Below are 144,179 nucleotides of genomic sequence, written 5' to 3'. Positions count from 1 at the left end.
CTTGATAGGAAATGTACGCTTTACCTTGCTCATGTCACTAACTCCTCTGCAGTATTTTACAATAAACGTAATACAAAAGAGAATAAATATAATTGAAAGGGAATCTGTGTCGTGGTTGGAAGCCAATGCTACAGAAAGACTTACAAGGATTGAACACTGGCAAACAAGTAACCTAAAAACTGAGATGAAGTTGAGTGTAATCCTAGATGTTCAGTTGGCTGAGTTCTGAGGATTTGTGTTTGAAGGCAACGCAAGCAGGAAAGAGGAGACTTTTATTTCCAATTAACCTGCAAAAAGATACTTCTGGAGTTGTGGCTAATGTGGTAGCCTTGAGCAAAAATGCTCTGTGACAATGCCCAGAGCATGAGATCAAACCCAAGACCAACCCAGAGTCACTTTAAAAAAAGGTTCTGTGTCTATGTGTCATGGCAGATCTCGTTACTAGGTTGATGATGGAACAAGCATTTTAAAAATGAGTCATTATGTCAATATTTACCTCTTTAGTAATTGTTTTCAGAGTAATGTGTGGATGGGTGCATTATCGCTTGTATAAGTTTTGTTCAGTGACTCAAAAACTTAACCAAACATTTTTTTAACGAAAATATCCTATTGGATACTGCTGGATAGGAAAGTCAGTGCTTACTAGGTTGGAAGAAAAGAAAGTAAAATCACATGGGAGAATTGTAGAAGGTAAATCATGAAGTGGTTGACTGATATGAGCACTGCCCTTGTAAAGGTATTCACAACTTTACCAATGCTATTTTGGAGAAGTGCTAGAGGCTAGAGGGCATGGCACTAGTGGTAGAACACCAGCTGGGTAAAAGTTGGTTATTTTTCTTTTACTATGGCCAGGTGTTCTTGATTTGGTTGATTATTAATGCTTTTGACTAGTGTGAATGGGGTCAAAATTTTGAGCCACCATGAAAGACGATCCCAAATTTCAAATTCGTAGGAGGCAGTGGTGTGCTTATTTAACTTGGAGATGCGACAGACAGGATGCCTTCTGCAGGAGTAAATGTTGCCTGGCTGAATTGGTGTTGGTAGGATACCTTAATTTCCCTCGGTATTTCCAACACAGATCTTCCATGCCATTCATGAGGGACTCTATGAATCCCACCAGAAGAGACACATCCAGCTGCCCTGTTGAGCCAAACTCCTGGATGGGCTAAACCTGCCATACTTTGTAGCTGAAAATGGACCTGAGATGTAAAGTTAATCCACAACATCAGGAAGTAGCCCAAACAGGTACCCTCAGAAGCAAGCAATCTCATGCATTGGCCTTAGTAGAAAAAATATGAAACTATAAATACTGCTTTGGTGGTTTTGCTTGAAGGGACTGTGTATGAGAGAAGAGTCTTAGATTCAGACTCTTCAATTCTTTGTCTCTAAGAGTCTTGATGTGCCGCTTCATTTGTCCAGCTGGGAAGAATGAAAAGTTGGAGACAGAGTCAGCTCTGAAAAAATCTCTAATAAGGGAATTGAGAAAAGCAGTAAACAAGAAACACAGTTCTAAATTCTAAACCTAGGAAGCCCAGGAAAATTGGAGCTAAGAAGGTTCCATAAGACATACATAATATTGCTGTCTTTTTGGGAGAATGTGGGGAAAGATATGAAAATATTTGTTAAGCCTGATTTTTATTTTTGTGCTCTAATTATTATGTGCATTTGGTATACTAAATCCTCTAGATGCCTGTCTCTGTGTAAATATATTCAGAAGGATCTGTTACAGGCATTCACTAATTAACTGAGTAGCGAAAGGCTCTTGAAGTTGTTATTTACAATGTTCCAAGTCTAAAAACTTCTTTTTATGACTACTGTATAAAAAACTTCATATAGGATTACTTTTTCCTGGATATTTTATTGAAAAGTATGTTATTTATGTTTGAAGGTTTTAAAGACCAGCAAATAGAGGAAACAGGAATGATGAGTACATGTTTTGGGAATAGTTATATATTAAGCCAGTCAAGATTGTTTCAAAGGCTGGGAAGGTAGCTCAGTGGTAGAGTGTTAGCTGTGCATGCATGAGGCACTAGGTTCGATTTCTCAGCACCACATAAACAGAAAAAGCCGGAAATGGTGTAGTGGCTCAAGTGGTAGGGCACTAATCTTGAGCTGAAGGGCTGAGGGATAGTGCCCAGGCCCAGACTTCAGGCCCCACTACTGAAAAAAAATGTTTCAAACAGCCTTGGGTGAGGAATGTGGGTGGAGGGGGGCATGATTTACCATCTAAGCAATTGTGTAAAACCAACAAAATATTCAATGGGAGGGCTGATGTCAGACCTTATCAAGCATGACTGTCAGAACTTAAAGAGCCAGAAAAGATCATCCTGGACATGTAAGAACTTTCCTTTTTATAAAGATAAACTCCCTGGATCTTCCAGGGTAATTGAAAAGGTGGGAACCACATCTCAGTTGAGCCAGGCCCAATACTTACCGGTCAGCTCAAATCCACCAACTTTTATGAGCAAGGTTTGATCATCAAAGGACAAAATAGAATCCAAAAACAACTTTATTATTTAAGTCCTAGAAAGGTGACTGGTATTGCAGAGGACCAGTGTTGAAGAACTTACTGGCCAACTGGGTTGGAAACTGCACTTTGTTTCAACATACACCCATTTCGCTCAAGCTGTTTGGACTGGTCAGGTTGAGAAAATGCTAACCACGTAAGAAGAAAGATCTCATCCCCAGAAGGTCTTCCAACCCTCATATTTATGTAGATGTTATTGGAGTCTTCCAAAGTGTTCCTCACCAAGACCTGCTATTTTATTTCCAGCTTTAAACTGGTAATACCTATAAAATGTAGATTGGGTTAGACTTATGTAGATTGGATTCGATTTATCAGCAGAGCCTTGATAATTATACACCATCAAGGCAATAACAAAACAACTGAATGCCACTAGTAGGATGTCATGGAAAGGCTAGCTCTAGGTATGTTAGCTGGAAAGGGAATTGTCTCCGTGGTGATTAGAAACCAATGCTGCACAAAGGCCTTACAAATATTGAAGGCTGGCAAAAAAGTAAACAATTTCCTAGCTTGTTTATCAATATTTTTGAAGACAAAGGAATGCTGCAATCCATATTTGCCTCTAGTATTCGTTTTCATAGCAATGCCTGTGTTTGTTTTGTAAACTGCCCTCATTCATACAGGAAACAACACCCATTTCTTAAATATTTTCCCTTTGTATACTGCTGAATGGGAAAGTCTATTAAAGCTGACCAGGTTTGAAGAACAGATAAAAGAAGGCAGAACTGTAGGAGTTAGAATCTTTTCTGCCAAAGTACTTGACATATGAACTGCCTTTTAAAGGATAGCTGTTATCTTACAAGAAATTAAGATTGTTTTTCTGACAAACTTTGCCCAGATGTATTGGTTTTGTCTAGTTTGAAAGTTTGTCTGAGCAAGAAAGTTTATGATCCCGAAATTGTGATGAGTGAGAGCCAATGGTAGACTGCCTGTTCAACATGCTTGTTTGGCTTCCTGTCAGTAGCACATTCTTCTACAGAAGTAGATTATGCCTTACTGGGTTCCTTTCGAGTTGGGATATGAGGTGTTATATAGGAGAAGATACCAAGATATTGCCAACAACTGCTCTGATACACTTAACTTCTTATTTGGGATAGCTTTGGAAAAACACAAGTTAATATTGTACATTAATTATACAAAGGGATTTTAACTGATGCTTCCATGCATACAAAGTGTATTATAAAAACAGAATTTGATCACTCTTCCCTTCTCTTTTTATGGCCACTCTCACACTTTATATAATGCATTTCAATCATCTTCATCTCTATCACATTCACCTTTCCTGTTCTCCATCTAGCTGCTTCTTGCTCGAGTCCTAGAGTGTTCTTGTTTACCTTTAATATCTTTTACATAAATGATTGTAAGCAAAACTACTTACGGAATATAGACTATAGATTGTGCCAACAAGGTTAAAAAGTCTTAAAAAGCAAGAAGCTTTATGTTAACTCAGATAGTGCTTATATTCTAACTTTTCTATTTCATTCTTTTCCATGAGAGGCCTGCTTTCAATTCTCAAGATTTTTTTGTTATTTTCTGTTTAACATTTGAATTATAAGCATCTCCCATTTTTTATTCTGAAAATGTAGGCACCCATTTGTGGTGAGCCTGCTGGGTAGTGAGCAAATGTAGGGTTTTTTGTTTTGCTTTGTTTTGTTTTGTTTTGGTCGGTGTTGGGGCTTGAACTCTGGGCCTGGGCAACATCCTTCAGCTCTTCAGCTCAAGGCTAGCACTCTACCACTTGAACTGCAGCACCACTTCTGGTTTTCTGGTGGTTTTTATTGGAGATAAGAGTCTCACAGAGTTTCCTGCCTGGGCTGGTTTTGAACCACGATCCTCAAGATCTCAGACTCCTGAGTAGCTAGGAATACAGATCTGAGCCACCAGTGTCCAGTGGTAGTTTTTATTTTATTGGAGCTTTGGTTCTGGTTATCAGCTTTTTATCTGCTTCTCCCCCTACAATCTGCTTTTCACTCTGCAAAGCTTTCTGAAATATAGCTAAGCAGTGGCTGAGAAAGTAATCAAATGCCATGTTCACTCAGTGTGCTAGTCACCAATCTGCAAAGTGGGTGTGTGCTCAAGGTGTTCCATTGAGGCATAGGTAAGTTATAAATATATACACACCAGACAGTAATCTGTCTTTAGTAGAGATGTCATGAATACAAGATTTTGAAAATATTTTGCGGACTTCTCTACAATTGTGCTTGAGTTACTTAATTATTGGTTGCTATAATAAATTTTGAGATAGACACCAGAAAAAGTAAGGCTTATTTTGGCTCAAAAATTTTGAGGTACCAATCCATAATCAGGCAGACCTATTGTGTTAAGGACTTGTATGTGGAGGTTGGGGATGACTTGATGGGTGTATGGTGTAGGAAAACTATTCATGGTCAAGAAAAATCTGAGGTCCTATTTCTTACTTCAAGGATACCACCTAGATAACCAGAAGATCTCCAAGACACACCCTAAATAACCAGAAGACCTCCCACTAGGCCTTACATTCTCATTTGCACCATCTCTGAGAAGCTAAGGGCTGAATCTTTCAAATATAGGTGTTATGTGGACACTTAAGATCCAGACTATAGCATTGCTTTATTTATTTATTTATTTATTTACTTACATACTTACTTTTATTGTGAAAAAACCGTATAACGGGGTTACAATTAAATGGGCAAGATAATGAGTACATTCTTTATCAAGGATTGTTTCCTCTTCCTTTGTTTCCCCTTCCCATCCCTTGCCATCTCTCAGCACCCCCAGCCCCGCCAAAGCTGTAAAGTTTGTATTTCTCCATAATGACTTGTACATCTCATTGTTGTAATGGGCCCACCTGTATCCTATTTAAACGATTTGTTTTTCCCATTCCCCTATACAAATTATACTGACATCAAATACAGTGAAAGCAGGGGTTATACCGTGGGGGAGGGACAAACAAAGTAACAAAGAAATCATCTGATAAATATGTTAGAAACAATCGCATTAAATAAAATAATCATTTGGATACTTATCTTGGGGTTAATTTCACCTAACATCAACTTATCTGACCGTTTCTGCTTGTCTCAGATGTATACTAGTTATTGCAAATACGGGAAACCATGGGACCTATGTTTCTTTGGACCTGGCTTACTTTACTTAATATAATTTTTTCCAAGTCTTTCCATTTCCTAAGAAATGAGGCAATGTCATTCTTTCTGATGGAGGCATAAAATTCCATTGTGTAGATATACCACATTTTCTTCATCCATTCATCTACTGAGGGGAATCTGGGTTGTTTCCATATCTTAGCTATGGTAAATAAAGTGGAAAAACCTCCCATGCTAATGATCCCTAAGATATGTATTCAAACGTTTTTTCATCCATGCGACTTTTTCTAACACACTTATAAGATTATTTCTCTGTTGCTTTGTATGTCGCTCTCCCACAGTATAATCCCTGCTTTCACTGTATTTGATGTCAGTATAATTTGTGGAGAGGAAGTGGAAAAACAAATAGTTTAAATAGGGATACAGGTGGAACCATTGCAACAATGAGATGTACAAATCATTATGTTGAAAAATGAACTTTACAACTTTGGTGCGGGTGGGGGGGGGGGTAGTGGGGAGGACTGAGTAGGGGGGCGGGAGGTGGATGGGAAGGGACGGGAAGGGGAAACAAAGGAGGAGGCTACAATGCTTGATAAGAAATGTACTCATTATCTTGGCCATGTAATTGTAACCCCTTTGTACAGTATTTTCACAATAAAAAAATAAAAATTAAGAAAAAAGATTTTTGTTTCACTATAATGTACATTGTTCTACACATGAACTTAGATATATGTACATATTTCCGATGACAAATAATCTCTAAAATTGTATGTCTTTCCACACGTAACATATAATATATGTATGTATATATATATATTTTTCTGAAGACAGACTTCCTCTAACCTCTAAAATTTTTTGCTTCTATTTTTAACCTTTTTCATTTGAATGATACAGTCTATTTTTCTTAAAGTTTCCTAGAATAAAATAAATAATATTTCAATAGAAAGTATAATTTTTATTTTCAAGGGAATTTTAGATATACACATGATATTATGGTAACATTTATAGTATATTACTTGAAAAAATTGTGTTCCAACTCTTAAATATTTGTGTGTAGTTACGGAGAGAGAGTAATTTAATTCATAATGCTTAAGAATTTGGAATGCTTAAAAAAGCTATTCAATAATTAGTTATAAGCACATAGTCAAACTACCTGATATGTTTTGTTGTTGTTGTTTCTTTATTTGTTCAAAATTTTGGTATGGCTGCATGCACAATGGTAACATTAAAATTATTAATCACCCAGAACCTAGCCTCATCACAACATCTCCAAACTAGAAGAAACAGCCATCTCCCTCTTTTGTGATACTCAAATCAGATCTCCTTCCCATTGAACTAGCCTGGGAGGACAATCACAAAATCCTGGGTAAAGCAGAGCATTTTTCTGCCTGCTCAAACAAACTGACTTAAGAAACCAACCAAGGCACAGAAAATTCAAACAACACAAAGACCAACAAGAGACTGGTTTATGGACACAAGAGAGATACAGGATCTTCCCATCCCCCAAAAAAATCAAAGAAATCTTTTTTTGTACCTTTTTTCTTTTTAATTTAATTTTATTTTATTTGTGAACATACTTTATAGAAGGGTTCCAATTACATGGGCAGGATAATGCGTACATTTCTTACCAAGCATTGCAGCCTCCTCCTTTGGTTTACCCTTCACATCCCTTCCCAGCCTCCCCCCTCCCCCCCAATCCCAATCCTTCTCCTTCCCTCCCTTCCCCCCCCTCCCCTCCGCACCGACGTTGTAAAGCTCGTGTTGGACATGACAACTTGTACTTCTCATTGTTGCAACAGGTCCACTTGTGTCCTTAAACAACTGGTTTTTCCCCTTCTCCTCCACAAGTTACCTGTAAAGGACTTTGTATGAGCGTGATAGGGAGAGAGAGGAGGCAAACCAAAGGTCAATACAGGAATATCATGAGCCAGAGGAATCTACTCAAAGAATCATATAGGAATTGCGTGAGCTGCTTGAGAACTCTCAAAGATAAATGAAGGAATGGCATGAGCAGGCTGATATCAGTCAAAGCGAAAGTCAGGAATGGCGTGAGCAGGCAGAGAACACTTAAAGAAAACTACAGGAATGGCGTGAACATGAGGAAGCTAATCAAAGAGTAATACAGGAATTGAGAGAGCAGGATGAGAATACAGAAAGATCACTAAAGGCATTCATGGGATCCATAAACAGAGAGCTGAAAATAGTTAGGGAGACCACAAAGGGAATACTGAATGGAACCCAACAGAAGGAATGGGAGCCCAAAGAAACCACAACCCATCACCTGTATTGGATAGATCAACATCGTGGAAATGGCAGTACTTCCCAAGGCTATGTACAAATTCAAGTTGATACCTATCAAAATTCCAACGTCATTCTTCAAGGAAATAGAAGAGGCAATCCAAAAATTCATATGGGACAATAAAAGAACCCTAATAGCAAAAACGCTCCTCAACAGAAAGAACACTGCTGGAGGAATATCAATAGCAAATTTCAAATTCTACTATAAAGCCATAGTAATCAAAAGAGCTTGGTACTGGCACAAGAACAGACCTCAGGACCAATGGAATAGAATTGAAAACACAGAAATGAACCTACAGACCTATAGCCATCTAATCTTCCATAAGGGAGCTAAAAAATAGAATGGAAGAAAGACAGCCTCTTCAGGAAACGGTGCTGGCAAACTTGGTTAACTACTTGTAGATAACTAAAGCTAGATCCTTATATATCACCCTGTACCAGAATCAACTCCAAATGGAACAAAGACCTCGGAGTCAAAGCAGACACTCTGAAAACATTACAGAATGGAATAGGAGAAACCCTAGGTCTTCTTGGACCAGGCCAAAATTGTCTTAATAGAGACCCAGAAACACAACAAATCAAAGAAAGGTTGGACGAATGGGATTGCATGAAGTTGCAGAGCTTCTGCATGGCAAAGGACATAGCTAGCAAGATCAATAGAAAGCCCACGGATTGGGAGAAGATCTTCATTAGCCATACAACGGACAAAGGTCTCATATCTAAAATATACGTGGAACTCTAAAAATTAAATCCCCCAACAACAAATCCTCAAAGAAACAACTGCCCAATAAATAAGTGGGCTAAAGACTTAAAGAGAAACTTCTCTGAAGAAGAAAGAAGGATGGCCAATAGACACATGAAGAAATGCTCAACTTCCCTAGCCATAAAAGAAATGCAAATCAAAACAACATTGAGATACCACCTCACCCCACTTAGAATGGCAAAAATGAAGAACTCTAACAACAACAGATGCTGGAGGGGATGTGGACAGAAGGGAACCTTACTTCACTGTTGGTGGGAATGTAAACTTGTTCAACCACTTTGGAAAGCAGTATGGAGGTTCTTCAAAAGACTTCACATAGAGCTCCCCTATGACCCAGCAATCCCACTTTTGGGCATTTACCCAAATGTTTACAAACAAGATCACACTAAAGCTCCCAGCACAACTATGTTTATTGCAGCATTATTTACCATAGCTAAGATATGGAACCAGCCCAGATGCCCCTCAGTAGATGAATGGATCAAGACAATGTGGTATATATACACAATGGAATTCTATGCCTCCATCAGAAAGAATGACACTGCCCCATTTGTTAGGAAATGGAAAAACTTTTATTAAGTTTAATAAAAATTAATAAAAATTTTATTAAGTGAAGTAAGCCAGGCCCAAAGAAACGTAGGTCCCATGGTTTCCGTTATTTGCAATATCTAGTAATGTATGAGACAAGTGGAAAAGGTCAGATATTGTGATGTTAGGAAAATGAATCCTTAGATATGTATTTTAATGTTTTTTTTTCTTTCATGCATTTGTTTCTAACGCATTTATAAGATTATCTCTTTGTTGCTTTGTATGTTCCTCCCCCACAGTATAACCCCTGCTTTCACTATATTTGATGTCATTATAACTTGTAGAGTAGATGGGGAAAAACAAGTAGTTTAAGGATACAGGTGGACCGGTTGCAACAATTAGAATTACAAGTTGTCATGTAGAAAACGAGCTTTACAATGTTGGTGCGTGGGGAGTGAGGGGGGGGTAGTGGGGGGGGGGAGGCAGGGAGGATTGGGTGGTGGGAGGGGAGGCTGGGAAGGGATGTGAAGGGTATACAAAGGAGGAGGCTGCAATGCTTGATAAGAAATGTATGCATTATCCTGCCCATGTAATTGTAACCCCTCTGTACAGTGTGTTCAAAAAAAATAAAATAAAATAATAAAAAAAGAAAGAAGCAGCCAAACTTTTTTTTTTACATTAAGTATAATTGGTTTCCATTTTAGTAATGATGTACATATACTTTGGTCATCTTTAAAAAATCTTATTGCTGGGGCTGGGAAGTTGGCTCAGTGGTAGAGCGTTTGCCTTGCATGCCTGAGGTCCTGGGTTTCATTCCTCAGCACCACATAAGCAAAAAGAAAAAAGCCAGAAGTGGCGCTGTGGCTCAAGTGGTAGAGTGCTAGCCTTGAGCTGAAGAGCTGAGAGACAGTGCCCAGGCCTAGAGTTCAGGCCCCACTCCCGGACCTAAAAAAAAAAAAATCTTATTGCTTCATAAAATAATTAGAATTGAAATATTTCTTTCTAATTATTTTTGGCTTTTAATTGAATCCTACATGTAAATAAGTTACTGGAATTTCCCAGATAATGTATGTAATAAATTTGAATCATTCAAAAGCAAAAAAAAAAAAAAAAAGGAAACCATAAACAGAGAGCTGAAAAAAGTTAGGGAGACCACAAAGGGAATACTGAATGGATCCCAACAGAAGGAATGGGAGTCCAAGGAAACCACAACCCATCAACTAAGTAATTTGAGAATAAACACTAAGAACCAAATTAAGGAAGTAAAGAAGTTCATACAAGATCTAAAACAAAATCCCAAAAAGGAATTTGAAGCCATCGAAGCTGATTAACTAGAAGGAAAAGAAATTTTTAAAAAAGTAGAAAGTCTTGATAGTAGGTTAGGCCATGCAGAAGATGGAATCTCGGGGATTGAAGACAGCCTAGATATTACAGAGAAAGAACATACAGCCATTCAACACAAATCCAAGAAATATGATAGAGCTATTCAACATTTGGAAGACACCATCAGCAGGCCTAATCTGAGGATAATGGGTATAGAGGAGCATCTAGAGACAGAACATAATGGTCTAAGAAATTTGTTTAACAAGATCTTAGCAGAGAACTTCCTAAACATGCAAAGAGATAGGCCTATTCAGATACAAGATGCTTTTAGAACTCCAAATAGAACAGACCAGAATAGGACATCCCACCGTCACATTATAATCCACACAGGATCAATTCAAACCAAGGAAAAGATCCTTAAAACTGTCAAGGAAAAAAGAGCAATCACCTATAAAGGGAAACCACATAGAATCACCTCAGATTTCTCAGCAGAGCCAATCAAAGCAACAAGAGCCTGGAAAGATGTACGCCATGCCCTAAAGACAAACAATTATGAACCAAGAATACTGTACCCAACTCTCCTTCAAAACCGAAGGTCAAATAAAAACGAAGGATTTTTTTTTCAGGTAAGGGCTAGGTTTATTCAGTAGACCTGCTGGGACCAGGCTAGGGTGGCACTTCACATGGCTCAGAAAGGCCTGGGAAAGAGATAGAGAGCTAGGAAAGAGAGAGAAAAGAGCTAGAAAAGAGCAGAGAGAGGGCTTCTGGGCCTGGGCTAGGCCTTATCTAGGGTATAGGCAGAGAAAGGTGTGGCCACATCAAATTCAGATGTGACCTCAGCGGATGCAGATGTGACCTCTTCCAGGTGCCCCAGGTGCCTAGGTAATGCAGGTACTGGGTGGAGACTTTGCTGCAAGGAGAGTGAAGTCTGCTAGCTATCCAGGAGGAGACCATACATTCCAGTCTTTTAATAATCATGAAATAGGGTGCGGATTCTCTCTGGTTCCTTCCTGCTGACAAGGGGCGTCAACAATAGTGGTAAAAGACTGGAATTTGGTACTCTCCCAGAGAAGGCAGTGAGCAGCAGCTGTCCGTTGTTGGCGTGAGTCCTTAGTTGAAGTCTGGAAAAGTCTCATGAGCATTGAGGGGCCGGAAAAAAAATACTAGAGAGCAAATAAATGGCAAGAGGAAGGACTTGGGGATAAAAATGTTGGTAGAAATGTCCCTAGCTACTTCTGACATCTGGCGACTATGTAGAGAAGTCTGGTGACAAAGGCAAGAATATAAATTCCAGTTCAGTTAATAGGTAGACAGGTATAGACATTGGATGGGCAGGCTTCTTATTCTACTGACCTCCCAGCTCTGGTTAATTTTGAAAGGGCAGGCACAAAGTTGCTGATGTGACATCATCTCTTACTCCTCTCCATGGTCCCTTGTTCCCCAGACTGGCTGAGTCTAGGTGCTTGTTGCTGGGATGGCTTGTCCTAGTTTTTATTCAAGGAGGTTTTAACTCAAGGCCTGGGCACTGTCCCTGAGCACTTCTGCTCAAGGTCAGCACTCAACCACATTGAGTTACAGTATCATTTGCAGTGTTTGCTGGTTAGAGATGGTAGTCTTGAGCCATGCTTCCAGCCTGAATCTATGCAGGTTAGTTGGGAGATAGAGTCTTAGTGATTTTTCAGCCAGGGCTGGCTTTGAACTGCAATTTTTGCCATGAAAGCTCTTTATTATTTCCAATTAAAGCAACAAGGAGATCAACTAGAATAAGTAGAGCTTACCTGTTTTTTTTATCAAGAATTGACCAACACATATTCTGAAATGACAAACCTCATTGGATGTGATGAGAATTTTAGCACAGGTATAGTATTGCTTTCCTTCCGATAACCCTAACAATTCTTAACTTAATCAACGTTACACAAAGAGCCTTAGCTTTTACAAATCCAAAGTAATTTTTCACCAGGAAATCAGCTGCATGAGATGGAAACTAACAAGACTCCAGTCTACTTTTACCATGGTGGAGGTAGTCAGGATGGTCTAGTCAGGAGTGAGGCCTGTCTTCCAGGTTGGAGGAGATGGACTGGATCTGGACTGCAGGTAGACTGGCTTTCACTGAACTACTAATCCAAACTAAACACACTTCAGGAATCTCAGACAATTTAAGAAATAACCTGAAAACAATGCCAGATAACAAGTTTACACAGACACAGACATACACACATAGGCATATACACAAAGAATCAAGTTGAAGGGGTACAAAATCAAGTTGGTGGGAAACAGCAGCTGAGCTCTCAAGATGCCAAGATGGCACATCTGTCACTTGGTCAATAAAAACAAAGATTTTTATAGCAAAGAAAAATTGAAACAATATATCTCGACCAAACCAGCCATACAAAAGATTCTAAAAGATGTCCTACACATAGAAAACCAACAAGACAACAATAAAGGCCAAGAAACTGCATCCAAACTGTGAATCTAGGAATCATAGGAAGAACCCAGTTGTTGTAACACCAAAGAAGGTGGATAAAATGGCAGGAACTCCCAAAAACCTCTCAATACTATCTCTCAATCTTAACGGACTTAACTCTCCAATTAAGTGACATAGACTGTCTAGTTGGATGAAAAAGCAAGATCCTACTATCTGCTGTCTTTAGGAGTCACATCTTGCCCATAAAAACAAACACATTTTCAATATGAAAGGCTGGAACACAATCTACCAAGCAAAGAGCCCTCATGAAGAAGCAGGAGTTGCAATCCTAATATCAGATAAAATAGACTTTAAATTAAAATTAGTGAGAAGAGATAAAGAAGGTTGCTACATGCTAATTAAGGAATCTCTCCTTTGGGAGGATATTACAATTCTAATTATCTATTTGCCAAGCACAAGAGCACCCAAATTTATCCAAGAAACACTACTTTCCCTCAAATCTCACATAGATCCAAAGACATTAATTGTTGAGGACTTTAACACACCACTTTCCACACTAGATCAACTCGGCAAAAACTCAACAGAGAAATCACAGACCTAAACAACTGCAGAGATCAACTACATTTAACAGACATCTACCGAGTATTTCACCCAACAGCATCAGAATACACGTTTTTCTAAGCAGCACATGGAACATTTTCCACAATAGACCACATTTTAGGTTACAAAGCAAACTTGTCCAAATTCAGAAACATTGAAGTTATACCTTGCATTCTCTCTGACCACAAGGGAATAAAATTAGAACTCAACACCAAAAGCCACCAAAGAAAGTCTGGTAACACATGTAGGCTTAACAACACACTGCTGAATCACCAGTGGGTCATGGAAGAGATTAGAAAGGAAATTTAAATGTTCATGATATTCAACAAAAATGAACACATAAATTACCAGCATTGCTGGGACACAGCAAAGACAGTACTCAGGGGCAAGTTTATAGTCTGAGTTCCTATATCAACAAATTGGAGAGCTCTGAAACTAACAGTTTAATGTGACATCTGAACCTCCTTGAAAAAGATCAGCAAGATAAACCCAATCCAGTTGACGGAAAGAAATAATTAAAATTAAAGCAGAATTAAATGAATTAGAATCCAAAAAAACCATAGAAAGAATCCACAAAACAAAGAGTTGGGTCTCTGAAAAAAATAACAAAATAAAGAGACCATTAGCAAATCTTATCTGAAAAAGAAGAGAACACACCCAAATGAATAAATCAGAGATGAGAATGGAAACATCACCACAGAAACAACCAAGATTCAAAACATTATAAGGGAATACTTCTCAAAAATTTATGCTAATAAGTTTGAGAACCTGGCAAAAATGGACCTTTTCCTAGCAAATATTGACATGCCGAAACTAAGTCAAGATGAGTTAAACCATCTTAACAGGCCCATATCCAGCATTGAAATAGAAACTGTACTAAGAGACCTCCCATCTAAGAAAAGCCCAGGACCAGATGGATTTATAGTGGAGTTCTACAAGGCCTTCAGAGCAGAGCTCCAACTCCTCCAATTCTTCAATAAATTTGAAAGAGAAAATTCACTACCATATTCATTCTATGAAGCCATCATAACCCTCATCCCAAAACCAGGCAGGGACTCATCAAAGAAAGAGAACTATAGACCCATTTCTTTGATGAACATTGATGAAGAAATCCTCAACGATATTTTGCCCAATCGACTTCAAAAATTCATCCAAAAAATCTTGCATCACGATCAAACAGGATTCAATTCAAGGATGGAAAGCCGCTTCAATATATGCAAATTGATTAATATAATTCATCACATAACAGGAGCAAGGATAATAACCACATGGTTATCTCAATAGCTGCAGAAAAACATTTGACAAGATCCAACACCCTTTTATGATGAAGGTTCTGGACAGTTTGAAGCCAGCCTGAGCTGGAAAGTCCATCAGTCTCATCTCCAATTAACCATATGAGACAGGAAGTAATAGTTTTAAACTTGAGCAAAAACCCTCAAGTTCAAACCCATGTCTAGCACACTCAAAAAGAATTTAATTGGGCTTTCCTGCAAAGGCTGTCTTCGAACTGTGATCTTTAGATTTCAGAATGAATTAAAGGTATGACTGTATATTTTTGTCGCATCCACCTAGACCAGCAAGGAAGACATGACCCGGGATTCTTCTCAAAGCAGTTTATTCAGGAACCTTGATTATTAGCTTTTCTTTCGCCCTGCACCCCCACTCCGGTTATAAGCCTCCTGGATGGCCAATCACGAGGTGCCACGTGGCATATACCAATAGGGTCGCAAACACGGAAGCAAGCCAGTAGCCAAGCCATAGCCATATAAGGAGTTGTTTTTCACAGAGAGCACTCGCCATCGGGAAGGCGGAAGGCGGAAGCCAGCGCCATCTTCGGCTTGGCCGTGCCATGCGGCCGCGCCATCTTTGGTCGGCTCCAGCAACTCTCCACAGCTCCCCCTTTTTGTTTTGTTAAGCGACAGGTAAGAGTAGAGGTTGGGCCTCTGTGTAAAACATTAATGAGAGGACCTTGCACTGGTCTTCGCCTGAGGGCCGCCTTCCCCAGTGACAACCAGGCCCGTCCGATGCCTTTTTTGCAGAGGTGGGACCTTGGGCATCAACCCACTTGCAACCCAACATGCTCTTCTTGGGCTCATGCCAGGAAGTGATTCCCATGTGCAGTGCGTTTGCCCAAGTGCAGTGCGTTTGTCTTACACCCTGTGCTATTCCTTTAACATGGCAAGCCATGCGTGAGGGGACTGTCTGGCCTCAATGGCAGTGAAGGCCTGGACCACCATACCCATACTCCTGTGCTGTGAGCTCCTAATCCGGCATATGTACCACAGGCACAGCAAGATCACCAATGTCAGGATACCGATAAGGGAGCCTATTTCCGCCCACTCCTTCAAATGATTCACAGCTGTCAAAATCCAGGAGGAAACGTAACAGGCCATCATCCATCCGGGTGGAGTTTACCGCGACAATGGCCTATCGTAGCTGCAACATCAATTGGTCGAATTCTCCCGTCCAGTTGCCTAAAAGATAATTTGACAGTTGTTTAGACAAATTTGCTGCCTGGGTATAGTTATAGTACTGAATAGCAGTAATACAAAGCCCTTCATATTTTTGAATACATCCCAGCTGAGCCAACTGCCACATGATATCAACCTGTTCCTGCACAAGATCAATCCTTTGATTTAACAGCATCAGTCCTCCTTTTAATTGTGCATTGGCCACTTGTTGTAAATCCAGAGCTCTGGCTGTAGTAGCCGACAGGTTATTTAAAGTCTGAGCCGTCTGCACAGTATGTGACATGGCGACAGCGGCAGCCGTCGCACCCGCAGCAGCTACAGCTATAGCAGTTACAATGGCCACAGTGATGCCAAAATCTCTCTTATGTCTAAACAAGGTTACAGCTTGAGAAGCATCTACTGGCACAGGCACCCAACGCGGAATGTGTGTAACTATAGCTAACAGATACTGAGAACTCCAGCAGGTAGCATAATAACAGGTTTTATTAGTACAAGCACACACATCATCTGAGCATACAGAGGTGTTGTTAATTATCAAAAACACAAAAGGGGAAACCACACACATTAGCAAAGCGGCCTTGTCCTAAGAGCATATATCTATCCAAAGCCTGGTGTCTGTTCGCTTGATTGATGGCTGCCTGTTCATTACAAAATTCCAGCATAAATGCCCTCCAATCCAAGTATTGGCCTGGACTCAAACATGCCCGTGCTAGGCTCGCCCAATCAGAGGGGGTCATACAGTATCTCTTTATAGCCTCCACTTGAGCTACAGTAAAAGAGGCTGTAATCCCATATGTCCGAACAGATTCAGCCAGGGACTTAATTGCTTTAAATTCTAGAGGCTCATGAAATCTCTGTTGATTACCGTCTTGAAAAACTGGGAAGGTGAGTTCTGCTCGGGCAGTCTGCCAAGTATCCGGGCAAACGTATGCCCCTTGGCTCCATGTTGATATGGAGGAGGACCTAAGGGGACTTGACCGGAAGTTCTTTTTACGTCATCTAAAGGGGCCTGACCAAAAGTTCTTTCCACATCCTCATTAAGCAAAGGTTGGCTTAGCTTATGTTTTCCCTTTTTTATACTACTCCTTTTCATCTGTTGAATAAGTTTTCTCACTTCTTCCTCCTCTAACTCACTGGAACTTTCTCTTTCCAATTTTAGCTCAGACAGATCTGGGTATAGTTGTCCCCTTTTGCCCTGTCTACTGTCTCCCTTTTCACTGATCGCCTTCTCTGGCCTCTCCTCCTGTAACTGCTCCAGTGCTGACTGTCCATTTTCTATAACCTCACAGCAGCGCTGGTCCTCCAGGCAGCCCTTTATCAGTTTCTAAATGGTGCAGACTCCTGCCTTTAATGTGCCCTGTTCATAGGCAAAGTCCAAATCCCTCCCTAATTTTTCCCACGAAGCTACTGTAAGGCTCCCGGACACTATGAACCAAGGAGCTACAATGTTGCATTCTTCAAGGAAACTCTGTAAAACATCCTTCTTAAACTTTAGTCCTTTTGAGCGTAGGAGCTCATTCAGGGCCAGAAAAATTGGATGAGACGTCGCGGCGCCCATCTCAGTTATAAAAATTTTATCTTTTTTTACTCCCTTTTTTATTTTTTATATTTATATTTTTACTTTCACTTTAGGCCTTTATTTTTTCCCGGGTTTCCGCTCTCTCTTTATCTACAGAGAAGAGCCCTGTATTATGCCCGCTTTAATCACGGATTCCCACTTACCTGGGAACTTACCGGTGCACCACCCTGACTGCCAAGAGTTCTGGATCCCTTATAGAGTTAGTTCCCTGTACGGGCCACCACTTGTCGCATCCACCTCGACCAGCAAGGAAGACACGACCCGGGGTTCTTCTCAAAGCAGTTTATTCAGGAACCTTGATTATTAGCTTCTCTTTCGCCCCGCACCAGCACTCCGGTTATAAGCCTCCTGGATGGCCAATCCCGAGGTGCCACGTAGCATATACCAATAGGGTCGCAAACACGGAAGCAAGCCAGTAGCCAAGCCATAGCCATATAAGGAGTTGTTTTTCACAGAGAGCACTCGCCATCAGGAAGGCGGAAGCCAGCGCCATCTTTGGCTTGGCCGTGCCATGCGAACGTGCCATCTTTGGTCGGCTCCTGCAGCTCTCCACATATTTTAAAAACTAATTGGCTCTTTTCTTCTTCACATATATTTATTTGTTTATTTTGTTGGTTCTCTGGCTTGTTTTGAAGGGCCTCTCCAATCTTGCTGAAGGATAGCATGCTCTAAAACTTTAGCCACAGTTTCACTTTGGTTCACTTTTTGGTTTTAGTGGTTAGTAGGAAGTAAGTATACAGACTCCCTCAGCGTCCTGAATTGTGCTAATTGTGATTCACTGTCAGGGGACAAGGAAAGTCCATGAGACTCTTTTTTTCACATATTTTTTATTAAGAAAATACCATATAGAGGTGTTACAATTACATGGGCAAGATCATGAGACTCATCTCAAATTAACCTCCAAAAAACCAGAAATGATCAAGCAAAAAATTGTAGTTCCTATCCCAGAAAGGCGCGCGCGCACACACACACACACACACACACACACACAAACACACACGCAAACACACACACACACACACACTGATTTTTCCTGTCCAGGCTGGCTTGGAATTGTGATCCTCAATATCTGTGTTTTGATGACCTAGAATTACAAGTGTGAGCCAGCAGTTTCTTGGTCATTTTATCATTTTTAATAGACTGTGCTCTCTTCCACTATTTAAAAAATATATTTTGTGGTTGTCTTAGTACTAAATCTGTTTTACACTTAGCTTTTTTAAGCCTTATTTTCTTAGCTTTTTCTTAACTTTTTTATGCTCAAGGTTGCTTCTGTACGAATTCAGCCACAGCTCCACTTCTGCCTTTTTGCTGATTAGTTGGAGATAAGAGGCTCATAGATTTTCCTGCCCAGGCTGGCTATGAACCACAGTCCTCAGATTTGAGGATACTGTGTAGTGTCCTTGGTTCCTGTGGTACATTTCTGTCCTATTTACCACCAAAGGAAAAGAGGGTGGGACAGAAGTTGATCTGTGGTTCAAATAAGAGAGCCTGCAAGCCTTGAGTTAAAAAAAATGTAGAAGTCTAATTCTGGTACTAATTGTACGCACTGCTTGATCTTTTCAAACAAAACAAACAAAAAAACTTATGCACAGTGACCAGGTAATAAGGATTCCTGACTGATAACCAGGAACTAATTCTTGAACTCATCTCCTATAGCCTTTTTTTAGATATACATGGCCATTTGTGTAAGCTGAGGAGAGATTAACGACCACACTTTGAGGGCCAGTTACACAGTACTTGGAAATCAGGATACATTTACTAAGCTTTTCAGAGAGTGATTAAAAACTTACTCTTCAACATTGCAAATGGTTCTTCCCTCTGTGCAAGGGGAAGAGTGATGAGAAGGTATAAATACGGGAAAACTAAGAAACCTCAAACAAGATTAGTAATGTTAACTTTATAGATAAAGTAAAACCTAGGTATACAGTTTGCAATCCAGAAAAGGACATGTCACCTCTGTGTGGATCCCAGTTAACTTACTTAATAAAATAAATCAATGGTAAGGAGAAAAACCCACTAATGTATTTATGGAAAGGAAGTACATGGCAGGCAAATCAGTTCACTAACCTCCAGAATTTTGAACACAAAGGAGTGAAATTGTTTGGCTCTGCTTGAGAAACAGGAAGGAACAGAGCTGAAGAGGACTGAGATGTGCAGACATTCCCAAGAAAGAACTCACTGACATCAAGTCTTCAGATGCGTGCTGGATGCTAGGGGCTCATGCTTGTAATCCTAGCTACTCAGAAGGCTTAGATTTGAGGATTGTGGTTTGAAGCTATCTGGGATAAGAACATTTGTAAGCCTTTTATGTTTTACACTCAAGAATGGTCTTATTTATTGCTAATCACAACCCAAGACAGTGCAAATGGATACTAAGCTGAAGAAAATTTAAAAATACACAGACAAGTGTAGAGAAAAAGAACAAAATCAGTGAGGACAGGGGATCCCAAGGCTCACTTGCACCTGGGCCCCAGGTCACACAAGCAATCATATTTATTTGAATTCACACTGGGAAGGTTACTATGGATACATGAAAAAATGAAGCATCGATACTACAATCAGAGCCACACGGTGAGTGAGAAACACTGGCTCCCTTGTTGTTTTGAGAAAGAATACTGCAACCCAGAGAAAGTCCAGACATGTGGTCTACTTTATCTAGCCTCCTAGGTTAAGTTGTCAGCTCTTTTACCTCCCAGGCTTCAAGGACTTTAAAGCTCCATGTGTGAATGTGGGGCAATAGATTTACCCTCTCCAGAGTTGTGTTTTAACCCTTCCACGGACAGATCTCAGCTTTCTATGTAATATTGAGTTGGCGTTCAACCATTCAAACCTTTTCCAGGTTCAACATCTCAGCTTGAGTCCTCTACTCCTATTAATATTAATAGCATGGATTACAAACACAGTAAAAACAGAAAATAATATTAGACATTTAAACAGAAATAACTGACTACATTCTTTTATCCAGTACAAGAAATTTGGCACTGCTGTTTAAGTCACGAATAACACTTTTTTAGGTATAATTTCATGGCTTTCAAAGAACCTCCTAGATAGTCCTTAGAGTGTCTTTTTGCTTCCCATTTTTATTTATTGCATTTGCATAGTAGTATATTATATCATCTTTAAAAGCATATTACCTAATAATTAAAGTTTATCTTGTAAGTAAATACTTGTGAGGATCAAAAAAAATAAAAAAAGCTGGAAGTGGTGCTGTGACATAAGAGCTATAGTGCAATCCTTGAGCAAAAGAAGCTCAGGGGCAGTGTCCAGACCCAAAGTTCAAGCCCTAGTGTCCACACATACACAAGTCCCCTCCGCCATCCCCACAAACAATCAGATGATAATGTCTATCAGATTCTTCCTTAGGATGATTTTTTGATGTCAGCAACTGTATAAAGATTATATCTCTCTTCCATGCATTTGTGGTAATAGACAGCAGAGTCACTGTAGTATAATATGTGTCCAAGACCTGTCCATTAGTAAAGGCTGTCATGTAACATATCCAACACAATGTCCAACTCTCTTGATGGTAGATCTGCACATCTTGGGTCTTTGATGGGACCCATGTACTCTTCAATTGGCTTTCCCATATTCTGTGCGACCTGCTTCAATGATTCACCATCCATGCCAAAGAGGCTATCATAAACTTTCCCAAATTATCTGAATCTTGGATGCCAGAGATGTCATGGAAAACCTCTGTGGCTATTCCCCTCCCTGACAGGCCATTTTACCTCCTATGCTCTCCTCACAGATGTGGGCAATGGTCTCTGAGAGACTTCAGTGCCAGATCTTGGAGAGATTTAGTTTTATTGTGTCCATAAGCTTTGGGAAATCTTGCAGTGAAGGGTCCAGTTTAGAAATATAGGGGTATGCATACCTCCTCTTCCTGGAAGTTTTCACATGTGTTCTCTTGGCCACTGAAAAGAAGTGGGGTCTCTGAAAGGAAACTTGTATGGTGATCTCTGACTGCCTTGGTCCATACAGCACAGAACCACTTTCCCATCCCTTTAATGATTTTGACATGCTCCATGTTATTTGTGCTGAACTGCTCTCAATGCTTAAAAATGTAGAGGTCACAACTGGATGGTGTGTGGATAGCTGTCCATGCTTAGGCATGAGTCCCCTTTCCAGGCAGGGCCCATAACTCCATGCTAGGAAAGTGAGAAGATGATTAGCTGGCTTATATCTGTGTAGTCTGAATGACCCCAGTAGGCATTGAGGCCTCATCTTCTTGTCCAAGGCCCCTCAGCATATTGATAAAGACTGGTTCACTATGGCCAGTCATCATCAAAATGCTTAGCTGTTCCTGGGCATTATCTCCAGCATCTCACCCACTTCTAGCAACTTCCATTCTTTCAAGGTCTTGCCAATTCTCCTCCTTGTGTTCTCAGGTAAAATGCTGCTGTCAGTGAGTAAAGAGCTGAGGACAAGGAAGCAGGTACCATAGAGAAAGTGAAAACTGGAGCCTCTTCCATGGCGAGAAGATAATGCAGCCTGCAACTATAGAACAGTGAAAGAGTTATGATGGTTGTGCACAGTTTGTGCACAAAAATTCCAGACTTAGTATGCCCTGTTCAGAGTTTCAGTCAATAATCTTCTGTAACAAAGGCATCACAACTTCTGTGCCATTCTGGGTCTTGCACTGAGGAAATGGACACTATCCCTGAAGTTTATTTTTTCCCTTTAAGGCTACTGCTTTACCACTGGAGCCACAAATCTACTTCTAGATTTATTTTTATTTATTTTTTATTTTTTTATTTTTATTTTTGTGCACATACAGAGGGGTTACAATTACAAGGGCAAGATAATGAGTACATTTCTTATCAAGCATTACAGCCTCCTGCTTTGTTTACCCTTCTTGTACATAATTGGAGGTAAAAGTCGTACAGGCTTTCCTGCCCAAGTTGGCTTCAATCACTGATCCTCAGCTTCATGAATAGCTAGGATTTCAGGCGTGGCCGATAAGCCTGGCAGCAACTCTCTTCCTTTTTTATTTTCTTTTCTATATTTTCTTTGTCAGTTATGGGCCTGAATTCTGGGCTTGGGCACTGTCCCTCATCTCTTCAGCTCAAAGCTAGTGATCTATCACTTGAGCCACAGAGTGACTTCCAGGTTTCTTTCTGCTTATGTGGTACAGAGGAATTGAATCCAGGGCCTTATGTAAGTTGGATGAAACTGTCATCAGGTAAAGAATACATTTTGGGGGGGACAATTACACCCCTTCCCTTGCTCTCAGTTTATCTCTCCCACTAACCACTTTTTTCGTGGTTAACTGGAGATGAGAGTCTCCCAGACTTTGCTGTCCAGGGTGACTTTGAACCACAATGTTCACACATCAGTCTACTGATGAGCTAGGATTACAGGCTTGAGCCTGAAAGACAGGATGACTGTTCTGAAGGTTGTTCTATATTGGCTATAGGGCTTTTGGCCTGAATGGATTTAGGCAGTGAATGCCAGGTCACTCATCTGGAAGCATGTGTCCCTTTTTAACCCTGACTGTCTCTCAGAACAGATAGGTGATTTTTTCAGAGCAAGAACCAGTGTGTACTAGTACAAAGGAGGTCCTCATTGTATTTGTCTTATTCAAAAAATATTGGGTTGCTTATATTATCAACATTTTTGCTTTCTTAAGAACATTTTATTGTGAGATTGCAATAACTACAGATTCATAATGGCCTAGGAATACATGTCTTTTATCAGCTTTAATATCTAAGCCACATAGCAGCTCCAAATCATGTTTTGTTGATCTTAAAGTCATTCTTGGATATTACTTTTTATTAGTAATGATATTATTAATATAAGTATTAAAATTCTTCAAACATATTTCTCTTATTAGATGAATCCTTACAGTGACATTGAAAGCATCTTCTGGAGCAGCATTGGAAAAGATACTTGGTTAATACTAAGAATGAAGGATGAGAAGTGTGAAAACCAGAACTAAGAGACTTACCAGTGTGACTGGGAAACATCTTCCACAGAGCAGAATCTCAGACTTCTGGAGGCATGTCAGTTTGAGAACAGGTCTTCAACCAGTATATGTGACCACATGGGTGAGTCTCAATGTTGCCACATAGATATTATTCTGATTCTTATATAAAAGTCTCATGTCAGATGGGCTTTCACATACCCAGATTTATGAAAGCTTATTGTCTTCTTTGCTTCAATATTACTTCATACTTTTCTATTGAGTGCAATTTTTCTTTTAAAACATGAAAACTCAACACCATCTCTTGGATTGAGGCATTTCCTGTCTCCCTGTGAATTGGTCTGCTATTTAAGAGGCTTCCTGACAGGTGCCAGTGCCTCACTCTTTTAATACTAGCTACTCTGGAGGGTAGGATCTGAAGATCACAGTTGAAGCCTCCTGGGTATGAAAGTCCATCAAACTCTCATTTCCAATCAACTACCAAAAAAGCCAGCAGTGGAGCTGTGGCTGAGCTGGTATAGCACTAGCCTGGAGCAAAAAAGGCATAAGGTCTGGCAGCACCCAGCCTATGCCTGGGCTCCAGACCACCCTTCAGGCACACACACACACACACACACACACACACACACACACACACACAATCACACACACACACACACACATAAGTAGCTTCCTACCAGACTTGTCCATTTGGTCCCTGAAATTGTTGTAGACCTCTTTTCAAATGGATGTGCCCTTCCAGTAATGTGCAAATTGACAATCAGTCACCTATAGGTCCATTGGTTCCGGTTGTGTACATTGTATCCCACTTCCTCTGCTCCTTTTCTGAGGTGAGTCTTGTAGCTCAACACAGCTGTCCATACACTTCAAGATGCTATTTATGGTCTCAGGGCCTGCATTCACACTCCAAATGGAAAAATAAAAAATGACCTGAGACCCTCTGCTTACTTTGAGGACCAGCTATCCAAGCAATGGCAGCTCCCTATGAATGACATACTAGAATCCAGACACAGGGTGTTCACAGTAGAAAGAAGTGAGGTGTGTGGGGCTTGAGTTGGTCTAAGGAACAGCAGAGAATGGAGGAAGACAGAGGAACAGGGAAAAGACAATCTATTTTCCCATGTTTCCTTGCAGTTCCTGATCCACAGTATAACGTTGCTAATTGCTCTGCTGTGTATATGTGTGTGTGTGTGTTTGTGTGTGTGTGTGTGTGTGTGTGTGTGTGTGTGTGTGTGTGTGTGAGTGAATGTCTGTATGTGTACAGTGGTTCTGGGCCTTGAATTCAGGTGCTTCACACTTGCAAGGCAGGGTGAATGTGAGCAAGTACATCATATGCATTTATGGAATTAACTCCATCAAACCTCTCACTATGTACAACTAGTATATACTAATGAAAGTGAAAAAATGATTAAGCAATGCTCAAACTCCTTCATAAGCTATTTAGAGATAACTTCAGAAAGGGTATCAGAAAGCATGGTTGGTAGGGGATATGAAAACAGCTGTAGTTAAAACTATGGGATTATTCAAGCCAGGTTGTGGTGGCTCATGCTTGTACTCATAGATACTCAGGAGGCTGAGATCTAAGGATCATTACTTGAAACCTGCGTAGGCTGGAAAGTTATGACATTCTATATAAAATATACTACTCAGAAAAAGCTCAAAGTGTTGCTATGAGGCTCAAGTGGTAGAGTGCCCAGTATTCAAATCACAGGAGTGGCAAAAAAAAAAGAAATAGTCCAAACTTAATATATCTAGGGAGTTTTAGGTTAATGTTCTATAAAAACAAGTTACTATATTTTGGGGTTAATTTGTTGTTATTTTAAATATATAAGTTTTTGGCTTCCTTTGTATATTCTTCCCCCTATGATATATCAACTTTTGTCACTGTACTTGACTTTGATACTTTGCCTCTTTTATATACATTTTTCTAATTTGGGGAGGGGAAGGGAAATAACAAAATGCTGAAACAAGGACACAGGACGACCTGTTGCAAAAATGATACCCATAAGACAGTATGTGGGAAATTAACTTTACAACTTCGGGTAGGGATGGGAGGAGGGGGTGGTAAGGGATAGCAGAAAAAAAAAACAGGGAAGGGGTAAGACCAGAAATGTACTCATTGCCTTATTCATGCAACTGTAGCCCTTCTATAGAATATTTACAATAAAATAAAATTTTAAAAAAATGAAAAATAACTAGTTACAGCTAAAGTAGGAAAGGAAAAATCCTTTCACACATTGGCCTGTGGCAACAGAAATTAGAAATACAAAGTCAATAGATATTAATTGCAAAGCCTCCACAGATTCATGCCCATAGCTACTTCACCCTCCTTGTACCCAGGAGAAAGTCAAAAGAAATCAGTACAAGCCTCCTATCCTATGATAGTCTACTCAATTCCTGTACCATCTGTAGGACATCAGATGGAAAAAGTTAACATTCCTTCCAAAAGGGTCTCAAATGAACCTTAAATCCATAGCCTCCTACTGTCCTGATTTAAATCTTATTTTCCTTCCCAACTACAAATACATATAAACTTGTGGAGGGTTCTAGAGAGATGGACAAAGACTTATAAAACATATACTATGTTTCACATATGTAGAAAACTAAAACTAGATCCTTATATAACACCTTGCATCGGAATCAACTCCAAATGGATCAAAGACCTTGGAGTCATAGCAGATACCCTGAAGACATTACAGAAAGGAAGTGGAGAAACTCTAAGGCTCTTTGGGACATGCCGAAAGTTTCTTAATAAAGACCCAGAAACACATCAAATTAAACAAAGCTTGGACAAATGGGATTGCATCAAACTGCAGAGTTCTTCATGACAAAGGACATAGCTAGCAAGATCAATAGAAAGCCAAAAGACGGGGAGAAGATTTTCACTAGCAATAAAAGGGTCAAGGGTTTCATATCTAAAATATATTTAGAATTCAAAAAATTGAATCCCCCAAAAACAAATCCTCAAAGAAACAGCTGCCAGATAAATAAGTGGGCTAAAGACTTAAAGAGCAACTTCTCTGAAGAGGCAATATGAATGGCCAACAGACACATGAAGAAATGCTCAACTTTTCCAGCCGTAAAACAAATGCAAATCAAAACAACATTAAGATACCACCTCACCCCAGTTCGAATGGCTATAATCAAGAAATCTAATAATAACAGATGCTGGAGGGAATGTGTTCAAAAGGGAACCCTACTGCATTGTTGGTGGGAGTGTAAACTTGTTCAACCACTTTGGAAAGCAATATGGGTAATCTTTAAAAGACTCCATAGAGCTTCCCTATGACCCAGCAATTCCACTTTTTGGCATTTACCCAAATGATCACAAACAAGGCTATATTAAAACTACCAGCACAACCATGCTTATTGCACAATTATTTACCATAGTTAAGATATAGAACAAACCCAGATGCCCCTCAGTAGATGATTGGATCAAGAAAATATACACAATGTAATTCTACGCCTCCGTAAGAAAGAATTACATAACCCCACTTGTTAGGAAATAGAAAGACTTGGAAAAAATTACATTAAGTGAAGTAGGCCAGGCCCCCAAAAACGTAAGCCCTATAGTTTCCCTTTTTTACAATAACTAGTATATGTCTAGAACATGCAGAAAGGGTCAAAAGCTATATACATTTGACAATATAAGGTGATGTTAAGCGAAATGTATCCCAAGACAGGAACAGGTTTTTTTTATCTTGCTATTGTTTTTAACGTATTTATAATGTACTATGCGATTTTTTTTTTATTTCTCTGGTATGTTCTTCCAACACAGTATTACACCTGTTTTCACTGTATTTGTTTCTGGTGACCTGCATCTTGTATGTATATTTTTTATTTGGGGAAAGGAAAGGAAATAACTTAATACTTAAATAAGGATAATACCCATTGTAACAATGAGATGTATAAGACAGTATTTTGTAAACAAACTTTACAACATTGCGGGGGCGGGGGAGGAGTTGGTGAGGTGGGGAGGGAAGAAATGGTAGGGGAAAAAGAAAGGAGGAGGTGACAATGCCATTAAGAAATGTACTCATTACCTTACTCATGTAACTGTAACCCTTCTGTACAATATTTTTACAAGAAAAACATTTTTAAAACAGCTTAAATAACATATACTTTGTTTCAATAAATTGAATGAGAAATCAAAGCAAGCATGTTTTGAATTTTTTTATTTTTAAAATAAAATGAGGGCTGGTAAGGTGGCTTAGGAGTAGAGTGATTGTCTTGCAAGCATGAGGTGCTGAGTTCAATTTCTTAGCACCACATAAGCAGGAAAACCTAGAAGTGGTGCTGTGGCTCAAATTGTAGAGCAATATCCTTCAGCTGAAGAGCTGAGGGATAGCGCCCAGGCCCAGAGTTCAGAATTCAGGCCCCATGACCAACAAAATGAAAGAAAGAAAGAAAGAAAGAAAGAAAGAAAGAAAGAAAGAAAGAAAGAAAGAAAGAAAGAAAGAAAGAAAGAAAGAAAGAAAGAAAGAAAGAAAGAAAGAAAGAAAGAAAGAAAGGAAGAAAGAAAGAAAGAAAGAAAGGAAGGAAGGAAGGAAGAAAGAAAGGAAGAAAGAAAGAAGGAAAGAAAGAAAGGAAGAAAGAAAGAAAGAAAGGAAGGAAGAAAGAAAGAAAGGATGGAAGGAAGGAAGGAAGGAAGGAAGGAAGGAAGGAAGGAGGAAAGAAAGAAAGGAAGGAAGGAAGGAAGAAAGAAAGGAAGGAAGGAAGAAAGAAAGAAAGAAAGAAAGAAAGAAAGAAAGAAGAAAAATGGAAGGGAGGGAGGGAGGAGAAAGGAAGGAAGGATGGAAGGAAAGAAAGAAAGAAAGACGGAAGGAAGGAAGGAAAGGAGGGAGGGAGGAGGAAGGAAAGAAAGAAATAAAAAAGGAAGGAAAGATATAGAGAAAGAATGAAAACACCTACACTGAGTCTGATCATATCAGGGAATGTTTGATGGTTTGGTTGCTGAGCTATTGGACTGGCTTCAACTTGATTGTTAGATTTCAGCGTCCTGAGTAAGTAAGATTCCTAAGTGTGGAACCCCACTGTCTTGTGTGCCTCAGGTGGGGGTGTAGGTGGTGGTGGTGGTGGTCCCCCCTCACAGCTTCAAAAAACAATAGCCATATATTACTTCTTTTATTTTGCCAGACTTGGGACTTGAACCCAGTGTGTGGGCACTGTCCTTGTGCTTTTTTTTGCTCAAGGATAGCTCTCTACCACGTGAACTACAGTGACCCTTTTCTCTTTTTCTGTTTGTGTGCTGCTTAAACATTGAGCCTAGGGTTTTATGCATGGTAGGCAACCAGTCTACCACTAAGCCAAATTCCCAGCCCAGGCCATTAACTTCTATGATATCACAGCCACCTTTCCCATGGCAACAAATAGGTGTCAAGCACTAATCTTGTCCTATAGTGGACTCAGCTACCCAGAGAGGCAAAAATAATGAGAGGAAATGACAGCTAGCTACCAGACTACAGCTTGATGAGTTGTCCTGACTGGATTCTAAGATTACCAGAGCTGAATCAGCTTCAATTCCACAAAATTCTCCTTTGATCTAAAAGACCAGGGACTACTGCTGTCTTTGGAGAGACAAAAGTGAGTGAAGTGCCTCCATGCAGCTTTCACACTGGAGAAGACAAACAGAAATCACTATGATAATTTCTGTAAATCACAAGCATGAGGTTAGTGATGTGGTGGGAATAACTTCACAGTAGGGATGAGAAGAGACATCCCTGAGGAGGAGACATTTGATCTGAGAGCAAGGCCATCATCCATGCAATTATTCAGGAGCAGGTTTTCCAGGGAGTGAGAACAGCAAGTAAAACCCCAATGAGGGGAATGGACCTGACTTGCTTCACAAAAGGTAAACAGCACTGACATGCTGAAGCTCACGAAGCAAGAAAGGAATGGTACAAAAGAAAGAAATAGAACAGATGTGAAGACAGGAATAAATTAGATAGATATTGTATGCTACAAGTTACAAGGAGAAACAATTGATTTTGTTCTAATTGTTTTGTTACCCACTGCAGCCAATGTGCTCAAATGGTAGCCACACATATCAGAAAAAACTAGAGAGTACTTTTTAAAAAATTTTATTGTGAAAATAGGGTACAGAGGGGTTGCAATTAGTTGGGCAATGTAATGAGGACATTTCTAATCAAGCATTGTTGCCTCCTCCTTTGTTTCCTTTTCCCATTCCTTCCCATCTCCCATCCCGCACCCCCACCCCCCCACCCCCACCCGACACCTGGCGAAAGTTGTAAAGTTCGTTTTTCCACATAACGACTGTACCTCAGATTGCTGCAATGGGTCCATCTACATTCAATGTGATACCTATCAATATCCCAACCTCATTCTTCAAGGAAATAGAAGAGGCAATCCAAAAATTCATATGGAACGATAAAACATCCCTAATAGCAAAAACGCTCCTCAACAGAAAGAACAGTGCTGGAGGAATATCAATACCAAATTTCAAACTCTACTACAAAGCCATAGTAATCAAAACAGCTTCGTACTGGCACAAGAACAGACCTCAGGACCAATGGAATAGAATTGAAAACCAAGAAATGAACCTAAAGACATATAGCCATCTAATCTTCGGTAAGGGAGCTAAAAAAATAGAATAGAGAACAGTTACAATGTGATTCTAGCCAAGTTAACGTGCCTCAAACCTGGAATCCCACCTACTCAGGAGGCTGATATCTGAGGATTAGATTTTCTTTTTGGCGGGGGGAGTCTGGTCGTGGGGCCTGAACTCTGGTCCTGGGTGCTGTCCCTCAGCTCTTCAGCTCAAGGCTAGCATTCTACCACATGAGCCACAGCGCCACTTCCGGCTTTTTTTCTTTTTGCTTATGTGGTGCTGAGGAATCGACCCAGAGCCTCATGCATTCAAGGCAAGCGCTCTACCACTGAGCCACATTCCCAGCCTCCTGAGGATTAGAGTTGAAGCCAGACCAAATAGGAAATTCAATGAGAATCTATATTCAATTAAACACCAAAATTTTGAAGTGGAGTTATAGTTCCAATAGTAGAGAACTAGCCTTGAGCAAAAAAAAAACAAAAACAAAAACAAAAAGTCAGTGACAGTTCCAGGGTCTCCGTTCAAATTCCAGGATAGGGATGAACAAACAAAATGTGACTCTGATTCCTTATGCTTGAGGGTTCTAGTTCATGAGCCCTGGAAATGATATCACTACCAAATGCTCTCCTCCCAATCCTGCTTCACAGACACTTTTCAAGGCTCCAGCATCACCACTGTCTCCTGACAGTTAGCATTAGCAGTCTACCACTGAAAATTGGAAGCCACAGCACCACTTCCATTTTCCTGGCGGTTTGATGGAGATAAGAGTCACAGGGTCTTTCCTGCCAAGGCTGGCTTTAAACTGTGATCCTCAGATCTCAGTTCCTGAGTATCTCATATGACAACCATGAGTTACTGGCACCAGCCAAAGATACTTTTCCATGCTTTCATCCTATCTCCTCAGGAGACTAAGATCTGAGGACTACAGTTGGATGCCACCCTTGGCAGCAAAGTCCATGAGAACTCTTTATCTCCAATTAAACACCCAAAAAAGTTGGAAGTGGAGCTGTGGCTCAAATGGTAGAGTGCTAGCTTTGAGCATCAAAGATAAGGGATAGGACCCAGTCCCTAGTTTCAAGCTTTTTCTATCATACACCCACCCAAGAAAAGGAAGCAGATGACCACACAGGAGCTCAAAGCTCACACATAATACTTAAGCCACCTAGAACAGACCCCATCCTGCTCTGATTCTCTATATTCTATGTCCTATATCATGGCGGTCTTAGATGGGAAAGACCATGCACCAAGTTAGGACGTTCAAGTACAATCTCATACTGAGGATCCCCTGACCTTATCAAAGACTCAGGATTTCTCATTGTCCTGCTTGGACACTGGGCAGTGATGTGAGGTCTAGTTATCCAACCAGAGGATGTGTGAATGAAAGGATTTCTCAGCCAATGGACGCAGATTGGAGGGCTCTAGGTCCCTCTCTCTCAGGAAGGAGAAAAGGGCTGATCCATCCCAGCAATGATCCTGGGTTGTGAGTATCCTCAAAGAAACAACCCTGCTCAGAGCCCAGGGCCTCTTGTTTTCCCACCAGCCTCTACCCAACCCTTCCCCACCTTCAGTTGGCCCTCTCTGCATCCCAGATCTGCCATCTAGACTAAAGGCTGAGCCAGAAAAGAGACCCACCTATGCCTCTGAGAATGGCAGTTAAGGGGTCCTAGTGGCTCCTAGAGGAAGTCTCGGGGATACACGGGTCCCGACTCCTGCCCTCATTCCCTGGCTGCCCTGTGCCATTGGCACACTTACCTCTGTCTCTGGTGGAGGAATGAACACCGGTGGTGTTGTGAAGCCTAATTCAGGAATCCTTACCAGAGACCGTCACCAAGCCAACGGTTACAACACTTTTTATACACTTTTTTAGGGAAGGCAGAGTTTTGCATACATCATAATTTCTTGTAACATATCACTATAAACCACGGGAAAAATCATAAAACAACTCTATAGTATGATTGGCGCACTACAAAGTGGGAAAGGACCAGAAACAAGTTGTTGGTTAGGTCATGGGTCCCGATGTTCTTTAAACTGTGGCTTGCACCACAGGGGAGTCTCAAGAGGATACATGATAAACTGCAGAGCTCCTTTCTTAAACGAACACCACCTGTGGCCTGACTGCTGGTTCACCAAGCCCTCCAGCACCTGCCTGCCTGTGGTTTTACCAAGGATTGTTTATGTTACTAGTCACCTGGGAATTGCTTCTTCCCAGGTAGGGTTCATGGTCAGCTGCATAACTCATACCTCAGAAGATGCTCATTAACTCAAGATGGAGTCACCCAGGCCTCAGGCTTCTCAAGGTCATCTTCAAATTGAGCTTGGGAAAGTCCAAGTCCCCAAGCATCCTGCAGCAGATGACAGCCGGGTGGTCAATGGTGAACCCAAGGTGCCAGGACTTTTAATACCCATGTGGCTGGGTTGAAGGCTCTATCAATAAAGGTCTAGGTTTCAGGCAAGGTCATGGCTCCAATGTCCTGACACACCTGACCTGGGATTGTCCTCCCTCTTCATCTTCCTGCTTGTGCCTTGCCCCACGCCCCGCTTGACACTCCCTCACCCCAAAACCTCCCTAGCTCTTGGACCAGAAAATAAACTTGTTGGGGCTAGGGATGTTCAAAACCTAGAGACACACTCTGAGCTCTAGGGTCTACCTGAGGCTGCTTCCCTCTGCAGTCGGTGACCACAAAGCTCTTGGATGTCATGAAGTTGCTGAGGGGTCAGTGGCTTTGTCCTACATACTGGCTTTAGGCTCTGAAACTGTCCCCACAGAGATTGTGAATGGTTGGCTCCCTTGATACAAGGACTCCAAACCAAGGCTCGTATACTCCTTTCTTCCTTCCTTTCTTCTTTTTCTCCCACCATCCTTCCCTCCTCTCTCACTCTTTCCTTTCTTTCTCTGACTCCTGTGCCTTGAACTCGGAGCCTGGTTGCTGCCCCTGAGTCTTTTTACTCAAGGCCAACAGACTACGGATTGAGCCACACATCCACTTCTGGCGTTTTCTTTTTGGCAGTTAGTTGGAGATAAGAGTCTTACAGGCTTTCCTTCCCAGAATTTAAGCCTCAACCCTCCCATCTCAGCCTCCTAAGTAGCTAGGATGACAGGCATGAAGCACCAGCAGCCAGCTCAAACCAAGTTTTCTTCATGTGTTGTGGAACCAGCACTGGAAATTTTCATCATCTATGACTCCCTGGAGCCTGGCGAACACTGTAACTCTGTTGGATAAATAAATGAGCATCTATCTACGACAATACTACAAAAATGTCCCATCCAATTCTGGCAAGCATCTTGTGTGGGGGCAAAGCCTCATGTAGCTCTCCCACATTTCTCCCTACTCCCTCTTCCCGCCTTTCTGGTGCTACTGCACTTAACTTTTTGACTCCGAGGACATAAGCCACGATGTACTCACTGGATTCTGAGGCCTCTTGGATGCCTGTCTTCCCAAAGATCTCTGTCCAGCGGCTGAGTAGCTTTGTGGCACTCAATTCCCCACTCAGGTGTGAACAAGTTTGCCGTGAGCTGAACGCCTGGCTCAAGGGGCCTCCTTTCCGCCCCTGGGGCCAGACAGGATGGTCCACCATATCCGGTTCCCAAGTTTCATGTTGCAGAGAAAGGATCCTTGAGGCATCCCGGGTCTCTGAACCTCCCAGAGTCCAGTACAGGTGCAAGGAATCATCTCTGCTCAGAGCTGGCAGGCTGGGGAAGGTGAGGTCACAATCTCTGCTCCCCATGATGTCCTTGACTGTGGTGGTCAACCTAGAGAGGGCCAGAGGCTAATCAGTAGCTGCTTGAGAAAGGCAGTCAGGGCACAACGTTCATAGCAGGAGAGCATCTGGCTTGGGAACTCTGCCTGTGCTGCTTTGAACATCATTGTTTGGCAGCTGAAATGGTCGGTCTAATTTTACCCATAATCCCAGGTGTTAGTGGAAATTGCCAACTTCAAGAAAAAAACCCTGGAAAAAGTGGCATTTCACTTTTCCCAATCAAACTTTAAGGGTTGCAAAGTCAGTGGGCCCTTTTCCTTCCAGACAGCCCTTCAGCAGGCTACAGAAACTGGCATTCAGAGAGTCCTAGCTAACTGCCATGTCCTCATACTGCGTAGGCTCCAGCAGGGAGAACGCACTTGCCTACCACTGCCCAGCTGGAAATGGCCTATTCAGAACACAGATTTGAGTCTACAGGACTCCAGGGAGGACTGCTCAGGAGTGCACTGACACAGAAGGGAATCCACACCACCAGTGGGGGCCTGGAGCCCCCGCCCAAATGTCCACGGACAACATTAATGCCCTGGGTAAGGTTCCCCTCTCATCCTCTGTTGTGGCGAACCATCTGCCATATCACACCATTCGCCACTTCCCAGACCCTCCTAGCTGCACAGCCCCTGCCCTACCCCCTCCATCTCATTCCATAATTATGTTTGGCAGACACATTCTCAACCCTTGAATTAGTTCCAGCTATACACAGGAGAGCAGAGTGTCTGACTGGAAGAGTGTGGCTGTGGTCACACTCACCTCATGAGCCTTCTGGCTGAAGACAGAAGGACAGGTGTCCAGTCTGGTCTGCGGTTCACACAGGCCACCTATGGGAGAACCACACAGGCCCAGCAGCTACAGTGGGCTATGGAAAAGGGCTAGAGGGAGGTGGAAAGAAATGGAAAGGAAATCTACTGAAAACTTCCCCAAAGGAGCCATAAAACTTTGAAGGAGAAAACAAATTGTGGCTGGGCTTGTACTGGGTATTCATAAAAAAGAACAACAAACACACACATACACAGAAATAAAACCCTTTTGCTCTTTTTAGACATGGTGACTTAAATATATTTTCATTGTTCTCATCTCCCTACTCTCCCAACACACACACACACACACACACACACACACACACACACACACAAATCTAAACCGGTGACAGAAGACTCATCCATGCAGCACCTGCCATTTGCCAACTGATCATTTACCTGAGCACAGTCAGGCTGTGATCTCTCTCTCTCTCTCTCTCTCTCTCTCTCTCTCTCTCTCTCTCTTCTCTCTCTCTCTCTGTCTCTCTCTCACACACACACAGACTCAGATAAGTGTCTCTCCCGAGTTAGTTGGTTCCTCATCTTGGAAATGTACAAGCTTGAGCTTGGGGGTTCCCTTGTCAGAACCAGAGCTCCCACCCAAGGGGAACATTGCTCTAATAACGCAGAACCACACTGCCTTGCCCTTTCTCCAGGGTCAGACCCTACCCCTTGGGAGCAACCAGCTTTGACTCCCCATTCACTAAAACCCTAGGCCAGGACGCTGGGTGAAGGAGTCCCGAGACAGGTGGCTCCTCAGAGCTGGGAGAGAAAACAAAGCAGGGGGTCATGGTGCCTCCAGAGGGGTGTCTGACCTGGACTGGGGGCATTGTTGGGGAATTTGATAGGGTCCTAAATGCTATATACATGGATGTCCTGCCTACTTCCATCCTAGGTGCTTCTAGGTGACTTTGTGGATTCTTGGGGAGAATGAGGAAACTAGATGGACTAGCAGAGCTGGCAGAACTGGGAAATGTGATCACCCTGTGAGAACTGTTAACAGCTGGAGTGGGGGGAGAACAGGACAGGTGTATGTGTGTCGGAGAGGGTGTGTTCCTCTCAAATATTCACTTCCTATCTAATCCCCAGTGCCTTTACCTCCCCACTGGGCTCTTCTGGGACGCTCCTCAGGTGAAAATATGACTGAGCAAAGAAGACAAGGGCTCCTAAAGCAATGGGGGCTCCATGGCGGAGTCCTCTACGTGGTCAGGAACCCTGACCTCTCCTTTGGCAGTTTCAAAACTGTCTTGAAGTTGCAATTCTTCAAAACCTTTCTGCTCCTCCCTCCTTTCGCCCATTTCGGAGCCTGAAACATCTGAAGTGGCCGTGGTGTCGGGGGGCTCAGCCTGTGCTGGCATCTGGAGCATGCTGTCCATGCCTTCCCCTGCAAGGAGCAACAGCAGCTCCCACAGCTCTCTCTTCTTCTCCATCTTCTCCTAGGAGAGCTGGCAAACGTGCTTAGCTTTCTCCTGACACAGCTCAACCAGGACAAACATCTGCTCTTTACACGCCACGATGGACTCTGCTATGATGCAAATGTGTGCCAACAGCTATCTGCATGTATGGTGGAGTTCATCCGCTGGACTATGGATGTCCACCTCATCATGCAGGTTATGAACGAAGAAGATTTTCTTCTCAGATGTCCACGTGTGCCACATCCTATCTCCACCGTTGCTGTGGTGGAAGCTCACGGGGTAGGGCGCCTGTGGCTCCAGCTCTGTCTGGCACTGAGCTGCCTGGTGGGCCCGGCACCTACACCAGTGTCGCTGCTACTGCATCAGGAGTTTCTGCCTGTGGATCTCAGCCTTTGAGAGTGCTTGCAGAGCCATGTCACTCTAGGTCTGGGGCATGTCTACAAACTTTGCGATGGTTACGTTGGGAGGAGTCACCTTCTCACATTTTGCTTCTCCAGGGCTCACACCTTCCCCTCTCCAGGGAAAGCCAGGAGGCTCAGTTGGGCCTGCAGGTGCTCCTTTTGTGGTCTGGTCACTTCCAGGCACTTGAGAGTGTCCTGCCACTTTCGGGTCACCATCTGTTCCCCCCAGTTGGTTGGGCCCTGCACTTGCTTCAGCTGCAAAAGCAGATGGGTCTGCCTCTGCAGGTGCTATTGCAGGGCCTCCTTCTCAGAATTCAGCCACATATTGGAGGCAATGTGCTGCTCACAGGTGGCTCTGAGCTCTGGTAGGTTGACCAGGGACTGCTCCTGCCACTCCTGCAGCTCCCAAGCCACTTGGCTCTCTCTCTCAGCCACCTCTTTCCATTCCTCTATCTTCTCCTCTGGGTAGTCTAGCTGTTCCAACAGATGTTTCTTCACCTGCTAATGTGAGTCCAGGATGCTAACGAGCTCCTCCTTCTCACCGTTCACACTGTGGAGAGCATCCCACAGAAGAGCCAGCTGTTCCTCTTGCTATGGGTTGCACACACATGCAAAGGTGGGATCTCCAGGATCTCCTGCAGATCCTTGACCTTCTCCTCTAGTCTCCATAGTTGCTACTGCTGCTCTGCATTCTGGAGACAGAGCCTCTGGTTTTCCTTGACCTGGATGTGAAGTTGTTCCTACAGGTTTTTCAACTCCACCTGCGTGTGGTAGGCCTGGGCCAGCCACTGCTGCTTGGCCTGAGATGGTTCTGCCGCTTCCTTCTTAGTTCCCCCAGCTCATTCTCTTTGTCCAGCACCTGCCTCATCCTTCGCTGCTTCTCCTCTGTCAGTTGGTTTACCTGGTCGGTGAGCCACTGAACCTCCTCCTTCCATGCAGACCTCTCAATGCTCAGATCCTCCGTGATGGTTTCTCTCTTCAGATTTGCGGAGGTCACCATCCAGCTCATGTTGTCCAATAGTCCCTTCAGTACACATGTCTCGCCAGCACTTGTTGGAATTTGCAAATTATGTTCTTCCTGTTACTCTTCTCTGTCCAGAACACTTCCAGCTTCTCCTGCAACTCTGTATTCACTTGCTCCAGGTCGTCGAAACTTTCAGTCTTTTCCTAGAGCTGAAAGGTCACATCTTTCAGTTGTTTGAAGAACATTTCTATCTCCTTCTGTTCAGTAGTGACCACAGAAGCCGCCATTTCCAACTCTGCCATGTGCCACTTTGAGACCTGCAGGCAGCTGGCAAGAGCTTCTCGCTCCATTTCTCTGCCATTGGCAGCGTGCTTGACTTGGGCCGGTGCAGATTGTAAATCGCTTTCTGCTGAAAGCAAACTGTATGGGTGGCTTGTGGATCTCTAGCTCTGATTTTGGTGCTCTGTGCACCGGAGCTATCTTCTCCCTCTCTTTCTCCAGTCAATCCCACAGGTCTGTCTTTTCCTGCTTCAGTGGTTGGATCTTGGCACAGAGTGCCTGGTTTCTTTTGCTGCAGTCCAGGGTGGGCATCACGTGTCGCTAGCACCTCTGCAGATCCTTGGTGGTATCGGGAATATTGACACTCTGGACCCTGGTGTCTGTGACTGTGTCAAAAGGCAAGGGAGGCCCGCAATCAGGATCACCTTTGGCCAGACCCTCCATTGAATCACGCTCCCCAGTGGTGTTTGTCTTGGGATCCCTCCCTTTTTCATGTTCTCTGTTTTCTTGATTGTTGCAGGTCTGATGGGAGGATTCTTCCACTGGTGTTCTGGCAGTAGTTTCTTGTCCCCAGCTCTCTCATGGAGTCTTGTTTCAGACATCTGAGCACTGGAAAGATGGGCTGGCCACATTCCCAGGCTCTGGGAAATCCTCTATTCTCCCACTCACTGACTAGGACATCAATTTCCTATTCTAATCCAAAGTCTCCTCGAGTCTCCTGCTCCCCTCTACCTTCCTCAACTGCTGGTGGTAGTGTCAACCAACTGAGGGAATCCTGGTGGTGGGCAGCATGGAATGTGGGCATGGCTATGATTCTTGTATCACATTGATCAGAAAGATCCATGAAAGAATGGGGGTGTGGCCAGAATTCTGTGATGCAAGCACCATGGGCGGAGTCAAGCTGACAGCGCCTTCCCCAGTTCCTTTCCCAGGGAACTCGGTCCAATTCAGTTGGGTACAAGAGGGTGACCTGCTTTAGACGGATGGCTGCACAGATTGTTGTATATATCTGTTTGTTGCCAGTCCTGGACCTTGAACTCAGGATCTGGGCACATTCCTTGAGCTGCTTTTGCTCAAGGCTAGCCCTCTACCACTGGAGCCACACAGCTCTACTTCTGGCTTTGTTGGCACTAAAGTTGGACAGGGGTCTTAAGGACTTTCCTGACTAGGGTGAATTATACCATGATCCTCCTATCACAGCTTTATAAATATCAAGGAGGACTGCTGAGAGCCACTGGTGCCTGCCTAATCATTGATCTTGCTGTTCTTGGACATACCAGTGAGTACCCTATCCTCAGGTTTAAGTGGTGGGAGCTGGAGCCCACAGTTGGAATCCTGGTCCTGCCACCACCAAATGGCAGGAGAGCCATAGAATCTCATTTCTATCTATATGAATACCAGTGGAATGTGATGTTTGTTATGACTGAATAGGCAGTTCTTGAATTATTCTAGAATAAAATTATACACAATTTTATTATAGGATACTGATTGAGTTCAATCAATACTTTATGAAGCATTTAAACAATCACATTCATTGAATGTAGGCATAATGAAATACCTAAGAATTGGGTGTCACATAGTAAAAAGGTGCCAATTTTTTCTGCCAGAACTGGGATTGGAACTCTTGGTCTGCGTAACTCTGTTGCACTGTGTGGGTAGGGGAAGCTCGCTTCCTTGATGTCAAGAAATTTATGTGTGCTCCTTAGATCTGAAACGATCCCCAGCAGTAGATAACATCCTATTCATATACATTTTAAATATATGATATATATTTACACACGTATGTTGACTCCATATTGCATTCAGTGTATTCATTTTATGTTTCATTTCATTCATGTAGTGACTGTTTATTTTATTGATTATTATAGCACATAGAACATTGATTACATTGATTACATAGGATATAGGTCTGCATATGTATTACAGTTATACCTGACACCAAGGACTTTCACAGGAAAGGACAATATGTGTCACCATCAGCTTCTTACTCCACGATTCATTGTTTGAACTTATGGCCTATAGGGCTAAATTCATGAATGGGTGAGTGTCAGCATGCCATTCTTGGACAAATTGAGCTGACAGGCAGTTGCCAGGACCTGAAATAGAGCCCCAGGGTTTGACAAAATATGAACAGATTGACATTCAGGTTGCAGTACACTAATAAATATATATGTTTAAAGAGTGCCAGAGATGTCTATACATTATTCAGTTATAGAGACTATATTCCTACCAATTCTTGGGTATTCATTATGCCTCCATGTAATTAATGTTATTATTTTCATCCTTAATAAACTATTAAGTAAATTAGTGTCCTGAAATTATTGCATTCCTGTGAGAATTAGTATTTTTAATACTTCATAAGATAATTAAATAAAATCAGCCAACTGATATCACGATGTCTAATTTTATATGAGTATCATTCATGAGCAACTTATTCAACCGTGACATTGATAACATTCCATAGTTATTCCTGTGGATGGGAACGAGTCTCTTAGGATCCCCCACAATCCAGAAGTGACATGACTGGGATTCGAACTGTAGGGCTATGTTGCCGTGCGGGACTATGGCTTCCCCAATAGCCACAATTAAAAAAAAAATTTAGCTCCCTGGTTCAGAATTCGTGCAATTTTTTCTGCCAGGCCTGGGATTTGAACCAAGGTCCGGGTAAATATGCAGCACTGTGAGGGAAGGGAATCTGACAATTCTTGAAGACAAGAAATTCAGGCCTGTTCCCTAGGCCAGAATTCAAACCTCCGGCCTGGAAAACATACTCCTTATATCCATTTTAAAGATAGGATTTATACTTCCATACAGATATTCAGTCCATATCGTGTTTGGTGTGGTTATTCATTTTATTTCTTGTTTTATTCATTTATTTACCATTTATTTTATTGAATCTGATGACACCTCTACCATTTATTACATTGTTTACATCCTATCACATAGCATCCAGATTTGTAGATATGTTCTTCATCATGCCTGACACCCAGAACTCTCCTAGAAAAGGAAAACATGTGTCACACTCGGCTTCTTATTCCAAGATTAAATTTTTGGGAGTGCTGGGATCTGAATTCAGTGCCTAGCAGGCCCAATTCATAAATGGATGAGTGTGAGCATGGCAGCCTCTAGCCAATGAAGCTGTCGGGTGGTTCCCAGGTGCTGACATCCAGCCCCAGCTTTGGCCAAAACAGTGATACATGGATATGCAGAGGGTGGTATACAAATAAATACATATGGGTAAAGAGCACCAGAACCGTCTATCTATGATTGAATGACACCTACTTCGTTCCTACCAACTATTAGGCATGTATTATACGACCATTGAAGGAATATTATTCTTTTCATGGTTAATAAACTATTAATTAGGATCAATCAGCTTCCTAGGATTATTGCATCCAATTTTAGACTATAACAAAGCATGACCTACTCTTTCAATTGGTATTCCTATGCATAGGAACAAGTCTCTTGTTATCTCCTGACATTGGTAGGACCAGGATTTAAACCCAGGGCCTATGTTCACAGGTTGGCCTATGGCTTCCCTGATAGCCCTCCAACTTCAGCAATGGTAAGTCAGGTCCACTTTGTAACTGTGTCATCCAGACCCAGGATGGTCACTGCAAAGAATACAACGTAAAACCCCCAGCCTTCTGCAGTTCACCACGTTTTGTTCTATACTACTTTTTTTCTTCCTGCAAGCCCTGTGGGCTTAGGATCCCAGGATTGGCTATGGGTCCAGAGGCTGCACTCCAGCCTAGGGAGATTGAAACTGAGGCAGAGTTGCCACTAACTGAGTTCAAGCCCCTTGTTCGCAAAATAAAGAATAAATTAAAAATTAATTCATTATTTAACTAAATTAAAAAAGAAATAAAAATCCCTGGTTGGGAATTTCTGCCAGTTATATTTCCTAACCTGGGATTTGAATTCAGGGTCTTGGTAAACATGTAGCAGTGTGTGGGAAAGTGCAGAGTTGCCACTTCTTGAGTTCAAACCCGGTGTAAAGCCAACAATAAAAAATTAACTCACTGAGTTCAGCAGGGGGAATAGATGTGGAGATGGGAGGAAAGGGGTGGTAGGTGGAAAACAAAGGAGACAACAATGCTCAAAAGGAACTATACTCATTACTTTGCTCATTTAACTGTAACCCCTTTATACAACATTTTTACAATAAAAAATGAAAAAAAGTAGTGCTCAGAGAAGCAGTTCGGGGGTAAGGGAAAGACATCTGAATAGATGTACAAAATTCTACACTGCTTTTATTTTAATGTTCAGTATGGAACTGAATAAGCATAACTACTTCCATTAAAAAAAAATAAGTCTCTGTCTTGGAACTGGGGCCAGAATTCCGGTCAGTGCTGGGATTTGATCTCATCATCCAGTTAACATTTTTGCACCTTGGGTGAAAGCAAACTCACTGTCCTTGAGGAAAAGTAATTCAAGTTAGAGTTACCAGGGTCTGAATGAAGGCCCTGCAATGGAAAAATATTTCTATATATGTGTAATATATGATATATTTACGTATGTATGTTTATAACATATTATGATTTGTATTATTGAATTTGTATTTATTTTAGTTTTTACTTAATTCATTTATTTTAGTTTTTACTTGACTCATTTATTTATTGTCTATTGTATTTAGAATTATTATTTTTTGGGGGGGGTCCGGTCGTGGGCCTGAACTCTGGACATGGGCGCTGTCCTTCAGCTCTTCAGCTCAAGACTAGCACCCTACCACTTGAGCCACAGCACCACTTCTGGATTTTTTTTCTGCTTATGTGGTGCTGAGGAATCAAACCCAGGACCTCGTGCATTCAAGGCAAGCGCTCTACCACTGAGCCACTTTCCCAGCCCCAATTTAGTATTATTGTACACATAATATTTAATACATTTTGCACATCTATTATAAAATTATACAGAATAATATAGGACATTGACTCATTTTTTATTAATACTTTTTAAGTGTTGAAACATGATACATAATTAAATGGAAGCATTTGCCACAGTCTTCACATGTTTAGAGTCCCTCCCAAATATAAGCTGTGTCTTCTGTATATTTGGACACTTTCCTATAGGGATTTCTTTAAACGATTTATACTCAGAAGCCTTTTCTTGAGGACAGGCAAGCTGAGGGATAAAATTGTAAGGGAGGGGCTACAAATGTGGCTTAGTGGTAGAGAACTTGCTCAGCATGTATGAATACCAGGGTTGAATCCTCAGTGCCACATACAAAGAAAAAGCCAGAAGCTATGGAGTGGCTAAAGTGGTAGAGCGCTAGCCTTGAGAAAGCGAAGCTAGATACAGTACCTAGGCCATAAGATAAAGCCCCATAACTGTCAAAAACAATAGGCCAGATGCCAGTGGCTCACAACTGGAACACTAGCTTCTCAGGAGGCTGAGATCTGAAGACTACAGTTCAAAGACAGCCTAGTCAAGGAAAGCCTGTTAGACTCTTACCTTCAATGAACCACCAAAAGACCTATGTGGTGTTGTGGCTCAAGTGGTAGAGTGTACGGCTTGAGATGAAGGGCTCAGGGACAGTGCCCAGGTTTGAGTTCAAGACACACAACTGGAAAAAAAAGAGGGTTAAAGTACTTTTTTTCTATTTTCTAAATAGGAGAACATTCTCTGGAAAATGAATGCTGATGTACACCAGAATTGGAGTCAGAGCTCAAGGTTAAAGTGTAGCAGATCAAGATGCCCAGCCTCTCAGACTGTAGCATTATAACCTTGTGTCCTACAGGGTTCTGAAAGATCCAATGTTGAAAGGGTTAATATACTCCCCAAGCCCATTGTGATGAGTAGTTGACTTGTATTGTCCATGACATTACAGTTTTGAACCTAGCAGAGCACCAGTAGCTCATGCCTGTCACCCTAGCTCAGGAGACTGAGGTCTGAGGGTCACAGGATGAAACCAACCACGGACAGAAAGTCTATGGGACTCTGACTTCCACTTCTGAAAAGTCAGATGTTCAAGAGCTTCCTGGGTTTCCCTTGGTGATATGTTATTTGCACTCTAAATGTTCTTAGACTTCTTAAGCTATAGAAGCAGGAATGAAACATTATGTACCAATCCTGGGTTCAAATGAGGTTCTCAGGATCTGAGTCCTAGCCCTATTAGCAGGAAGAACTCCGGTGTAACACTGTATTTGAAGGACAGGAAACAGTTTCAAAATCCAGACTAGGAGAAGAGACCCAGGCCTGCAGGATTAGGAGGCAGAATGTACACACTTAACAGGGAATTGTGCTACAAAACCACTTCATTCATTCCAGGAACGCCAGCAATGAGGGGAAACCTGAAACATTTGTTAGAGTTACACCACGGTCAGGCTTTTCTCAGCCTCTTTAAACAATGACTAATTAACCTTTCTCCTTCAGGTGAAGGGAGCCTCAGGCTATCTTTGTTAACAATAGACTTGGAAAAAATTATATTAAGTGAAGTAAGCCAGGCCCAAAGAAACATAGGTTCCATGGTTTCCCTTATTTGCAATAAGTAGTATATGTCCCAGTAAAGCAGTAAAGGTCAGATAATTTGATGTTGTGGAATGAACCCCAAGATAAGTATTCAAAATTTTTTTTGTTTTATTTTCTTTTCACGCATTTGTTTCTAACATATTTATAAGATGATTTCTATGTTGCTTTGTATGTTCCTCCTCCACGGTACATACATATATTTACATACTTTATAGAATAAGACAGATGTCTATATATAATTAAATATACATCATGTGTCACTACCAATTATTAGGTATTTAATTATGACTCCATGCAAGTTTTATTCTGTTATTGCTTAATAAAATATTAATAAAACTTAATACACATCCTATAATTATTGTGTCTCATTTTATCTAGAATGATTCACTAATTCAACCATTCATCATTTATGGTAGTGACAATTATTCCACCTATGACATTTATTACATTTATGACATCCTATTACATAGCATATAGATTTGCATCCTAATTATACATCCTACCTGACACCGAGGACTTTTGAAGAAAAAAAAATGTGTCATGTTCGGCTTCTCACTCCAAGAATACATTTTTGGCAGTGCTGGAATCTAAACTCAGGGCTTAGAAGTTCACGAATGGGTAATTTTCAGAGCATCAGCCTCTAGCCAATTTAGCTCCTAGGCAGTTCCCAGGCCCTGAGATGGAGCCCCATATGTTGACTCCATATTGTGCTTAGTGTAGTTATTCATTTTATTTTTGTTTTATTCATCTATTTACCATTTATTTTATTGACTGTTGTTACACATGGAATATTTATTACATTTATTACAGAAGTTATAGATTTGCCTATGTATGAAACTTCATACCTGATACCCAGGACTTTCACAACAAAGGAAAACATGTGTCACCATAGGCTTCTTACTCCATGATTCAATTTTTGGGAGTGCTGGCATCTGAACTCACAGGCTACAAGGCTCAATGCATGAATGGGTGACTGTCAGCACTCCAGCCTGGTGAATATTGAGCTGACAAGTAGTTCCCAGCACCTGAGATCGAGCTCCAGGTGTTGAGAAAATGAGAACAGATTGACATGCAGATGGTAGTACACAAATAAATATAGATCTTTATAGAATGCCAGAAATGTCTATACAATATTCAGTTATATATGCTACATTCCTACCAATTCTTGGGTATTTATTATGCCTCCATGTAATTAATATTGTTTTCATCCTTAATGAATTATTAATTAAATCAACCACTGTCCTGGAATTATTGTGTCCATGTAATTAAAAGTATTCTTTTAATGTGTCAAAAATATTCAGTAATATCCATCAGCCTCCTAAAATCACTCTAATTTTATAATAGTATCATTCAGGAACAACTAATTCAACCTTGACATTCATAAACTTCCATTGGTATTCCTATGAATAGGAACAAGACGCTTAGGATCTCCCACCATTGGTAAAGGTCAGGACCGAGCTTCAAACCCAGGGCCTATTTTGTCCTGTTGGCCAATGGCTTCCCTGGAAGCCCACCAGCCTTCAGCAATGCCAGGTTACCAGCACTTTTCATGTCAATCAAACCCAGGAAGGTCACCTTGCAAAGAAAACAAATGTAAAACCTGCAGCTATCTGCAAGTTGCTGGTTTTTTTTTTCCTGTTTTGTTTTATTTTATTTTTTCCTGTCAGCCTTTGGGCCCAGAATCCAGGTTCGGCTGTGGTTCCAATGGCTGCACTCTAGCCTAGAGTTATTGAAGCTGAGGCAGAGTTGACACGACCTGAGTTCAAGCCCTGTCTTTGACAAAATAAAAATACATACGAAAATACATACATACATTTAAAATATTTTTAAAATTTTGAGGCTCCTTGGTTTGGAATTCATGCCATTTTTTTTTCTGCCAGACCTGGGATTTGAACTCAGGGTTGGGTAAATCTGCAGCATAGTGGGGTAAGGGGAAGCTCACCGTGCTGGAAGACAAGAAAGTCAGGCCTGCTCCCAGGGCCTGACTTCATGTCCTACCACTTGTATACATTTTAAATACATGATTTATATTTACATACACATGTTTACTGCATATTTCAATTAGTGTATTTATTCATTTTATTTTGTGTTATATTTATGTATTATGAATTTTAGTGAGTATGATTACACATATAATATTTTTTACATCCTATTACATAGGACATAGATTTGTATATGTATTATGCATCATTCCTGAGACCCAGGACTTTCACTGATAAGGAAAATAAATAGGACAGTTGGCTTCTTCCACAAGGATTAGGTTTTTGGCAGTTCTGTCATTTGAACACCAGGCCTAGAAGGCCCAATTTATGAATGGGTCAATGTTATCCCACCAGTCTGATGCAAGTGAAGTTGTCGGCAAATTTGAGGACTAGAGATCAAGCCCTAAGAGTGGCCAATATATAAACACATACATGTGTAGATTGCAGTGTGTGTGTATTTACATGTGTATATGCATATATAAATGTATACAGAGACAGATAAACATTTATGTAGATTCTAGTGTATAACTCTATATAAAGAGTGATGTCTATATCTTATTTTCATATATTCTATTACTACCAATTATTTGGTCTAAAATTATGCCTCCATTCATTAATCACAGCAGAAGACTTAATAAATTATTAAATTAATCAATGACCTGTATTATTGCATACAATCTTATATTAGAATGACTAGCTAAGTAGTAATTCAATTAGTACATTTCAAACATTCTATTAGTGTTCCTATACATAGGAATGAGTTTTCTAGGATCTTCAGCAGTGTGTAGGTGCCATTCCCAGGATCCAACTCAGGGCCTAGGTTTGTGAATTGGGCTCGAGCTTCACTGACAGCCCACCAGCATTCAGCCAGGCAAGGTCACGTTCTATTTTCAAGCTGAGTCATTGAGACCCAGGATGGTCAAGTTCAAAGGAAACACAGGTAAAACGGTTGTGTAAAACTTCTTGGTTTTTTTTCCTTCTCCATTTGTGTTGATTTGATGATTTTATGCCAGTTTTGGGAGTGGAACTCAGACCCTAGGATCCCCGGATCATCTGTGGGTGTAAAAGCTGCACCCAAGCCTAGGGTAATCATAGTTTAAGACACAATAAAATGCTTCCTTTAGCAAAAAGAGCTCACGGAAAATGTCTAGGCTAACAGTTCAAGCCTCAGGACCTGCCACACAAAAATAGAACCAGTAACTCCATATGTCTATGTATGCATGCATGCATTTCTATTGGTGAACATCCCGAGTCTCTCTGAAGAAAGCCACCCAGTTCGGAAATTTGCTTTGAATAGAATGATTTCATAGTACAGAGAGTGCTTTCAAGACAGTGCATGTTCGGGGCTCCCCTCACTGTTCCCGGTATAGCCTGAGTGTTTCCCCACACCTCAGGCTGCTGGAGGAAGTCTGCCTCATTGTTGGAACAGACAGACAAAAAGCCTCACTCCTGTACAACTGTGTAACAAACAATTCATCCAGGGGCAATTAGTGAGGATGAATGTGGGTGGGCTCTGAAGTCCAGGAGATAAAGGCCTCTTTGTACTCCAAGCTCTTTCTCTCCCCAGTGCTCTGTTTTGACAGGAAGCCTTCATTTATGTCACCTTCCATGGCAGGCCAAGTTCCTTGTACTTATCCTGTCTTTGTTAGACTATGTCCCATTGTTGAAACAAACTGCTACAATTAATTCAAGAGTCCTTCTGGCAGACAACTGGGGAGCTGAACCTAATGAAATGATTCACCATTGGCAATGGTGCCTCACTTGGTTTCCAGAAGCTTGGTAAATCTAAGTACATGTGTAATATCACAATGCTTCCAGTCATCTAGGGCTGGTGAAGCTCATCAGGTTTTGAAACCTTTGACCTCTCCTAGTTGGGCCCTGGGTGGCTAGGTTTTGAGGTTGAGCACAGGGCCAGGGTGCTGACCATGAGCTCCGAGCAGAAGCTCTTTGCTTTACCATTTGGTGTCACAGTTTCATTTCTGGTATCCTTATCTGTGTGTGTGTGTTTGTGTGTGTGTGTGTGTGCATGTGTGTTGTGTGTGTGTTGTGTGTGTGTGTGTGTGTGTGTGTTTGTGTGTGTGTGTGTGCACCAGTCCTGGAGCTTGAACTCAGGACCTGAGTATTGTACATGAGTTTCTCCTGTATGAGGATAGCACTCTACCACTTGAGCCACAGAGCCACTTCAGGCTTTTTTCCCCCTAGGGATGTGGTACTGAGGATTCAAGGGTTTCATATATGCAAGGCACTCTACCCCTAAGACACATTCCCAGCACTCCACTTCAGGTTTCTTGCTTTATTTTCTTGTAAGTTAAAGGAGTTGAAGTCTGGGCCTGGGTGCTGTCTCTGAGCTCTTCAGCTCAAATCTAGAACTCTGCTACTTGAGCTACAATGCCCCTTCAGCTTTCTGGTGTTTCATTGGAGATAACCGTCTCAAGGAATCTCCTGCCTAGGCTGGCTTTGGACCCTGATCCTCAGCTCTCAGGCTCCTGAGTAGCTAGGATGAGAGGTGCAACTCACCGGTTCCCAGCTTCCACTTTAAGTTTCTAAGTGGTAAATAGGAGATAATAGTCTCATGGGACCTTTTGTGTCTGGGATAATGTTGAACCCAGATTGTTAGATCTCAGCTTCCTGAGTAGGCAAGATGACAGACCTCAGCTACAGATGCCAAGGGTCGTTGGCTCCATGTGATAAGACACTAGCCATGAAACCAATAGGGAAAGGTCAGTGCCTAGGCCCTGAGTTCAACATTTACAACCGGAAAAAATAAACCAAGACAATTGTCTGCAGGAGACAACTCATTAGAGTTCAGAACATCCAAAATTTTGGCCCTGACATGGGACATATTTGAGCCTCAACTTTCTCATATGCACAATCATCTTACATGTGGAGCTCTTACAAGGACCAGATGAAAGAATTCACCACATGAAGGACTCAGCACATAACACCTCATGAAGGACTAATCACATAGCTCTATCCCACAAGCTTTCATTAGAATTAGGGTGTTTTCATCAGTATCACCTTTTTTTTCAGAAACACATCACAAACTCCACTAACTTCACATCTAATGGTTTAATGGGGTGAGGTTTTTTTAGGGGGAAGTTAGCCACGAAGATTGCACTCAAAGGTTGGGGCTACTGTCCGAAGATTTTAGCTCAAGGCCAGAGCTCTTACACTTTGAGCCACAGCTTAGAGTTTCACAGACTTCCTGCCAGGGCTGGGTTTTAAAACCACCAGTGTTAGATCTCAGCCCCGGAGTATCTTGGATGATAAGGGTGAGTGAGCCAGCAGCATCTGGTTCCGTGGAGCTAGGTTGCAGCAGTTTACCTCTGGCTAAATCAGGTTAGATGGCAACTGTCAGCACCAGACTCCCAGCTTGCTCTGTGATGAGATATTTGCAGTCCTATCCTTATATCGTTGAGGTCAGACCATTCTTTTTTTTCTTTTTTGGTGCCAGTCTTGGGTCTTGAGTAAGGGTTTAGACACAGTCCTGAAGCTTTTATGCTCAAAGCTAGTGTTCAACTGCTTGAGCAACAGCACAACTTCCGGATTTTTCTGTGCATGTGGTAGCCAGAAATCGAACCCAGGGCTTTGTACGTACTTGGGGAGCAGTCTACCACAGAGCCCCAGGAGTAACAAGTGTATAAACAGATAAATGTGTAGATTGGTAGATGGATAGATAGATAGATAGATGTATATGTATAAACTAAGGGAAATTTCTATATTATGAAATTGCATATATGTTATTACTACTAATTATTGGCAACTAAATTTTTCCTTCCTTTTTTAAGTATCATGATTGAATACATAATAAAGTATTAATTGAAAATTAGCCAATGTAGTATAATTGTGTATAATATGAAAATCATACACTACTAATTTGTTACTTTTATAACAATCCATTTGTATGGATGTATCATCAGAATGTATTTCTTAGAACCTCCCACCATTCATTAGTGACAGACCCTGGATTAAAACTCCAGGCCCAAGTTGCCGGTTTTGGCTATGGCTTCCCTAATAGCCTGCCAAATATCAGCAATGCAAGGTCATGTGCACTTCTGGGCCTTGTCATTTAGACCCAGGATGGTCACAATACCAAAGGAAAAAAAAAGTAAAATCCCTTTCTTGAACTTCTCAGTTTTATGCTTCTCCTTGTTTTTGTTTTTTATTTTTGCCAGCCCTGAGATTTGAACTTGGGTCCTAGGATCCCTGGGTTGGTTGTGGCAGAGGTGCCAAGACCTAAGTTAAAGCCCTGTGCTGGGTCAAAAAAGAATTAAATAATAATAATAAGGCCCTGGCTTGGAATATGCACCATTTTTCTGGCAGGCCTGGGATTTACACTCAGGGCCTGGGTAACTCTGTGACATTGTGGGTGAAGGAGAAGCTCACCATCCTTGAAGACAAGAAATTCAGACCAGTTCCCAGGGCATGAACTCAAGTCTCAGCACTTGGAAAAAATAATATTCATATATTGTATCTATTTACATACATGTGTTTACTGCATATGACCTTTATTACCCTTATTTATTTGGTATTATTACACATATAACACTTCATTTATTACATCATATCACCTAGAATATATTTGCATACGGATTATACATCATACTGAGACTTAGGACTTTCTAAGAGAAGGAAAAAAAAATGTGTCAAAATTGGCTTCTTACTCCATGAATAAATTTTTGGCCATGCTGGGATTTCAACTCCCTGCCTGCTATGCCCAATCCATACATGGAGTCACAGTATTAACACACCAGCCTCCAGCAAACTGAGCTGCCAGGAAATTCTGAGGACCTTTGATCAAGCCACAGTAGTTACCAATATATACATTGATAGATACGTATATGTGTATGTGTATATACATATATATATATATATATATACACATACGCACACACACACACACACACACACACACATATATATATTCCTTCTCATATATATATATATATATGAGAAGGAATGTGAGGATATTAATTTATATATATGTATATTATTACCAATTATTTGTTATTACATTATGGCACCATTTAATGAAGTATCATGTTTGAATACACATAAAAGCATTAATTAAAAATTAGTTAATATCCTTCCATTAGAGGAATCATACCATGGTGCTAAAATGGAAAATAAATCCAATAATATTTGTGTGGCATTCTAAAATAGAGTCATGAATTAACTGCAAATTTAATTATTATTTTATAGCATTCCATTAGCATTCACATGAGTAGGAATGAGTTTGTCAGGATCTCCCTCCATTTTTAGGTAGCAGTCCTAGCATTCGAACTCCAAGCCTGGGTAGTTACTTCGAATGCAAACAATTAGAATGACACCATGAATATTTTAGATTGTCACTATTAAAAAAATAACAACAAGAAGAAAAGAAAGCCAGGTGTCAGCAGCTCCTGCCTGTAATCCTAGCTCCTCAGGAGGCTGAGAATGTAGAGAATGCCAATTTGAATTCAGCCAGGGCAGGAAAATCGGTGACACTCTTATTTCTAACAGATCACAGGAAAAAAAATGAGTGGGATTGTGTCTCAAGTTTCAGAGTGTTACCCTTGAGCAAAAGGAGCTCAGAGACAGAGCATAGGCTCACAGTTCAACCCCAGACTTGCCTCCCCACCCCCCCCACCCCGAATAAAAAAGGCAGCAGTAACTTCATGTCTCTGTGTATGAAAGGATGTTGTCTGGATGATGGGCATTCAGCAGGTTGCCCATGCTCAGCCCACCCATCTTGAGCAAGCTGGGACAAGCCCTCAGAGTTCCTAGGCTGTAGGAGTGGTGGAAGGTTCTGGATCCATATTCTCTATCCCTAGACCTCTAGGGCCTGGTGGCTCTCACTCATTCCTCATTCCTCATTGCAGAGTCAAAGACTGGTTCCAAATCTCGGCAAATATATGAAATAGTCAGCAATTTCTATGCCTGAAGGGATAAGCCAATAAATCTCACCCTCATAACTACTGTTAAAAGTCAGCCTTGGGCTGCGAATGTGGCTTAGTGGTAGAATGCTTAGCTAGCATGCACGAAGCACTGAGTTCGATTCCTCAGTAATACAGAAACGGAAAAAAGGCAAAAGTGGCATCATGGCTAGCCCTCAGGAAAAAAAATCTAAGGAACATGCCCAGACCCTAAGTTCAAGCCCCAAGACTGGCAAAAAAAAAAGTGAGCCTGGTGAGACATATTCTTCTGGGACTCAAGAGGGCTGAGGTTATAGGTAAGAGATAGAGGGCAGCTACTTGTGGCTCACCCCTGTAATCTCAGCTACTCAGAAGGCTGAGATCTGAGGATCATAATTACAAGTAGGAAATTCTATATGAAAAACTTTTCTCCAATTCAACACCCAGAAGTAGAGCTATGTTTCAAGTAGTAGACTGCTACCCTTGAGCAGAAAAGCTCAGGGATAGTGTCCACGGCATGAATTCAAACCCTAGGACTGGAAAACACACACACACACATACACACACACACACAGACACACACACTCACACACACACACACACACACACACACACACACACACCAAGATAGAGCATTTGCCAGTAAGCCTGCAAAAGTTCCACCTCTAGAGAGAGAAAGGAAGGAAAGACTTGCTCCAGGAGGTGATATAATCAGTGCCAAAATTCCACAGGAGTTCTAAGGTGTGGAACAGGACAGAGAGCCTCAGGCAGAAGGTACAGAATAGGCAAAAGTCCTGAGGTGTGGTATAGAGCAGGTGGTGTGGGTGGAATGTAGGTTTTGTGGCTTCAGAAAAGACTGGCAGGGCATTCAAGGCTGGGTCAAGGTTTGTACTTGAGTCACAGGCTTGGAAGAGGGTGGAGTCCCAGAATGGGGCCCAGGGGGAAGATTAGCTTGGCTTTTCACCATGGACCCCAGCCATTTCCTGTGGCTGGAAGTCTATTTTTCACAGCTCCTGACCATTGGGCCTCCTTTACATTGAGGAGTCAGGGCAAATGCAGGGAAGAACCCTTGCTTAAGCAAAGCTTCTGGGCTGGGAAGGTGGCTCAGTAGTAGAGCACTTGCCTTGCATCCATGAGGCTCTGAGTTCGATTCTTCAGCACCACAAAAGCAAAAAGGAAAAAGCCAGAAGTGTCGATGTGGCTCAAGTGTTAGAGTGCTAGCCTTGAGCTGAAGAGCTGAGGGACAGTGCCCAGGCCCAGGGTTCAGGCCCCAGGACCAGAGCCCCCCCTCCAAAAAAGAAAAGAAAAGAAAAGTTTCTACCCCAATGCCACCATTAGCTCCCTCCCTTTAGCTACTCAGGAGACTGGGATCAGAGATCATGGACCAAAGCCAGCTCAGGAAAGGTATGTTAGTGAGACTTTTCTTGCCAGTGAACTACCAAAAGCCAGAAATGGAACTGTTGCTCAAGTGGTAGAGTGCCAACCTTGAGGGAAAAACTTAAGTGACTGGAACCAGACCCTGAGTTCAAGGCCAGTAATGACATAGAAAAAAAAAAAAAGAAAAGAAAACTGTCAGGAGCTCCTAGTTCACTGTGGTGAATGGCCAGATCAGCTGGGCGCCGGTGACTCACGTCTGTCCCCCTAGCTCCTCAGGAGGCTGAAATCTGAGGAGCTTGGTTAAAAGCCAGCCCCGGCAGGAAAGTCTGTGAGACTTTGATCTCCAAGGAAGCACCAGCAAACTGGAAGAGGCACTGTGGCTCAAGCGATAAGCTGAAGAGCTGAGGGGACCATACCCAGGCCCAGAGTTCCAGTCCCATGACCAACTCCCCTGGCCTGCTTGGAACTCACTCTTTGGCTCTAGCCAGAGTATTTTCCAGTGGGCCCCTGAGTTTCTCCCAATGTCTAGGTGTCCTACAAGTCTTGAGAGCAGCCCATTTGCAAGACTTTGCTACAGAGCAGGCCACATTATCAGAGAATTTTCCAGCCTTGGGGAACAGAGGTCATCGGCTAGGTCATCAGAATGGCATCTGTCATGGGTGCAGTGTGGATCTGAGCAGGTAATCAACTTCTCAGACCACGGGTTTGGGGCAAGGAGGGCCAGAAGTTGCAACTGGCATGGCAGGTAACAGCCGCTCAAACGGGTATCACAAGAGTGCGAATCTGTCAGGCACACCTCCAGTGGGTGTTGAGTTGGGCTAATGAAAGTCTTGTGGGCTCACAAATCCACAGCCAGCTAGCTGGCTGCTGCTCGTAGCAGTCGCTATCGCAGGAGTCCCAGGGCTCGGATCCCTGCTTTCCTCACCAGTGCTTAGGGCTCAGTCTGCAAATGGGGGCCAACTACAAAGTTGCATACACAGTGTCCTTTCCCTTGCTCCTGTGGTCCCATGGATGGTGGAGGTCAGGAGCTCTAGGCTCCCACTCATCATCCTGGCTATTCGGGAGTCTGAGGTCTGATGGTCATGACTCAGAGCCAGCCCGGGCGGGAAAGTCCATGAGATTATTATCTCCCATATACCACCTGTCCCGCCCCCAACCCACACACAAAAAAGCCAGATATGGTGCTGTGGCTCAAGGGGTAGAGCCTCAGCCTTGAACAAAAGAAGCTCAGGGATAACACCCAGGCCCTGAATCCAAGCCCTAGGACTCACACAATCATACTAAAATAAATGAACAGTGTACACATTTTATCTGACTACCAAGAAAGATGAATTCAGTCTTTGATCTGGCTGGTATTTTTAGCCAAAGTTAAGGGGCTTCCCTTGATGTTCCCCTAAACCTCTCCTTCTCTCCTTTATCTGTCCAGCCTTCATTCATAGGACAGAATTCGGATCATCCCCCTGGATGTGACCTTAAGTACCCTCCCCCATCCACCTTCCTTGGGGTCAGGATACTGGATGCACTTCCTGCTGGGAGGATGAGGCACCGCAGAGAGGATGGTAGGTATCCCCGACACTTACACACAACACACACACACACACACACACACACACACACACACACACACACACACACACACACACCCTAAGGCCAACTCAGACTAGCCTTTTCCAAAGACACTTTAGTGACACAGCTCCTGATCCACAGCCCACATCCAGAATGAGAGGGCCACCTTGGGTTCCAGCCACATGGGGATGCTAGGCCACCTCTTCCAGCACCCATTCAAACAGTTCCAGTTCCAGAGAGAGAGAAAGAGAGGGAGGGGGAGAGAGAGACAGACAGACAGACAGACAGACAGACAGAGACAGAGAGAGACAGAGACAGAGACGGAGAGGGAGAGGGAGAGAGGGCCAGAATTACACTTAAGCCAGTTGCTGGTGACTCAGGCCTATAATCCTAACTACACAGGAGGCTGAGATGTGAAGATCATGGTTCATGGGTGGCCAGGGCAGAAACATCTGTGAGACTCTTATCCTCAAAGAACCACAAGAAAAATGGAAAAGACATTGTGTCTCATGAGGTAGAGTGCTAGCCTTGACCTGAGGAGCTTGGGGACAGCATCCAGGCCCAGAATTCAAGCCCCACGAATGAAAAGAAGTGGACTTCACACCACAAGAAGTGGACTGAATAATACCCACTGTCCTAAGGAGCATGGCAGAGAAGTCAGGCTGAGCTTCCTGTCAGCTGGGGGTCATGAGTAGTTCACCCAGCTTCTCCATGCCACGTTTTCTCCAGCTGCACAACTGATTACAGTGAAGGATCCCCTTCCTCATGGGGATAGAGTAATAATGAAAGACAGCCATGTTTAGTTTCATAATCCCACACGTGTTGCACAATTAATAACAGGCCCCATCTGAGCCCTTTCCGAGTAACTTCCTGTCATATGCTCACAGAATTGCTCACATCCGTATCTGACAGCCGCGCCATTTGTGGCTGGCCCTGCTCAGGAGATCCCTCTGTATAAGTTCCTTATTTTTCTCACAACTCTCCCGTGAGGAGACTGAGGTCCGATGGTTGACGTCCAACCCAGAGCTTCACCTGGGTTCAAGAATCAGCTGCCATGGACTAAGAGTTTGGGACAATCCATCTAAACCAATGACTGAGCATGGCACTAATGCCTACCATCCCAACCCCCCCCCCACACACACACCTCCACAGTCCTTTGCAGGCAAAGATATTGTACTTTCTTTTTGTTGGTTGTGGTGCTTGAACTTTGGGCCTGGGTGCTGTTCTGGAGCTCCTCAGCTCAAGGCCAGCACTCTACTACTTGAGCCACAATACCACTTCTGATCTTCTGGTGCTTTGTTGGAGAGAAGAGTCTGAGGGTCTTTCCTGCCCAAGCTTGCTTTGAACCGTGATCTTCAGATCTCAGCTCCTGAGTCCTTAGGATGACAGCCATTAGCCACTGGCACCCGGCCAAAGATGCTTTTCCATTCCTGTCATACTATCCCCTCAGGAGGCTGAGATCTGTTGCCTGCAGTTGGATGCCACCCTTGGCAGCAGAGTCCATGAGCACTCTTATCTCCAATTAAATACCCAAAAACCTTGCAAGTGGAGCTGTGGCTCAAATGGCAGAGTGTTAGCTTTGAGCATAAAACAACAGATGAGACCCAGGCCTTAATTTTAAGCTTTTTCTAGCATAGACCCACCCAAGAAAGGGAAGCAGGTGTGCACACAGGAGCTCAAAGCTCACAAATAATACTCAAGACTCACAGAATAGATCCCATCCTGCTCTGATTGTCTGGATTCTATGTCCTAGATCACAGCAGTCTTAGGTGGGACTGACCATGCACCAATTCAGGATGGTCAAGTACAATCTCATAATGAGGATCCCGTGACCTCATCAAGGACTCAAGATCTCACTGTCCTGCATCGACACTGAGCAGGCAGGTGAGGTCTAGTTATCCAACCACAAGATATGGGAATGAAAGGATTTCTTGGCCAAGGGATGCAGACTGGAGGGCTCTCGGTCCCTCTCTCTAAGGAGGGAGAAAAGGGCCGATCCATTCCAAGAATGTTCCTGGGTTGTGAGTATCCTCAATAAAACAACCCTGCTCAGAGTCAGTGCCTCTGTTTTTTCCACCAGCCTCTACCCAGCTCTGCCCCACTTACAATCAGCCCTCTCTGAATCCCAGATCTGCCATCTGGACTAAAGGCTGAGCCAGCAAAGTGACCCAACTCTGCCTCTGAGAATGGCAGTCACAGGGCCCTAGAGTTCCCTAGAGGAAGTCTCGGGGCAACACGGGTCTAACTCCAGCCCTCATTCTCTGGCTGTCCTGTGCCAGTGGCACACTCACGTCTGTCTCTGGTCAAGGAATGAATACCGGGGGTGTCATCTTCAGATAGAGCCAGCAATAATCCCAGTCCCCAAGGATGTACCACACAGGCATCCTGCATCGGATGACAGCCAGCTTGTCAATAGTGAAACCAAAGTGCCAGGATTTTTAACAGCCATGTGGCTCGGTCGAAGGCTCTATCACTGATGGTCTAGGTTGTCAGGTGAGGTCATGGCTCCAATGGCCTGACACACCTGACCTGGGATGGTCCTCCCTCTTCATCTTCCTGTTTATCCATTGCCCCCCTCCTCTTGACACTCCCTCAGCCTATACCTCCCTATTCCTTGGACACTTTCTTCTTATCTGACCAGAAAATAAACTCGGAGGGCTTGCGGAGACTGAAATTTGGTGACGCATCCTGAGCCCTAAGGTCTACCCGAGGCTGTTTCCCTCTGCAGTCGGCGAACACACAACTCCTGGATGTCATGAAGTTGCTGAGGGGTCAGTGGCTTTGTCCTACATACTGGCTTTAGGCTCTGAAACTGTCCCCACAGAGATTGTGAATGGTTGGCTCCCTTGATCCAGGGATTTCAACCAAGGCTTGCATGCTCCCTTCTTCCTTCCTTTCCTCCTTTTCTCCCTCCATCCTTCCCTCCTCTCTTTCTCTTTCCTTTCTTTGTGTCACTTCTGGGCCTGAACTCAGATCCTGGGTGCTGTCTCTGAGCCTTTTTACTCAAGGCCAACAGTCTACAGTTTGAGCCACTCATCCATTTCTGGCATTTTCTTTTTGGTTGTTTGTTGGAGATAAGAGTCTTACAGGCGGGCTGGGAAGGTGGCTCAGTGGTAGAGCACTTGCCTTGCATGCTCAAGGCCCTGGGTTCGATTCCTCAGCACCACATAAGAAAAAAGAAACAGGAAGGAAGTGGCGCTGTGGCTCAAGTGGTAGAGAACTAGCCTTGAGCTGAAGAGCTGAGGGACAGTGCCCAGGCCCAGAGTTCAGGCCCCACAACCAGACCCCACCCCCCCCCCCCCAAAAAAAAAGAGTCTTACAGGCTATTCTGCCTGGGAATTAAGCCTCAGTCCTCCTATCTCAGCCTCCTAAGTAGCTAGGATGTCAGGTGTGAAGCACGGGCATCCAGCTTAAATCAAGATTTCTCCATGTGCTGTGGAACCAGCACTGGAACCTTTCATCGTCTATGATTGCCTGGACCTGGCACACACACTGTAACGGTTTGTTGGACAAATAAATGAGCATCTCTCTATGACAATATTATAGAAAACTCCCATCCAACTCAGGTAATTATCCTGGGAGTGGAAGGATTGGTGGAGGAGGTGTCAAAGCCTATGTAGTTCTACCACAGTTCTCCTTTGTCCCTCGTCCTGCCCTCCAGGTGCCACCGCACTTAACTGTTTTGGCTCTGAGGATGTGAGCCACGATGTACTCGCTGGATTCTGGGGCCTCTTGGATGCCTCTCTTCTCAAAGATCTTTGTCCAGCAGCTGACCCACACTTTGCCACTCAGTTCCGCCCTCAGGTGTGAATGAGGTTGCCATGAGGTGAACACCTGGCTCAAGGGGCCTCCTCTTCTCCCCCTGGGGCCAGACAGGATGGTCCACCACATACGGCCCCCAAGTTTCATGTTGCAGAGAAAGGATCCTTGAGGCATCTGGGGTCTCTGGATCTCTCAGATTCCTGTGGAGGTGCTGGGAATCATCTCTGCTCACAGCTGGCAGGCTTGGGATGCGAGGTCACCGTCTCTGTTTCCCATGTTGTCCTTCACTGTAGTGGTCACATTAGAGAGAGCCAGAGGAGGATCAGCCTCTGCTGGAGGAAGGCAGTCATGGTATGATATTCATGACAAGAGACGATCTGGCTTGGGAACTCTGCATGTGCTGCTTTGAACCTCATAGTTTGGCAGCTGAAATCCTCCATCTAATTTGACCTATAATCCCAGTCATTAGTAGTAATTGCCAGCTTAAAGAAAAAACCCTGGAATAACTGGCATTTCAGTTGTCCCAATCAAACTTAAAGAATTCCAAAGTTGAGGTGATGTGTCTGCTGTGCCAGCTCCATATGCTCTGGGCTCCTGGCCAGGACCTTCACTTCAATTGAGACCTCAGACAGCCACTGAAGCTGCTTCCTCTTGTGCATGTGCTCGCTCCTCTCTGCTCTCTCTCTCTCTCTCTGTCTCTCTGTCTCTCTGTCTCTCTGTCTGTCTGTCTGTCTGTCTGTCTGTCTGTCTGTCTCTCTCTCTCTCTCTCTCTCTCTCTCTCTCTCTCTCTCTGCCTCCAGTCCTCTTGTGGGCAGCCTAGCCCCCTCCATGCATGCGTGCCTACCACTGAGAGACCCTGGCCACTGCTGCCACCTGGTCCATGCCTCCTCCTCCCCTGGGCCCCACCCCCTCCTCTCCTCAGCCCAGCCCCCCACCCTTGACTACAAGAGCAGCTCTGACTGGGCCCTAAGGCTTCCAGGCCATGGGAATTTCAACCTCACTTCAGCTCAGCACTCCCTGCCAACCCTAGCAATTGCTCGGGAGATCGAATCTCCCCTCAGCTCCACCTCTGGAGTAGACTCTCCTCCATTCTTCTCTACTCCACACATCAAGCAGGTGCACAGTGACCGCTGTGTGTGTGTGAGAGAGAGAGAAAGTGAGAGAGAGAGAGAGAGAGAGACAGAGAGAGAGACAGAGAGAGAGAGAGAGAGATTGTTGGGGATAACTACCTCAGAACATAGCACCCTTTGGGATGACTCAGCACACAGCACACTTCAGAAACTAGCACAAAGCACCCTGCATAAAAGACTCAGCACAGTGCACCCTTTGAAAGACTTAGCATATAGTAACCTTTGGGATGACTCAGCACACAGCTCCCTTTGAAGGAGGAAGTCCATAGCACACAGTGTATAGGACACAGTGCATGGCAGGCTTTGAAAAGCCCAGCACATAACACTCTTTTCCAGAACTCAGCACATAGCACCCTGTGTGAAGACTCCACACACACACCACTCTTTGAAGGGCTGAGTATGTAGCACCTTGTGTAAAACATTCAGTGCACAGCACCCTTTGAAAAACTCAGCACATAACACAGTTTTGAAGGACTCACACATACCACCCTGTGAAAGGACTCAGCACACAGCACCATTTGAAGGACAGTACAGATCAACGTGTGTAAAAGACTCGGCATACAGCACTCGAAAAACTCACCTTGTCCCACTCTTCTCAAGGATGCAGCACATTGCAACCATTGGAATGATTCAGCACACAGCCTCTTTTGAAGGACTCAGCAAAAGTACCCTGTGTAAAAGACTCAGCCCACAGAAACCATTGAAAAATTCACCTGTCCCTCCCTTTTCAAGGGCTCAGCACATAGCACCTTTTGGGATGAATTGGCACACTGCACCTTTTGACGGACTCAGCATAAAGTACATTGTGTAATGGACTCAGCACACAGCACACTTTGGAAAACCCAGCACGGCCCACTGTTCTCAAGGACTCAGAACATAGCACCCTTTGGGATGACTCAGTACACAAAATGCTTTTTGAGGACTCAGCACAAAACCCTCATGTGGGAAGGACCCAGAAAACAGCACCCTGTGAAGGACTCAGCACATAGCTGTATGTCACAAGTTCAGCTGTAATTAGAATTAGGGTGCTTTCTTCTGTATCACCGTTCTTCAGAAACACTTCACAAATCCTACTAGCTCACATTTAGCTAACCTATGTTTTATGGGGGAGGGTCAGCTGGGGGTCTTGAACTCAAAGCTTGGGGGCCCTGTCTCTGAGCTCTTTGGTTCACTGTTAGAGCTCTACCACTTTGAGCCACAGCTCCAATTTTTTGGGGAGGTTGTTCTTTGACAGGCATTATGGGGATCAGGAAGGGCAAGTTGGGGTGTTCGTGGGCAAAGGCTCTTAGCTGGGCCTGAAGCTGACCTCTCCCTTCCTTGTGCCCCTGGGAGCTGGGCCTCCTAGAGCTCTCTTGGCCTAGGGTGGAACAGATCTGCTCTGGAAACAGCATTCAGGGTGGGCAAAAGTCAGCTTGGCCCTGGTCACTTCCCCCAATTGAACTCTACAGGACAATAGTCCCCGACAATGGCATGAGGCCACATGTCCCACATCCAGCTACAAAGGCACAGGAGTCTCCCACCATAGGGATTATACCTGCAAGTTGTGTTTACTCTTGCTTCCCTGAGACCACCATTATGCTTCAAAGCCACCCTGGACAGGAAAATCCTTGAGATTCTTACTTACAATTAACCATCGAAAAGCAATTGGGGCTGTGGCTCAAGTGGCAGAGCACTAGCCTTGAGCAAGAAAACTCAGGATAGAGCCGAGGCCCTGAGTTCACACACACACACACACACACACACACACACACACACACTACACACACCACATGCATGCAAAATCAGATTTCTCCACTGCAATCTTTGGATATTCTCTACCTTTCTCCACTAAGCCTGGTGGCGTTTGATCTAGGTGTTTCATGCATCCAACACCAGGTGACATCTTTAATTTTGGGGAACAGAATGGCTAGAATATCAGCCTTCCCCCATCCCAGCTCCTTGATTGAGTCAAGGTCTATCCAGGCCCTTTGGAGCTCCTTTTACAGACTTGCCAAGAAGCCTTCAAAAGGTATCACATGCTGGGCACTGATGGTTCATGTCTGTCATCCTAGCTACTCTGGAAGCTGAGATCTGGAGGATCACGGTTCAAAACCATTCTAGGCAGGAAAGTATGTGAGACTCTTATCCTCGATGAACCATCAGAAAACAAGAAGTGGCACTGTGGTTCAAGGGTAGAGTGCTAGCCATGAGAAAAAGAACTCAGGGACAGTGGCCAAGCCCTGAGTTCAAGCCCCAAGACTGGAAGAACAAATCTTTGTTGGAGGCATGTTTTCCCTTTGAAAACAATTCATTCTTTGTGATAAGCATAACATGGGCTTCTTCCCTGGCCACCAATCGTCCATTAGATGGTACTTGAATATGGACCGCCTCCTGGCAGCCTCTGCCCTACCCAACCCGCAGTTTACCCTTCCCATCACCTGTCAGATAGAGGCCTGAGAGAAGGGCACCTGACCACCTACTTGTGGTGGCTGCTGAGGCTTTTGAGAGTCAGTATGTCACATAGAGGGTCATCATCCACATCTGTCTACAGAAGAAAGGGAGGGAGTGCTCTTCACCTGAGCCCTCGAACTGTGGGCGATCTGGATGTGGTGCTTCTGTGGCAGATTGTGCTCCAAGGGGGAGTCCTCTACGGGGTAGGGGACCCCGACCTCTCCTCTGGAAGTTTCCACACTGTGTTGAAGTGGCAATTCATAAAATCTTTCTGTTCCTCACTCATTTGACCACCCTGGAGCCTGAGGCGTCTGAAGTGGCGATGGTGGCGGGGGACTCAGCCTGTGCTGGTGTCTGGTGCCTGCTGTCCATGCCTTCCTCCGAGAGGAACCACAGCGGCTCCTACAGCTCTCTCCTCTTCTCCACCTTCTACTGGGACAGCCAACACATGTACTCAGGTTTCTCCTGACACAGCTCATCCAGGACAAACATCTGGTGTTTAAACGCCACAAGGGAGTCCTCAATGGTGCTGATGTGTGCCAACAGCTGGCTGCATCGATGGTGGAGCTCATCCGCTGGACTCTGGAAGTCCACCTCATCATGCAGGTCGTGGATGAAGCAGATTTTCTTCTCTGGCGCCCACGTGTCCCAATTCCCATCCCCATGCAGGCTGTGGTGCCAGCCTGTGGCTCCAGCTTTCTCTGACACTGAGCTGCCAGATGGGCTGGGCACCCACAGTAGGTCTACCACTCTTGGCACAGGAGTTTCCCCCTATGGATTTCAGCCACCAAGAGCGCTCACAGATCCACATCCCTCTAGGTTTGGGGGACGTCTCCATCCTCTGCGATGGTCACGTTGTGAAGAGTTGCCTCCTCATCTTTTGCTTTTCCAGGGCTCTCATCTTCACCTTCCCCAGGGAAAGCCAGGAAGCTCAGCTGGGACTACAGGCACTCCTCCTGTGGTCTGATCACTTCCAGGCATTTGAGGGTGTCCTGCCACTTTGGGGGCACCATGTGGTCCTGCCAGTTGGTGGGGCCCTGCATTTGCTTCAGCTGCTACAGCAGCTGGGTCTGCCTCTCTAGGTGCTGCTGCAGTGCCTCCTTCTCAGAGCTCAGCTGCTCATTGGAGGTGATGTGTGGCTCACAGGTGGCTCTGAGCTCCTGCAGTTGGGCCAGGGACGGCTCGTGCCGCTCCTGAGGCGCTTGGCTCTCTCTCAGCCATCTCTTCCCATTCCTATATCTTCTCCTCTGTGTGGTCCAGCTGTTCCAGCAGGTGTTTCTTCACCTGCTGCTCTGAGTCCAGGATGCTGGCAAGCTTCTCCTTCTCACTGCTCACCCTGTGAAGAGCATCCCGCAGCAGGGCCAGCTGTTCCTCCATCTGTCCACTGCACACACATGTGCATCGTGGAGTCTCAGGGATCTCTTGCTGATCCTTGGCCTTTTCCTCCTGTCTCCACAGTTGCTTCTGCTGCTCCATTCTGGAAACAGAGCCTCTGGTTTTCCTGGACCTGGATGTGAAGTTGTTCCTCCAGGCTTTTCAACTCCATCTGCATGCAGTAAGCCTGGGCCTGCACCTGCCGCTTGGCTGGAGATGGTCCCGCAGGGGGCCGTGGTTCTGCCTGCTTCCTTCTCAGTTCCTGCAGCTCCTCCTCTAGGTCAAACACCTGCCTTGCTCCTCGATCCTTCTCCTCTGTCAGTTGGTTCATCCACTGGATCTGCCACCGGGCCTCCTCCTGCTGCACGGACTTCTCAATGCTCAGGTCTTCCATGAAGGTGTCTCTCTCTAGATTTGCTGCAGTCACCATTCAGTTCAGGTTGTCCAGTAGTGTCTTTAGTAACTCATGTCCCACCAGTGCTTGTTGGAACTTGCAGATTCTCTTCTTCATGTTGCTCCACTGTGTCCAGAGCACTTCCAGCTTCTCCTGCAACTCGGTGTTCACTTGTTCCAGATCATTGAAGCTTCTAATATTTTCCTCGAGCTAAAGGGTCACATCATTCAGCTGTTTGAAGAACATTTAGGTCTCATTCTGTGAGTAGTGACCACAGACGCTGCCATCTCCAGCTCCACCAGCCTGTAGGCAGCTGGTGAGAACTTCGTGCTTTCTTCTCTGTCATTGGTCACGTGCTGCAAGTGGGACAGTGCATATTGTAAATAACTTTCTGCCAAACCGACCTCTGTATGGGTGCCTTGTGGATCTCTAGCTCCGTTTTCAGTGCTGTGTACAGCTGGGCTATCTTCTCCCTCTCTTTCTCCTGTTGATTCTGAAGGTCTGGCCTTTCCTGCTTCAGTGATTGGATCTTGGCACAGAGCGCCTCTTTACTTCTTTTGCTGAGATCCAGGGCAGGAACATCGTGTCAATAACACTTGTGTGGATCCTTGCTAGTATCGGGACCATCGACACTCTGGACGCTGGTGTCTGTGACTGTGTCCATAGGCAGGGGAGGCCCATGGTCAGCATCACCTTTGGCTGGACTCTGCTTTGAATCACGCTCCCCAGTGGCATTTGTCTTGGGGATCCTTCACTTTTTTGTGTTCTTTGTTTTCTTGAATGTTGCAGGTCTGTTTGGAGGATTCTTCTGCCAGTGTTCTTGTGGCAGTTTCTTGCCTGCAGCTCTATCATGGAGTCTTGTTGTTTCAGATATCTGAGCACTGGGAAAGATGGGCTGTCCACATTCCCAGGCTCTGGGAAATCCTCTATTCTCCAACTCACGGACTAGGACGTCAATTTCCTACTTTAGTCCAAAGTCTCCTCAAGTCTCTTGCTCACCACTGAGCCACCTCTACCTTCCTCAACTGCTGGTATTGGTGTCAACCAACTGAGGGAATCCAGGTGTTACCAGGCAGCATGGAATGTGGGCGTGGGCATCATTCTTATTTCCCATTGGTCAGAAAGAACCATGAAAGAATGGGGGTGTGGCAGGAATCCTGTGATGCAGGCAGAATGGGCAGAGTCAAGATGACAGCAGCCCCTTTCCCAGGAAACTCAGTCCAATCCAGTTGGGGACAAGAGAGTGCACTGCTTTACCTGGATGGCTGCACAGATTGTTGTGTATGTCTGTTTGTTGCTAGTCCTGGACCTTGAACTCAGGATCTGGGCACAGTCCTTGAGCTGCTTTTGCTCAAGGCTAGCCTCCACCAGTGAAGCCACATGGCTATACTTCTGGCTTTGTTGGCACTGAATTTGGACAGGGTCTCAAGGAGTTTCCTGCCTAGGGTGACTTTGACCATGATCCTCCTATCACAGCCTTGAAAGTGTCAAGCAAGACTGCTGAGAGCCATTGGTGCCTACCTAATCATTGGCCTTGCTGATGTTCTGGCACAGACCAGTGAGTTCCCTATCCTCGGGTTGAAGTGGTGGGAGCTGGAACCCACAATTGGAATCCTGGTCCTGCCACGTCCAAATGGCTAGAGATCCTAAGAAACTCAATCCTATCCATATGAATACCAATGGCATGTGATGTATGTCATGATTGAATGGGCAGTTCTTCAATGATTCTAGTATAAAATTGTACACAATTATATTCTATGAAACTGATTGATTTTAATTAATAGTTTATGAAGCATTTAAACAATCACATTCATTAAATGGAGGCAGAATGAAATACTTAAGAATGGGGCATCACATAGTATAGAGCTGCCATTTTTTCTGTCAGGACTGGGATTGGAACTCATGGTCTGGGTAACTCTATTGCACTGTGTGAGAAGGGGAGGCTCACCTCCTTGAAGTTGTGAAATTCAAGTCTATTTCTTAGGCCTGAAATCGATCCCTAGCATTAGAAAACATCCTATTAATGTACATTTTAAATATATGATTTATATTTACATACATAGGTTGACTCCATATAGCGTTCAGTGTATTCATTTTATTTTTTGTTTTATTCATGTATTGGCCATTCATTTTATTTACTATTATGGCACACAGAACATTGATTACATTGATTCCATAGATATAGGTCTGCATATGTGTTCCACTTCATACCTGACACCCAGGAGTTTCACAAAAAAGGAAAACTTGTGTCACCATCACCTTCTTATTCCACGATTCATTTTTTGGGAATCCTGGAATCTGAACTCATGGCCTACAAGGCCCAATTCATTAATGGATGACTGTCAGCATGCCATCCTGGGGCAAATTGACCTGACAGGCAGTTCCTAGGACCTGAGATCGAGCCCCAGGTGTTGACAAAATAAGAACAGAGTCACACGCAGATTGTAGTATGCTAATAAATATATATCTTTATAGAGTACCAGAGATGTCTACACATTATTCAGTTACATAGACTACATTCCCACCAGTTCTTTAGTATTTATTACGCCTCCATATAATTAATGTTATTGTTTTCATCCTTAATAAACTATTAAGTAAATCAGTGTCCTGGAATTATTGCATATCTGTAAGAAATAGTATTCTTTTAATGCTTCACATTGAATGGAATCAGTCTACTGAAATCATGAAGTCTAATTTTATATGAGTAGCATTCAGGATCAGCTCATTCAACCGTGACATTGAAAACATTGCATCATTATTCCTATGGATGAGAACGAGTCTCTTAGGATCTCCCGCCATCTGGAAGTGGCATTACTGGTATTCAAACTCTAGGCCTGCGTTGCCGTGCAAGACGTATTGGCTTCCCCAATACCCTGCCATCCTTCAGCAATGCAAGGTGAAGTACCCTTTGGAGCCATGTCATTCAGTAACAGATGGTCACGGTGCAAAGGAAGAAAATGTAAAAACGCAATCCTGTCACGTTCCTGTGCTCTTCAGCTGAAGGCAAGCACTCTACCACTTGAGTCACATCACCACTTCCATTTTTCTAGTGATTTCTTGGAGATAAGTGTCTCACTGACTTTCCTGTCCAGGCTAGCTTTGAACCAAGATACTCAGATCTCAGTCTCCTGAGTAGCTAGGATGACAGGTGTGAGCCACGGGCACATGGCTCTACCACCTTTTTTTGTGGGGAGGGGTCTAATCGTGGGCTTGAACTCTGGGCCTGGGCCTTGTCCCTCAGCTCTTCAGCTCAAGGCTGAGCCACAACACCACTTCTGGCTTTTTTATTTTTGCTTATGTGGTGCTGAGGAATCAATCCCAGGGTCTCAAGCATGCAAGGCAAGTGCTCTACCACTGAGCCACCTTCTTAGCCCTATTTTTTTCTTCCCACCACTTTTTTTCTGTGCACATTTTTTCCCCACACAAGGCCTGGAGATCTAGAATCCCAGGATCGGCTGTGGCTCCAGTGGCTGCACCCCAGCCTAGGGTGATGGAAGCTGAGGCAGAGTTACCACGACCTGAGTACAAGACCTTGCTTTGCAACACACACACACACACACACACACACACACACACACACACACACACAATTTAGCTCCCTACTTTCAATTCTCGCCGTTTTTCCCACCAGGCTTTGGATTTGAACTCAGGGTCTGGATAACTGCAGCACTGTGGATGAAGGGGAAGCTCAACATGCTTGAAGACAAGAAAGTCGGGCCTGGTCCCTAGGCCTTAATTCAATCCCAGCCCTGGAAAACATACTGTTTATATACATTATAAAGATAGGATTTGTATTTACCTATAGATGTTCAGTTTATATCCTGTTTATTGACTGTATTTTTGTTTTATTCATTTATTTACCATTTATTGACTGTGATGACATATGATATTCATTCCATTTATTATATTGATGACATCCCATCACATAGTATCTAAATTTGTAGACGTGTTCTCCATAATGTCTGACACCCAGAGAAAAGGAAAACAGGTTTCACACTTGGTTTCTTATTCCACAATCCAATTGTTTGCAGTGCTGGGATCTGAACTAAGGGCCTAGCAGACCCAATTCATGAATGAGTGTGTCAACACGGCATCCTCTAGCCAAAAAGCTGCCAGGCAGTTCCCAGACCCTGAGATTGAGCCACATGGGAGGACAAAATAGCCATACATGGATAGGCAGGTGGTAGTATATCAATAAATACATATTTGTATAGAATTTCAGAGACATCTACCTAGGATTCAATGACATAAACTACATTCCTACCAACTCTTAGGAATTTATTATGCCACCATTGAAGGAATAATATTGTTTTCATGCTTAATAAACCATTCATTAAGATCAATCAGCATCCTGGGATCATTGCGTCTAATTTTATACTAGACCGATGCCGGCAGAAACTTCTCATTCAATCATGAGTTTGCTCACATTCTATTGTTATTCCCATGCATAAGAACGAGTCTCTTGGGAAGTATCTGCATTGGTAGGTGTCAGCACCAGGATTAAAAATCAGGGCCTACAATGACATATGGGCCTGTGGCTTCCCTGATAGCACGATAGCCATGGCCAATGCAAAGTGAAGTACCCTTTATAGCCATGTAATTCGGACCCAGATTGGACACCATGCAAAGGAAGAAAATTTTAAATATTCATCCCATGGCTATTTTTCTGTGTGGGTTTTTTTTTTTTAACTCTTGCAAAGCTTCAGGGCCTAGGATCACAGGATCCACTATGGGCCTGTGGCAGCCCACCAGCCTAAAGTGATTGAAGCTGAGGCAACGTTGCCATGAACTGAGTTCAAATACCTTGGTGAGCAAAAACAAAACTAAAAAACTAATAAAGCACCCTAGTTCAAAATTCACACCATTTTTCTGCCACAGCTGGGCTTCCAACTCAGGTTTAGGTAACACTATAGCACTGTTGGAGAAGACAAGCTTACCATCCTTGAAGACTACAAGGTCAGGTCTGCTCCCAGGGCCTAAATTGAAGCCCCAGCACTGGCAAAAATCATATGCCTACCTATTTAAACATAGGATCTCTATTCACATACATTCATTCAGTGTAGTTATTCTTTTTATTGTATGTCTTAGTCATGTATGATTTTGTTTATTGGGCATGATGACAGATATAACTGTGCTGACATGGATGACAATCTATTCTCATGTCTATAGAATTGCTTAAGCCTTCTCCATCGTATCTGAGACCCAGAACTTTCACAGGACAGGAAAACAGGTGGACGGATTGGATTCTCACACCTGCATTCCTCTCTTGGGAGTGTTGGGATTTGAACTCAGAGTCTAACAGGCCCAATTGGAGAAAGGGTCAAGGTGAGGACACCATGATGTGTGACCCACCATGGTCACTGTGCACTGGGAACTTGGCTGTTCCCAGGACCTATATTGAGCCCCGGGAGTAGGGCAGGTGGAGAGCATTCATAAGCTGAAGATAGTATGCATATTTGTATAGAATAGAAGAGATGGCAACCTGTGATCGAATCCAATCTACCCTGTGACTACTGATTGTTGGATCTTTCCTGATGCCTCCATTTCATGACTGTGATGATTATGGTCATGCTTCATCAATTCTTCCTTAAAAATAATTGATACCCCAGGAATCTTGCCTATCATTTCCTAGTCACATCCTGCAGGAACTACTCATTCAAGGATGAGATTGATCACATTTCACGATTCTTCCTAGATCTGGAAATGTGTATCTCAGGATCTCCCACCATTCCCTCAATGAAGGGGGCTGACCGGGATTTGACCTCGGGGCCTCCGTTGCCCGGTCGGCCTGGGCTTCCTCAACAGCTTCAGGCCTTCACCAACTCTAGGTCACCTTCACTCTGTAGGTCTCCGGGTTCAGACCCACCATGGTCACTGTGCAAAGGAAAATGAATGTAAAAGCACCAGGTGGAACTTCCCACCGCTCTTTTTCCCCTCGTGGCTTTTTTATTGTCCTGCAAGCCCTGGGGTCCTAGGATCTGAGGATGGGCTGTAGGTCCATAGAACACAGGCTAGGATGATCGGAGCTGAGACAGAGTTGCCACAACTTGAGTTCAAGCACCGGGTCTGGTTAAAAAAAAAAAAAAAAAATATATATATATATATATATATATATATATATATATACATATACATGTGTATATATATACACATGTATATATACATATATGTATACATATACATATATGTATATGTGTACATACATGTATATATGTATATATATACATATATAAACGTATATATGTGTGTATATATGTGTATATATACATATATGTGAAGCACCCTAGCTCAGAATTCACACCATATTACTGCTAGATCTGGGATTTGAACTCAGGTCTGGGAAACATTGTTGCACTGTTGGGGAAGGAGAAGCTCACCATCGTTGAAGACTACAAATCAGGCCTGGTCTCAGGGCCTGAATTGAAGCCCAAGCACTGGCAAAAATCATATGTCCACCTATTTTATACATAGGATCTCTATTTACATACTTGTGTGGAATGCATCATGTTTTCAGTGTAGTTATTCTTTTTATTGTGTGTCTTTATCAGGGATGCATTTTGTATTTTATTGCATGTGATGACAGATATAACTGTGCTGACATGGATGGGAACGGATTCCAATGAGTATAGAGTTTCCTATATAGCATACTGCAACCTAGCTGAGACCCAGAACTTTCACAGTACAGGAAAACAGGTGCAACTCTGGGCTTCTCACACCAGCATTCATGTTTTGGCAGAGTTGGGATTTGAACTCAAAGCTTAGCAGGCCCAATTGGCGAAAGGGCCAAGGGGAGGACACTGGCCTGTGAGAAACTGAGAAGGTAAGCCTCTCATCGAGCACCAGGGAGGGCCAGGATAGGCATAAATTCATACTTGAAACATAGGATCTGTACTGACATACATGTGTGGAACCATCTTGCATTCAGTGCAATTCTCCTTAATTTGTGTCTAATTCATGAAGGTATTGTGTATTTTACTGAGTATGGTGGCAGGTATAACTGTACTGACATGGATGATGACGTGTTCCCATGGTTATAAGCTTCCCTATGCATTCATTCTCCATCCTAGCTGAGACCCAGGACTTCCACACGAGAGGAAAACAGGTGCAACGACTGGCTTCTGACATCAGGATGAATCTTTTGTCAGTTCTGGGATTTGACCTCAAGTCTGGGTAACCCCATTTCCCTGGGGGGAAGGGGAAGCTTTCCATCCTTGAAGACTAGAATGTCAGGCCTGGTCCAGGGCCTGATTTGGAGCCCTAGCACTGAACAAAATAAGAAGCCCCCCTCTTTTAAACATAGGATATCTATTTACATACAGGTGTGGTATGCGTTATTTTCTAATTTTGAGTCTTATTCATGGATATATTGTGTATTTTATTGAGTATGGTGACAGGTATATCTGTGATGCCATGGATGACAACCTATTCCCATGACTATAGAGTTGTGTATATAGCATTTTCCATCCTCTCTGAGGCTCAGGACCTTCACAGGACAGGAAATCATGTGGATCCATTGGTTTCTCACATCAGGATGACTCTTTTGGCTGTGCTGGTTTTTGAACTGAGAGCCTAGCAGGCAGAATTGGTGAATGGGTCAAGGTGAGCACACCAGCCTGTGAGCCACTAAGATGCTAGGCCGTTCCCAGGGCCTGAGGTAGTGCCCTGCAGTGGCCAATATATTCATGAATTCAGAATTTAAACAGAGGATCTCTATTTCCATACATGGGTGGGCGGCATCTTGTGTTCGGTGTAGTCATTGTCTTTATCTGGTGTCTTATTCATTCATGTATTTTGTGTTTTCTTGAGTATAAGATGACAGATATAAGTGTGGTGACCTGGATTACAACCTATTTCCATGAGTATAGACCTAATCATTCTCCATCCTAGCTGAGACCAAGAACTTGCACAGCACAGAAGAACAGGTGCAATGAATGGTTTCTCACATCAGGGTGAATTTTTGGCAGTGCTCAGATTCAAACTCTGCCTAGGAGCCCCAACTGCCCAATGGGTCCTCATGAGCACACCAGCCTGTGAGCCACTAAGGAACTGGGCCATTACCAGGAACTTAGATCGAGCACCAGGGTGGTCACAAGAATCCTCAATGCATCATTGAAACATGGGATGTATATTCACATCCATTGTGTGGACTGCCTCGTGCATTGAGTGTAGTTATCCTCTTTATTTTTGTATGCTATTCATGGATGTATTGTGTATGTTTTTGAGTATATATGACAGGTGTAACTGGGCTGACATGGATGAAAACCTTTTGCCATGGCCACTGGCCATGGCATCATAGCTGGGACCCAGGACTCACATAGGTAAGGAAAACAGGTGCAACATCTGGCTTCTGACAGGATGAATCTTTTGGCACTCCTGGGATCTGAACTCACCACTTAGCAGGCCCAGTAGGTGAATGGGTCCATGTAAGCACACCAGCCTTTGAACCACTAAGGAGCTAGGGCGTTCCCAGGACTTGAGATCTAGCCCCGGGAGTAAGGCAGGGAGAGCACAATAATCATCCATTCATCAGCTGAAGGTAGTATGCAAATAAGTACATATCTGTATAGAGTAGGAGAGATGGTGATCTGTGATGTAATCCAATCTACCCTGTGACTACCAATTCTTGGACCTTCCCCGATGCCTCCATTTCATGACTGTGATGATTATAGATACGCTTCATCAACTCTTTATTAAAAATAATTGATACCCCATGAATCTTGACTATCATTTCCTACTCACATTCTCAGGAACTACTCATTTAAGGATGAGATTGATCTCATTTCACGACTCTTCCTAGGTCTGGAATCGAGTATCTCAGGATCTCCTGCCATTCCCGCAATGTAGGGGGGCTGACTGGGATTCAATCTTGGGGCCTCCATTGCCCGGTCATCCTGTGGCTCCCCTGATAGCCAGCAGGCCTTCAGCCACACCCGGTCACCTTCAGTCTGCAGTCTGCCGGGTTTGGTACCACCATGGTCAACATTCAAAAAAAAAAAAAAAAACCTAAAAGCGCCAGCTGGAACTTCCCACCACTTTTTTTTCCCCACCCGGCTTTTCTTTTTCCTGCAAGCCCTGGGGTCCTAAGATCCAAGGATGGGCTGTGGGTCCAGAGGCTGCAGCCTAGGATGATCGGACCAGAGGCAGAGTTGCTACAACTTGAGTTCAAGCCCTGGGTGTGGCAAAAAAAAATTAAAAAATTGAAAAATTATAAATGAAGCACCCTAGCTCAGAATTCACGCCATTTTATTGCTGGAGCTGGAATGTGAACTCAGGTCTAGGTAACTCTGTTGCACTGTGGGGGAAGGAGAAGCTCACCATCATTGAAGACTACAAATCAGGCCTGGTCCCAGGGCCTGAATTGAAGCCCCAGCTCTGAAAACAATCATATGCCCACCTATTTTACACATAAGATCTCTATTTACATACATGTGTGTAATTCATCATGTTTTCAGTGTAGTTATTCTTTTTGTTTTGTGTCTTAATCAGGGTTGCATTCTGTATTTTATTAAGTATGATGACAGATATAAATGTGCTGACATGGATAGCAACCTATTTCTATGGCCATGGAGTTGCCTATGCCTTCTCCATCCTAGCTCAGATCAAGGACTTTCACAGGACAAAAAAACAAGTGGACCGATGGGCTTCTCACATCAGGATTCATGTTTTAGCACTGTTGGGATTTGAACTCAAGACCTAGCAGGCCCAATTGGCAAAAGGGTCAAAGTGAGGACACTGGCCTGTGAGCAACTGAAGAGCTAGACTGTTCCCAGCACCTGACATCGAGCACCAGGGAGGGCCAGCATAGTCATAAATTCATACTTGAAACAAAGGATATATATTGATAAATATGTGTGGACAGCATTTTGCATTTGGTGCACTTCTCCTTAATTTGTGTCTAATTCATGAATGTATTGTGTATTTTACTGAGTATGGTGACATGTTAACTGTGCTAACATGGATGACGACCTGTTCCCATGGTTATAAGTTTGCCTATGCATTCACTCTTCATCCTAGCTGAGACCCAGAACTTCCACACGAGAGGAAAACAGGTGCAACGACTGGCTTCTGACATCAGGATGAATCTTTTGTCAGTGCTGAAATTTGAGCTCAAGTCTGGGTAACCCCATTGCACTGTGGGGGAAGAGGAAGCTCATCATCCCTGAAGACTAGAATGTCAAGCTTGGTCAAAGGCCAGATTTGAAGACCTAGCAGTGGACAAAATAAGAAGCCCACCTCCTTTAAACATGGTATCTCTATTTACATACAGGTGTGGTATGCATCTTGCATTCAATGTAATTAGTTTTTAATTCTGAGTCTTATTCATGGATGTATTGTGTATTTTATTGAGTATGGTGACAGGTATATCTGTGCTGCCATGGATGACAACCTATTCCTATGGCTATAGAATTGCCTATATAGCATTCTCCATCCTCGCTGAGTCCCAGGACTTTCACAGGACAGGAAAACAGCTGTAAAGATTGGCTTCACACAGCTGGATGAACCTTTTGGCATTGCTGGGAGTTGAACTCCGGGCCTAGCAAGCCCAACTTTCTAATGGGTCCACATGAGCATACCAGCTTTTGAGCTATTAAGGATCTAGGCTATACCCAGGACCAGAGATTGATCCCTTGGTTGGGGTTTGTGCACCATATACATCCATTCATAAGCTGACGCTAGTATGCTAATAAATACCTATTTGTATAGAGATGTGGCAAGTTGTGTTGGAATCCTATCTAACATGTGACTACTAAATCTTGGATCTTTCCCAATGCCTCGATTTCCTGAAGGTAATTATTATTGTCACACTTCGTGAAGTCTTAATTAAAAATAACCATTTTGCCAAAGTTCTTGTCTATCATTTCCTATATGAATCATGCATGAACTTCTCAACTCTTCCCTAGACCAGAATTCAAGCACTAGCCTGGAAAACGTAACATTTATAGACATTTTAAATATATGTTTTGTACTTACATCTATATATTCAGTCTATATCGTGTTTGCTGGGGTGATTCATTATATTTTATTATTGACTGAATGAATTAGCATTTATTTTATGGACTTGAGTGCACCTATATCATTTATTACATTTATTCCAATCTATTCCATAAAATGTAGCTTTGCACACATATTATGTATATCATACCTAACACCCAGAACTTGCACAGAAAAGGAAAACAGGTATCACACTTGTAATCTTATTCCAAGGTGAAATTTTTGGCAATGCTAGGACCTGAACTGAGGGCCTAGAAGGCCCAACTCATGAATGGGTGAGTGTCAGCATGGCAGCCTCTAGCCCATTCAGCTGCCAAGTGGATCCTAGGACATGGGATGGAGCCACATGTTTGGCCAAAATAGCAATACCTTTCTATGCAGACGGTGGTATACAGGTAAATATATATTTAGATATTTTGATACTGCCAGTGATGTCTATCTAGTATTAAATGACATATATTACGCTCATACAGGTTCTTGGGTCTTTAGTGAGGACTCCATTTAATGAATAGTATTCTTTTAATTCATAATAAACTATGATTTAATGCATAATAAACTGTGATTATTGGGTCTAAATTTATATTAGACTGATTGATGAACTACTCATCCAACCATGACATTGATTACATTTCTCTGGTGTTCCTATGGACAGGCAATAGCTTCTTAGGCTCTCCAGCCCTTTGTAAGTGGCATGACTGGGATTCAAACTCAGGGCATAGGTGTCCAGACTGGCCTATGGCTTCTCTGCCAGCCTGCCAGCCTTCAGCAATGCCAGGTGGACTACAGGTTGCAACCATGTCATTTAGACCCAGGACAGTCAACATCCAAGGAAGGAAAAGAGAGAATCTGCCAGGTGACCTACAGGTTACAGCAGTGTTATTTGGACCCGGGATGATCACGATGCAAGGAGGGAAAACCAAGAAAACACCATCCATGGTCGTTTCTTAGCTTTATTTTTTTTTTGGTGCTGTTTTCATTTTGTTTTCCTGTCAGCCCCTGAGGCCTAATATCCCACGATCCGTTGTCGGTCCAGAGGCTGCACCATCCCAGCCTAGGGTGACATTAGCTGAGGTAGAGTTGCCACCCTATGAGTTCAAGCTCCGTGCTGGGCAATACATAAATAAATAATAAATAATTTAAAAATATTAAAAATAGTTGGGCACTGGTGGTTCACGCCTGTACTCTTAGCTACTCAGGATGCTGAGATCTGAAAATCTCTGTTCAAAGCCAGCCTGGGCAGGAAAGTCCTTGAGACTCTTCTCTCCAATAAACCACTAGAAAACCGGAAGTGGTGCTGTGGCTTAAGCAGTATAGTGCTCGCCTTGAGCTGAAGAGTGCAAGGACAGTTCCCAAGGCCAGATATATATCAAACTAATGCTCCCTGGCTTGGAATTCATGCCTTTTTTTTTCTGCCAGGCCTGGGAATTGAACTCAGAGACCGGGTAACTCTTATGCACTGTGGGGGACAAGGAAACTCACCCTCTTTGAAGACAAGTAATTCAGGCCTGTTCCCTAGGCCTGAATTCAATCCCTAGCCCTGTTAAAGTAATATTCATCCACATTTGAAATAATTAATATCTACATATTTATGTTTATTGAAATTGCTTTGAGTGTATTTATTTTATTTTTTGTATTGATTCATTATTTTTGTTGACTATTATTACACTTATGTATTAAATTGATTATATCTTATGAGAACTATACAGATTTGCATATGTATTATGTATCTTACTTCAGACCCAGGACATTAACCGAAATTCTATAGTATATCATCCCATGCTTAGAAAAACAGAAAGATACACCAACCAAAGTCTAATTTATCCCTAGGCACCCCAGTGGCTCACATCTGTAATCCCAGCTACTCAGGAGGTAAGAAGTAGAAGATGAAGTTTCAAAGCCAATCCACGCAGCATAGCCTGAGAGACATCATCTCTAATTAACTGGCAAAAAGCCAGGCTACAAGTATGGCTGAAGTGGTAGAAAATCAGCTATGAACAACCAAGCCAAGAAAGAGCAAGCTGAGTTCAATTGCGGGGAGAGGGGGGCAGGGGGATAAAGGGAAGAGAAATCCTCCAAAAACAGAGAACTAAACAACACACAAATCCCACCTAATTTATGGTACCAACAAACTGAAAAAAAAATCAAGCTTGTGCAGTTATATAAATTTACATGAGCACATATGCTCTTAGGTACACTTCAAAACCATGTTTTTAATAATATATGTATATATAAAAATTAATAATGTATATATATGAATAAACTAAGAAACCAGCCAATGAACAAATGCTTCTGAATTAGTGCCTTTCTATTTATATTAGTGGCACTATAAATTATTTGTACTAAAAGTATATTCCAAGTTTCTTTCTGCAGAATCAATTTTAAAATGTTTCTTCATGCACCAGGCGTCAGTGGCTTATGCTTATAATACTAGCTACTCAGGAGGCTGAGATCTGAGGATGGCAGTTCAAGGCCAGCCCCTGCAGGAAAATCCGTGAGAGTCTTATCTCCAATAAACCACTAGAAAACTGGAAGTGGCGCTGTGGCTCAAGCCGTAGAGTGCTTGCATAGAGCTATAGAGTGCAGGGATAACGCCCAATCCGAGTTCAAGCCCCACCACAGACAAAAAAAAAAAAAAAAGACAGAAGTTTGTTCATACAAAATTCTAACATTCTGAGCTTTAGGAAACTTTTCTTCCAGGGTCTTATGCTCTTCAGGCAACTAATCCATTACTGAGCTACATCTCAGTACCAATGTTTTTGCTTTTCATTTTACAATCCAGTTTATTCCAAAAATGCTTACAAGTACTACTGTCCTCACAGAAGTGAGTTTATATTGAGAAACCCAACCTTTTGTGGTATGAAGACTCCCCTAGTGTATTTCGTGGTAGGCACTGAGGAAAACTCACACGACACAATTGCAGATATTTTATAATTATAGAAATAATTCTAAATAGAAATAACATAAACTATTGGGCACGGGTGGCTCATGCCTGTAATCCTAGCTACTCAGGAGGCTGAGACCTGAGGTCTGTGAGACTCTTATCTGCAATAAACCACTAGAAGCCTGGAAGTGGTTCTGTGGCTCAAGTGGGTGAGCACTTGTCTTGAGCTGAAGATCACAGGGACAGTGCCCAAACCTAGAGTTCAAGCCCCACGACCGATGAAAAGAAGAAGAAGAAGAAGGAGGAGGAGGAGGAGGAGGAGGAGGAGGAGGAGGAGGAGGAGGAGGAGGAGGAGGAGGAGGAGGAGGAGGAGGAGGAGGAGGAGGAGGAGGAGGAGGAGGAGGAGGAGGAGGAGGAGGAGGAGAAGGAGGAGGAGGAGGAGGAGGAGGAGGAGGAGAAGAAGAAGAAGAAGAAGAAGAAGAAGAAGAAGAAGAAGAAGAAGAAGAAGAAGAAGAAGAAGAATAAGAAGAAGAAGAAGAAGAAGAAGAAGAAGAAGAAGAAGAAGAAGAAGAAGAAGAAGAAGAAGAAGAAGAAGAAGAAGAAGAAGAAGAAGAAGAAGAAGAAGAAGAAGAAATAACATCAACTGTCCCAACCTTCTAGGGAGAAATTATATCCTCATTTTCATTCTCACTCTTCATGGCAGATGGTCAAAATAGAAAAACCAATGTGCTATGCTGAAATGTAAAAGTTAAACCCCCTTTTTTAAAAAAAGTCTCATGTTATAAAATCAAAATGTTTCAAATAAAGGCAAAGTGAGCTTAAAACAGTATTAAAAATGCTAATGAAGCTCCTTGGCTTGGAATGTGCCATTTTTTCTCTTCAAGGCCTGGGATTAGAAATCAGGGTCTGGGTAACTCTGTTGCACTGTGGGGGAAGGGGAAGCTCACTGTGCTTGAAGACCTGAAAGTCAGGCCTGTTCCCTGGGCCTGAATTCATGCCCCCATCATACTCCTTATATACATTTTAAAGATAGGATTGAACTTCCGTACAGTTGTTAAGTCTATATCATGTTTGGTATGGTTATTCATTGTATTTTTTGTTTTATTCATTTATTTATCGTTTGTTTTATTGACTTTGATGACATCTAACCATGTATTACATTGTTTACATCCTATCCCTTAGCATCTAGATTTGTAGACTTGTTCTCCACCATTCCTGACACCCAGCACTCTCCCAGAAAAGGAAAACAAGTGTCACACTTGGCTTCTTACTCCAGGTTGAAATTTTTGGCAGGCGCTGAGATCAAACCCCAGAGGTGGCCAAAATAGCTATACATGGATAAGCAGGCGGTAGTATACCAATAAATACATATTAGTACAGAGTGTCAGAGCCGTGTATCTAGTATTCAATGACATCTACTAGGTTCCTAACCAGTCTTAGGTATTTATTATGCCTCCATTGAAGTAATATTATTCTTTTCATGCCTAATTAACCATTAATTAAATGCAGTCTGTGTCCTAGGATTATTGTATCTAATTTGATACTAGACTGCTACACAGACTACTCATTCAATCATGAGTTGGATACTATTCCATCAAAACTTTTATGCATGGGCAGGAGTCTCTTGTGATCTCTTGCCATTGGTAGGTGTTAGGACTGGAATTTGAACTCAGGGACTCTGTTGCGGGGTTGAACTATGGCTTTTCTGACAGTTCGCCAGCCCTCAGCAATGACAAGTCACATGTGCGTGGCAGCCATGTCATTCAGACCCAGGATAGTCACCGTGCAAGGAACCACAGCCAAGAAACCACTTACCATGTGCAGCTTGCAGCTTTTTTTTGGTGACATTTTCATTTTGGTTTCCTGTCAGAACTAGGGTCTTAGGATTCCAGGATAGGCTTTGGTTCCTGAGGCTGCACCCCAGCCTAGTGTGATGGAAACTGAGACAGAGCTGGGACGATTCAGTTCAAGCCATGTGCATGGCCAAAAACAAAGAAAAGAAAAGAAAAGAAAAAAATACAAAATTAAAAAATTTAAGACAATTAAAAATATAATAAAATGATTACTTATCTCCCTGGTTTGCAATTCGTGCCATTTTTTTTCTGCCAAGCCTGGGATTTGAACTTCAGGTCTGGATAAATAGGCAGCACTGTGGGGAAAGGGGAATCTCACTATGCTTGAAGACAAGAAAGTCAGGCCTGTTCTATAGGCCTGAATTCAAGCCTCAGTCCTGGAAAACATACTCCTTATATACATTTTAAAAATAGTACTTATACTTCCATTCAGATATTCAGTCCATATCATGTTTGGTGTGGTTATTCATTTTATTTCTTGTTTTATTCATTTATTTACCATTTATTTTATTGGCTCTGATGACACTTACACCATTTATTACATTGTTTATGTACTATCACATAACATCTAGATTTGTAGATGTGTTCTCTATCATGCCTGACATCCAGGACTCTCCCAGAAAAGGAACACATGTGTCACACTCGGCTTCTTCCAAGATTAAATTATTGGCAGTGCTGGGATCTGAACTCAGGGCCTAGCAGGCCCAATTCATGAATGGGTGAGTGTGAGAACAGTAGCATCTACCCAGTGAAGCCGTCAGATGGTTCCCATGCACTAAGATCGAGCGCCAGGTTTGTACAAAACAGCGATACATGCGGAGGTAGACGGTGGTATCCAAAAAATATATATTGGTAAAAAGTGCCAGTCTGTCTATGGCTGAATGACATCTACTACGTTCTGACCAACTCTTAGGTATTTATTATACCACCATTGAAGGAATATTATTCTTTTCATGTTTAATAAACTATTAATTAAGATCAATCAGCATCCTAGGATTATTCCATACAATTTTAGACTCGACTGATGCACAAACTAGTCTTTCAATTGAATCTCTAGTGATCTCCTGCCATTGGTAGGTGTCAGGACTGGGATTTGAACCCGGGGCCTATGTAGACAGGTCAGCTTTAGCTTCCCTGATAGCCCGCCAGACTTCAGCAATGTCAGGTCAGGTCCACTTTGCAGCCCTGTCATTCAGACAGGAGATGGTAATCGTCCAAAGAAAAAAGGTAAAACCCCCAGCCCTCTTCAGCTCACCACTTTTTGTGCTTTCCCACTTTTTTTCTTCCTACAAACCCTCTGGGCCTTAGATGCCAAGATTGGCTATGTGTCTGGCGGCTGTACCCAGGTTAGATGATTGAGGCTGAGGTAGAGTTGCCACGACCTGAGTTCAAGCCCCGTGGTTGGCAAAAAAAAAAAAGAATAAATTAAAAAAAACTAAGTAAGTAAGTAAGTAAATTTAAAAAAAATCTCCCTGGTTTGGCATATCTGCCAGTTTTCTTTCCTAGCCTGGGATTTGAACTCAGGCTCTTGGTAAATCTGTAGCAATGTGAGGGAAGGTGCAGAGTTGCCACTACTTGAGTTCAAATCCCATGCCAAGCCAAAAATAAAAAAAAACTAAGTCACTGACCTTGGCAGAGGGAGAAGTTGTGGAGATGGGAGGGAAGGGATGGTAGGGGGAAACAAAGAAGGAGGCAACAATGCTCAATAGGAAATGTACTTTTTACCTTGTTCATGTAATTGTAATCCTCTGTACAACATTTTTACAATAAAAAGTGTACAAAAAAAGAAACAATGTAATGCTCAGAGAAGCATTTTGGGAGTAAGGGAAGGATGTCTGAATAGCTGTACAAAATTCTACACTGCTTTGTTTTTTAATGTTCACTAAGGAACTGAATAAACATAACTGCTTTTATTAAAAAAATTAAGTCACTGTCTTGGAACTGGGACCAGTATTTCTGCTATTGCTGGGATTTGATCTCACCTTCCAGGTAACTCTTTTGAACCATGGGTGAAGGCAAGGCTCACTGTCCTTGAGGAAAAGAAATTCAGGCTAGAGTTCCCAGGGACTGAATGCAGGCCCTGCAATAGAAAAAATATTTCTACATATGTGTAATATATGATATAAACTTACATATGTATGCTAACTACATATTATGATTTTTTATTATTGATTTTGTATTTATTTGTTATTTGATTCATTTATTGTTTATTGTATTTAGTGTTATTATACACATATTTATTACATGTTGTACATGTATTTTAAAATTATACAAAATAATTTAGGACATTGACTCATTTTTCATTAATACTATATTGTGTTGAAACATGATACATAATTAAATGGAGGCATTTGTCACAGTCTTCACATGTTTAGAATCTCTCCCAAGTATGAGATTTGAATTCTTTTTCTATGGACATCTTCCTCTAGGGATTTCTTTAGATGATTTATACCCAGAAGCCTTTTCGTGAGGATAGGCAAGTTGAGGGATAAAATTGCAAGGGTGAGGTTAGAAATGTGGCTGAGTGGTAAAGAGCTCGCTCAACATGCATAAATGCCAAGGTTTGAATTCTCAGTGCCACCTACTCAGAAAAAGTCAGAAGCTGTAGAGTGGCTCAAGTGGCACAGTGCTAGGCTTGATAAAAAGGAGCTCAGAGACAGTATCCAGGCTCTAAGATCAAGCCCCATGACTGGCAAAAACAATAGTCCAGATGCCAGTGGCTCACACCTGGAACCCTAGCTTTGCAGGAGGCTGAGATCTAAAGACCACTGTTCAAAGACAGCCTAGGAAAGGAAAGATAGTTAGACTCTTTTCTCCAATGGACCACCAAAAGACCCCACATGGCGCCATGGCTCAAGTGGTATTGTTCACCTTGAGCTGAAGGGCTCAGGGACAGTGCCCAGGCATGAGTTCGAGAAACAAAACAGGAAAGAAGTGGAGGATAATCAAAGTACTTTTCTTATTTGCTAATTATGAGAACATTATCTGGAAAATGAATTATAATGTACACCAGAATTGGAGTCTGAGTTCATTGTTCAAGTGTAGCAGATCCATATGCTGAGGCTCTCTATCTCTAGCATTATAACCTTGTGTCCTAGAGGGTCTGAAAGGTCCAATATTGAAAGGTTTAATATGCTCCCCAAGCCCTTTGTGATAAGCAGTTGACTTGTATTGTCAATGTCATTACAGTTCTGAACCTAGCAAACCACCAGTAGTAGCTCATGCCCATTGCCCTAGCTCAGGAGGCTGAGTTCTGAGCATCACAGGGTGAAGCCAGCCAGGGGAAGAAAGTCTATGACACTCTGACTTCCACTTCTGAAAGATCAGATATTCAACAGCTTCCTAGATTTCCTTTGGTAATGAGAAGTTATTTGCCCCTAAATGTTCTTAGAGTTCTCAAGCTATAGAAGAGGATAAAAAAAATCAATGACCCATCCTGGGTTTAAATGAAGTTCTCAGGATCCAACCTGTAGCCCTGTTAGCAAGATGAACTCCAGTGTAACACTGTATTTGAAGGACAGAAAACAGTTTCAAAAGCCAGGCTAGGTGAAGAAACCTAGGCCTGCTGGACTAGGAGGCAGAATGAACACACTCAACAGGGAAGTGAGCTGCAAAACCACTTCATTCATTCCTGGCACAGCCAGCAATGGGAGGAAACCTGAAACATTTTTTAGAGTTACACCAGGATCAGGCTTTTCTCAGCCTCTTCAAACAATGACTAATTAACCTTCCTCCCTCAGGTGAAGGGAGCCTCAGGCTATCTTTAGTTTAACAATCGAGAGCCAGTTTAGAAGGGTATAGGGGAGGAACAGAGTAGAAAACCCTGCTCGCTGGTTTTAGGGAGTGGGTTTTTGACTCTCCATCTGTCAGATTTAAAGGCCCTTCTAGCTCTGCCAGTGTTTTTTCCTTCCTTCATTCTCCACATCATTAATGCAATTCCCCAGTCCAAGGAGAGAGGTAAGGCTATTTCTTTTCTGTCTCTGAGCATCTGAGTTAGAACCTGGCTCTGCCTTCTTGGCTCTGGAGCCCTCGGCTTCCTGAGAAGTGGGACAGATGCAGTCTTCCTGCTCTGTTGTTGTGTGAAGGCGATGCTGGTTGCATGGCACACTGCAGAAGGCCTCATCACTGGAAAGTATTCCCTTCTTTACTCCTGACATCCAAGACCAGGTTCATCTATCTATCTATCTATCTATCTATCTATCTATCTATCTATCTATCTATCTATCTATCTATCTATCTATCTATCTATCTATCTATCTATCTATCTATCTATCTATCTATCTATCTATCTATCTGTCTGTCTATCTACTTAGGTATCTAGATACCTACCTAGCTATCTCTTTGCCAGTTCTTGGGTTGAACTCAAGGCCTGGGCACTGTCTCTAGCATTCTACTACTTGAGCCATACCAATTCTGACTTTTTCTGTGTATGTGCTACTGAGGAATCAAACCCAGGGCTTCCTGCATCTTAGGCAAGCACTCTCTCAATAATCCACATTCCCAGGCCCTTCATCTTTTTCTTAGTGGTAGCTTTTACATAATTATGCTACCAGCCTACATCTCCAAGTTTAATTTTCTGAATACAGGATATTTCTACAAAACTTATCCTTCTCTTCCCCTACCTGATTTGTGACTGTACTGGCCTTCGCCTCATAATAAAATGTAAATAAAGGCTACTGTGAGCTTAGGTGGGTATCATATAAGGACACATGCCTGGAACCCTGGAAGAGAAAAGCCATGGTCCAGAAATGAAGAGAATGATGCAGTATGCACAAGAGCACATCTGAAAAATAAATCAGTAAATAAGAGCAGAAGCAATTCATACGGTCTGTTTGCACTCAGGGAGGTAATATACACACATTAGTAGTTAGGGCTCTCATTTTTTTTAAATTTTTTGGCCTTCTCTTTTCGAATTTTTTTGTGGTCATCCCAGGGCTTAAACTCAAGGCCGGATGCATTCTTCAGCTGTTTTGCTCAAAGCTGAGGCTCTATCACTGCCACAACTCCACTTACAGCCATCTGGGCGTTAATTGGACATAAGCGCCTCCCAGGCTTTCCTGCCTGGTCTGGACTGTATCTATTACTTGGCTTTATCAAAGCTGGAGCTCTACTCTCTGTGCCACTGCCCCACTTCTGGTTTTCTGGGGGCTTATTGGAGATGAGACTCTCATAGTCTCTCCTGCTCAGGCTGGCATTGGATTGCGATATCTTGAGGAGGCTTCAAGCGGCTTTCCTCAGGGATTCACCAAGAGCAGATTCACAGAAACCCTTAGTCTAAATCTCGAGTGCAACTAGAGGAAAACAGACACATGAAGATGCTTCTAGTGTGTTCTAGATAATTAAAGTGGGAGACAAAAAACTCTCATAATTATTAGATCATTTTATAGGCAAAAGGAGCAATGCAGACAGCATGAAGATTGCTCCAGGTTTCGGTCCTCTCATCCTGAGACAGTAAATTCACTGCAGCTCAATGCTAAGTTACAGAACTGGTATGTCTTGTGGACATTTGCTCCCAAATCCTGCGACACTCATTTCTCACTTTTGGCTTCCAACCTGTGACCAGAGGAGAAGATAATGAGAGAGATTCCTTCTCAGAGAAGTATCTATAAAGAACATTGGGTAGTTTACTTATAAATTCAAACCATTGGAATGACCTTGTGAAGAAGTCAGATTGTCCAGATTAAAAAATAAAGAAGAAAAGGAAGGCAGGTGCCAGTGGCTGCTTGCTGTAATCCCAGCTCCTAAGGAGGCTAAGATGTAGAGAATCTGAGTTTGAATCCAGCCAGCATAGGAAAGTCTATGACACTGTTATTTCTAAAAGATCAAATTAAAACACAGAAGTGAGGCAGTGACTCAAGGTTAATGCACGACCCTTGAACAAAGGCGCTCAGGGACAACCCCTAGGTCATATTTCAACCCCAGGACCTGGCCCCCCCAAAAAAGAGCCTTACATCATGTCTTTTGTATATATGGATGTATTCCTATAGGTGAAGCTCCAGAGTATCTATGATGATTGGCACCAAGCTAGGAAATTTGTATTCAATACAATTATTTCATAACACAGAGACTGCTTTCATGACAGTACATATTTCAGGCTTCCCTTCTCTGTTCCCAGTGTAGGCTGAGGGTTTCTCTGCCTCCAAGGCCTGCTGGAAGAAGTCTCTCTCATTGTCTGGATATGCAGACAAAAGGCCTCACTCCTGTACAGCTGTGTAACAAACAATTCCACCTGGGCCACTTAGTGAGGAGGAGTGTGGGAGGGCTCTGAAGGTAAGGAGAAAAAGGCCTCTTTGTACCCCGAGTTATCTCTCTCCCCAGTGCTCCGTGTTGACAGGAAGCCTTCATTTGTGCTACCTCCTGTGGCAGGCCAAGTACTATTCACTCATCCTGCCTTCGTGAGACAATATAACTGGTGTTCAGATACAGTGCTCAATATAATTCAAGAGTCCTTCTGGCAGACAACTCGGGCAAGGGGCCTTATGAGATGTTTCACTGATGGCGATGATGGGCCTATGACATCCCTTCTAGGTTTGCTGAAGCTTGAGAAATCCAAGTGTATGTCAGACATCACAACGTTCCCTATCATATGAGACTGGTGAAGCTCATCAGGTTTTGAAATCTTTGACCTCTCCTACTTGGGCCCTGGGTGGCTAGGTTTTGGGTTGAACACAGGGCCTGGTTGCTGAGCATGAGCTCAGTGCAGAATCCTAGTGCTTTACCATTTTGTGTCACAGCTTCATTTCTGGTCTGCTTGTGTGTGTGTGTGTGTGTGTGTGTGTGTGTGTGTGTGTGTGTATGTGTGTGTGTGTGTGTGTGTTGGTGTGTGTGTCTGTGTGTGTGCATATCCATGTGTGTGCACACTTACACCAGTCCTGGAGCTTGAACTCAGCACCGTAGTACTGTACCTAGTTTCTCTTGTACAATGATAGCCCTCTCCCACTTGAGCCACAGAGACATTTCAGGCTATTTTTCTAGTGATGTGGTTCTGAGAAATCATGCCCAGGGTTTCATATATGCAAAGCACTCTATCTCTAAGGCACATTCCTAGCCCTCTACTTCAGGTTTGTTAGTTGGTTTCTTTCTTTTTTGTTGTTGTCAGTTGCATGAGTTGAAGTCTAGGCCTGGTGCTGTCCCTGAGCTCTTCAGCTCAAGTCTTGTGTTTACCACTTGAGCCCCAGAGCCACTTCACATTTTCTGGTGGTTCATTGGAGCTAAATGTCTCAAGGACTTTCCTGCCCAGGCTAGCTTTGAACCATGATCCTCAGATCTCATCCTCCTGAATAGCTAGGATGACCAAAATGAGCCTCAAGCACCCAGCTTCCACTTCAGGTTTCTTAGTGATGACTTGGAGATATAATCTCATGGGACCTTTTGTATCTGGGATAGTTTGGAACCCAGATCCTCAGATTTCAGTTTCCTGAGAAGGCAGGATGACAGACGTTGGCTATAGAACCCTAGGCCATGGCACTCTGCTGCAAGGGGCTCATTGGCTCGAGATGGTGGAGTGCTAGCCATGAGCCCAAGAGGTAAGGGTCAGCACCTAGGCCCCGAGTTCAAGATTCATTACTGAGGGAAAACAAAACAAAACAATTGTCTGCAGGAGACAACTCACCCACTCTTTAGTAATACATAATTTCGTCCCTGCCATCAGGACATATCTGAGCCTCAATATTCTTGTCTACATAATCATCTCAGTTATGGAGCTCTTACAAAGACCTGATGAAAGAATGCACCCTGTGAAGGACACAGCACATGGCACTCTTTGCAGGACTCAGCACACAGCATCCTGTGAAAGACTCAGCTCACAGCACCCAATGCAGGACTCAGCACACTGTACCCTGTGAAGTCTCAGCACATAGCACCCTGTGCAGGACTCAGCACAGAGCACCTTATGAAGGACTTAGCACATATCTTTATTCCACACATTGTCATTAGAATTAGGGTGCTTTAATCAGTATCACCATTCTTTGAGGAACATTTCACCAACACACAATTTTACATCTAATGGTTTATTGGGTGGTTTTTTTTTGGGGGGGGGGAGGTTTACCCATGGGGTTTGAACTCAAAGCATGGGGATACTTGAGCTCTAGCTCAAGGCTAGAGCTGTAACACTGAACCATATTTCAAAGAGTCTCACTGACTTCCTGTCAGGGCTGGGTTTTATAGCCCCCGAGCAGCTGGGATGATAGGAGTAAGCCAGCATCCTCTAGTTCCATGTAGCTGGGTTGCAGCGGCTTACATCTGGCTAAGTCAGGTTAAGTGGCAGTTGTCAACGACAGACTCCTAGCTTGCTTTGTGATGAGGTATTTGAAGTGCTGCCCTTCTGTAGTTGCAGTTAGAACACTCTACCTTTTTTTTGCGACAGTCCTGGGCCTTGAGTAAGGGCTTTGACACTGTCCTTAAGCGTTTGTGCTCCAGGATAATGCTCAATTGATTGAAAGACAGCAGAACTTCTGGGTTTTCTGTTTATATGGCACTGAGGAATCTAACCCAGGGCTTTGTGCTTACTAGGTGAGCACTCAACCACCGAGCCCCAGGAGGTATATAGATTGCATAAGAAGAGAGATGTCTGTATATTATTAATTTATAGATAATTACTACCATTTATTATGTATTAAGTTATGTCTCCTTAATGATTTGTCTCTGTAGAACAATTAATAAATCATTAATTAATAATTACTTAATATCCTGTTATTGTTTATAATGTATGTATATACAACCATACATATAATTACATATTTTATAGAATGAGACAGATGTCTATATATAATTAAATTATATATTACATATATAATTTATATATATAGTATTATGTATAAATAAATTATCATGTGTTACAACCAATTATTAGGTATTTAATTATGTCTCCATGTAATTTTTATTCTGTTAATGCTTAATAAAATAGTAATTTTACTTAATTCATTTTCTATAACTATTGTGTCTAATTTTATCCCAGAATGATTCACTAATAATTCAATTTGTTTTTCATTTATTATAGTGACAATCCTTCCGCCTATGACATTTCTTACCTTTATGACATTCTCTTACATAGCATCTAGATTTGCATCCAAATTATACATCCTACATGACACTGAGCACTTTCAAAGAAAAGGAAAACATGTGTCACGCTCGGCTTCTTACTCCAAGATTACATTTTTGGCAGTGCTGGGATCTAAACTCAGGGCCTAGAAGACTCAATTCATGAATTGGTGACTGCCAACACAGCAGCCTCTAGCCATATTGCACTTAGTGTACTTATTCACTTTATTTTTATTCATTTATTTACCATTAGTTTATTGAATGTTATTACACATGGAATATTTACTACATTTATTGTATAGGATATAGATTTGCCTATGTATGAAACTTCACACCTGACACCCAGGCTTTTCACAGAAAAGGAAAATGTGTCACCCTAGTCTTTTTACTCTACGATTCAATTTTTGTGAGTGCTGGCATCTGAACTCACAGCATACATGGATCAATTCATGAATAGGTGAGTGTCAGCACTCCAGCATGGGGCATATGGAGCTGACAAGCAGGCCCCAACACCTGAGATCCAGCCCCAGGTGTCGACAAAACAAGAACAGATTGACATGCTGATGGTAGTACACAAATAAATATATATCTTTAATAAGTGCCAGAGATGTCTACACATTATTCAGTTATATAGGTTACATTCCTACCAATTCTTGGGTATTTATTATGTCTCCATGTAATTATTGTTGTTTTCATCCTTCATGAATTATTAATTAAATCAACTGCTGTCCCGAAACTCTTGCATCCATGTAATTAATAGTACTCTTTGAATGTGTCAAAAAGTATTCATTAAAATCCATTGGCCTCCTAAAATTACTCTCTAATTTTATACTAGTATCATTCAGGAACAACTAATTCAACCTTGATATTCATAACCTTCCATCCGTATTCCTATGAATAGGAATGAGACTCTTAGGATCTCCCTCCATTGGTAGGGCTCAGGACCGGGCTTCAAACTCAGGTCCTATGTTGCTGTGTTGGTCTATGGCTTCCCTGGCAGCCTGCCAGCCTTCAGCAATGCCAGGTAACAAACACTTTTCAGCCATGTCATTCAGACCCTGTATGGTCAACTTGAAAAAAAAATGTAAAACTGGTAGCCATCTTCAAGTTGCTGGGGTTTTATCTGTGTCATTTTATTTATCTATTTATTTCCTGTCAGCCTTTGAGGCTCAGAAACCCAGGCTTGGCTATGGGTCCAGTGGCTTCCACACAGCCTAGAGTGATCAAAACTGAGGCAGTGTTGCCATGCCCTGAGTTGAAGACCTGTGCTTGAAAATAAAAATACATACATATATACATACATACATACATACATGCATGCATGCATACATGCACGCATATATACATACATTTAAAATATTTAAAAAAATATGAGGCTCCTTGGCTTGGAATTCATGCCATTTTTTCTGCCGGACTTGGGGTTTGAACTCAGGGTTTGGGTAAATCTGCAGCACTGTTGACGAAGGAAAAGCTCACCATGATAAAAGACAAGAAAGTCAGGCCTGTTCCCAGGGGCTGAATTCAAGCCCTAGCACTCGAAAAAATAATATTCATATACATTTTAAATACATGATTTATATTTACATACACATGTTTACTACATATTGCAACTAGTGTGTTATTCATTTTATTTTGTGTTTTATTTATTTCTTATATATTTTAGAGAGTATGATTAAATGTATAACATTTTTTACATTCTATTACAAAGGACATAGATTTGACTATGTATTATACATCATCCTCAGACCCAGGACTTTCACTGATAAGAAAAACAAGTGGGATCATTGGTTTCTACCACCAGGATTAACTTTTTGGTAGTTCTGTGATTTGAACTCTGGGCCTAGAAGGCCCACTTCATGAATGGGTCAAAGTTAGCACACCAGTCTGATGCAAGTGAAGTTGGCAGGCAAATTTGATGACCTGAGATCAAGCCCTAGAAGTGGCTAATATATAATCAGATAGATGTGTAGATTGCAGTGTGTATGTGTGTGTGTGTGTGTGTGTGTGTGTATTTACGTATGTATATACATCTATAAATAAATGTATACAGAGACAGATGAACATTTAAGTAGATTCTAGTGTATAACTCTATATGAAGTGATGTTTTATATGTTCTATTACTATAAATAACTTGGTCTAAAATTATGCCTCCATTAATTAATCACGGTAGAAGACTTAAAAAGAATTAATTAAATTAATCATTGACCCGTATTTATTGCATACAATCTTATTTTAGAAATATTAGCTAATTAGTAATTCAATTAGTACATGCCTAACATACTATTAGTGTTCCTATAGAGAGGAACGAGTTTTCCAGGATGTTCAGCCATGTGTAGGTGGCAGTCCCAGGAATAAACTAAGGGCCTAGGTGTCTGGGTTGGGCTCAGGGATCATCGACAGCCCGGGAGCCTTCGGCCATGTAAGGTCACATACAATTTTCAAGCCGAATCATTGAGATCCATGATGGTCACAATGCAAACGAAACAAAGGTAAAACGATTGTGTAAAACTTACTGGGTTTTTCCTCCTCCATTTTTGTTGGTTTGATGCATTTTTGCCAGTGCTGGGAGTTGAACTCAGGTCCTAGGAAGCCTGGATCATATGTGAGTATAAATGCTGCACCCCAGCCTAGGGTAATCATAAGTTAAGACACAATACAGTGCTTCCTTGTGCAAATGTAGCTCAGGGACAGTGCCTAAGCTCACAGTTCAAGCCTCAGGACCTGCCACAAAAAAAGAGCCAGTAACTCCATGTGTCTGTGTATGTATGCATGTATTTTTATCAGTGAACATCGAGAGTTGCTATGAAGATAGGTTTGAATAGAATGATTTCATAGCACAGAGAGTGATTTCAAGACAATGTATGTTCCAGGGCTCCCCTGACTGTTCCCAGTGTAGCCTGAGGGTTTCTGCGCATCCCAGGCTGCTGGAGGAAGTCTGCCTCATTGTTGGAACAAGCAGACAAAAGGCCTCACTCCTGTACAGCTGTATAACAAACAATTCATCCAGGGCAATTAGTGAGGATGAGTGTGGGCAGATTCTGAAGGCCAGGAGAAAAAGGCCTCTTTGTACCCCAAGCTATCTCTCTCCCCAGTGCTCTCTTTTGACAGGTAGCCTTCATTTGTGCCACCTCCTGTGGCAGTCCAAGTTCCCTGCACTTATCCTCTCTTTCTTAGACTATGTTCCAGTGTAGAAACAAATTGCTACAATTAATTCAAGGGTCTTTCTGGCAGACAACAAGTTAGCTGAACCTAATGAAAAGATTCCTAATTGGCAAAGGTGCCTCCCTAGGTTTCCTGAAGCTTGCTAATTCTAAGGACTTGTGCAAAATCACAACGCTTCCTGTCATCTATGGCTGGTGAAACTCATCAGGTTTTGAAACATTTCACCTCTCCTAGTTGGGCCCTGGGTGGCTAGGTTTTGTGGTTGAACACAGGGTCAGGGTGCTGACCATGCGCTCAGAGCAGAAGCTCTTCGCTTTACCATCATTTGGTGTTACAGTTCCACTTTTGGTATCTGTGTTTGTGTTTGTGTGTGTGTGTGTGTGTGTGTGTGTGTGTGTGTGTGTTTGTATGCACGTGTGTGCAAACACCAGTCCTGGAGCTTGAACTCAGTACCTGAGCACTGTACCTGAGTTTATCCTGTATAAGGATAGTGCACTACCACTTGAGCCACAGAGCCACTTCAGGCTTTTTTTCTAGGGATGTGGTACTGAGGATTCAAACCCAGGGTTTCGTACATGCAAAGTACTCTACCCCTAAGACACATTCCCAGCACTCCACTTCAGGTTTCTTTCTTTTCTTGTAAGTTGGAGGAATTGAAGACTGGGACTGGGTGCTCAAGTCTAGCACTTTACCACTTGAGCTACAGAGCCTCCTCAGGCTTTCTGGTGCTTCACTGGAGAAAGCATCTCAAGGAATCTCCTGCCCAGGCTGGCTTTGAACTGTGATCCTCAGCTCTCAGGTTCCTGAGTAGCTAGGATGACGGGCATGAGTCACCAGTGCCCAGCTTCCACTTCAAGTTTCTAAGTGGTGAATAGAATATAATAGTCTTTTCTGTCTGGGATAGTTTGGAACCCAGATCCTCAGATTCCTGAGCAGGCAGGATGACAGACCTCAGCTAAAGACACCTAAGCTGTGACACTTTGCTGCAAGGAGGTGCTTGGCTCAACGTGGTAGAGCGCTAGCCATGAGCACAAGAGGAAAGCCAGCGCCTAGGCTCTGAGTTGAAGGTTCATGATGGATTAAACTAAACCAAAACAATTATCTGTAGGAGACAAGTCACTAGAGTTCAGTACGTACATAAATTTGGCTCTTCTTTGGGGACATATCTGAACCTCAACTTTCTCACCAGCACAATCATCTTACTTGTGGAGCTATAACAAGGACCAGATGAAAGAAAACACCCCTTGAAGGGCTGAGGACATAGCACCCTGTGAAAGACTCGGCACACAGCAACTCATGAAGGACTCAGCACCCAGCACCCCAGGAAGGAGTTGTACACTTCAAATTGAGTAATTGTAATAGAGTGGATTGAAAACTACACGTAAATATTTTCTCAGTCTACACATATAAAAGCACAAAGAAGAAGGGTCTATTGTGCACCAGGATGAGATTAAATAGGTTTCCTATCATAGTTCTATCTTGTCTGAGTTGCCTTGTGTTTCCCTTGGTTTCTTGTTTCCTATCATAGTTCTACCTTGCCTGTGTTGCCTTGTGTTTCCCTTGGTTTCTTATTATACTAAGGCCTGGGACATTGGTTTCGTGGTTTAGCACTGATTCAATGTCTGCAGCATTGAGTGAGGCACTCACACCTCTCATGCCTGAGACCTGAGTCTCTTGAACTTTGAAAACAACACAGGAACATCTTTCTTGTTCCTGAGCCACAGGCCAAGTAAGCTGGCTTGAGCTGTCAGTTAGTTACTTGGCGCTCAGAATTCCATTATGGGGGAGGTAGTGTCATCTCTCAGATCCCAATGTTCTATGCTGCTTTCTCACATAAGACCATCCCAAAGACAAACTGGAGGCTGAAATCTCCCCTCCCTCATCACTTTATACACATATGGACATTGTTAAAATCCCAACATCCTCAGCTTGGACTAGATACCGGCATTTTCTCAGCCTCAAAGAGCCCTTCCTAGGTCAGATTCAGGTCTTATTTGTCACTGTTCTTCACATCCTGCACAAATCATTTTGCTTCTCAGGGCCCTCTCAGCCTGCCATGTGCTTCTTGCATGTATTCCTAGGACATTGTTACGTTTTTGTTTCCTAATCTTCTGTTTGCTCTTGAAGCCCCTGTGTGCTGTCACTTGGAAAAAAGATAAGTACTTAGACGTGGGAAAAATCAAAAAAGTATTGAAAACAAACATTACACATATAGTCAGACATTTTTACAGGTGTACAGTCTTGTAAGACAAGAGTATTTTTGATATTTTTATCATATTTTATGACAGATGGGAAGGGGAGAAAGGAAGAGGTGCTGCATTGTATTCTCATAATTCAATGATTATTATTTAAAAATACTATATTTGAAGGAATGTAATATTTAAAGATAAAAACTGTGCTCCTGTTCTTTTTATAAGCTAGTCGTTTATAAAGCATTCCTCACTAAAGTCTTGTCGTCTGTGTGCTATGAACTATCCTCCTCCATCAAAATAATAAAGGAAAACCCTTCACAAATAAGTGGACTGTTGTCCAATCTCTGGATAAGAATTTAAGATACAACATTGCCTGTGATTTTGTGCATGTACATGTGTGCGGGAGTGTGTGTGTATGTAGGTGAATGTGTGTCTGTCCATATGGGTGTTTTAAGAATTGAACAGGGACTATATGACAATCCCAAGCACTGTAGTGCTGTACCAATTATGCCACAGTTCCAATGCAAGCTTTTTGTAGTGAACTGGAGAGGAGAGACTCATAAAAATTCCTGATCAGGCTGTCTGAACTAAATCTCACATCTCAACCTCCTGATTAGGTAGAGTTATAATTATGAGTCTCCAGCACCTGGTGATAAAGCATTGTTACTGGAGAGAGTGGGATTGCATGTTTCAGTCCAGCTTCACAACACTCTATATCATAAAACAGCAATAGCAAAGCCCTATATCAAAATACAATAATAAGATGTAATTAGGATACAATTTAGTGATATAGTATGCTAGCATAACTTTCAGGAAAAGTTGGTCTTAATGATTTAGTAACACAAAACCAAACAAAATTAGATAATTTAAGTAGATTCTATGAATTTTTAAAATTCCATCTTAATAATTTCAAAACATTATAAGGAACAAAAAACATTCATACTTCTAAGGAGAATGTTAAAAAGATAAAAGATGGCAGATTATGAAATGGAATATTCTACACAGCAGGAATATTATTGTCATGGTGAATATATGGTGGTATTGTTATGGTGAATATATGATAATGTTCTTCAGAGGAGCAATAGATAAATATATACTTACTGCACATAGGTAACTTGTCTATCTCTATCAACTTCCAGTCTTCTAGTGCACACTATCAATGTAGTCATGTTTATGGTATATTCCAAAAAATAACTAGCAGAGGCAGGAGTTACCAAAATACATTAGCTTCAATGTTTTAGGAGATAAACGTGTTAATCATATTGACTATTTTATATATATTAAACAGATAATGTGTTATCATTGTATCTCTAAGTATGTACAAACACTACTTCAAATTGAAATGAAACATAACAATGTTTTGAAGGCATATGCCTGTAAAGCTAGCTATTTGGGACATCAGTTCAAGACCAGTGTAGTTTTACCTGAAATGCTCCCCAACCCCTGGTTCTGTGTGATGGAATACGTCTATCATCCCAGGTCCATGGGGAGCTGAGAGCAGGAGGATTTGAATTCCATGCCATACCAGGCAAGAATTTCCACATGGCTCCATCTCAACCAAAGAAGGTTCAACACTCCCCCACCTAAGTGAAAATAAAAATAAGAGCATTGTAGTATAAGAAATGAACAATATTAAAACATGCCAATACAAACCATCATGAACAACACACATCTAGTGTTTGTTTCTCATACCTGTAATCCTAAATATAGCTAGGATTATATATGTGAGCCAGAGGTGCTAAGCAGTTCATTATTTTAAAAATGTCTGTTTGAGTGTCTGCTTTGACTCTGAGGTCTTTGATCCATTTGGATTTGATTCTGGTGCAGGGGGATATATAAGGATCTAGTTTTAGTTTTATACAAATGATTAACCAATTTTGCCAGCACCATTTACTGAAGAGCCTGTCTTTCTTCCATTGTATTTTTTAGCTCCCTTATCGAAGACTAAGTGGCTATGTCTGTAGGTTTATTTCTGGGGTATTAATTTTATTCCATTAGTCCTAAAATCTGTTCTTGTGCCAGAACCAAGCTGTTTTGATTACTATGGCTTTGTACTAGAGATTGAAATTTGGTATTGATATTCCTCCAGCACTGTTCTTTCTACTAAGGATCATTTTTGCTATTCGAGGTCTTTTATTGTTCCATATGAATTTTTGGACTGCTTGTTCTATTTTCTTGAAGAATGAGTTTGGAATATGGATACGTATCCCATTGAAATGGTAGATAGCTTTGGGAAATATTGCCATTTTCGCGATGTTGATCCTTATAATACAGGAGCATGGGAGGTTTTTCCACTTTCTAAGTTCTGTTTTCATTTCCTTTTTCAGGTTGTAAAATTTTCATCCTAGACGTCCTTCACTTCTTTGGTTAAGTTAATTCCTAGGTATTTTAATTTTGTGGGGCTATTACAAATGGAGTTGCTTTAATCATTTCAGCCACGTTTTTCTCATTGTTGGCATACAGAAAAGCCATTGCTTTTTGAGGGTTAATTTTATACCCTGCCACTTTGCCAAAGTATTGAATCAGCTGAGTAATTTGTGAGTGGAGTCCGTGAATAGGAGAAACCCTAGATCTCCTTGGCACAGGCAGAAATTTTCTTAATAGAAACTCAGAAACACAACCATTCAAAGAAAGGTTGGACAAATGGGATTGCATGAAATTGCAGAGATTCTGCGGGGCAAAGGGCATAGGTAGCAAGATCAATAGAAAGCCCACTACTGGGAGATCTTCACTAGCCATACAACGGACAAGGGTCTCATATCTAAAATATACTTGGAACTCAAAAAATTAAATCCCCCAACAACAAGTTTGCAAAGAATTAACTGCCCAATAAATAAGTAGGCTAAGACTTAAAGAGAAACTTTTCTGAAGAAGAAAAAAGGATGGCCAATAGACACATGAAGAAATGTTCAACCTCTCTAGTCATCAAAGAAATTCAAATCAAAACAACACTGAGATATCACCTCACCCCAGTTAGAATGGCTATAATCAAGAACTCTAATAACAACAGGTGCTGGAGGAGATTTGGCCAAAAGAGAACCTTACTGCATTGTTAGTGGCAGTGTAAATTTTTTAAACCACTTTGGAAAGCAGTACGGAGGTTGCTCAAAAGACTCCACATAGAGCTCCTCTATGACCCAGCATTCCCACTTTTGGGCATTTGCCAAAATGATCACAAACAAGACCATACTAAAGCTACCAGCACAACTATGTTTATTGCAGTATTATTTACCATAGCTAAGATATCGAACCAACCCAGATGCCCCTGAGTAGATGAAAGGATCAATGTGCTATATATACACAATGGAATTCTATGTCTCCATCACAAGGGATGACATTGCCCCATTTGTTAGGAAATGGAAAGCCTTGGAAAAAGTATATTAAGTGAAGTAAGCCAGGCCCAAAGAAACATAGGTTCCATGTTTTCCCTTATTTGCAATAACTGGTATATGTCTAAGACAAGCAGAAACGGTCAGATAAGTTGATGTTAAGTGAAATGTACCCCCAAGATAAGGATTCCAATGCTTTTTCTTACTTGTGATTGTTTCTAACATATTTATAAGATGATTTTTTGTTGCTTTGTATGTCCTTCCCACACGGTATAACCCTTGCTTTCACTCTATTTGATGTTTGTATAATTTCTGGAGGGGAAGTGAAAAAACAATTGTTTACATAGGCATACAGGTGGACCCATTGTAACAAAGAGATATACAAAACATTTTGTCAAAAAACGAATTTTACAACTTTGGCCCGGGGTGGTAGGTAGTGGGGGGTGGTAAATTGGGAGGTGTGGGTGGGAGATAAGATGGGATGGGAAGGGAAAACAAAGGAGGGGCAACAATATATATATATTTATTACCTTTCTCATGCAATTGTAACACCTCTGCATGGTATTTTCACAATAATAATAAAAACAGACTATTTGAAGCCAGGTGAGAGTGGCTCATGGCTTTAATCCCAGTTACTCATGAGGCTAAGTTCAATGGCAGCCAAGGAAGCAAAGTCCCCATAAGACTCTTACCTCCAATTAAAAATTCAAAAGACAGAAGTGGCTCCCTGGTTCAACTGGTAGAGTGCTGACTAACTTGAGCACATAGTCTCAGGGACAGTGCCCAAGTCCTGAATTCAAGCCCCACAACTGACAAAAATAAATAAATAAACATTTAAATGTCTGAATTGCTTGTGAATTAAAATGGCAGCGGTGGTATACAATTCTACAGTCTACTACAGAATTCATTTTATTTGTGGTTAGAAAAAGTAGCAGCAATTGAATAAAGGACATTTTTTCATAAACTAGGACAGATTGGTCTTTAATTAGAGGAAATTGCTGGACTCATACATAATATTTTTGGTTGGTTTTTGTTTTGTTTTTAGGACAGGATGAGAAACCTTATTTCTGCCAATGGCTATTTGGATATGTATGACATCATTCACAGGCCATGCAGAATTAACAGTAAAGACAGGAACAGACCAGTGGCAATAAACTTATTTGTCTTTATGTCATGTTTCAAATGATTTGTTTAGCGTATATGTCCCTACGGCCTATAGTTGCCTATTCCGTTCTTCCTCAAAATACAGGCATGTTCTACCAATTCAGATTTGAGCCAGGCGATATGCAGTATTAGTGCCAATAGTTGAGGAAAATTCTAACACAACCAGGGAAGCATGAAACCAACACTTTAGCAGCTGGACACTGGCCTATAATCCTAGCTACTCAGGAGGCTGATGATCAGAGTTCAAAGCCAGCTGGAGTGAGAAAATTTGTGAGACTCTTCTCTCCAATTAACAACCAAACAGCCATAAATGGAGCTGGGGCTCCAGACTTAGAGTAGCCTTGATGACAAAAAGTCGGGGGCAGTACCAAGTCCTGAGTTCAAGCTGAAGGTTAGGCACAAAAACAAAAAAATCAACAACATAAAAAAAAAACCCAGAAACTAGGAGAAAACTCAGGAAAGGATGGCATTGTCTACAAGACAAATGTATACATTACATGAATTGTGATATGGTAACCTCACTGTACACTTCTAAGTAACAATTACATTTAAAAAAGAATCTGAGAAATGCCAAAGTAATAGGTCCTTATGATGTGCCTCAACTTTCCAGAATTTCGAAGTCCCATCATCTGAGCTGGTAGCACACAGGTTGTAGCCCAGGGTGATGATAAAATATGAAGCCAGAGATCCTTTCAGATTGTCCCACCAACACTTCTATTATGTTAAGCAAAAATCAAAACAAAGGAAAGCAAACAAAATAGACTTTATGGTTAATTAAGCTGCTATTAAATATTCCAAGCATAATTATACTCTTAAATTGTGAGGTAGTACATACGTTTTGTAGATACTGAACTCACATGTGTCACAAAATTATCCATGGATTCATAACTAGAAACTCTGAAGTGTAAAGTATATTAATTAGGTGAGTTTCATTAGGTAGCCAATGAAGAGAAAACCACATGGTATTCAGTCTGGTAAAGTAGTTTATTTACTGAACTGCTGCCCATGCCATACATGGTTGAAAGGCATTTACAAAAAAATGGGGTGACTCAACCTCGGGCCAGGATGCATCCAGGCGAAGGACCGGAAGAGGTGTGATCAGGTGGGGAAAACTTCTTGCCACACTGGATCTAGATGTAACTTCAGGGCTTGGGACTCACCTCTGGTCAGATGGAAAATGTGACCAGAGGCTGACCAGTTTGTGACTTAGCAGGAGGGGGAGGTGGCTGCCTCCAGGTGTGCCAGATACCTAGGTAACATATAAAAGGTGGAAACTTAGCTAAGAAATGGGAAGGTGTCTGCATAGGGTCTGCATGGCCTGGGGCAGACCTAATACCAAATACAAGTAGTACCTCTGCCATGTGTCTCGTGACTCCAAACAATTCATTCTCAATCATTTTCTTTGTTTCTCCTTCCTTCCTTCCTTCCTTCCTTCTTTCCTTCCTTCCTTCCTTCCTTCCTTCCTTTCTTCCTTCCTTCCTTCCTTCCTTCCTTCCTTCCTTTCTTTCCTTCTTTCTTTCTTTCTTTCTTTCTTTCTTTCTTTCTTCTTTCTTTCTTTCTTTCTTTCTTTCTTTCTTTCTTTCTTTCTTTCTTTCTTTCTTTCTCCCTTTCTTTCTTCTTTTCTTTCTTTTTACTTTATTTCTCCTTTCTTTCTTTCTTTCTCCCCTTTCTTTCTTTCTTTCTTTCTTTTTTCTTTCTTTCTTTCCTTCCTTCCTTCCTTCCTTCTCTCCTTCCTTCCCTCCTTCCTTCCTTTCTTTTCTCACTCCCTTCCCCCTCTCTCTCCTCTCTTTCACTCACCCTCCCTCTCTTCTCTCCCTCAGTATTCTCAACTCTCAAATAATGAACACTTGCTGAGTTGAACTCCCAGGCTGGGAAGAGCAGGTCAAATGGCTACAGTGAAATTTAATTTAATATTTCTTTACAGCTCTACCACAGGTCACTGGAATCAAATAATGAACACTCAGCAGCATTTCATCTCAAGCCATTTGGAGGAGGAAAGCAAGCATGCTCACTGCATTCTGTGGGGTCCACCCTGGGAAGGTGGGGCAGACATCTCCATCCTCTTGGCTGAATCTCAGCTTAGTTTCTGTATCAGGAGATGTGACTGCCTCCAAGTGTGCCAGTTACCTAATTGACACAGGTACTAGGCAGAAACTTAGCCTCTTGTGGTGCTGAGATTAATGGCATGATTCAACATGATCCACTAGTTTGTTGAGATTGGGAATTCCTAAACTTTTGGTTAGGCTATGTTCAAATTGTGATCTATTTATTTCTGATTGCTAACCATGATTATAGATGTGAACCAGCACATCATACCATTCAAAGTCCTTTATTCCACATGGAAGACATTAAGTTTATGTTCCCAAATGATATACAAGTTGGCAGACAGCAAAAGAAGTCATTAATTCTGATCGAGGTGTGTTTTTAATGTGAAACAAAATTACTTAGCAAAATATCTGACTACTTTGATTATACTTTCAAACTTACCCTATATTTTTATCAAATCACCTATATTAGGTAATGATTAACTCAAATTACCTGCAATCATTTATTTCTGTCATATCTTTTAGAGGTAGGCATAACTGGAGCTCACACCATTAACTAAAGTGGTAGAATTTGAGAGGATCACAGTTCTGAATCAGTGCAGGAAGGAAAAGTACCATTCATTTCAACCTACTAGGTAGGGATATTGGAATGCAATTATCATCCCTGTTTTTTTGGATGGGTGCAAAAATTGCTACTCTATGAATTAAGTAACTTAAACAAGAAAGGATTAAAGTGAGATTGCTTTCAATAATGCATTTAGACAATCTATACTAAGGGCAGGCTACTGGAATTCACACCACTAATTGAAGTAGTAAAATTTGAGAAGATCACAGTTCAGAACAAGTGAGCAAGAAAAGTAGTAAGAGTCTCATATCATCCTAAAGCCTGGCATGTGCTATGGTTGTAATGACTATTGGTCCCTTCGGCTCCCTAATAATAAGGGATTCAATTATCACTATGTATACAAACAAGACCTCATGTTAATTGTTTTAACCACAAGCTAGATTGATGCCTTATTTTGTGGACATGCCTGTGGCCACTCACCCCCACCACTCTAGTAGAATGAATATAAAGCATGTTAAGCAGGATTTTGGGATCCAGAACCTGGCAATGAGGCTTCGGGTCCTCTGATGTCTTCTTTCCTATCACTTCCTGTGATTTCTCAGTTTTTTTGCCTGGTAGCCCATCATCTTTGCTGTTCCATGGTTGAGGTTAGTGACAGTACTGATATCTGAACACCTCAAAACAAACTATAGAAAAACACTTCCTCAGAGAAGATTCACAAACGTATAGGAGCACCTGGAGAGATACCAAACATCAGCAGTCATCCTGTGATCCTCTAGCAATAAACTATAATTCGGGAGTATCTTTACTTCTGATAATATAAGAGATGGAAAATTGTCCCTTTTGTACATTTGTTACTTGGTATTGCAAAAATTTTCAGGAATGCATATATATTGTGAAATAATGTTATTTATTTCATAGTTCACGCACCTCGTCACAGGAGTGATGACCTTGTCTTATCTCAGTTGCCTGATTCAAACATAGATGAGTGTGAATTGCCTAATTATGAACATTCCTCTATGAAACTCAACAACACAGAATGAAGTGTGAGGGTCAGGCCATTCCATACTTCTAAGGATTTCACATATATTAAGGATTCACATACATCTACACTGCTCAGCACTCATGGCACATTGGTGTGTTATAATTGGCTTCAGATCAGAAATACACTAGAGCGTAAAGTGGAATGATGGGCTGTACATTTTCAACCCAAGAGTGATGATCACCCCCTGCAATAATTCTCAGTGAAGAATCTTTCCTATACATTTTACTGACTTAGCTTCTACTCTGTGCTTTACCATTATTAGGGAGGGTCACACTGTACCGAGCTAGAAAGTCCACAACTCTAATCACATAGTTAGTGGGCACCTGAATTTTTCAAGCCTGGTTAAAAATTCAGCTATCATTGCTCGTTGCCAGTGTTAAAGATCTCACTCCTTTAGATTTATTGTGTATCTCCTTGTATTTCCAACACTGCCTTAGATGTTGGTGTTTGAAGTAGAACCTTTAGTTTGCATTTGATTTATGGAGGTGTTAGTGATGCCAGTTGACCTACATCTATTATAATGTAAGTAATTGGATGCTTTGACATATGAATTTAATTTTGGCAATTGAAGAATGAATACACATCACTCACAAAAGTTTCTTTACATTTACTGGTATTACTTTATGGTAAATTGCCTAAAAGTCAGTAATGGGAGCATATGTCCCTAATCCCATCACTTCTGTCACTGAGACAAGTCTTGAAAAGTGAGACTACTTGGCACTTCATAGTGATAACCTTCCTCCAAGAAAGGCGAGAGAATAGCAAAAAGAGCAAATGAATCTTCCAAATGTTTTGTTACATGTTCTTTACCCTTAGCCATTAAAACCACCATAATAGTAATTTTTATGTCTTCTTACCTACACTCTTCCTCTTCTGAACTGTTTTATTTATGGATCTCTAAGACGTCATATAAAAATCATATAAAATCTATATAAATTATATAGGAAAGCATATACAATAGTTTGTTAGGGATATATAACCTAAAAGGAATAATTTCAGAAAATTTTTATTAAGCACATAAAATATAATGCATACCTAAAATTGTCTCTTTATTGAAAACTTCAGCAGTTGTAGTTTATTTATTCTAACAAAGATTATAAACTAAGTTACAACAGTATTCAAAATGGAACACAAAACTAGCAACATGAAGGGTAGTACTAAAGAATGCTACTGCTACCACTAATAGAGTAAGAATGAAATTTAGAAAAAACTACTTCAGAGTAAAAGCCACAAGACAGCTCCAACATTAGTGACCTTTTCTTTTTTTAGTGAAGACATTTTTTTCTCAGATATTAACATCAATTGGGTATATATGTCTTAAGGCCTTCAGGAAGGATGCTGTGATCATGTTGATGGAAGCTGACTTCTCTGGGACCTACTACATGATGTGCAGACACCTAATACACCTGCATTAGGGAAACTTTAGTGCTAATGACAGTTCTTTAAGTTAGGGAATGAATTAAGTATTTTACTAAAAAAAAGAGGTAGGCATCAAGACCAAACAAATTTCCCAATTACCTAGTACTGATCAGTTGTAGACCCATAATTCAAATCCAGGATTCCACCAGGCATATCTGAGGATATTCTGTAAGTCTCACATTCATAAACGTTCAAGACTTATGGAGCAGATGAGCCCACATTATCTTCCTAATTATGGTTATAATGGCAAAAACATTACTACAGAATGTGAGTAATGAAATTGTATGGGATCTTTATACCAAATAAAGATCGGTTTAATTTCTAAAGAAATACTTGAACGAACATCATTCAGCTTCCACTGTTTAGCATTCCTGAAATGATTACTTAAGGAGAAGAAATTCATGTTAAAGACACCTGTGCTGATGAACACAAGTTTTTATCATTAAGTGCCTTGAATACACAGGGAATAGTTTGTTATGGATATATAATCCAAAAGGAATAATTTTTGTGACTAGTTACTTTCTCTTTGTACAAAAGAAAATCCATTCCCTTGAAAACCCAGAAATGAACCTACAGACCTATAGCCATCTAATCTTCGATAAGGGAGCTAAAAAATTAGAATGGAAGACAGAGAGCCTTTTCAGTAAATGGTGCTGGCAAAATTGGTTAACTACTTGTAGAGAACTAAAGCTAGATCCTTATATATCACTCTGCACCAGAATCAACTCCAAATGGATCAAAGACCTCGGAGTCAAAGCAGACACTGTGAAAACATTGCAGGATGGAATAGGGGAAACCCTAGGTCTCCTTGGCGGAGGCCGAAATTTTCATAATAGAGACCCGGAAACACAACAAATCAATGAAAGATTGAACAAATGGGATTGCATGAAGTTGCAGAGCTTCTGCAAAGCAAAGGACATAGCTAGCAAGATCAATAGAAAGCCTACGGATCGGGAGATGTTCACTAGCCAAACAACAGACAAGAGTTTCATATTTAAAATATACTTGGAACTCAAAAATTTAAATCCCCGAACAACAAATCTTCAAAGAAAAAACTTTCCAATAAATAAGTGGGCTAAAGACATAAAGATAAATTTCTCTGAAGAAGAAAGGAGGACCAATAGACACATGAAGAAATGCTCAACCTCCCTAGCCATAAAAGAAATGCAAATCAAAACTACATTAAGATACCACCTCATCCAAGTTAGAATGGCTATAATCAAGAACTCTATTAACAACAGATGCTGGAGGGGATGTGGACAGAAGGGAACCTTACTGCATTGCTGGTGGGAGTGTAAACTTGTTCAACCACTTTGGAAAGTAATATGGAGTTTCCTCAAAAGACTCCACATAGAGCTCCCCTATGACCCAGCAATCCCACTTTTCGGCATTTATCCAAATGTTTACAAACAAGACCACACTAAAGCTACCAGCACAGCTATGTTTATTGCAGTATTATTTACTATAGCTAAGATATGGAACCAACCCAGATGCCCCTCAGAAGATGAATGGATCCAGAGAATGTGGTATATATACACAATGGAATTCTATGCCTCCGTCAGAAAGAATGACATTGACCCATTTGTTAGGAAATGGAAAGACTTGGAAAAAATTATATTAAGTGAAGTAAGCCAAGCCCAAGGAAACATAGGTCCCATGCTTTCCCTTATTTGCAATATCTAGTATATGTATGAGCCAAGCAGAAAAGGTCAGATAAGGTGATGTTAGGAAAATGAACCCTAAGATATGTATTCAAATGTTTTTTTTTCCTTTCATGCATTCGTTTGTAACACATTTATAAGATTATTTCTTTGTTGCTTTGTATGTCCCTCCCCCCGAGTATAACCTCTGCTTTCACTGAATTTGATGTTGGTATAATTTGTGGAGGGGAAGGGGAAAAACAAGTCGTTTAAATAAGAATATCTATTCCCTATTCTAAAACATATATCAATTTAGTGGATGTTAGTGTTATCAGTATAAATTATGCATGCATAATATATGTAATGTATTATATTACATAACATATTAATGATATATTTATAATGTATGTATAATAACTGATATTCTATAAATACTATAAATAATATATGTTTAAAACTGGTTTTAGTATTATATTGTGAAAGATACAAAGAATGACAACTTTATTTGAATAAATATATTTGTGTACTTTAGTCACATTATTTTTTTCTGTGGCAGTACTGAGGCTTGAACTATGGTCTGCGTGTTGTCCCTGAGCCATTTAACTCAAACTGGCTTAATATAGCTACATGCAGATTTCAGCCCCTATCTAGCTGGGATTACAATCATGAGACATATTATGTTTTTTTTTTAACTCCATCCTTGGCATGTTCTTACATAATTATTTTGGAATGTTCAATTATATTATGATATTTCATTTCTAAACAAATTCAGAATAAATAACTAATTATTGGGTAAAGCTATTTGTTGCAATAGAAATTGTAAGGACTCTACTATCAATTTTCAAAGATATTGCTAGTTTAATACCTGGACAGACGAGTAGAAAATTAAATTAATTGTTCATAATATAATATATCATACTATATAACATGTAAATGATATATTTATAATATATGCATAATTAGGGATATTCTATAATTACTATAAATAATATATGTATAAAACTTGTTTTAATATTATACTGTGAAGGATACAAGGAAAGAAAACATCCCAATCTTAACTGTCTCATTTTCAACGGTAGACAAAATATGCTATAAAGATATATCTTCAAGAAAGCACACCTGTGAAATCACGTGTTCATCTTCATCGCTATGAACATCTTCTAAGATTGGCTACACTTATCCACTAGAGTCAGCTTACTATCACAAACGCTTTGTGATACTTTCTGGATAAAGTTGCTTGTCCTCATCCTCATCAGCCTTTCAGCAACTTCAGTGCAGAACATTTTCCCCTGCTTAGCCTGTAGATGATATCATCCTTTGTTATTTCCCATCAAAGAAATTGTGGCTAGCAGGTTTGAGCATTGGTATATTCAGAAGTTCTTTGGTTGTGAATTTTTCCTTTCCTTTCTTGGCAAGTGAGCTGGAATAATGAAAAACATTTAAGACAATGTGTTTTACTGTAAATAAAAACATACTGATTTGAAAATACTACAAATAATCATTCTTTAAATTTATTTTTAATTCAAATATAATAAGGATGGTTTTAGTGTTGCATGCCTTTAAATCTAGCTATTTAGATGGCTGAAAACAGAGGATCATAGTTTCAAACTAGAATAGGTAAATAGACCATGAGTCACTTATCTTCAACTAAGAACCAAAAAGCTAAACGTGGACCAGTGGTTTAAAAGGAAGACTGCAAGCCTGAGCAAAAAGAAAAGTAAAAGAACCTAGGCTCCAAATTTAAGTCATAGTACTAGCACACATATAACATATAAATATATGTTTCCTAATATATTCAAAACCTGGTCATAGATTAAATATGAAGTGTGAAAAAGTATGTAAGTCTGAAATGACTCCGAGGTATTTTGACAAGACAACTGGAAGAGTTATCACTTAATCAAATAGTAATGAGGGATTGGTTTGTAGATAAAGATCAAAGCTCACTTTGGGAACTTTTGAGTTTGTTAAGATCAGTAGCTAGGAGTTGTCAGTAGACAGGATGCTATTAAGGACTGTAATTAAAGAAAGAACAAAGCTGGAGAAAAAACAGAAATAATTACATGTACTCAGTGGTAACAATCATGAGAAGGAATATTATAGAACTGAGATAGAAGTAAGCCCTGGGATACAAATATGTAAAACATGACAAATGAAGAAAAACAGTAATAAGTATGTAATGCAGACTTATATGGATAGGTATTTTTAATGTTTAAGGCCTATGAAGTGATTGTGTGATGACCTAAAATTTAAGAAATTGGTAAGGTCAACTATCCCTTGTGCAAACCATAGCTGATAGTTTAAGTAAAACAGAGCCACAATAGTGTGTCTTGATTTACCAAAGTGAAAACAGGCCAATATTTGGAAAGCCAATTTTTGGACATGTGGTTGGAGTGACAATTACTGCAGTTTGTTCAAGTATCAGTAGAAGGGTACAGTTTTAGCCCAATGATTGAAATCTTTCAGGGATCTGGTAGATTTCCCTCGGTCTTCAATTTTCCTTTTTTTTCTGAGTACCAAAATATCATTACTGGAAGCCAGTCCCAAATTTGGCCTTTGGCAATTTATCAGATATTCAGTCTATCACATGTCCAAATAATAGAGAATGGGAACAGGTCTACATTGAGCACTCACAGGAGACAGGTCTCTGGAATTTCTCAGGAAGAGCCTTCTGCCATTGTGGGATGGATAGAGCTGGATTATATACAAAATAGACATCATAGATTGAAAGTATTCTGCTAAATTGACACTTGAGATATTGGATGTTTTAACTGCATTGTATTGAGTTTTATGAATCAATTAATTAGATTCTTTATACCATATGATATTTACTAGACAATGAATTGCATGCTTATTGCATTTCCTTTGTATAACATATAATATGTTTTGAAATTTGGTAAAAATCATTCGCCTTTTTTTTTTTTTAATATGGATTACTCCTCGTTCTCAAGAATGGGGAAATACCTTGGAACATTGTAACTTCAAGTCAAAGGATGCCATGTGTCATATCCTATTTTCCTTGTACAGACTTGGTAATAAATTATACGTAATTTATTTTTTATTTTTATTTATTTTCTATTGCAGCACCTGGATATGTGTAATTAAAACTGTAGTTTTCTTCAAGTATTTCATCCTACACTCAAGTTTTTTTCTTCCAAGCTTTCTAATAAATATGTAATCTATTCAATTTTGAAAAGTACTGCTGTACCTCCCAATTATTTGTGGCATTTCTGAAACCCTGTGTGTCAGGGTGGATACCTCTGCCTGTAACAAGTATTGTTGTTGAATACATAACATTTGGCTACTTAGAGAACAAAGGATGTGAAGCTACACTAGCCAGATAAAGATCTTCCGGGACAATTCAAAAGAAACTCATGTACTCTCTGTGTAGGTGAATAGGGAGCATAGAAAAGAAATTGAGTGTGTGTGCTCATAGGTGTTCACTTATTTATCTGTTGCTATAGTTTTACACATTCATATTTTCCAAAATCCAGAGAACCACATCCATGGGCATCGCTTTCCTATATTGCTCTTTGGGTAATAAGAATGAAACCTGGTATTGTACTGTGGTAGAGAAATTACTCAGAGATTCAAGTTTTTTTCTTTCAATATGTTGCTTGTTCCTACCTCTAAAATTAGGAAGTCTGTTAATACATAATATATTTTAAAGTATTACATATTTAATATATAACACATAATGTATAATATATTGTATAATATATTATATCTAATACCTGACAGTATTATATATTCATAAGGATAAATATGACAAATGTATCAATATCCATACTTTCCTAGCCATGATTAGGTTCAGTAGAGTTAGGTGCATTACATCTCAACAGGGAAAGTCTACTGAAGTTCTGATGACCTTGAGCTAGATAAGGAGAATTCCTGTAAAAGGAGCCTCTCCTAAATTATGAGAAAAGATAAGTTTGGAAGTTTTTTGGGTTTTTTGTTTGTTTTTATTTTGGCCGGTCAAAGGGCCTGAACTCTGGGCCTGAGCACTGCCTTTCACCTCTTCAGCTCAAGGCTAGTGCTCTAACACTTGAGCCACAGCACCACTTCTGGCTTTTTCTACTGATGTGGCACTGAAGAATCGAATCCAGGGCCTCATGCATACAAGGCAAGCACTCTACCACTGAGCCACCTTCCCAGCCCATGTTTGGAAGTTTTTGAGAAGAGGGATTTGGCATTTGCTTTGCATCCTTGATTAGTAATGAATGGGTATTATTTTACTCCAAATTTTGTCTCCTTTTATGTTCCATAAACAGTTACACACGATCATCATTCCATCGCATATCTTCAAGTCCTTCTTTTATTTCTTTTATCATTATTATTTTGTTGTTGTTGTTCTGCTGATCCTGAAGCTTGAACTCAGGTCCTAGGCAGTGTCCCTGAGCCAAAGGCTAGTACTCTGCCACTTGAGCCACAGCACAACTTTTGGGTTTTTCAGCCTTGGCTTGCTTTGAAGCATAATACTCAAATCTCAGCCTCCTGGGTAGCTAGGATTAGAGGTGTGAGACAGCAGTGCCCAGCAATTCCCTCTCTTTCAGATATTATTCTAAAAGCCTCCTGTCCAAGGTCACTCCTAAGATAGTAAATGGACCTATGCCAATAGTTCCTTCAAACTCTTATTTCCTGTTATGGCTATGGTGTGTCTTTTGCATCGTATCCTAGACCTAATTCACTGTTCCCTTTCCAATAAATGATTCTAGATGTGTTACTAATAATTACCTAAATTTTGTTGCTATAAACTCTAAATCACTCAACTATTAATTTCATTTAATTTTTTTTCAATATGATTGTTCTTCAGTACAAATCTGAGCTTATACTCACCTCTTCCATCTACCTCTTGGCATGAGCAGAGCCTGGGCATATTCTACCTCAAATGCAAGAGGTTAGCCAAACAATAGCCTACAGTAATCCTGCCTAGGAGTCTGGACAAGTATTTGAGTGCCTGAAAGAAGCAATGCATTCTGGCATGGGAAGGGGTGAGAGAGACAACAGCCTAGAGAGCAAACTGACAGTCACAACATTTAACAACTTCTCTTTTGGAGAAACTGACCTCCTGCAAAGTGGCAGTGAGATAACTCACCTAGTGAATTTTCGTATATGAAGGAAGTTGTCATGTTTCACTACACAACTCACTTGTAGTCAAAGAGAGGGTCATTCTTTTGTGTCCTCCTTAGGCCCAGTCTCATTTTATCTCCATCTTAGACGATGCTCATAGTCTGTTCCTTCCAGCAGGTCCTTGATGAAGAAAGTGTGAAAGTGTGATCTTTGGGCTTCTGACCGCCCCTGTGGGAACTGAGGCCACTTTTAGTTTTGAACCTGTTCCTTATGACATTGGGAAAGCTCATTCTCTGAATTTTGCCCTAGTACCAAATCTCTTCATAGAAAGTCAAGGGAGATTCTGCCTGAGGGAGTGAGTTTCTCCAATTCCAAATAGGTCAATAAATAATCTGATTCTAAGACCCAAGTGGAAGTCCTTCACCAGATTCTCCAAGCTGGAGTGGATGTTAGCTCAGACTCCAGGCCATCCTCATATTTCTCCAGCACTTTCTCATGAACCAAAAGGTTACAGGAGTTCAGTTCAGAAACAAAGATAAATGAGAGTAGCAGAAGAATCATTGGCAAGGGGAGGAATAAGAAACTTTGGGGGAAACAATGGCTCAGAAAATCTAGGATCACTCACATCATTGGGGAATCACATCATATTAGGGAATAAAAGTAATAAATTACTACCTAAATTAGTAACTCGTCTATTCTCCTTCACAACTGTTCTGTCAAAAGGTTCTCCTTCACAACTGTTCTGTCTTAGTTGTATTTTGATGAGGGAAATGGAGCACATTCTTTCCTCACTGAGTATCTTCATCCATACCCCAGGTTGTTCTCACTCTCTACTTCTCTGTTACTATCCTTTGTTGGATTCAATCAATGACACTTGAAAGTGTTATCATCTTCAGACATGTAATTACATTTTCTTCTAATCCATTTGTTATCAAATAAAACAAATTATGTGGAAATATATGTCTATGGTAAATTTTCTGCATGGCATATTTATTTGATGATATTAAGTATTATTTTTATAGTTTCATTTTTGAAACTTGAGGAAAATATTTTGTTACTATTAACAATAACTATTTGCACATTTTTTGTATTTTTCCATGTCTGTGTATTTGTTATTAACCTTCTAACATTGTCTTTTTCCCCAACTGTTGCCTTCTTAAAATTTCAAGTTACAAGCTATATATGATTGTCCTGTATGTGTGCAGTGATATATTTAAATTTTGATCTGATATCCACATATTATAGGATATCATCAACCTATTGTAACTGCTCTGAAAATAAATAAGGAGGTCCTCAACTGCATGGATCAGCTAGATTTAACAGACATCTACCAAATATTTCACACAGCACCATCAGAATACACGTTTTCCTCAGAAGCACATGGGACATTTTTCAAAATAGACCACATTTTAGGTCACAAAGCAAACTTCTCCAAATTCAGAAACATTGTACATTTTTGGGGGGGGGTCCAGTTGTGGGACCTGAACTCTGGGCCTGGGCGCTGTCCCTCAGCTCTTCAGCTCAAGGCTAGCACTCTACCACTTGAGCCACAACGCCACTTCTGGCTTTTTTCTTTTAGCTTATGTGGTGCTGAGGAATCGAACCCAGGGCCTCAGGCATGCAAGGCAAGCGCTCGACCACTGAGCCACCTTCCCAGCCCAAGAAACATTGTACTTTTACCTTGTGTTCTCTCAGACAACAAGGGAATAAAATTAGAACTCAACACAAAAAGCCACCAAAGAAAGTCCTGTAAAACATGGAGGCTGAACAACACACTGTTGAATCACCAGTGGGTCATGGAAGTGATTAGAAAGGAAATTCAAATATTCATGCTATTCAACAAAAATTAACACACAATTACCAGCTCCTCTGGGAAACATCAAAGACAGTACTCAGAGGCAGTTTATAGCTCTGAGTTCCTACACCAAAAAATTGGAGAGATCTGAAACCAACAATTTAATGACACATTTGAACCTCCTAGAAAAAGAGCAAAAAGATAAATCCAAGTCCATTAGATGGAAACAAATAAGTAAAATTACATCAGAATTAAGCGAATTTAGTTTTAAAAAATGATAAAAATAATCAACAAAACAAAGAGTTGGTTCTTTGAAAAAATTAACAAAATTGACAGACCCTTAGCAAATCTTATCAGAAAAAGGAGAGAACACACCCAAGTAAATAAACTCAGAGATGAGAATGGAAACTTCACCACAGAAACAACCAAGATTCAGAACATTATAAGGGAATACTTCTCAAAACTTTATTTTAATAAGTTTGAAAACTTGGCAGAAATTAACCTTTTCCTGGCAGATATCGAGATGCCGAAACTAAACCACAGTGAGTTAAACCAACTTAAAAGGCTCATATCAAGCATTGAAATAGAAAGAGCAGTAAGAGATCTTCCATTTAAGAAAAGCCCAGGATTAGATGGATTTACAGTGGAATTCTACAAGGCCTTCAAAGCAGAGGCCTCACCAATAGTCCCTCCAATTCTTCAATGAAATTGAAAGAGAATGTTCACTACCAAACACATTCTATGAACCATGATAACCCTCATCCCAAAACCAGGCAGGGACTCATCAAAGAAAAAAGAACTATAGGCCCATTTCTTTGAAAAACATTGATGTAAAACTTCTCAACAAAATTTTGGCCAATCGATTTCAACAATTCATCCAAAAAATCATAAACTGCGATCAAAAAATATTCATTTCAGGGATTGAAAGCAGGTTCAATATAGTCAAATCAATTAATATGACTCGTCACATCAACAAAGAGAAAGGATTAGAACCACATGATTATCTCAATAGATGCAGAAAAAGCATTTGACAAGATCCAACCAACCCTTTATGATGAAGTTTCTGGAAAAATTAGGAATTCATAGAACATTCCTCAACACAATAAAGACTGTATATGACAAACCTACAGCAAGCATTATAATTAATGGTGAAAAACTAAAGCCACTTCCTCTTATCTCAGGAATGAGACAAGGATGTCCACTCTCCACTTCTGTTCAATTTAGCATTAGAATGCCTAGCTACAGCAATAAGACAAGATGCAAACATCAAAGGGATCCAAATATGGAAAGATGAAGGAAAATTCTCCCTCTTTGCAGATGACATGATTTTCTATTTAAAGTATCCCACGGACTCCACTATCAAATTACTGAAGCTGATTCAAAATTTGGCAAAGTAGCAGGGTAAAAAATTAACCCTCAATAATAAATGGCTTTTCTGTATGACAACAATGCGAATATCATGGGTGAAATAAGGAAGGCAACCTCATTTATAATAGCCCCACAACAAATAAGAAACCTAGGAATTAACTTAACCAAAGAAGTGAAGGACCTCTATGATGAAAACTTTAAAAACCTTAAAAAGGAAATCAAAAGAGAACTTTGGAAGCAGAAAAACCTCCCATGCTCCTGGATTGGAAGGATCAACATCGTGAAAATGGCAATACTTCCCAAAGCTATCTACAAATTCAGTGTGATACATATCAGTATTCCAACCTCATTCTTCAAGGAAATAGAAGAGGCAATCCAAAAATTCATATAGAACAATAAAAAACCCAAATAGCAAAAATGATCCTTAACAGAAAGAACAGTGCTGGAGGAATATAAATACCAAATTTCAAACTCCACTACAAAGCCATAGTAATAAAAACAGCCTGGTACTGGCACAAGAACAGACATCAGGACCAATGGACTAGAATTGAAAACCAGAAATGAACCCACACCTAATCTTCGATAAGGGAGCTAAAAAATAGAATGGAAGAAAGCAGCCTCTTCTGTAAAGGGTGCTGGGTAAATTGGTGGATCACTTGTAGAAAACTAAAGCTAGAGCCTTATATAGCATCCTGCACAAGAATCAACACCAAATGTATCAAAGAACTCAGAGTCAAAACAGACACCCTGAAAACAGTACAGAATGAAATACGAGATACCCTAGGTCTCCTTGGCACAGGCAGAAATTTTCTTAATAGAAACCCAGAAACACAACAAATCAAAGAAAGGTTGGACAAACGAGATTGCTTGAAATCACAGAGTTTCTGCATGGCAAAGGACATAGCTTGCAAGATCAATAGAAATCCCAAGTATTTGGAGAAGATCTTCACTAGCCGTAAAATGGACAAGGCTCTCATATCTAAAATACACCTGAAACTCAAATAATTAAAATGCCCAACAACAAATCCTCAACGAAACAACTGCCCAATGAATAAGTGAGCTAAAGACTTAAAGAGAAACTTCTCTGAAGAGGAAAGAAGGGTGGACAATAGTCACATGAAGAAATGCCATAAAAGAAATGCAAATCAAAACACCATTGAGATACCACCTCATTCCATTTAGAATGTTTATATTCAAGAATTGTAATTAAAACAGATGCTGGAGGAGATTTGGACAGAAGGGAACCTTACTGCATTGTTGGTGGGAGTGTAAATTTGTTCAACTACTTTGGAAGGTAGTATAGAGGTTCCTAAAAAGATTCCACTTACAGCTCCCCTATGACCCAGCAAACCCACTTTTGGGCATTTACCCAAATGATCACAAACAAAGCAATCAGAACAACTATGTTTACTGCAGCATTATTTACTATAGCTAAGATGTGAAACCAAGCCAGATACCCCTCAGTAAATGAATGGATCAATAAAATGTGGTATATATACACAGTGGAATGCTATGCCTCCATCAGAAAGGATGGCATTGCCACATTTGTTATGAAATGGAACGACTTGGAAAAAATTATGTTAAGTGGAGTAAACTAGGCCCAAAGAAACATAGGTCTCATGGTTTCCCTTATTTTCAATAACTAATATATGTCTGAGACAAGCAGAAACTGTCAGATGTTAGGAGAAATTAACTCCAAGATAAGGATTCAAATGTATTTTCTTTCTCGTGATTGTTTCTAACATATGTATAAGGTGATTTCTTTGTTTCTTTGTATGTCCTTCCCCCACGGTAAAGCCTTGCTTTCACTGTATTTGATGTTTGTATAATTTCTGGAGGGGAGGGAAAAAACATATTGTTTAAATAGGGATACAGGTGGACCCCTTCCAGCAATGAGATGTACAAGACATTATGTCGAAAAACAAAATGTACAACTTTGGCTAGGAGGTGGGGTGGGGGAAGATGGGAAGGGATGGGAAGAGGAAACAAAGGTGGAGGCAACAACGCTTGATAAGAAATGAACTCATTACATTGCCCATGTAATTGTAACCCTTCTGAAAGGTACGTTCACAATTTAAAAAAAAAAGAGACAAAAAAAATCACCACTATGTTTTCTTGTGAAAAGACAGATGAATACAATCAGTTTCTCAAGGAAATTAACCCATAACTTGCAATATTGTCAATTTCATAAATGATGTAAGAAGACAAGAACAAATTTCAACTCAAAGTGTATGATATAAAATTTACTTTGTCTCCTGTAAACAACGTTTCAATTCTATCTATGTCTTCTTCCCAAAGTGATTAGTATTTTATTCTAATCATATTTTTAAATTAACTTTAAGTAGTTGAATAGAAATTGCTGTTTGATAAGCAGTTTACGTATAGTAATTTGTGTGGTTTTTTTTCTTTTCTTTTTTCTTTCCTGAGGTTTGAAATCTGGGTCTGGGCGCTGCCCCTGAGCTCCTTTGAATGAACGCTAGAACTCTTTCACTTGAGGCTCAGCAGCACTTTCAGATTTTTCTGAGATTTAATTGGAGATAAGAATCTCATGGACTTTCCTGCCAGGGCTGGCTTCAAACCTCAATCCTCAGCCTCCTGAGCATTTAGGACAACAGGCGTGAGCCTCTAGTGCCCGGCTTAATAAAATGCATCATGTTTATTTTTGGCTAGTCCTGGGGCTTGAACTCAGGGTCTTGGCAATGTTCTTGAGCTTCTTTTCCTCACGCTAGCACTCTATGACTTGTCATAGTGCCAATTACAGATTGTTTTGTTTATGTAGTACTGAGGAATCAAACCGAGGGCTTCACACATGCAAGACAAACAGTGTACCAGTAAGACACATTTCATGGCTAATGGAATGCACCTTGAGGTTCACTATCCTTCATTCCTCTCATTCCTATCTCATCCCTCAATTTACATAATTTTGTAGAATATTCACTGACTCACAATGTCATAGTCACTAAGATGATATGTCACAGATCATAATTTATTGATAGTCTTATTCATCCATATACTAAACTTATTGATTACAGAATTCTGTGATTTTAAATTTTAAATTATCACTCAGATTCACCAACTACTATTCTAAACTTTTTCCTAAGAGTAATGCAAATGCAATCTGTAAATATTCGATGAAGTACAATGATTCATAGAACATCCAAGTGTTGGACTATGAACATCACCTTCAGTTCTAGAACATTTTATCTTCACTGCTCTATCAAAATACTCCAATATTTATTAATAGCCACTTCCTGTCATCATTTCAACCTACCCTCCACTTGACCAACCATTACTTAGTCTACCACTACGGATGTGCCAATGTTAAAAAGCTCACATAATCAGAGAATGTAATTTATTTTATCCATTTCTCCCTTGCAATATTAGTGTTTCTCAAGTAAGTAAGTCCATGTAATTTTTTTCATGGATAGAGAATATTGGTTTTTATGAATGTGTATAACTGTATAATGTCCTCAATGGGAATTTCAATATTTTATTTTGTTATTGTAAAAGGTTTTGCTATGTATATTCTTGTACATGTGTCTCACTTGACATAAGTTGAAATATATTTTGTATATAAAATTATGATTGAAAATGCTGGATCATAGAGGCAACTCTATATGTAATACCTTAAAAATTGTCAGTATGTTTAACAAATTGACAATATCATTTTAAGTGCCAAGCACCAATGTATAATGATTCCAATTTCTACATAGTGGTTCTGCAGGAATATCTTATTGTTGTTTCTATTTCCAATAATCTCTATATGTATGCTCTGGCTAGATATAGTATGACCTACTCATATGTTTGTATATTATTACAGAGATATGTATTTGGATATTTTGATAACTTATTTAGGAAGATTAAAGTTTTTCATTTGCATTAATATTTAAAAGTTTATGAAAATTTCTAAAAAACACCTGACCAGCACTCTTTGACTCATTGACAAAGAAATATAAACTGGAATGTATTTCTCCGTCCAATATTAAAGCTGTTAGTGTAGAATTGTTATGTTTGTAAAGGAAAGATTACAAAGCTCAATGGGACTGTAAGGCACTCGATTAGATTCACATAAGTATTATTAAGGAATATTTAATAAGGAGTAAAACTAAATATTTGTGGAATGACATTCTCTTTAATAAGAGGTGATAGGTAGACAGTATTGAGGAGAATTAAAAAATGAGCATTGACTTAAACATAACAATTTATTCAAATATTAACTTCAAGCAGGATTAAAACATGGCATATAAAACAAAAAAATTGATGTAAATATAAAGCAAAAGAAGATGTCTTTACAATTTTGGAGATGAAGCATTCTTAACTTAGGCATTAAAATTATAGGAAAGGAAAACTTGATATATTAGAACTCAAGAAAAGTGTAAAGTAATTTGGTCTGTGAAAGCCCATATACAAGTAGTGAATAGAATTTGGGAGCAGAGGGCTCATGTATCTCACCTTAGCTACTTGGGAGGCTGTGATTTGAGTATTGTTGTTTGAACCCAGACCACAAAATAAAGTCCCTGAGAATATTATCTGTGATTAATCAGCAAGAAAGCAGAAGTGAGGCATTACTCAAAGGATAACTTGTTAACAAAACAACAAATCTCAGGGAACCTGTATTCAAACTCCAGGACCATACACACATGTACAAATGTAATAGTAGTAAAAATAATATTGATGATGATGATGATGATGATGATGATGATGATGATGATGATGATGATGATGATGATGATGATGATGATGATGATGTTGGATACTCATAGTCAAGGATGAAATATTTGCAAATACTATAACTGAAGGATGCCTCATATCTATATTCTACATAGAATTCTCAAAACCTAATGTTTAAAAAAATCAATTAGAAACCAGCAAAATATATCTTGTGAAAAATAACCACAAGAAAATCATCATCAGTCATCAAATAAATACACATTAAAACTTAAATGACATCATAAAACATGTATGAGAATTACTCCACATAATACAATAATGACCATACTAAATGCTATCAAGAAACAGAGAAACTGGATGCAGGCAGGAATGTCAAATGGGAAAGCCACTACTAAAAATATTGTGACAGGTTCCTAGAATATGAAATATGCACGCACGCACAGTATAGCACAGGAATTGAGCTCTTTAGGCTTTGTCTCATAGAAATAAAATGTAACATTCACCCAAAGGCCAAAACACAGAGATTTTTAGCAGCATTACTTCCTCTAGTCAAAGAAATGGAAATCAATTCAGTCTTTCTTCAGGTGAATGGGAAACAAATTGTGCTACATTCTCTATGACAGAACCAAAAGGCAACTCGAGTGAATACAATACAATATTAAAGCATACAATAACTGGGAATAATCTATCATATATTTGAAGGCAATCTTAAAAGCTTATTTATTGCATGATCTAGAAGTTGGAGAAAAAAATTGCGGTGGTTGCCAGGATGAAATAGGTTTGGGATGGGACAAAGAGAAGTAGTGGGTTTAATAATAAAAGGGAAGCATGAGAAAGACTCATTTTTGGTAAAGAAACGTATGTGTAAATATGGTATATTCATATAGAGTTGATAAAATTATATTGGACTCAATATGTGCGCAAAATAATTAAAACTACTGAAGTATGCATAAAGTACTTGTGAAATATTAATGTCATACTTGTGATGTCATGCTATAAATATTTAAAGAAACCAGGAAAATTATTCCAGGGATATCTCTGTGTTCTTCTTATAACTTCATAAAGATCCATACTAACCTCAATAGAATTTAATGATATCTAGAAAACAGAAGTCAATATAGAAAGTTTACATTGAAAAATAGTCTGAGTCCAAACTTGAGCTGAAATATACCCTGCTAATTAGAAGGCAGAGATTTAGAAGACATATCAGGGCCAGTTTTGACAAAAAAATAATAGTGAGAAATTACGAAACCAAAGTAAGCTAGATACAGTGTAATTTCCTTGTTATCTCATGTTTGTGGAAGTCATTGGTAATAGATCATTGCTCATGAGAGGCTTGGACAGAAAAATAATCTAAAGTGTTAGAGTCTTAGCATCTTCAAGCACCAGTAGTGCCAAAGGAAAAAACGAAAAAGAAGAAAACAGAAAAGGAATGGAAAGGACAGAAAAGGAAACTATTTCCATTTCATATTTGTTTTATGTCAATGGGTACAAGAATTGAAAATATTTTGTTTAGTTTTTGAGGATTCAGGCCTCTCTAAAATGAAAGTATTTATTTCAAGTAACTATTGTATTACTACTCTTTATTAAATTATTATTAGGCCTTCTTGGAGATTGACCAGCTCTCTTGTAAAGTTTGGAAATTGTTTATGAATTCTTCAATAGTTAGCTATTCTACTTTTCATCTTATCTTTTCTCTCCCACCTTTTCCACTGTGTATTTTAGTTTGTGTTGAAAACTTTCCTCAATTTTTTCTTCTAAAGTTAGAATGTTGCTGTTGAGTTTATATAGAAGTCGGTTGTTTCTATGACATCTTTTAAAATTATATGCAGATATATGTACTTCACATGTATGATTGATTATTAGAGTTCATTGCAAGAAGCAACATTTTATTTGGTCACATGCCCATAGGTATTGAGCCATTGTGATCCTCTCCTAAGAATAGCTTCCCATCTTCTTGCCATGTGTATGCTCAGACTGCAGTTAGTTAATCATGTCCAAGAGGAATTTTTTGTCGTTTACTATCTATTGGATTAACTTGTAGTTTTATGGACATAGTGTAGTTATTTCAAATGAGGAAAACCTTGCAGCATATATTTAATTGGATCTGGCTTATTTCACTTAATATCGTTTTCCAGTCTTTCCATTTCCTCAGGAATGGGTAATGCCATTCTTTCCAAAGGAAGCACAGAATTTCATCAATACAACAGAATTGAAGGCTCAGAAATGAAGCCACTCCTATAGGCACATAATCTTTGATAAGTAAGTCAGAAACCCAGGATGGAAGAAAGACAGCCTCTTCAAAACAATTGTGCTGAGGGGCTGGGAAGGTAGCTCAATGGTAGAGCGCTTGCCTTGCATGCCTGAGGCCCTGGGTTCGATTTCTCAGCACCACTTAAGCAAAAAGAAAAAAGCCAGAAGTGGGGCTGTGGCTCAAGTGGTAGAGCGCTAGCCTTGAGCTGAAGAGTTGAGGGACAGCGCCCAGGCCGAGAGTTCAGGCCCCACGACTAGACCCCCCCCCCAAAAAAAAAACAATTGTGCTAAAAGAATTGTCTGTACACAGAAAACTTTAGTTAGATCCTTATATATACCCCTGCACCAGAATTGATCCCAAATAAATCAAAGACCTCAATGTAAGTCCGGATAACTTGAGAATGTGACAGGAAGAGTTAGGGGAAACATGAGGGCTCCTTGGCACAGGTCAAAATTTCCAAAGTAAGTTTGGATAAATGGGATTACATCAAACCAAATCAATCATTTGTCAGACTCAAAAACCATGAAGAAAAAAGAGATAGTGTAGCACAGATTTATTAGGGAGCAAACCTACATATGAGAGCCTCAGCCAATGCTAAACCTTACTCCCTTATCTACCTAGGTTATTTGTAGTGGGTTTACATGAATATAAGAGTTTTCTTGTGGAGAATAGGAAGACCATGATAAAACATAGATAGCATGTGAAATGAGTTGTAGCTGAAAAAAGGGTGGGATTTAGGCACGTGGTCTAGTTCAAAGCCTTGGCTTGGTGCCAGCTAAGTAAGATATAGCTGCACAAAGGAAGAGGGATAAAATAGGAGTGGTTATAAACAAAAGCACTGATCAGAAGCCTCAAAATAAGGACCCCAGTCTATGTGGACCAGTCTCTAACGAGGTTTGTTTAAAAAAATATTAACAAGCACTCTTTTAGATTTTTGTAGTGCGGGATGTTGCATAGTCACAGGCAAGGTCTGCACTGTCAGGTAGTCCAGTCTTCTCTTTCACATGTTACCCAATAGCCAAGTTTCAACACAAATGACTACAATGAGATTGTACAAATCAGACTGTGACTTTTCCCTCTCATGAATCAAAATTCTGTCAAATGATTTCTGTCTGCAAGATGTTTACATATTTCTCATGATCTTTCCTATTTTGTCTTTATTATTGATGCTCATACTACTTTTTTGTTGTTGTCTTGTGTGTATTTGCCATTTTTAGGGCTTGAACTCAATGGTTAATGGTCTCCTTCATATTTTTTGCTCATGGATGATGACACTCTATTCCTTGAGCCACATCCTCACCTTCTGCTTCTTGCTGGATAATTCCAGATATTTTTTTCATATTTTTGTCTGTTTGCACTGACAATGAACTAAAATAATCAGATCTTAGCCTCCTGAGTTTCTAGAATTCTACACATGAACAGCTAACACCAAGCTTTGCTATACTGTTATGCTAATTATGTGTTAGAAGAAAGTGGAAGTATATTTGTTTTAAGTGTGCAATTTTCAAATACCAGTTTTAATCAACTTGATGTAATGTAACTGTTATCAATTTTAACAGTGAAATATATGAATGTTACACATTCTCAAAGAAATATAATTGAAAACAAAAGGCATAATTGTTTTCTTAGAACAAGTAATGGAACCATGAATTTCATTCACATTATAATTCATGTTTTATATAACTTTAATTAGCACCCTTCCATGACTAGGTTCAATTCCTCTGTACCACAGAAAAAGAAAAAGCCAAAAGTGGCACTGTGACTTAAGTGATAGAATGCTAGGCTTGAGCAAAAGAAGCTCAGTAACATGCCCAGAACTTGAGTTCAAGCCCCAAGATTGGCAAAAAAAAAAAAGTGAGCCTGATGAGACGTATTCTTCTGGGAATCAGAGGAGGGCCGAGTTTATAGGTAAGAGGTAGGGTAAAGGGTAGATGATGGTGGTTAACCTCTGTAAGCTACTCAGGAGGCTGAGATCTGAGGATCCCAATTGAAAGCAGGAAAGTCTATATGAGACGCTTTTCTCTAATTAAACACACAAAAAGCCAGAAGTAGAGCTGTGGTTTAAGTAGTAGAGTGCTAGCCTTGAGCACAAAAGCTCAGGGATCAGATAGCATCCAGGCCATGAAATCAAACCCCAGGACTGGCACGCACATGCACACAAACACACACACACACACACACACACACACACACACACACACACACACACACACACAAGATAGAACATTTGCCAGTCAGCCTGCACAAGTTCTATCTCTAGCAACTCAATATTAAAAAAAAAAGATGGAGAAGGGAAGTAAAGACTTGCTCCAGGAGGTGATATAAGCAGTGCCAAAATTCTACAGGAGTACTAAAATGTGGATTCAGGGCAGAGGGCTTCAGGCAGAAGATACAGCATGGGCAAAGGTCCTGAGGTGTGGTGTAGAGCAGATGGTGTGGGTGGAATGAAGGTTCTGTGGCTTCAGGCAAGTATGGCAGGACATTCAAGGCTGAGTCACAGGTACGGCAGAGGGTGGGGTCCCAGAATGGGGCACAGGGTGAAGATTAGCTTAGCTTTTTACCAGGGACCCCATCCTTTTCCTGTGGCTGGAAGCTTATTTTTAACAGCTCCTGACCCTCAGACCTCCTTTGCATGTAGGATTCAGGGCAAATGCAGGGAAGAACGCTTGCTTAAGAAAAGCTTCTAGCCCAATGCCACCAGTGGCTCAACCCCTGTAAATCTTAGTTACTCAGGAGACTGAGATAGAGATCGTGTGTCAAGCCAGCTCAGGGGAGGAAAGTTAGTGAGACTCTTCTTGCCGATGAACTACCAAAAGCCAGAAATGGAGCTGTGGCTCATGTGATAAAGTGCTAACCTTGAGTGAAAAAGTTTAGAGACTAGAGCTCAGACCCTGAGTTCAAGCCCCAGTACTGGCACAGAAAAAAAGAAAAGTTTTCAGGAGCTCCTAGTCCACTGTGGTGAAAAGCCATATTAGCTGGGCACTGGTGGCTCACAACTGTCCTCCTAGTCCTCAGAAGACTGAGATGTGAGGACCACGGTTCAAAGCCAGCCTAAGCAGGAAAGTCCGGGAGACTCTGATCTCCAAGGAACCTCCATAAAACTGGAAGTGGCTCTGTAGCTCAAGTGGTAAGCTGAAGAGCTTGGGGATGGCGCCCAGGCCCAGAGTTCAAGCCCCATGACCAACCCCTGGCCTGCTTGTACCTCACTCTCTGGCTCTAAGCAGAGTACTTTCCAGTGGGCCCCTAAGGGTCTCCCAATGTCTAGGTGTCCTACAAGTATTGAGAGCAGCCTGTTTGGAGGCCATTGCCTACAGAGCAAGACACAGTACCAGAGAAGGGTGGGGCCTTGGGGCATGGAGATAATCAGAATGGCATCTGTCATGGATGTAATGTGGATCTGAACAGTAAATTGAAGTCTCAGACCACAGTTCTGAGCCGGGAGGGGCAGAAGCTACAAGATGTCACACCAGGTAATGCCCACTCATGCGGATATCACACGAGTGAATTTGTCAGGCACACCTTGGGCAGGTGTTGTGTTGGGCTCATGAAAGACTTGTAGTCTCAGGAATACACAGCCGGCTGGCTGATGTTTGTAGCAGCCGCTGTCCCTGAAGTCCCAGGGCTCAGAGGCCTGCTTTCCTTTCCAGTGCTCAGGGGCACATGAAGGTCTGCAATCTTGGGTCGACTACAAATGAGCATCCATAGTGCCCTCCCTTTGGTCCTGTGGCCCAGTGCACAGATGGAGGGACAGGTTCCATGGAACTTACTGTCATGGCCCAGACCCCTCAGCCCAAGAAGGATTTAGGGAGAAACCACTTGATATGCCTGTAGATTTTACTGTGACAATGCCTCAGGACTGCCCCAAGTTCTAGCTCACCTCATCATTACCACCTTCCTGTGTATGTGTTTTGTGTGTGTGTGTCTGTCTGTGTGTCTCTGTGTCTGTGTGTGCACACATAAGCACCTTGGTACTAGGGCTTGACCTCAGGGCATGGGCTCTATCCCTCACTTTTTTCATTCAGTGCTAACACTCTACCACTTAAGCCACAGCTTTTCTTCCAGCTTTTGGGTGGTTATTTGCAGAAGAGAGTCTCACAGACTTTTCTATCTGGGCTGCCTCTGAATGGCAATCCTCAGATCTCAGACTCCTGACGAGCTAGGAGTATGAGAGCTCCTGCTATTAGCATCTGGCCACACTTCCTTTCTTGGCTAAAACAGACTACCTTTCTCCCAGCTGAGCACCCATCTACAGCTACCCCTCCTACCTCAGGCTTCAGATGAAACATAACCTCCTCCCCTAAGGAAAAAGAATGGTATCAGGTTTGAGTTTTATGTTCTTCACACAGTCAGGGGATGGTGGAAGCTGATGTGGAGGTCAGAGATCTAGGCCAGGGCAAGTAGACAGCTGTTAGAACAGAAGAGAGTAGGAAAAGACATCCATGCAGCTGGATGCTAGTGGCTCATGCCTATAATCGTAGCTACTCAAGGCTGAGACCTATGGATCAATCAAGATTCAAAGCTAGCCTAGGCAAACTCTTATCTCCAAAGAATCACGAAAAACATGGGAAGCAGAGCTACTGTAGTTCAAGTAGTACCTAGGATACCACCTAAGCTCTGAGTTCAAGCCCTGGTAAACACACACACACACACACACACACACACACACACACACACACACACACACACACACACACACACACACATCCTTAGCAGGTGCCAGTGGCTCATACCAGAAATCCTAACTACTCAAGTGGTTGAGCTCTTAGGACAGCCAAGGAGGAAAGTATGTGAGACTCTTCTGTCTACTCAGCTACTAAAAAAGATGAAAGGTGAGCTGTTGTTCAAGTGTTAGAGTGTTAGCCTTGAACAAAGGAAGCTCAGGGACAGTGCCCAGCTCTGAGTTCCAGCTCTAAGATTTTTTTAAAGACACCCTACATTCCATTCAGGGCATAAATCCTGATTTTTCTCATCCTAGATCTCACCTTTGCTCCTGCCACTTCCACAGCACAAGTGGCCGGTGTGTGGACAACACTGGGTTAAGAAATTACACAAGGGGGACATAGCCAGTTCAAGGATAATGCCCCAGAACATTGAGGCACTGGCCATATCAGTCTCTCATCCCCTAGTTCTCTGGCCCTGGAGCTCAAAGTCTGTGCCTCTGTATTCTGGACATCTGGAATTGTCTAGAGGCCCTGCTCGGGTCGGAAGATAGACTTACCTGTGATAAGATATGTTGACATTTCCTAGACATCGACCAATACTTCCAAGCCACCTTGGCCTCACCTCCCATGTAAACGCGGATCATCCTTGCTGGGTTAGCCTTCAGTCAGCTATCAAGCTCGAGTTAGTCAGAGCCACTGGCAACCACCCTTCCCCCACTCCACTGCCAGACTGCTAGGAGTGGGATGTACAGCCAGAGGCCCATCTGAGGAAAAGGACAGGACATCGCATGACTGACCCTGCCCTCCCAGAGGCAGGGGAGAACATATGCCAGCTGGCCCTGCTGACCCAGAATCCTCTGGTGGTGGACAAAGATATGGAGAGCCAAACTTGGGCTCCAAATGAAAAGTGGAATATTCAGGTCTCTGACAATTTAAGACTCATTACAGATCCTGATGGGGGCTAAAGGCTAGTATGCAATGGAGAACACCATCCGAGATTAGGAATAGGCAGACAGGCACTCACAAAGTGGACAGGGAAAAATGAGGGAAACACACACACACACACACACACACACACACACACACACACACACACACACACACACACACACACCCCAACGTGTAGCCCAAGGCCTCAGGAGTCCTTGAGCACATGAATATTCCAACCCCCGAGAAGATGGCACTATTGTTCTCAGAACAACTGTAGTCAAAACTCAGAGCCTCTACACATCTGGAATGGCTCCTAACACAGCAGGACATTTCCTACAGTACACACAGCTTTTCCCAGAATTTATTTTTTATTTCACTTTTCTCAAGTGTAGCATTTTATTGCTTGTACCACAGCTCCATTTCTACCTTTTGCTGGTTACTTTCAAATCAGAATCTAATGGACTTTTTTTCTTGGTCTGCTTTCAAACCACAATCCTCAGATTTCATTTTTCTGATTAGCTAGGATTAATGACATGAGCCGCTAGTGTGGCTTCTACTTTTTTCTCTACAACTATCTAATGCACATACTTAGATAGTAATGTAAAACTGAGAGTATAGAAGCAAGATGTACAGTGATGATACTGTCCTATCAGAAATTCAAGTTAGTTAGGTAAATTTCTTAAGACCATAAACAAAAAAATACCATGATACAGTATAAGAGAACTCACTATTGAACATATGAGCTTTAAGAGCTTTCTAATAGATCCATTATTTATTGTTACCCAACATTATAAAAATGTATGAGGCATTCGTAAAATAGAAGTCCTATGCATGACTACATAAATTCCTTGTTTTTTAAAAGACAATTTTTTCATCTAAAAAAGTAGGCCTGTCTATTTTCTTCATGTGATTTTGATGATTGAAGGTGCTTAGTGAGAAGGTCAAAATGTGTTAGTACTTCTAAACTATCAATTCTCATTTTTTCTTCTTGGAGAATATAATGATCAAAGCAATAGTTCAGATTCAGCAAGCAATAGTTCAGAATCATGCTTCCAGTGCAAATGGATCACCAGTGATAAATCCTCAATACCATTTTCCACAAAGTTTTTTGTCACAGATAAAAACTTCCTGCCTTCTCTAGCTGCTTTACTAGCTTGAACCTATTTCTTCATTGTACAGGAAAAGTGTGATTCAACTGATTTCAGGAAGATTTTACTGGAATTACCAAGGATTTACTAGAATTACCAAGGATTTAGATTCTTGTCTGTAATTTGGTCAAAGCTATGTCTCTTTATGTAGGCTACTAAAATGTATTTACTAATTTCAAGCAAATACATAAATTCTATTTCCATCTTTTTTAAAAAATAAAATTTTGTTTGCTCTATCAATTGATCAGAGGCATGGATTTTGTGGCTAGCTAGGTCATTGCACATCTGTATCTCTGGCCATATATCAAATTTAAGCTCATAGTGTCTTTTCTGTAACCCTTTCACATAATTGTTTACTTTTCTCCATAGAGGCCTTAACTGTATCATAAGATCTTTCTTGTTCCTTCTTTGATACTAAGTACCAAGGAGACCTAGATCTAGCAAGTCTCTCAGTAAATGAAAGAGAGTAATAGGAAGTTCTTTCTTCTAAGTAGTTTTCCCAATGGTTGCCATCCTTATCATACACACCTGTAAAAGGCTATGGATCTGGGGTAGTCTTTGGAGTCCTCTAGATAATGGAGGATCCCACCATTTTCCTCTGATAAGCCATTGCCACCTTCCATCTACCAACTGTTTAAGAATCTTATTTAGCTTTTGGTCTAAATATCCCTCTACATCTTTCTTATCTACAGGATATCTACATGAGTCTATTGTATATGCTTTAGGATTAAAGGAAAGTCTCCAGTAGCCATACACTCTTTTTGCTCTAGCCGTGCCTACAGCTTCTCTTACAATCAATTCCTTCTGCTGATGTGACGTCATGAAACCCCCAATACTTACTTATGACTTGTCTAATAGCCTCCATAAGAGGGGCTTAGAGTAGCAATTAATTCTGGTGAATTAGTCATATTCTCAGGACACTCTTCGGATGTTGGAGTCATCGACACTTTTAAGAAAGAGGCTTGAATAAGGAAACATTGAGCATGAGTAAGTAGAACAAGCAGCAGGAACAGTAAAAGATTAATAGGCACTCCTATACAGGGAAGAAAAGAAAAACAGGAACAGAAACACATCTTTCCCAAGGCTTGCCAGCCTTTCCAGGAGGTAGGCCTCTTTGAAGCCCCATTCTCTGAGGTAGACTTCGGTGAAGTCCCATTCTCAGAGATAGGCTTCTGTGAAGCCCCATTCTCAGGTCTGAAAGCAGGTGTTCCATGCTAAGCAGACTCCACCAGAGTAGGCATGGCATTTGCCCCTTTTTTATTTTTTAGATGTGCCAGAGAAATTTCTTCTAGTATAGAGGAGATGGGGCAGAAGACTAGTTTGAAGAGGACTGGAAAGACAACAAGAATACATATAACAATTAGTATTATGACTCCAAATGTAACCAAGTTGTGCCACCAATCTAAAGGATTAAGACTTTTTAATCCTCTCTGTAAGTCTTCTGCCAAAGAATTTATCCCCACGGTTTCCAAATGAGCTTAACTAAGGGCTGAGATGTCTTCCTGTAGCTGTCCTATATCATGAGTTAAGCTATCGTCCTTCCAGATTTTTTGTAAATGCACTTTGGTAGCTTCCCAATCTAAACTCTCATTATAAGGTAATGGGGTAACACAAATATATTTAAATGACTGATGACATTGTTGTCAGCTGAGTTTTTAGATTATTGACTTCAGTCCCTAACCTTAAGACTACTATTTCCAAAGCCTCTAGTTTGTTTTTTAATTTTGGATCAATAATTTGTTGCTCTGTTAATGTTAGAGAAACATCCTTATTTAACTCATTAACAAAATGTGCCGAGCCTTTTCAACCAGCTTCTCGATCTTTCCCCACGTAGGTGGTGTTGCAGTTTTTGTTGAATTAGCCTGTGGTGGTGATAGAGAGAGAGTCTTTATCTTCTGCTCCAGTTTTCTCTCCTGATGTATTTTCATTTTCTTCCTGGCTCTTTTTTGGGCCTGAGAAAGGCCTGATGAGTCTGTTTGGGACCCAAATCGGGGATTCCCATTCCTGTGGGAAAACATAAGCATAGTTCTCCCGGGTGTTAACAGGATGTCTGACCCATGCCAGGTTCCAGTGAGTAGATCCTTCCATTTTAGTAAAGGAAAAGTTGTAGTTTTTTCCATGCCCCAATGTCTCATCATTGGAGTTATTACTTGCTCATCAGCATTGAAATGATTAAGAACCAGTAAAGCATAGTTAACAGTGTAATGGGGGGAGTATTGCTTCTCTCCTCCCTGTCTAATTCTTGTCAATTGACTTTTTAAGGTCTGATGAGCCCGTTTTATGATTGCTTGGCCTTGTGGATTATATGGAATCCCTGTTTTATGCACGATTTTTCATTGTGCACAAAATTTAGCAAAAGCTTTGGAGGTATAAGCTTGTCCATTGTCTGTTTTTATTTCCTTAGGAATTCCTAGATCCACAAAGGCTTTAACCAAATGTTGAATAACATCTTTCACACCCTGTCCAGAATGGGCTGTAGCAACCATAGCATGAGAATAAGTATTTATAGTAACATGGACAAAGGAGAGTTTCCCAAATTTTGTTACATGGGTAACATCCATTTGCCACAGAACTCTATGCTTTAAGCCTCTAGGATTTACTCCCATTTTTTGTGGATGAAAAACTTATTGGCATGCCTCACATTCCCGAATAATTTGTCTTGCCTGTTCTCAGGACACTTGAAGCATATTCTTAAGGCATTAGCATTCTGATGGTGTAGTTTATGACTTTCCTGAGCTTCTTCTAAAGCTGACATTACATGACTTTCCTTAGTTAATGTCTGCAAACTTGTTCCCTTGAGACAAAGGTCCAGGGAGATTACTATGCCCCCTGATGTGTCCCACAAATACTTTTGTCGTTCTTTGTTGTAATAGTTGTTGTAATTTTATTAAGTACTCTTTTACTTTAGAATGACCAGTAACTAGGGCTGTTTCAATGGCAGGAAACAAGGAAACCACATAGCAGGAATCTGTGTAAAGGTTAAACTCCTCTGAATAATTTTGAAAGGCTAGCAGAACTGCAATAAGTTCTGCCTGTTGTGCAGATACAGTTGGGTCATAATATATTAATGGTGGTTTTGTACTGCAATAAACCACAGACTTTCCGCTAGAAGATCCATCTGTAAAAATAGTTAATGCCCCACCCAAAGGTTCTGTAACCACAACCTTTGGAAATATCACAGGGGTTTCAGTATAAAAATGTAACAAAGGATGTTGGAGCATATGAAAGCTTATTTTATTTGTGTAAGTTAATATAGCAATTTTCCAATCATCATCAATTTGTATTAAATGATCTAATTGTTTCTTATTATAAGGGATAATAATGTTAGGTATTTCTTGGCCAAATAATTCTCTAGCTCTTAAACTAGCCTTTAAAATCAAATTAGCACATAAAAAGGGATATGAAGCAACTATTTTTCCAGAGTTATGGGAATAATGGATCCATTCCAGTATCCCATCCTGCCAAAAACATCCTATGGGAGAAAAGCTCGTAGCCAGAATTATAAAGGACCATGTTTGTGCAATATTAATTTGTTGTATTTTAGCTGTATTCAATGCTTTTTCTACCAATTTTATACAGGATAGGGCTTCAGGAGTTATTTTCCTGGTGGATTTAGGATTAGGGTCTCCGTCCAACATTTTCATCAAAGGATCTAATTGTCTTGTAGTTATTTTTAAACTAGGCTGAATCCAATTAATATTCCCTAATAATTTTTGGAAATCATTTAATGTTTTTAGTTTTTAGACATAATATAATCATGTCCAATCACTTCTCCCAAATAATTTAGAGGTCGTTCATGTTGAACTTTATCAGGAGCTATTATCAATCCAAATTTTGTTAATTATTCTACCATATCCTGTAATATTTTTTCTGCCTATTCTCTAGTTTCATCGGCCATAAGTATATCATCCATATAATGAATAAGATATGCCCCTGGATATTTTTCTCTAATTTGTTCTATAGCCCTTTTCACATATTGTTGACATAAGGTAGGGCTGTTTTTCATGCCCTGAGGTAGCACTTTCCATTCGTACTTATCATAAGGTTTTTTAACATTAGCCGAAGGGACACTGAAAGCAAATCTCTTGGAATCTTCTGGTTGTAATTTTATTGTAGAAAAGCAATCCTGTAAGTTTATTATTATGTTTCTACACTGTGGGACTGCAACAGGAGAGGGTAGACCTGGTTGAACGGCTCCCATGTCATGCATGGTCTTATTAATTGCCCTTAGATCTTGTAATAATCTCCATTTTCCTGACTTCTTTTTTATTACAAAAATATGGAGTATTCCATGAACTGGTAGTCTTTTGTATTCTTCCATGACTCAATTGTTCTTGAAGTAAGTCCTGTATGGCTTGAATCTTTTCTTGAGTTAAGGGCCACTGGTTAATCCATACAGGATCATCACTTTTCCATTTTATTTTGTCAACATAAAGCTGTTCCTCAGTGGCCCCTATGAAAAATTTTGCTCCTTCGATGAGGAATCTATTGGTCCTATTTGTATTTTCATGTCTTGCATGATGTCTCTGCCCCATAAAGAAAAGGGCAACCTGGGGATAACAAGGTTTGAAGTGGCCTTGCTGCCCTTCACATACCCATTTGAGTCTCTGAGCTGACTAAGCTACATTAGAAGCCATCCCTAATCCAATTAAGGAAGAAGAAGTATAATGCACTGGCCAGGCCATAGGCCAATCTTTTCCAGCTATACAGGATCTGTCAGCTCCTGTCATTTGTTTTCCATTGATTTAATGGCCTTGTAAGGCCTTTTATCTGTAATTTCCTGAACCCAGGCTACAGTATCTGTGGTTCCAAACCCTCCTTTTCTGTTTTGAGTCAGTGTGGGATTAGGCAAGTTTAGATATGAGAGTAAAAGTATTTGGCAATCTTCTGCCCTTTATGAACTTGAATAGTCTCTTTTAGAGACCTTATCATGACCTTTACAGTGGTAAGACTGTCTGAGTCTATTACACCTGGTAAAACCTCAAAATTCTTTTTATAGTTTGAGCCACCAGCGTCCGGCAACACCAATACTTACTGTAAAAATTCATGAATTCCGTGGAATTCTTACAAGTGAATTGCCTGCATTGGATGTCAAATGTATTCAAGAGTTTTTGTATACATGTATAATGATTTCTGCAGAGTTTGTGAAATTTTAATCAGAAATAATTTTAACTTATCTGTTTAAATGAGTAGTACAGAAACTAAAGTATTTCTGGTGCTTGTCTGAAAAAAAATATTTTAAAATATTCTATGTTTGTGTAATGTTCATAATTTATTTTATTCTCTCCTAGATATAATTTGAATTCTATATTATTTTATAATATATAGGTTTATTAATGTGTCCTTTCAGATTGTATTCCATATAGAAAGTTTTAGATTCCTTTTTTACCTAGGTCCTAATATTATTTTTCTTTGGGATAAAATGACAATGTTGTCTAATTTCAAAAGTTTTGTAAAGTTTATGGTATGTAAACGCCTTTATGATGTGAAGATTTAATACACTGATGCCAAACTAAATTTAATTATATTAATTACGTGTGTTGTTACACTTGTTATTTTGTAATCAACTTTTTAATAACTGTTTTTCATTTCTTGCATCTGAAGAATGAAAAGTACGGAATACTTCACAAATTTTCATATCATCCTTGTGCAATTGCCATGTTAATCTCTGTATTGTAATTTGGGAATACATGCTGTGAAACATGTAGTATCTTATAAATTTAAGTAGTTAATGATGCAATCTTTATACAGACTTATATCATTGGTTGCCTACTTGTAACAAGGAAACTATATTGTTTCTGACAATGCTACTGATCTTATTTCCCTAAAATTCTGGGAATAGTGGAAAAAAATATATTGTTCAGCCAAATGCTCACATTTGCAAACTTTTTTTGTCAATGACAATTTTAAGTCTTTTTCATTTGGAATTTGATCATACTTTCAATAATTTATAGCTAGGTTCAAAGGTGATGGCTTTTTCAAGTACTTATTGATCCAACTGAATTAGTTTTGTGGAGCTAATGGATTCAAAGTAAGCCTTGGTTAAGAGCTACTTCTAACCTTATGCAGCTGACATTTTCCAAAATGAGGTCTTACTGGCACAAATGTCTACCTGACCCTTTACTCTTCTTCCATGTAGGAACAGACCAATCAGAATATCTTACCCTGACAGCATAGATTGTTTTACTTGAACAAAACTAATCTTAGTTACAAGGGATCATAGAGAGATGAACAGTTCAGTCAGAACTGTTCAGACTAGAAGGTATTTTATCAAAATATAATTGTTTATTATAATATATAATATATAATAAACAATTATATCTAACATTTCAAAAGTAACTAAAGCCAAGAAGGTGAAAAAATTGATCATATTCATGATTATTTAATGTCCTGGCCTGTCTACCATCCTACCAGGCAGGAAGTTACACTATTGCATTTCTATCACCAAATATTTACATACTTGCAGGAGAAGTCCAGAAGTTTCTCCTCGTTATTGGGCCTTAAATTGCTAATGTTTTAATCAGAGTGTTTTCTCTTGCCTCCAGGCTGTAATTCTACAAATGGTAAAGCTTTAGTTCCAACTCTATCAAACACTGAGTTAGAGATAATGGAATAATACTTTAAAACAGAGTTGCCTTTGATACTGTAACCACAACAGAACAATGCAAAACATGTGTCTTTTTCTTATATTATATATAGTTATATATTTTATATTTATATGTGCTGATTTTATATTTCACACAGTGAAACTTACTAGAATTAGTTGATAATTTCACAAATAAATTAATATTTATTTATTCCAATAAGTAGAATTAGAATATAAATAATTAGGTTTAAAATGTATATTAGAATATAAACGTATCAACGCAGTGTCTTTGGTATAAACTTGTGATACATTCTAACTGTTCTTGGTCTTCTGAATTCACATGGTTAAAAACAAATGTTGTTTTCCTCTAATCTATAAGGGATTTTACTCTGCTTCTCTGTTTATTGTTTTAATTCACTGGTCCCAAACTGTTTTTCTCCATATTTCTGAAGCATTCCTACTGATTATTCCCAAATTTTGCTAATAAGATGTCTAACAAATATTACTCTTCTGCATGACCCAATGAGTCCTAGGATCCCAGGTACCACTTACCTGCATTATCAGATAACACTGGCAAGACTTCTCACAAAGACCCATGCAACATGCACCAAAGTAATCGAAGACCCATTTCAATTTCTCATTTCCTATATTTCAGGGCCCCAGTTTCTTGAGATACAGGATTTAGCAGTAAGCAATTGTGAAATGCAAGGCAACTTAAAATGAAAGATGATATCACAAAATTTGAGTGTATGTACTATAATTCAAACATTCAACTTACAGATGACCAGCCCATATGAGTGAACAAGTTCACAAGGTGTCACAAGATTATTTTTAATACCCCTCCCCTATGATTAATGAAAGATTTTAGTCCAGCATAAGTGGGCCAAAAAATAGTACCTGGAAGGATAGATCCATAATTGGTCTACCAAGGCCCAGAAAAATTTACTTAGAGTTCAAATATAATTCAGAAAAACATTGAGAAGATCCTTAGGGCTTCAAAACACTGGGACTTCAGTACAACATGGATCAGTGGTATAAAAATGTCACTCTCAAACCAATGATAATCTACATTTAATCTCCTGAAAGTTATTCCTTTACAAATTAACTTTTTAAAATCACATTCGCCAAAATAACATTTGACAACTAGATGATATTTAGTGACATTACAAGTTTTTCAAGTGTAGGGAGCAAGTTACAATAGCGTTGAATTATTTACCAAGCACTAATGCCAAACACGTTCAACCATTCATTAAAGTGTAGAAATAGTACCAACCACAATTTGTGTTTTTCAGTAGGGGCCTTCCAGAAATGTGTTAAATAGATCAGCCTGCCAAATTTCAAACCGAAACGTTAGCTAATAAAGTAAATGTCATCATTTAATAAGGTACATTTTAAAATGTCACAAATAGTTGTCTTATCATATGTAATATTATGTTTTCCCTCTCTGTCTAACATAGGAAGAAAAATGACTTTAAGTCTTCAATATGGGTACTCATCAGAGATATGACAAACATAAAATCTGTCTTCTCTTTCTATCACATTCCTCTATTGGAATAAATTTTAGTTTTCTTGTTTTTCCAAAACTTATAGGTAGTAGAAAATATTATACCATGTAAAATAAAACAATCACACCGCTGTACAAAGCCATTAATAAAAATTAGTAGCTAGGAATACGTTCTATGCCATTTTTTAACTTTCTTTTTGACTAAAGATTAATCTTCCAAATGAATGAGAATAAAATCATGTTTAGGTGCTTCACGTCTCCAGTATTGCAAATTGTTACTGCAGATGAATGAATTATGGAAATATAAGCTGACATTAGTTCAAGCATATGCAGAATGGAAACGCCATGAAATGTATATAAACCTTTCAAATTATTAATAGACAGTTTAACAGGATGACTATCAGGAAATTGAAAACAGAAAGGAATTATAGTAAAGACATAGAATGAATGAAAAATGAACAAGGGGCAAGTACAGCTAGAATACTCAATGTACACATATGATAAAGGAAGTGGTAAATCTGAAATAAATCTTGGAGAAGCGTTTGGTTGAGAATGATGGAAGGAGTGACTCTGATCCAAGAGCATTGGACAATTAGATGGATATATTTAATTGTAACACACTTGCACAACCTTTTGAAATTCAGTTTAAAAACACAACAAAAAACAAAAACACACAGAAATGACAACCATCCAGAAATTTCTAGAGAGTATGAATATTTCCTCCCAAAATTTTAAGCAGTTAATGAAGGGTAGTCTTGGGAAAAGTAAACAACGCTGTCCAAAGAGAGAAGTTTGGGATAGGAGAGAATTTTGAACAGATTTAAATAGATTGTCTAAGGTTATAAATCATCTACATCTGCTGCAAATAGTATCTTTCTTCTACGAGTTCTCTGTCTGAACTGGATAACCCAGTCGTGAGACACACTTGATAGCTTGTGAAGATAGAAGGGAAGAAACAAGATCAAGAACCCATTACTCCATTGGAGAGAAAACAATCCTCTATGTTTTCTCTAATCTCTCTTCACTATTATTTTTTCATACTTTTAAGTCAATTGATTTTGAATTATATTTTTTCCTTCTTTCTTCTGGCAAAGTAATTGGTCAAAGTAATTCATTAAATATTATTTGCCATTTTCTCCTTTCATGCTGTTCAATTGTCCAGGCGAGTCTTTTAAACTTCCCTCTTGCATTTGGTTGCCATGAAACAACATCTATGTCAATGAGAAGAAATCTAATGTAAAACTTTGTCTCCAGAAAACAGTCCAAGAAGCTGTGATCACAAATATTTGGCTGTATTTTTTCTTTTTTCTTTTACCTTGAAAGTCTTCTTGTGTCTAAAGTGCCCACAAAAATAAATACTCCATCACTTTTTGGTTCAATCAATTCTAACCTAAAAGATATATTTTGCTAAGAAGATGGTTAAAAGAAACTGAAAAATACTGCACTTTTATCTTCTATCTTAAGACTCTCCTTAGATACCATATAAGGAACAATGAAGTTATTCTATGCAAAATTATTTCAATATATTATTTTTCTCTTGGTCTTGCATTTGTTCACCAAGATGTATGGAGGAGAGTAGAGTTAAATCACCTATACCTAGAAAGACAGTGCCTGTTACAAAAGGACAATGATTCTATGTCTTGCTTCTATGTCCTCCTCTTAGCTCTTGCCTGATTTCCAATTAATCACAACATCTTGGCTTCAAGTCTAGTGAAGCTGAAGGACTATACGGGATCCATCACTGTTACATCTTCATGATTTCTCTTTGAAAACTCTTTAAGTTGCCTCATTTGGATGTGGAATTTATTTTCATGTCTCCATTCAATCTGTTCGGCATTGTAGTGAGCCAAATAGGCTCTGTAAAATCACTTTAGTTAGTAAAAATATTAACACAATTTAGGGCTGGGAAGTTGGCTCTTTGGTAGAGCGCTTGCCTTGAATTCCTGAGACCCTGGATTCGATTCCTAAGCACCACATAAGCAAAAAGAAAACAGCCGAAAGTGGTGCTGTGGCTCAAGTGGTAGAGCGCTAAATTTGACCAGAAGAGCTGAGGGACAGAGCCCAGGCCCAGAGTTCAGGCCCCATGACCGGACCCTCCAAAAAATATTAACACAATTTATATAAAAATGTTTGGACTCCCTTCACTGCTGAAGCCAATACGCTTAGTTAGGGCTTCTAAGAACTATGTTTTCTTACCTTTTCCATTTGCTCAATTCTTTTCTGAACCCAAAACATTTTGGCTTATGTAATAAGAGAAGTCTTCACTACCTCATGTTATTAAGGATATTATTTTTTGTGAGACACTTAGAAATGTGAAATCATTGGTTTGAATTATATAATCAGATTTTTTTCTGTTTCACTGCTTCACATGCAAAGACATTGTGGAAAGTGTTACAAACAGAAATGTGTAAACCCAACACCTTCTTTCATTTTGGAGAGAACTTTCTCCCTAAATATTTTGACTCAAATTATCTTTTTCAGAGATTTACTGTTTGGTAATTAAAGGTAAATTCACAAATTTTGATGTCTTATTTTTTTTAAGAACTTGAATTTAAATTCCAATACAACCTTGTTTCACACAGTGAGAATATATTTCCTGGGTAAGGATAATTCCAAGGGAACCAACAGGATTTACAGCAACGTTTCTGAGATTTGTTTGTTTAGTGTGAAAAAGAGCCATCTTCACCCACATTGCTTCCTCTCTACTAAGTCTCCGTGGATTTCTTTGCATGAAAGCCTATTCTCCCAGGTAATTTTAAATTTTCTTAATAGGCTAAGTTGTTAAAATTTTTGAACAATTCAAATTTACCTGTCATAACTTAAAACTCTTGAAATTCCTTTATCAGAACCGTGAATTCACCAATCCTAATTCCACCTTTACCATCCAAAAGTTAACATGCTCTTTTCATGATATAGTGTCCATGCAGCTATTATTTTCCAGTGGCTTTGTACTGCGTACATATATAACCATATAAGCTGATGCTCAGCAAAATGAATTCCAAGATATGGAACCAGATTTTTTCATTTGTGGTTGTTGTTTTTGATAAACTATGTGATTTGTTTTCTTTGGGTTTTCCCCCTATAGTTCATTCCTGCTGTAATTGATTTTGTATTGTGTATGCATTTACCTTAAATAGTGAAGAGGAAAAGCAAAATGGTGAGACAAAAGACAAAGGGAAAACCAATGCAATAGCAACACTCACAAGACAACATGTTGGAAATGTACATTATAACTTGTGAGGGGTGAAGGGGTGAAGGAAAACTGTGAGAAAAATGAAGGAGGGGTAACAAGTTTGAAATGGTTTGTATTCACTACCTTACAATTACTGTAACCTCACTGTACATCAATTTGATAGTAAAATTGAACAAATAAGCTGCATAAAATGTAATTTTACTGTATTGGCACAGTAAATATTATTCTTTATGTAGCAATATTTTAAAATTCAATTCTATTTGACATCTAATTCAAATTGATTACCTCTTTTTTATCAGAGGGTCATCAAGGTGATTGTTATCCAACTAGACAATATTTTCATAATATACTTGCCGAATTTTTTGAGAAAGAATAAATTTATTACTTTCTCATTCTAAAACAGAAAAACACTTTAATGCTATGGAAACCTATAACTTTTAAAATTAAATAAGTTGTTAAGAGGACAGAGTATATGTTTTTTTCAAAATTCTTTGACAAATAATTACTCATTATTACTCATTTTTAAATTCTCAACATTCCATACTTTAGAGATTCAAAGCAGTACTTTTTTGTATGTTATGAAATTCTGCAATAGACCCATTTTCCAATGGAGTGTACAAATTGAGAACTCAACAGAAAAATAACCACATTCTGGTAGAGGATAAAACTATGAAGCATCTGTAATAATTAATTCGTCAAGAGTAAGCAATTTTTTTTTATCAGAGTAAGCTGTTATTTCTATGCCTATCAATCCCAAGATTTATGACATGAAGTCATCTAGTCCAACAGTTTCCAACTTGTAAGGGGCACCCTAAAATTCCTTAATTCATATCATGAATAGCTTATCTCTATTGTGAAAAATACTACACCTCTGCTAATATGATGCCCTCCGTGCTCTGGAAAGAACACCACAATAAACTGAGCTGCATAATTTTTCCTCCACTGGTATTCTTAAGATCAGATCACTTGCAAATATTATTTATATTTATACTTTTTTAATTATCATAGATATTCAGGAAGCTAAGATCGGAAAATTATTCAAAGCCCACCCTGGCAGGAAGGTTTCTTAAAATCTTATCTCTAATATACTTCTCCGCAAAAACCAGACACAAGTGGCACTGAGGTTGAAGTGGTAGGGCATGAGCCTTGAGCATAAACAGGCTCAGAGACACTGTCCAGGACAAGAGTTCAAGCTCTAGGCAAAACAATAAAACAAAGTTGAGTACAAACCCCAAACCTAGGATTTTTCTCAATGTATACAGAGGCACGTAAATAAGGAAATGGCTTCCTGTGTTACTTAGTGGTTGAAAAAAGATGTCACACAATTACTCTCTTCATACCATTTTAAACCAAACCCTCAAAAATTGCTGTTTTTCTAAATTTATAAATTAATATCATCCATTTTTTAGCAACTCTGTCTAGATTATTCACATTAACATGGTATAGATGAACTGTGGGAATTATTTATTAACTATGTTCTATTTATAACGCTCTTGAAAGAATATTCTAGGAAAATAGAATGCAAGAATCATTTGTGAATTTGTCCATTAATCCCTCTACTTAAAAAATTTTGTAGTATCCTATAGAATTTAAAATTGCAAACAAAACAAAAATACATATTTTAAATCTAAATTCTAATTTAGCAAGGTCTACAAAGTCCTACATTAGATGAACTTTGCTATTTCTCCAGGCTTAAGCTTTTGTAATCCTTCAACATTTCTTTGGAATCCAACAGAATGGTGCTTACTTAGTTTTGCAAATTTTTGGATGGAAATAATGAGCCATTTTGCATCTAGAATGTTCTGTAATAGAGTATTTAAAATACAAGTGAGGATATATATGAGTTGCATTTCAATAGGAAACTTGACTTCTCAAAACATAATGAGAAAATTAGCCCAAAATTCCAACTGTGTATTCCTTTTTTGTTGTTTGGTTTGTTTTATTGAGACAAAATTATTCTACCTGGTCCAGGGAAGGTATTGCAATGTAATTCCATTCTCTAATCTCCTGTCGAAGTGCTAGAATTCCAGGCTTGTATCCCATTGTTTATTTACTCTAGAAACAGACTAGCAATTCTGAACTTCTCCTATGATCTTATCCACTAGACTGACTGCTCAGACTGTTTATGTACTATTTTCAAAGATGTTCTAACAATTCACACAAGATATGAACATTTTTATATGCACCTATATGGTTCCCTGATTCATTCCTCCATGGATCCTATCCCGTTAATAATGTTGCTTGACTCTCTTACTATCTCTGATTCCTACCTATGTAATATTCTCAACTTTTGGGGGGAAAGTTCACTTGAGGGATTTCTAATATTAAAAATTATCACTTGATTCTAGTCTTACTCAGGACATATTTTCAATTGTTTTCTAACTTTTTTACATATTCTGAGAGTTGTTTCATTTGTATATTTTTGTGTGCACATATAAGTCCCTTTGTGTGTATGTGTATGTTTGTATGTATGTATGCAAAATCCTCATGCTCTTATTCAGCAATCTTGCTCATGACTGGTATTCCAGCTTTTGGCTGTTTAATTATAGGTAGTGTCTCAAACCCTGTTCTGCCTAGGCTTGATGCAAATTGAACTTCTCAGACTCCTTTACCTTCTTAGGTTTTATTTTTCCAGGAGTATCAACTTTTAAACTGCAAACAATTTTGTGAGTGTAAAGTCTAACCTGTAGCCCAGATTTTTAACTCAATAATTAACATAAAGATAGATGAACATATACATTACATATCTGGAGTGTACAATGTTAGAAATGTGATCCTAAGCTGGGTGTGTTTAGATCCGAGGATTGGGGTTTAAAGCCAGCCCAGGTAGGAAAGTCCTAAAGACTCTTTTCTCCAATAATTACCAGGAAACTGGGAGTGATACTGTGGCTCAAGTGGAAGAGCACTAGCCTTGAGCTGCATTGCAGAAGGACAGCGCCCAGTCCCAGATTTCAAGTACCACGACCAACAACTACAAAAAAGAATATAAGAAAAGGAAAAGAAAGAAAAGAAATGTAATCTTAGCCACCAGATTCATTGCTAGTATAATTCCTATTTTCTCAAGATGGACTCTTTTTTTTCCAGTTAAGTCCATTCTCTCATATATGACTTGCATTGGAAACAATCATTCTTTGCCAGAACCAGCCAGCAACGAAAGGGACTCCTGATTTAGGGGGCGAGGACAGAAAAATAAAGACATAAGACAAAGGATGGGGTCGGGAGGTCTGCAGCTCAAGACTGCAGCCCCGTTTATTTTTAACTCTCCTTATTTGTACTATTAGAAGTCAAGGGGTAACTTAAGGTCACCATAGTGCAGAAAAGCAAGGAAATTTTTAATAAAAACAAGGGTGCAGAAAGAACCAAGACCAGGTAATCTGATAGAAAGTAAAACAAATTCTACAGACATAGCAAGGCAAACCCGGACACCTGGTGTTTTTCATGAAAGCCAGTTCCTTGTACGTGCCTTCAAGTGAGCACAAGGGTCAAGATGACTTGGAGCTTTACTGTCGGCTCCCAACACCTCCCCCATCTTTTTTTTTGAAGAAGTGAACCCGCCTGTCTCAGGTTGGGTGGATCACCTTGTCTGCCTTACCCATCTTTGGGAACTTCTTCAGAGCAAAGCTGAAGGCCCTGTCTTAGGTTGGTCAGACTGGACCCCCTCTTACCCGTCTCTGGCTGCAGTTCCTCTCGGGAGAAATTCATTTATTTGGAGCTTGATCTTATGTAACTGACTGGCTAAACTTGTAAGAGAGTTTTGCAGGACACATATGATACAAGGAAGGCAAAGAAAAACCAACAATAAAAGTTCACCGGGGCCAAGCAATGTCATTAAAAATCCTTTAGCATTAGACAGGGAAGGGATATAGTGTTGAAATTGTTCAAACAGCTCGTTAGCTATTTTGGCCACTTCAGTGTCCAGCGGTGGGGCTTGTTCTAATCCGGCAATTTGCCTGTGAAGCTGAAAAAGATCTAAAGACAAGTTATTATGGTGCCAGATACCATTAAGATGTGCTACAACCTTTTCCCATGAGTAATTTGATTCATTATATATATGAGGAGTCACACAAATAAAATCAAACCTGGCATGACAGCGCACTCCCTGTAAAGTTTGCAGAGCGCGAACTTGTTCTCCTAAAGATAATACTGACTCATATAAGGCTTCTAGTTTTTGTTCTACCTTATCATCAATCCTACCTTGAAAGTGTAGAGCCTGTGTAGTATTATGAGCAAGCTGATTAAGATAATGGGTAGTTTGTACATTTCGAATTAATGCCACAGCAGCTGCTGCTGAGGAGGCAGCTAACGAAATAAAGGCTAGAACACCAGCTATAAGTAGCCCAACAAACCTACGAGGGCGCATTAGTTCTTTCAATTGTTTTAACACCTGAATACCAGAATCTTCATACCAAGTTTCAGAAATATTTACAGGAAGCATAACAAAAGGTGGTTGTCTAACAATAAGTATGGATTCAGTTATGCCACTATATAAGCAATTAGTAAAAGAACAATTAGAACAGGTAACATTAAAATAATTAGCTCCTACTGAATTATTAAATGGTCCATACATAATAACATGGGGTGGGGATACACAACTCATAATTTTTTTAAAAGGGATGAATTGGGCCACGTTATATTATTAAGTGCAGCCACCTCCAAACATGATGTCGAGGATGCCCATTCATCCACCACAATCCAGGATTGAACTTATTAGTAAGATTAGCTCCAGACCAATCCAATAATTGAGAATTAGTTCCAGAAATATTGGTAACAAATGGCTGTACATGCCTGCACCTTATTGGATGAGGCTCTCCTGTAGATTCTATCTGTGAAGAATTAATGCAACGGGGTATCCTATAGGACGGAGTAGAATTTGCATAAACTAATTGGCCACCTGGCAAGGATGTCATTTGTATATTGTATATTAGATTTTTGTCTGGGATCTGAATTTTATGAGTCATGGATTGCATAAAAGTACAGCCTGGAATGGAGCTTTTAAAATTGGTGGTAAAACATAAAGGAGTTCCAATACCTGAAGCTATGAAATTTCCTATTTTTATATATTGGATGAAAGGATCGGGGGCTGTACCGTATGCTGATCTATTAACATGAATGAGTACGTCAACTCCCTCCCAGGTGGCTGGGTGCACAGTCGGGGAATCCGGCATGTAAGCCCAATGGGTCAGCGTTTGTGTCATCTGCATGAGTCTCCACAATCCTAACGCAGCGTTCAGGCAACCAGCGGGTGTCATTTTCTTCCTGCGAGAAAACACAAACATATCCTCGACCCCATGTTAAAACCGTATTGGGCCCATGCCAAGCACCTGTTAACGGATCCTTCCACTTTACTTGAGCAAAAGCTCTTTGCTCTCTTTTTTCCCAAAACTGCTGTGCTGCAGAAAGGCCATTACAATCTAAGTTTAAAAAATTTAGTACAAACAAAGCATGAGAAAGAATGTTAACAGGAGAGATGGGGTATAATTCCCCACCTTTTAATTTAAAAATTTGATGTTTGAGCAAACCATTAGCTAGTTCAACAATTCCTTGACCTTGAGGATTATAGGGAATACCTGTAGAGTGAATAATCTGTTAAGATTTACAAAAATTTTGA

General features: G+C 40.6%; 1 pseudogene; it reads right to left on the bottom strand.

Moving 5' to 3' along the window:
- Positions 1 to 132,896: 132,896 nt before the first annotated feature.
- On the bottom strand, positions 132,897 to 132,992 carry LOC122097709 (annotated as a pseudogene).
- Positions 132,993 to 144,179: the final 11,187 nt, after the last annotated feature.

This window comes from Dipodomys spectabilis, unplaced genomic scaffold (assembly GCF_019054845.1).
Source record: "Dipodomys spectabilis isolate Male_0828 unplaced genomic scaffold, ASM1905484v1 ptg000426l, whole genome shotgun sequence".
Lineage (NCBI taxonomy): Eukaryota > Metazoa > Chordata > Mammalia > Rodentia > Heteromyidae > Dipodomys > Dipodomys spectabilis.
This window is presented reverse-complemented; position numbering and strand designations above follow the sequence as displayed.